This window comes from Magallana gigas, chromosome 5 (assembly GCF_963853765.1).
Source record: "Magallana gigas chromosome 5, xbMagGiga1.1, whole genome shotgun sequence".
Lineage (NCBI taxonomy): Eukaryota > Metazoa > Mollusca > Bivalvia > Ostreida > Ostreidae > Magallana > Magallana gigas.
The window spans coordinates 1147154-1268323 of NC_088857.1; the positions used below are offsets into that span (position 1 = coordinate 1147154).

The 121170-nt window shown below is 34.7% G+C and overlaps 7 protein-coding genes and 2 long non-coding RNA genes across 16 annotated transcripts; 4 read left to right on the forward strand and 5 right to left on the reverse strand.

The window, feature by feature from the left end:
* Window positions 1-25100: 25100 nt before the first annotated feature.
* Window positions 25101-29829, forward strand: LOC136275485 (uncharacterized). Its single transcript, XR_010714064.1, has 3 exons — window positions 25101-25158; window positions 28899-29095; window positions 29523-29829. It is a non-coding gene; the product is annotated as an uncharacterized lncRNA (long non-coding RNA).
* Window positions 25153-34431, reverse strand: LOC105329536 (poly [ADP-ribose] polymerase tankyrase-2). Its single transcript, XM_034458076.2, has 9 exons — window positions 34216-34431; window positions 30447-30542; window positions 29823-29921; window positions 28955-29053; window positions 28299-28427; window positions 26874-26972; window positions 26625-26723; window positions 25785-25886; window positions 25153-25610 (listed from the first exon to the last, which is right to left on the reverse strand). Exons 1-9 carry the CDS (start codon window positions 34333-34335, stop codon window positions 25185-25187), a joined length of 1269 nt encoding a protein of 422 aa, XP_034313967.2. The 5' UTR covers window positions 34336-34431; the 3' UTR covers window positions 25153-25184.
* A 2223-nt stretch (window positions 34432-36654) lies between these two features.
* LOC105329535 (patched domain-containing protein 3) lies at window positions 36655-39884 on the forward strand. Its single transcript, XM_066084862.1, has 3 exons — window positions 36655-37714; window positions 37884-38087; window positions 38223-39884. Exons 1-3 carry the CDS (start codon window positions 36706-36708, stop codon window positions 39641-39643), a joined length of 2634 nt encoding a protein of 877 aa, XP_065940934.1. The 5' UTR covers window positions 36655-36705; the 3' UTR covers window positions 39644-39884.
* Window positions 39885-43012: 3128 nt separating this feature from the next.
* LOC105329534 (uncharacterized) lies at window positions 43013-48833 on the forward strand. Of its 2 annotated transcripts, none has more exons than XM_011430816.4 (2): window positions 43013-43269; window positions 45726-48833. In XM_011430816.4, the coding sequence occupies exon 2, from the start codon at window positions 45755-45757 to the stop codon at window positions 47381-47383; it is 1629 nt and encodes a 542-aa protein (XP_011429118.3). In that variant the 5' UTR covers window positions 43013-43269; window positions 45726-45754; the 3' UTR covers window positions 47384-48833. The 2 variants fall into 2 exon arrangements, with proteins under 2 accessions (XP_011429118.3, XP_011429117.3); XM_011430815.4 differs by lacking the exon at window positions 43013-43269 and adding an exon at window positions 44694-44827.
* Window positions 48834-50212: 1379 nt separating this feature from the next.
* LOC105329532 (protein argonaute-2) lies at window positions 50213-76063 on the reverse strand. Of its 6 annotated transcripts, none has more exons than XM_034458114.2 (25): window positions 75907-76063; window positions 74642-74677; window positions 71247-71288; window positions 70908-70946; window positions 70672-70713; window positions 70395-70457; window positions 69858-70089; window positions 69538-69658; window positions 65538-65719; window positions 64048-64184; window positions 63577-63711; window positions 63063-63150; window positions 62774-62857; window positions 62505-62568; window positions 62159-62230; window positions 60619-60666; window positions 59798-59920; window positions 59038-59171; window positions 58580-58764; window positions 58276-58435; window positions 57841-57931; window positions 55675-55869; window positions 55175-55411; window positions 54412-54611; window positions 50213-54238 (listed from the first exon to the last, which is right to left on the reverse strand). In XM_034458114.2, the coding sequence occupies exons 1-25, from the start codon at window positions 75923-75925 to the stop codon at window positions 54130-54132; spliced, it is 2838 nt and encodes a 945-aa protein (XP_034314005.1). In that variant the 5' UTR covers window positions 75926-76063; the 3' UTR covers window positions 50213-54129. The 6 variants fall into 6 exon arrangements, with proteins under 6 accessions (XP_034314005.1, XP_065940935.1, XP_065940936.1 ...); XM_066084863.1 differs by lacking the exons at window positions 57841-57931; window positions 65538-65719 and adding exons at window positions 57006-57096; window positions 68079-68260; XM_066084864.1 differs by lacking the exon at window positions 65538-65719 and adding an exon at window positions 68079-68260.
* Window positions 76064-77671: 1608 nt separating this feature from the next.
* LOC105329531 (cholecystokinin receptor type A) lies at window positions 77672-85071 on the forward strand. Of its 2 annotated transcripts, XM_011430812.4 has the most exons (4): window positions 77672-77840; window positions 78427-78632; window positions 79083-79911; window positions 83570-85071. In XM_011430812.4, the coding sequence occupies exons 1-3, from the start codon at window positions 77722-77724 to the stop codon at window positions 79187-79189; spliced, it is 432 nt and encodes a 143-aa protein (XP_011429114.3). In that variant the 5' UTR covers window positions 77672-77721; the 3' UTR covers window positions 79190-79911; window positions 83570-85071. The 2 variants fall into 2 exon arrangements, with proteins under 2 accessions (XP_011429114.3, XP_011429113.3); XM_011430811.4 differs by lacking the exons at window positions 77672-77840; window positions 78427-78632 and having other exon boundaries at window positions 79739-79911.
* Window positions 85072-89170: 4099 nt separating this feature from the next.
* LOC105329529 (uncharacterized) lies at window positions 89171-91372 on the reverse strand. Its single transcript, XM_066084709.1, has 3 exons — window positions 91147-91372; window positions 89964-90227; window positions 89171-89865 (listed from the first exon to the last, which is right to left on the reverse strand). Exons 1-3 carry the CDS (start codon window positions 91226-91228, stop codon window positions 89546-89548), a joined length of 666 nt encoding a protein of 221 aa, XP_065940781.1. The 5' UTR covers window positions 91229-91372; the 3' UTR covers window positions 89171-89545.
* Window positions 91373-91457: 85 nt separating this feature from the next.
* Window positions 91458-102094, reverse strand: LOC136275445 (uncharacterized). Its single transcript, XR_010714009.1, has 4 exons — window positions 102001-102094; window positions 100651-100738; window positions 92359-92533; window positions 91458-91661 (listed from the first exon to the last, which is right to left on the reverse strand). It is a non-coding gene; the product is annotated as an uncharacterized lncRNA (long non-coding RNA).
* An 8155-nt stretch (window positions 102095-110249) lies between these two features.
* Window positions 110250-110684, reverse strand: LOC136275342 (natterin-4-like). The gene has a single exon (XM_066084192.1). The coding sequence runs from the start codon at window positions 110682-110684 to the stop codon at window positions 110250-110252; it is 435 nt and encodes a 144-aa protein (XP_065940264.1).
* Window positions 110685-121170: the final 10486 nt, after the last annotated feature.

Here is a 121170-nt window from a genome sequence, read left to right on the forward strand (position 1 = left end):
ATTAAAATAGCATATGTAGTGTGACAGCGTTAATTAGTTGTCAAATCAATGCTCTAAATAATTGGTTGCATGTAACGTGGAGTTTAAAAAATCGAATGTATATGGTCAAAGCAATATCTAATGTTATTAGTTTTTATAGCACATTATTTAAAAGTAAAACGATGTTGTCAAATCAATATGTTTTAAAATGAATTTCAATAAGATTAGATGTACACATAGTAGGGTCATGCGGTAGCGAAGGTACTCTAAGCTCGCTCGCTTATGAAGTCTAAGAGAATGGCGAACGATATGGACTGTAGCGATTCTGAATTGGGTTTATCAACCAAACAAGCAAAAAACCAGGCTGGTAACAATGTTGTATAACTTGTGTTAAATGTAAAATAAAAGAAGCGTTTGCGAGCAGCGTTCCTGCACAATTTTTTTTAATTTAGCACTTTATTGTTGTATATTCGGATGAAGTGCGGGGGAATATAATACGTATAAAAAAAGGTCGTTAAAGCAAAATAATATTTAGACGTTGAAATTACAACATAAATTGACCCGGGTTTAAAATTAAACAAGGGATGCGAAAATTTCGGTGTTTTTTACGTGCAAAATTAATAAGAAGTACTCCGGATTTTTATTATTATTTACAGGATGAACACAACATGTGAAAATTTTACCCTTTTAAACCCTTTTGAACCTCAGTTGACTCCAACTGATATGTCTTTAAAATGAAAGTTGCTCTGCTAGATGTGTCTCTATGTATGATAAGTTTCGGTTTTAACTCATTATTAATTCAACCGGTCTGATATCAATACTACTTTTACTGATTTTTAATAATAATTTGTCCAAAACGATCCTTTAGACAAAGAATATAGTATCTTTTAAGATTTTATACTGCATGAAAACAATAGGGAAGATCAACCTCGGTTTAAATCTGAATTTTAAAAAGGGATATTTTTTGGAAAAAAACATTTTTTTGAAAGAATTTATCCGTTTTGAACTTAGAATTTCGGATTTTGTCTTTATTGTTTATAGCACTGATTAATTTAATATGTCCGCTGAACAACTCTTGAACCACTCATATAGTTTTTTCACATTTAAGTTGTATTAAGGTGTAAATTTTAAAAGGATGTTTCAATTCCTTTATATTTTTGAGAAATTTGTTCATTTAAAAAATAAGAGGTTTGGCAATTATAGATTTAACGAGGCCGGGTCTAATTTGTTCTGCCCTAGATTTTTGGATGAAACTCTTTACTGAATTTCTACTGATATAATTATTATTTTACGATTAAAAAATAAGACATTTACCACACCGTTTGTTTAGGGGGTCATCTCAAAGTTTGTTAATCTTTAACATAGGACCCTATGGGATTTTGCTTGAAATGTATCAATTTTGCATATTTTTTACATTTTTTCAAAACTTCTGCCCTAGGGATTTCTTTTTGTGTTCTACATATTTAAGTTATTGCTAAAAGGCATCAAATGGTCAAATAAAAAAAACCTTTTACCTCCTGGTTTGTTCCAGGGGTCTTATCAAAGTTGATTTTTGTATGCCCAATTTCCCGGATTAGTCAGATAATGGCTATTTTTTATTTGACAAAGGCGGAAAAGATGATCTATATAGTATTATTAAAACATTCAGACATATTTAAGTAATAAAAAAATATATAACATCACATATTAAGGGTCATTAATATAAAATACATGGTTATTTTCTTGAAATATATGAATTAAGCTATATTTAGGCGGGTTAAGAAAACGTGACAGAGGGCTAGGCTTGCTGAATCCTCTTCACGTTTTCGACCCGAGCCCAAATAAAGCTCATACTTCGAGACATTTATGTTTATTCCACAATATAACATTATTTTTACGCATCAAACGAGATATTTTCAACAATTTTCGCTGAATATCTGCAGTTGAAACTATCACGCCATGGCGTCAACCAAGCAAAAAGATGACGTCACAATACAAATGAAACGCTGCGCGAAAGCGTGCGTACTCGTTCTGTACTCGGCCTCGTTAATACTAAATACTTAACATCTTTTGTTAAATCTAGACAAGTAAAACTTGAATTGTCCAGAATTCCTTCAATAAATACATGTAGCTGTCCAATATGTTTCTACTTTTTAGACGGCTACAAGTGACATTCTTGTCTGCTGCAGATAATTGTGGTGAACAAAAACTAATGGAAACACTATAGGATAGAAAAACACAACTACTGGTTCCTCCAGTCGCATGGGATTTATCAACTTTCACGTGGAAATTGCACAGAATATCTATGGGAATTGAATTAACATAAACGAAGAGAACGTTTCAGCAAAATCAAAATAACCTATCACACGAATTTTAAGAGCATAAATTCACATAGTTTAATGTACTCGATTAACGTCATCCTTTTGTATGAAATTGGATTTGAAAAGAATTTTAAATGAAACAGGCATTTATATATCCATGCATTAATAATTAAGTCCTTTTTTCCTAAACAGTTACACCATTCTCTACAATTTTAACAGAAATTACCATTGGGCGGGAGTTCCGTAATATGCTAACCTTAACGCGTGCTTTTTCATGGCGCAATATGGACAGTAAAGAACAATAAGCCTTTTCACGTTAACTGCGGTCCTGATTTTAGCGCACGCACACAAACGCTTCCGGACGGCATACCACAGTTTACATTAGCAACGAAAATATGGTGATTCAGTGCGTGGTATTTAAATGTTCAAACAGACAGGGAAGTAAAGCGAAGGAGAAGGATGGAAGTTTTTTTCGATTCCCAAAGGACAGAAAGAAGCGATTAGCCTGGATTAGAGCTATAAATAGGGACGATTGGACTCCAAACGAGTACAGTCAAGTGTGTTCTGAACATTTTGTTGATTCGTGGCATAGTGACGATCCAACGGACATCAACTATCGTCCCACGTTATTTGCATATAAATCACAGCAACCATCAGAGTCACAAACCGCCCGAAATGAAAGACTCAGCAAATGAAATTTACATCAGGTGATTTAAAAAAAAAAGGCCAACACAAAATTAAACTTTTGCGATAAATTAACTTATGTACATATGTAATGGGATAACCCAGATTTATCTAAAGTCTCATAATTGCTTTCTTTACTTAAAGTATAAAGGTAATATAACTTGTTAAAGTTATAATTAGTTCATGCTGAAACCCTATACATATTTATTTTTATCTATATAAGGTAGTAGTATACATGCATATGTACATGTGCATTTTTGTACAGTACTACCGTACATAAAATGCACAAATTGTAATTGTTTTTATTTATCTGAAACTTAAATAGGACGATTGTCACAGTAGTTTTAAAATACTCTAAAATTTCATGGAGAGCCTTTGCGGCTTAATCTTTAATTCCCTCTGCGAACAATTGTCTCTTCTGAGTTTGATTATATTTCTTGTACCTGTTTGCAAACGATCATTTTTTCTAACTTTTCGGCATCTGACCAGTTGTATGTGTTAGTTTTAGTTTTGTTTTTTGTTTGGTTTTTTTTCGATGTGATCAAACTGTATTAAATATCTTCTCTATCTGTTTTGCCACCATATGCCAATAATTTGAGAGGATCAGGACTGTGTAGTTGTGACTTGTCCGAATGACACATGCTGTCAGTGTAGATGTTTTGTGACGCAATTTTGTCAATTTGTGAAGCATATTTTTATGTTTGGTTTCTCTGTTTTAAACTCAATACTTTTCCTTTTTCTATTTTTTTTCTCTTTGGCTTCTTCCTTTTTTTATCTCTTTCTAATTTTCTCCCTATGTTCAAATCTTTCTTGTCATACAATCTCATTTTCTCTTTGTTTACTCTCTCCCCCCTTTTTTGGTCTCTTCTCCTTTTCTTATTTCTCAACCTACCTCTTTCAGTATCCTGTCTTTTTCTTTTAATTGACAATATAAAGTTTCTATTTGCTGTTGACTAAAAGATTGTGTTCCTTAGTTGTTTGTCCTTCAGGCTGTTTCCACTTAAATATTTGGCATAGTTTTAAGATCTTCAAAAGTTATTTTCCCCTTGATTTCACGAAGGGCAATTATTGATTTTTGCTCCTTTTCTTCAAAAATTATTTTTTGGCTAAAGATCATCTAATTTGATTTGTTTATGTTAGACCCTATGAGTTAACGAGTAGGGGTACTTATGATTGTGACTCTTACAAAGATACACAAATATATATTCAGAACAGTCTTGATTTTTTACCTAAGTCTATCGAAAATATACGCCTCATCCCAGCAAAAATGCGTATTTCTTATGTCATCAGAAAACCCGACGACAAAATCAAATCTATGCTTGTTTTTGTTTTATGCTAGAAAATATGACATAAAAATACACAATGAAAGAAAAATTAGAAAAATACTTAGAAGAATGTACCAGCAAAACGTTATCAAACTGTCACATGATCTGAGTGTAAACAACTTTGAACAAAACAGTTCGTATTAAGCATCAAAGACTCGATCTTACTGGTCGTAAATACGATCACTTCTGACACCATTGTTGTCAGAGGTGATATTTTAAAACACGCAAAGTGCCCAGTTGGCAAATAAATAACAGGCTTAGTTGTATCAATATTACATGATCGGCTCCGAACGTCCTTCTGTAATTAAGGTTAACATACAACCGTCGATTTCGCGCACCTGGTCACATACCACTATTTTACACCATACTCATTAACCGTGCAAGTAGTTCTATTTTAAAAATGAATGTTTTTTCCCAAAAATTCTTGGGGTGCTTAATGGGCGAACTTGGTTTCTGTTAGAACCTGGATAGAAAGAAGAAGGTTTGAAAAAAATACAGGCAAGTAAAATTCAGAAAAATTATCTATAATGGTGCATTAAAAGAGTGTAAATAGGCCAATGTTTACACATTCAAAAGAGAAAGAGTATTTTTATGGTAGGGTTATTTTAAGGCCCATAATTGAGTTTCCTCTCGATTGATTTTTCTGTAGTTTGGATATGTTGTTGAACTAGTGTCATTCTATAGTATGGTGTATTTGAAATAATTTGCATCATACTTTGTTTAATTACATAGGAAAATTGATGGAGAAACCAATACTTTTAAAATGTTACCATGGAAATCGTTACAATTTTTTAAAATCAGTTTTCTGCGGTTTTTTAATAAGTCAAAATGGGAAACTGTTAAATTTTTACATCCATATCAATGTCCATGTAATATATATTTTATCATGAAAATTGACATCCGTTGCTATGGCAACAAGGCCAAAATTTAGAAAAACTGAGAAATTGAAGATTTTTTTGATATGCTTTCATTCCTGATTTTAGAATTTATTTGCAATTGTTTTAGTTGGAACTTGTAAAAATATATCTAAATTTTTATTATATACCACAAAAACCTTTGTTATGCAACAGAGAAGTGTTGTTGCTATGGAAAATTAAGTTGCGTAAAAAATCACACAGAAATTCTTACTTTTTGAAAAGTCCATAGCATCGGCAGTTATTTGTAGAAAATTTCAGATTTTTCAAGTGTCATTAAAGTTAAGGACATGCTTTATTTTTTCTCACCATTTGATTTTATATATTTATTCATTATAAGTGAATAATATCCATTTAAAGATGCCTAAAAATATTATAATTTTCCTTATTTTTAATCCTGTTACCATAGCAACGGTTCTCAATTTTAATATTTATATTTTTAATTGCACAATCATAATAGTGTTTACCAAAAAATCCAAGATTTGCACTTTTTATTCAAATTAGATGAAGAAAACAGATTTTAAAATCTATGTTTAGTAACCATGGAAACGCTCTAAAAACATGCGTTTCTCCGTATTTTTTTTTCTTTCTTTGGAAAAATGACAACTATTTTTAGTAATATATTTTACCCTGGAAACCCCAAGTTCTGCACATTACTCACAATATGTTCTCAAATAAGCATTAAAATGCCATTTTTACATCTTTACCCTCGGTTACCATGGCAACGGGACCACATAGCAACAAACAAATGGTGTTAGGCTTTTTTACTCACCGAAGTCAAATTGTCAAGTATTAAGAAAATCGGTGACTATGCTTGGCCACCGAATTTTGATTCTTACATAGAATTGATCTTAACATGTTTAAATATAACATAATTATATACAAAAAATGATGACCTTCATTGGGTTAGACTACCCTCGGGTCATCTGGGGATTATTCTGCCAATTTACATGCAAGTAATGTATTTAAAAATGTATAATAATGTCTTTCATATCATTTCACGTGAATTCTTCGGGCATCTTTCCCGTCTGTAAAATGTTCAGTGGCTCCAAGCCATCAGCTCCTCGCTTGGTCAGACAATTGGATAGTTGTACTTTTTCTGGAATCCATTTCACCAGAACGTTGTTATTCTTAATTTCTTTTATTGCAGCTATGTCTATTCTAAGGCGTTTATCATTTACCATGTTTGTAGACTTTAGTGCTTCCACCACGCTCTTGTTGTCAACAAATGCTGTAATTGGTACTTTATCTGAATCCAAATGACAAATGTTGGCCTGCCAATGGATAGGACAGCAGTTTCCTATACGATCTTTAATCCACAAAATTTGACCCCCTGTGCTTCCTTCCGCCTCACTTGTTTGCTAGTGCTGCATCCGTAAATAGGAAAATCTCCCAGTCTTTTTCAACTGCTCCATGGAGAAGAGGGAAAACTTGCAATTGAATATGGATTATGTCTTTTAATTTTCCCATGGCTTTTATAGCTTTCAATAGGTCTGCCACTGTTGCTGTTTTTAATTTTGTACTTATATCCACTAACTTAAATGCTAGTTCGGGTCGCGAACCTTGCACTGCCCAGTTGAGTTGTCCAACTAATTTGCAGTATAAGGTTTGTTCATCATTAGTAAGTTTTTCATGTTTTTGTATCGCTCTTTTCGGGTCAATTTGGGGGTGATCCAATTTATCCATAAATTTTAAGTGATATACCATAATTTCATTTTCTCTCTGTTTAATGTGAAATCCAATGTACTGGAAATCTGTCTCTTCCACTTTACCAGCTAGAAATCTCTGTTTTAGTTTGCACAACAAGTCTTCAAATTCTACTTCTCCTGCATGTAGAAAGTCATCTACATGGCAGCATACTATTCCCGTCAGTCTTTTTCCAGATTGTTTAGTAAACACTGCAGGATCCATCTTTGACTGATTGTACCCTTGTTTTAGGAGTTCATCCCGTACACTCATATAAAACTGACGGGCACCATCTTTTAGACCATATAACCCATGCTTGAGTTTCCATACAAATCCAACAGGTGTATCACTTTCCTTGGGAGTTTTGATGTATACATCTCGTAGTTGGTTCCCTTGTAGGTAAGCAGACTTTATATCGGTAGTTTTAATAATCCATCGTTTGCTTCCTGCCACTGCAAGAAAAATTTTAATAGCTCCTTTTCCCACTGTTGGACTATCTGAAGGGATAATCGAGTGTTCTTCAAAACCCCGTGCAACCAATCTGGCTCTTGTACTTGTATCTTTGCCAGTTAAAACCAAACTTGTTGATAATGTTTTCTGTCCATGGTCCTCTACTTCATCAAATGTGTCGAAATGATGCAATTTTTCTAGCTCTGTTTGCTTAGCTTTTTAGCTCACCTGAGCTGAAAGCTCAAGTGAGCTATTCTGATCACATTTTGTCTGTCGTCCGTCTGTCTGTCTGTCTGTAAACTTTTCACATTTTCAACATCTTCTCAAGAACTACTGGGCCAATTTCAACCTAACTTGGCACAAATCATCCCTAGGCAAAGGGGATTCAAAGTTGTGAAAATTAAGGGCCACACTCGTTTTCAAGGGGAGATAAATAGAAATTAATGAAAAATTTCGAGAAATTTTCAAAAATCTTCTTCTCAAGAACCAGAAAGCCAGGAAAGCTGAAACTTGTGTGGAAGCATTCTAAGGTAGTGTAGATTCAAAGTTGTGAAATTCATGACCCCCGGGGGTAGGGTGGGGCCACAATGGGGGTCAAAGTTTTACATAGGAATATATAGAGTAAATCTTTAAAAATCTTCTTCTCAGAAACTAATCAACCAGGAAAGCTGACACTTGTGTGGAAGCATCCTCAGGTAGTGTAGATTCAAAGTTGTGAAAATCACAATGGGGGGGGGGGGGGTCGAAGTTTTACATAGGAATATATAGAGTAAATCTTTGAAAATCTTCTTCTCAGAAACTAATCAACCAGGAAAGCTGAAACTCGTGTGGAAGCATCCTCAGGCAGTGTAGATTCAAAGTTGTGAAAATCATGATCCCTGGGGGTAGGGTGCCGCACAATGGGGGGTCGAAGTTTTACATAGGAATTTATAGAGTAAATATTTAAACATCTTCTTCTCAGAAACTAATCTTCCAGGAAAGCTGAAACTTGTGTGGAAGTATCCTCAGGTAGTGTAGATTCACAGTTGTGAAAACATGATCCCTGGGGGTAGGGTGAGGCCACATTTGGGGGGGGGGGGTTGTTAAAGTTTTACATAGGAATATATAGAGTAAATCTTTTAAAATCTTCTTCTCAGAAACTAATCAGCCAGATGATTCTTTATAATTGTTAAGACTTTGGCTCCAGGACAATTCTTCGGCCTCACAAGAAGGTTTAGAGTTTGATGTAGCTTAATATCCCATATATAAACAATTGTAAAGGATCTTTTTGAGGACTGCAATACTCAACATGTGATATGACTATAACATCATCCTGTTAGAAAAGGGACTAATGATTATAAACATAAGAATATCCAGCGGGAAAAATGGATTTTATTTATACAGGATCTACAGGTATTATTGTACATTGTCCAGATTGTTTGTATTATGACTCCATTAAGCTGATTTTATCATACCTATTGTTCCTCAGGTGAGCGATGTGGCCCATGGGCCTCTTGTTTTATGAACATTTGATCCTGTGATGCTTCACCATTGATGTCAATTATGTTACCTTTGTCTTCATCAACTGCTTTCCACTCCACTTTGTCCAAGTCTACACTTTTATCTTCATTGTCTGTACTGTCCCTGACATTAAACCATGAGGGGTATCTTCCTGTTGCTTTTCCAGCACGCCCCAGTACTTTAGCTTCAGTCCATTCTTCTGAGTTTGGCAACTTGTATTTGATTTTGTCATTTTTTCGGGGTCTTTGTCTCTGTTCTGAATCAGTTTGTGGTGTTTCTTCCGGGTTGTGTTGTACTGGTGCCTGAGTTAGAGTTTCTGAGACAATACTTGGGACAACAGTTCTGTTTTCTTTTTGTCGTCCTTGCTTCTCTTTTCACTTTGTTTCTCACAGAAGTCTTTATCAGTTTCTATATCTCATTGATCATGTTTAATTTTGCACAGTCTGTTGGGGGATACTCTCACAAAAACACCTCCGTGTCTCACATATACAACTTTTCCATCTTGGAAAACCACCTTTCCAGGTCCTAACCAGCGCTCTCGACCTTCTCTTTTGTAAAACACCAGGTCCCCATTGTCATACTTTTCTTCTGCTGTCCTTACTTTCGTACGCAATGCTCTTCGAATTCTTTCATCAGCTTCACTTAGAATGAAGGAACGCCTTGCTTCATGCAAGGTGTTCAAATGTTTAGACAATGTCTTTGAACTTGTACTTCTTTCTAACGCAGGCAAATCAGCTTTCGTGATGTTTGGCAGATTTGGATTTTGTCCAAATATTAACTGATGACTGCTAAAACCGTTTCACATTTGCAAGGAGTTTCCTGCCATATTTGCCCATGCCAGGAGTGTCTCGATGTTAACAGTTTTGTTTTCATCTTCAAGTTTAGTAAGCATCATGTCTGTTACCGCATGAACGCGTTCACAAAGTCCATTTTGGTACGGGCTCATTCCTGCTGTTGTACATAATCGAAAATTGGGGATGGATGCTATTTCTCGCATTTCATCTGAACTAAATTCTCCACCGTGCGCAGTGGAAGCGTGCTGGGCCCATAACCCAGAGGTCCGTGGATCGGAACCACGCTCTGCTACCACTTGTTAACGCTAATAAAATTCAGGATACACACACTGACTTCACATTTTATTCCAATGCCATGTGCACATCAGATAACACAATACACTACAACTCAGCCTCCTTTTGTAGAAGAGCTCTTATCATATTTAGACTTACAGAGTTATCTCTCTTAGAGAATTACATGTAACAGAATATTAACAATGATAACAAACAGAGTTCAAAATCAAAAGTCAAAAGGAAAAATACAAAACAGGAGCAGAGCAAACACGGACCTTTAAAGAAATAAGAGGTAGGATAAGGTGCCAAGGAGGAGTGAGCATCCTCTACTAACCGGTCACACACACCGTGTGCTCTTTGTCGTAATCGCGAAGAAACGGGAAAATCCGTAGACAATTAGGTGATTAACAATGATCTAACAATAAATATGCAAAACCTCAGTCAGCATGCGACCCAGTTTAAGGTCGCTGTATCGACCACAGAATATAGGAAAATATTACTTTAGTCGAGACTGTTAATAGTCTTGTTTTATCAACTTGTTTGTCATTAGCTTGTCTCGCAAAGCATGCTCTTGCGTATCGAGTTAACTGAGAGACAAAAACTCCATTTCTAGGTGATGATATATTATCACATAGGTAAGGAAAGTTAAAGGAAGATTTATGTGAAGCAAAAAAAATTCAAGTAATTCCTTTAGAAAGTGAAAGTTTAAATTCATAAAAATAGTTAAGTCTGGCCTGACATATTCATCAAACGCAATGCAACTCTTTTATCAAAAAATAACGAGATTTCTTGCCAGCATTGCCCAAACTATTCATAAGAACACGGTGGTAGGCGTTACATCGCAAGTGAAGAATGTCTCAGAATGTAACCATGCGAAAGTAGTTAACTCTGTTGTGGTGGGAAAAGAGAGAACATCCCAGAACATTTGTTGAACTCTATTTGAAAGCAACGAATTCGTTAATCAAGCACAAAATAAACACAGAAGGTGCAAAGCCAACCAAACAACCACCGAGACGTCTACCACATCATGCAGCAGAATTTGTTGACAAAGAGGTGAAAAAAAATGATTGAGCAGGGTGATAATGAACCTTCATCAAGTCCAAGAGCTGCCGGCGTAGTGTTGGTTGAGAAAAAAGATGACACTCAAAGGTTTTGTGTAGATTATAGATCCCTAAACAGTAAAACTGTCATGCAGTTTGGTTCACGCACTTATAATTTGAGATTTATAGCTGGCTTCTACTCTATAGCTAAGCCACTATATCGGATGACGGTGAAGGTTAGAGTGTTTAAATAGACCACCGAATGTAATGAAGCTCTTGAAAAACTAAATGTCACTTGGTGCACCTATTCTAGTTCATCCTTCTCGTTACCTTTCTTCATACCGACGCTAGTCAAGTAGGGATTGATGCAGTCTTTGATGCAGTCTTATCTAAAGAAATTGGTGGTTAAATACAGTTATTTCCTATGTTAGCAGAACAATATCAAAGAGTGAACGTAAATATTGCTCGGAAAGAGCTTTTAGCGTTGGAGTATGTATCCGAGCACTCTCGCCACTATCTATATGGTCCATTGTCAGAACAGATCACAGTGCGCTAAAGTGGCTTATGAGTTTTAAAGATGCGCAAGGCCAGGCAGCTAGATGTATCGAGTTCCTTAGTACATATGATCTAGATATAAGGCATAGTCCAGGTGCAAAGCACTGTAATGCAGACAGTCTGAGTAGATGTCCGTGTCGTCAATGTGGAATTACTGAAGAGAGCAAAATGAATAAGGAAGAACCCGAAATTAACATTATACATGAAGTAGATATATATATATATATATATATATAGTCAAAGGTAAACGTGATTTATCATTAAGAGAACTTCAGAAGGAGGATTCTAACCTACAAAAGGTTTAAAGTCTGGGGTGCTGACAAGAAGCGTGAAAACAACGCTGTAAATTCATTATGGTCTCAATGGAAATCTCTAGATATTGTAAATGATTTACTTTACAGGGAATCGATAAAAAATAGAAAGGCATTTATGCAGTTTTGGTCCCAATATTGAAAAGAACATATATTCTAAAACAATGTCATGATGCACGAAATTCTGGTCATCTGGATGTAACCAAAAGATTGGCAAGGGTCTACCGGACGATTTTACTAGATGATGTAAAGAACTTTGCAACAGGGTGTCCACAATGCAGTAAGGAAAGAATTTCATGAAAGTACACCAGACTGGGTACCCTCTAGAAAGGGTGGCTACAGACACTATGAGACCGTTGCCTGAATCAGGTAGTGGTAATAAATAAATTTTGGTGATATCAGGGGCCCGTTTAACAAAGACTCTTACGACCAAATCCATGACTTACGACCTTTTGTAAAACGGGCCCCAGATTACTTCATTAAGTTTACGGATGCTTATGCCAGAAATTATTCATATTGATCAGGGCAGGTTGTTTAAGGGTTTCAGGAACTGTGTGACCTGCTTGGTATCAGAAAAACTCGGACCACTGCTTTTCACCTTTAGTCTAATGGAATGGTTGAGAGATTCAACAAAACATTAGCAAAATTGTTGACTGCTTATTTGTCTGACACCATCATGACTGGGATAAATATTTGCAATATGCCCTCATGGCAAATTACTCTGCTGTTCATGAAAACACCAAATATGCTTATGTTGGGACGTGAAATATCAACTCCACCAAGTCAAGTGTATGAATTACCAAGCGACATGAAACCAAGTAATGTGCATGGACACTTCGTAAAAAAAAAAAACTAGAAGAAGCGTACAGGTATACACACCAGATAAGAAATCAATCGATGCTGAGACGAATAAATATGTGGTTGGTAATCATTCTACTATTAGTTATGAGGTATTAGTTTTCTTCCTGCGAAGAAAAATTCGGAAATCTACTACGAATTTTTGGTATAGTTCTTACGTTATTGAAGAAAAACATACAGGTACCACATACAAAATACGGAAGAAAGATTCTAAAAAGACAATCATAGTACATGTTGAAAGATTACGTCCTTATGTGACTCAGGTCCTAAATAATGAAACTAAGCAGCTTACTGAGAATAAAAATGTGCAAAAGATGAGAATCTAAATGATGAAGTAGAAGATGATAAAATTAAGACAGATTTGCTTGGTAATTGTGATCTTTTTTTTTTTAATCATTTTATTCAATTTCGTACATGTAGTTTATATATATATATATATCTAAATCATACGAAATAAATTGAAAAAAACCCACACACACACAAAAAACCATGTGTCTCACAATCTTATAACAATTGTGTTACATTTTCAATCACATCAATTCTTAAGTCACATTTACTAAATTTCAATATATTTATCCAAAAAATAGTACACTTTTTGACATGATTTCTTAGATTATATACTGTTTCATCGAGACTTTCTAGTCTGCAAAACATCTTGTATTTGTAGATTTTTAAAGCAACAAAAGAAATGAGGTTGTTAAATAATCGTGTCTTTTTGTTACATTCAAAATAAAAGCCAAAAATAACATCAATTGTGAATTTAGCGTATTCTAATCGCAGACAGCACAGAAAGCCAAAATGACAGAGTGGTTATTAATTTGATAACAATCCCTAACTTTTGTATAGATATAATAATATTTAAAAAAAAAATAAAAATAAAAAGATTAATATTTTTATTTTGTTTATTTGTAGAATAGGATAGCATTAAAATGTCACTCACAAAAGCGACATCTAGAAAACCATGGTTTCTGTGTTCAATATGCTTGGTTCTACGTCTAAATATAAGTGAAGTAACCATTTTTAGGTCACCTGAGTAAACTAAGGTGACTTATTGCTATCTGTTTTCGTCCCTCGTCGATTGTCGTGCGTTAACAATTTACATTTTAACTTCTTCTTAAAAACTACAAGACTGATTGTTACCATTTTTATGTGAGGCATCTCTATGGTAAGAGGAATCTAAATTGTAAAATGGCTCTACCACTCCCGGGGCGCCACGGGCGGGGCCAAATATGCAAAAAAAAGCCAAATTTTAAAAAATCTTCTTCTCTACTCCCACGCATGTGAGGAAAAAACTGCATGGTTATGATGTCCATGAAGCCCTCTACCAAAATTGTGAAATTTATGGCCCCTGGGTTAGGGGTTCTGGCTCAAGGGTGGGGCCAATATGGCCATATAGTAAAATGTATTAAATCTTAGAAAATCTTCTTCTCTACTACCATATATATATTTTAAAAACAAAATGCATGATTATGATGTCCATGAAGCCCTCTACCAAAATTGTAAAATACACGACCCTTGGGTCAGTGGTTCAGGCTCAAAGGTGGGGCCAATATAGCCATATAGTAAAAATGTATTAAATCTCTGCTTCCATATATATATATTTGTTAAAAACTAAATGCCAGGTTATAATGTCCATGAAGCCCTCTACCAAAATTGTGAAATTCTTGAACTCTTTGTTAGGGGTTCAGGCTCTAGGGTGGGGGCAATATGGCCATATTGTAAAAATGTTTTAAATCTAAAAAAAAAATTCTTCTCTACTCCCACACATGTGGGCAAAAAAACTGAATACATGGTTATGATGTCCACTAACTTCTCTACCTAAATTGTGAAATGCATGGCCCCTGGGTCAGGGGTTCAGGACATGGGGGGCAATGTGGCAATATAGTGTTAATGCATGTAATGTTTAAAAATGTTCTTCTCTATTCTCACACATATGTGTAAAAAAACTGACTTATAATTATGTTTACCAGGAAGTCCTCTAGGGCAGGGCCAAAATGGATATATAGGTGTTAATGCATATAATGTTAAAAATTTATCTTCTCTACTCCCACACACCCGAAAGGAAAACTGAATTCATGATTTTGTTGACCGTTTTTTGCCAAAATTATAGGTTTCATAGTTCTTTTTGAAAGATTTCAGGCAGGGAGGTGGTCGTCATTACAAATTTATAATTTTTCTACTCCAGAATGAAACCTAGTTAATTAAATGCATATACATTGTGTATGAGACTCCTCGACAAGTTTGTGTATGGGTTATATGCTACTCAGGTTACCGTTAAGACCAATTGGCTTCTTGTTTATTTGGGCATGTGGTTTGGAAGACATGTTCAAACGAAAGTTTGAATGCGAGTTTTGTGATCAGGCCTTTGGGAAAAAGACATTTTTAAACCAGGCACATCAAAAGAGTCCACGATGACGACCGAGTGAAAACAGCCACCCAAGACCAGGTTCAGTCTACACCAAAGGTTGTTGTAGAAGAAGAAGATTAGAATAAAGACCCTAGAGAGTTGATATTTGAAGATGCAGAACTGGAAGTCGAAAGAACATACGGAAATAGAACCACATCAAGACTGTGAGGTGTGAAACACAAAGCTTTAGAAGAAGAGCCAATTTTGTCATAAGGACAAGGTAAAGAACATGATGTTGAAAAAGATCCGTGAAATGACATCCCAAGAAGAACCACTGAAAGAGCGTCACTGCTCTTGCTGTAAGGCTGTTAGGAGAGTTGAAGTAGACGTTGGAACGTAGACCAACGTTTAGATCGGTGATCAGAAGAAAAGAGGCCATCGGAAGATTATCAGAGTGATGGAAGTTACCAAAAAATGATGAAATGTAGAAAAGTTTGATGGGGAAAAAAGAAAAACAGCAATTGGTTAATAGCAAACTTGATTGTCTTATTTCAGCCACAAACAGAAAGAAAGTTATAATGGTTTTGATGTTATATTTGAGATATGACTAATGAAAATATCTATTTTAAAAGTGTTGGAAATCAAAAGAAATGCAGATGGCATGGTAAAAGAGGCGTGGGTAATGTAATGATTATGTCCTATTAAAATAACCATTGTAATGAATAAGGTTTGGGTGGGGAAATGAAATGACCTGATTATCCCTGGAGTGGACTACTCTAAATCTAAATAAACCGCTGAGCTGTGAAATCTGAGAGACTCGTCAGCAAAAAGTAGAGTAGATGGGACAAAAAAGACAAAAATAGAAAGAAGAAATAGAGAAGAGTAGAGAGGTAGGGTCAAGTAGAAATTAGTAACCCAGGGATTGGAAGCGAGGCGCTTGGTGTAATAATTCTAAAGAAGAATGAGACACCATGCAAATACCTCTCTCTCTCTTTCTCAATAGGAACCCGATATAGAAACACAGTACAGAAAGCCCGCCTCATTGATTATTGTTAGTGATTTAAATATTACCCAATTAAAGAAAAATTATTATACAAATCATTAACTCAGGTAGAGTTAGAGGAAAATAATTTAATATACCTGATAACTCAGGATAAAACACGTTATTATATACCCATCAATTTTCCCTTCTTGATACTGTCAATTTTACAGAGTGTGATCCGATTTTCCGTTCGATTCAAAATAGCTTTGTTATATAAGTAAACATCATACAGTTGATTTAAAAAACTATTAAATGAACAAGAGTATATAATAAATTTATCATTATAACAGTAACTTGATGCAAAGGACCGGTGTAACGTAGAATATTGACCTCCGTAGAATAATGACCGGTGGTCATTTTACTACGTAGAATAATGACCCCCCGGTATTTATTCTAGGCAGAAAAATGCCCCCCCCCCCCCCCGGTCATTATTCTACGTAGAAAAATAACCCTTTTGCCTGAAGAATAAGTGTCATTTTCATAAAAATGAGCACACTCTACATGAAGAAAAGTGACCCCTGTAGAATAATGACCCCTTATTCATTTAAGTTTTTCAGTATATTTTTTTATTATTTGTGAAATAGTCTTTACCATATTGTAATTTTACTGCAGTTTACAGAAAGTACAGAAATTATAATTCATATTCAAATAAACTTAAAGTGAAAGAAGGGGTTTATCTTAGAAGACACTGACGTATTGAATCAGGGTATGTTTATCATCTTAACGGTAACATTTACATTTATCTATGGTGTTCCGATAGGGCCACTTTGACCTTCGCACTTTCACCTTCAGAGCAAGATGTGAGAGTGCGAAGATGCGACGGCGAAGCGCGAAGATGCGATGGCTACTACTATTGTTTCTCGCCTTCGCAGCTTCGCATTCTCGCCTTTGCATCTTCGCACTTTCGCCTTCGCCTTTTTTGAATGCATTCAGCAAGTCTCGGTCGATTACATAGAATTTGATGCAAGCACCATACTCGCCAAGGTTTTCCGATTAATCCATGCGGATGCTGGTACGCATGCGCTAGGCCATCGTGCTTTCTATGAATGTTAATAAATATTTTAATGTGTACATGTCCGCCATAATGTGTACATATGCACTTTCAGACTTCTGTCACTTATCAGCCGTCTGTTTACCGTGTATCAAACAACGTATCATTCGTATTTCATTATGCGACAATCCTTCTTCATGCATGGATCTAGAGGGGCAGAGGGGGTACAAAATATACCTTGGAACCCCCACCCCCCACCCCCATCCCCGACAAATACAAACAGCCCTCGACCCCTCCCCCCAAAAAAGTGATGGATCTGCGCAGGTTGTCGAAAATTATTTCTAAAAAGTTAGTCAAGTGCCTCAGATGTAATTTTATACAGCCAAAACGATAGAGAGCTCCGCAATTATAAAAAGGCGAAGGCGAAAGCGCGAAGATGCGAAGGAGAGAGTGCGAAGTTGCGAAGGCGAGAGTGGGAAGTTGCGAAGGCGAAGGAGGGATAGTAGTACAGTAAAACTCGCTTAGTACGAACACGGATATAGCGATTTCTCGTATCTCGTGTATCGCTTCTTAGCCTTCGCAACTTCGCCTTCGCTCTTGGCCGTCGCATCTTCACTCCTTCGCCGTCGCACATTCGCCATCGCAACTTCGCACCCTCACATCTTCGCCCTAAAGTCGAAAGTGTGAAGGTCGAAGTGGCCCCATCGGAACACCATATGTACATTGTATCTCATTATCACGAGTGACAACACATTAAAATTATTTAACAAGACACTAAAAAACAAAATTCTGTTTGTTTGCGATGAAAAAGTAAACTCGATATTGTTAATGAAAAATACAAACTGCTGGGTATGCAACTGCATCACCCAGAATTAATGATGAAACCAAAATTATAAAAAGTTTACTCCACTTATTTGATTTCATTTTGAACATATTTTATTATGCAAATATACATTTACATTAATGGATTAGGCAGCCGGTGTAATGAAGAATAATGACCCCCGTAGAATAATGACCCCCCGGTCATTATTCTACGCGGAAAAATGACCCCCCCCCCCCCGGTCATTATTTTACGTAGTAAAATGACCCCTTTGCCTGAAGAATAAGTGTCATTTTCATAAAAATGAGCACATGAAGAAAAGTGACCCCTGTAGAATAACGACTCCCTTGTAGATTAATTTTTTTCAGTATATCTTTAAGTATTTGAGAAATAGTCTTTACACTATTGTAATTTTTACTGCTGCAGTTTACAGAAAAAACAGAAATTATAATTCATATTCAAATAAACTTAAAGTGAAAGAAGGGGTATAGCTTAGAAAATAAAAATCCTTCCGTTATAACAAGACATTAACGTATTGCATCGTGGTATGGTTGTCATCTTGAAGGGGCATGGTAACGATTTTAGTCAAAAAAAATAGTTTCCGATCTTAATGTTCACAATGCTTTAGTAAGGAATTTTTAATAGGCAACCAAAATTTGAGTGTCATTCGTTATATTTTGAATGTTGAAGTGAAAATTCTAATTTTAGACCTAATGAATGTGTTAAACGTAAGGAACTGTTTTTTATGCTTAAAATGAATAAGAAGATAGACAAATCAGCTTGAAAGAGATTTTTTACTGGTACATGTATATTGAACCTATGTAAACAACAACAGGGCACGAGCCTTGTTTACATGACAAAGAATTGTGAGCCATGTATCTTGCTTATAACTTTACAACTGACCCTCAAATTTCATTTGATCAGTAGAAATGCTTTCCTTAAGCATTGTAAATAATGAAAACAGAAAAATAGAATTTGACCAAAATCGTGACCATGCCTCTTTAACAATTACATTTACATATATCTATGGTGTTCCGATAGGGCCACTCCGACCTTAATATAGGGCGAAGATGCGAAGTTGCAAAGGCGATAGTGCGAAGGCGAAGGAGCAAAAGTGCGAAGATATGCGACAACGAAGAGCGTAGTTGTGATGCCTGAAGTGCGAAGGCGAAGGAGCGATACTACTATCGCTCCTTCCCAACTTCGCACTCTGGCCTTCGCATCTTTGCACTTTCGCCTTCGCCTTTTTTGATTGCATTCAGCAAGTCTCGGTCGATTACATATAATTTAATGCAGGCACCGTACTCGCCAAGGTTTTTCAATTAATCCAGGCTATTATTGGTACGCATGCGCTAGGCCATCGCGCTTACTATGAATGTTTATAAATATTGTAATGTGTACATGTGACATATATGTTTACCAGTGCTGGCTATGCCTAATCATTATATACTCCACACAAAATTTAATGTCCACCATAATGTGTACATACATGTATGCACTTCCAGACTTCTATCACTTACCAGCCGTCTGTTTACCGTGGACCAAACACAGTAACATTCTAATTTCATTATGCGACACTCCTTGCTCATGCATGGATCTAAGGGGGGAGAGGGGTCAGTCCCCCGGGAAAATTCAATATTAATAATTTCACGCAGTAAAAGGGGAGGGGGGTCCGGACCCTATCCCCCTGAATAATTTAATTTTATTAATTTTATAAAAATAAAATTTCCAAAATATGCCTCGGAACCCTAAAACGATAGAGAGCTCCGCAATTATAAAACATAGGTAATCACAGATCACAGCTCACCGAGACGAGGCATCACCTTTCTATGAGGCATCACCTTTATGAGACCACCTTTATCATATTATATGAAAACCATCCTTTATGATCTTGGATATTCATGGATTCTGTTTTGACACATTATCGTATATCATCTGTTAAAAAAATGTATGATAATCATATGATCATACGTTAATCAATACAATAATATAAAAGTAAAAATTGCACCCTTTCATACTTACAATATACATGTATATCATATAATACAATAAAATACCGTACAAAAATTGTGAGATATGATATTGTAACGTATGATATGACATTGTATTGTGTTATACATTATTGTATTTGAACAAATAATACAAAATCATAAAAAATAATACAATATAGTATTATATGAAACAATATCATATTGCAATAATACATCATTACATTGAAACATGTGTTATCATATTGTATAATATAGTATGATATTGTATTGTATGATAGTATCATATTTGATAAATAATATGATATTGTATTATATGATAAAATATAATTTGATACAACATTCTATCATATCAAATGATACAATATCATGGGATAAAAAAAATTATTATGTAATACAATTATATTATACATGTTGTATTATATGATACATTGTTTTCCCTCAGACTGAAATGTCACATTTCCATTGGATTAAACATGGCACGTGATTGCCTCATATATCTCTATGTAGGTTCTTTGAGGATTAATATTAGGCAATATGGCCGTCATTGGCCGCCGCCTCACCTACTCATCTCGATATTTCATATCATTTAACACAGACATTGTGTTCAGTAAGTCCTTAAAGTATTTAGAGTAGTTGCCCTTTGGAATTATTTTTAAATTAGAGCAGTTGCCCTTTGAATATTGACGTCACATTGTTGTGTCTGGAGCAGAACAAAATGGCAGCGTCGAAATTTGCTCAAATCTCTGCAGAGGTTTAAAATTGAATAGCAACAAAACATTGTAACTAATATGGGTGAAGCGAAGATTTTTAAAGCGTATTTGAACGGTAGTATTGATAATTTTGAAGAGTTTATATGAGTTTAATTGGACGAGATGTAAGGCATCTTGTACATGGCTTTGCGTAGATCACTGCTATTTGTGAATGAATATGTCGCTTGATAGTCCTCGGGAAAACAAAACACTTATAAGGTTAGTTACTGACTCACTACGGAAATATATTGGGTTGATCAATCTCATAGACAGCTCGGCTTCGCCTCGCCAACTATGAGATTGATCAACCCAATATATTTCCGTAGTGAGTCAGTAACTAACCTAATAAGTAATAATAATATATATTACAACATCATAAAATACAATTTCATATAATTTGATTATATAACTTAAAACCAATACCATATTATACAATATCGTATGATACGATATTTTATGATATTACAATATCATATATACCATTTCATTTGATATAATTCTATATTACAGAAACCAATATAATATCATACAATACTGCATGATACAATATCATAGAATATACAATATTATATCATAGGATGAAATATTGAGATGAAATATTATATATTGCAATATTATGTGTAATAGTATAATGCGATTTAATAATTAATTAATTAAGCAATATAATATAATACAATATTGTATCATTATATACAATACTATACAGAACAATATTATGATACAATATCATATCATAAAATATAAAAAAAAATGATACAATATTATATCGTATCATGTAACGTTTTACAATATAACATATGGTATTATATTGTATCCTATTAAACAATAGTGTTTCATATCATACAATACTATATCATAGGAAGCATGTTATATCATTTAACAACAACTACATCTATCTATCAAGCAGGTTTGAGTGAGGTAGGAGATTTTTTAGCATCCTTGATAATGGATATCAGGCTCTGCATCCTGCAACCTCTGCGTTTCATTTATCATATAGTTAAATCAACTATGCAAGCTATCATCTATAAAACATGTGACCTGTTCCGAAAAACTAACCCTCACCAAGCATCATAAACCTATGGCTCAGATTCAGCATTCAAGCTTGTGAGGTGCATCAGTATCATAAGACACCATCCATTCAAGTTTGGTGAAGTTAGGACCAGTAATAACTAAGATATCATCAGAGGGCACCAGTAATTAAATCCTTTACCTCCTCAAGCATCCCCAACCTATGGCTCTGATTCAGCATCCATGCCTGTCAGGTGCATCTGTATCATAAGACTCACCATCCATTCAGGTTAGGTGAAGTAGTAATAGCTTAGAAATAGGACCTGCACCAAAAACTTTAACCAGCTCCGGATGCCAACGCCGGGAGTATAGCATAAGCTCCCCTTGACTTTGTCTCGGTGAGCTAAGAAGGCAAAAGCGCGAAGATTCGAAGTCGAGAGTGCAAAGTTGCAAAGGCAAAGAAGCAATAGTAGTATCACTTCTTCGCCTTCGCAACTTGGCACTTTCGTCTTCGCATCTTCGCGCCTTGCTGTCGCATCTTTTATATTCTTCCTATTGTTCATGAATTGTACTTGCATTGGTGATTTCCACTATTACAAACTGCTGGGTATGCAAGTGCATCACGCGGAATTTATGATGAAACCAAAATTATGAAAAGTCTCCTCCACTGTTAGGCATTATAACCAAGCTGAAGTTAGTAGGCACTGACAGCAGCCATTACGCCAGTAGAGGTTAACGGCCAATAAGGAAAATCGTCAAAGTACTGAGAGTACTCGTACAGAAAATATATTTTACTTTATCGTCGGCATACTTTAGTAAGTTTAGTTAATATCAAGATGATTAATGCATCAATAGTTTGTATGAGCATTGGTAACTTTGGATACAATAAAGATCGTGTGTTCAAAATCAAGGGGGATATAAACCCCTAACATGGGCCCTAACCTCTTATCAACGCTTTTAGAAACAATCTTTTCTTATTATAATCGATCAGTGTTTATTATGTATTAAGATTACTATAGTCAGGTACTCTTTACACATTTGCTCTAAAAGAATAAAGTCTACTCATGATCACAAATACAACATTACAACAAATGTTTAGAATATTGATGTTCATGTATTACGTAGAAGAAAACAAAACTAACGCAAAATGATTTTTAAAAATTACTTTCCTCAAAAAATGTAAATAAGAAGAATTCATATTCCTACGTTACTTGTCCCTTTAATCTTTTTCCATAAAGATATATACATGTATCATTCTAAGATTGACAATCCATTTACTAGTGAATATTGCTTATATTATTTCAACAATTATTCTTCCATGATTATTGTTCGTTAATTATCACACAATATCCTCATTGTGTATGAATCTGTCTTTATTTGCGTCATTTCCCGCCGTATGTCGATGAGAGAAGTGACGTAACTGTTAACAATCAATTTGTTGCAATATAAGAGTATTTTGTGTGTGCCTGCTACGGATATGAAAAACTATATACAGTAATTTATTTACAAATTCGGTGTTTATAACTTCAAAATCAGTTGAACAGAGTGAAAAATTAAGTAAATTTCAAAGTCATATCTTGGATACGGTGTAACCAACTTCTATGCATGTTTACGACGGGGGGGGGGGGTCATTTTTCTATGGGGTTCATTTTTCTTCATGTTTAACATGAAGAAAAATAACCCCTGGGTCTTTTTTCTTCAGAAAAATCCAATTATTCTTCAGCTAGGGGGGTCATTATTCCTCGGCGAAAAATGACCCCCGGTCATTATTCTACAGGGGTCATTATTCTTCATTACACCGGCAATGCCTATGTAAGCCTTACTCCACTGTTAGGCATTATATTCAAGCTGAAGTTAGCAGGCACTTACAGCAGCCATTGCGCCAGTAAAAGTTAAAGGCCAATAATGAAATCGTCAAAGCACTGAGAGTACTCGAACAGAAAATATATTTTACTTTATCATCGGCAAACTTTCATCAATATCAAGATGATTAATGCATCAATAGTTTGTATGAGCATTGAAAACTTTGGATGCAGTAAAGATCGTGTGATCAAAAATCAAGGGGGATATAAACCCCTAATATGAGGCCGAACCCCTTAACAACGCTTTTAGAAACAATCTCCTCTTATTATAATCGATCAGTGTTTATTATCTATTTAAGATTTCCTATAGTTAGGTACTCTTCACACATTTGCTCTGAAAGAATAAAGTCTATTCATGATCAGTGTTTTGTGTGTGCTTGCTACGGATATGAATAACTATATACAGCGATTTATTTACAAGTTCGGTGTTTATCACCTCAAAATCAGTTGAACAGAGTGAAAATTCAAGTAATTTCAAAGTCGTATCGTGGATACGGGGTAAAAAATGTCTATTCTTGTTTACAGTGGGGGTCATTTTTCTTCATGTTCAACATGAAGAAAAATAACCCCTGGGTCTTTTTTTATTCAGAAATACCTATTATTCTTCAGCAAGGGGGGTCATTATTCTATATTGTAATTGTAAATTATTTGTATTAGGATGAGAACCAAGAAGTAAGTTGCAAGAACTTGTGTTCGAACCCATTGTACATTTTCAATAAAATATGTTTAAACCAACAAACTTTATATCTAATTTTTTATATTTATTTTTAAGGAGGACAATTATTTTCTTATACCAGATATGTGTAAAAATTCAGGTGTACTATAGGATAAATGTACTATAGTTCAACTCTTTATTGTTTTTCATCTGATATATATTCTTCAAGCAATGTATATTGCTTTTTTTCATTTAAAAAAAATAGAGATGAGCCAGACAAGGAAATTAAAATGGGAATAAAATTGTTTATTTGAGAGATTCAAGCTCTCACACAAAGTCATACTCATACCAGAAAATACACAATTTCATTTAAATTTATTGCACACAGTATAGATAAATATAAAAAGTAAATAATTGCCTAATATGATTAATCGAAAAAAATTACACTGCAACATCATGTTTTACATGTATGTTTTAGGTTATAGCTTACAGAACCAAATCACATGTACAATGAAAACAGGCTACAAAATAAATATAAACAAATAGTCACACAAAATGTAGGAAAATCACAAATCGGATTTAGTTAACAACTGGTAGGGTAGTATGAAATCTTTGAAAAATTTAGAAGATATTTCCGTTAAGTTATTATCTTTTTCAGATTCTTATTCACAAAAAATAAATCATTAATAGTTATGAAGAAGAATATGACAATGAACACTTAGTCTATGAAAATATTTGCTACAGTAAATCTTAAAAAGAACAAATGTACATAAAGTCGAAACAAATTGTATAGTTTCAAGATCTTTTGTAATTTTGTGTTCTCCTTGTGCATTTTTTGGAGTTTTCCTTTATTTCTTGATAAACAACACAATCAATATATTAAGTCATCAATGCCCAACAACGGTTTCATTGCTTAGCCTTGATCTCTGATGCCACAATCTCCTTGTCACCAACAGCCTATACTGCACACTTGTAGATATAAGGCAGGTCAGGCAGGGAAGAAGGAAATGGCACTTGAAAAGAGGTAAATATTATGCACCAAATTCACTTTCAGTTTTCATCCCCAGAATCTGTATGATCAACCTGTCTGTCTGCCTGACTGGTTTGGTTCCTCTCAGCCTGCTCTCCTTCTGTCTGGTTCTTTTCTGCCTGGTTCGCCTTTGTCTGGTTCTCATTTGCCTGATTTCTTTCTGCATTGTCTTTTTGGGTGTCTTGATCATCCATTACTTTATTTTCATCCTCAGCATGGCAGACTGCACTCTGTGGCTGTTTTTCATCAGCTTCACTCTGTTTATTAACACTGTTCCCCTGTCCTGAAGTTTTCACAGAGTTGACAGGGTCTGCAGGGATATCAGACTGAGTCTTGAGAACTATATCATCCACTGACTTATTCTCTGTGTCTCTTTTCACTGTTGGTTGAATGTTTTTCATACGTGTACTGACTGCTTCGCCTTTGGGTTTTCCTACAGAGGAATCCTGTGTACAGAAAAAGTAATATATAAGTACGTCATGCCTTAACCTCCTATCATTTTTTGTAGACGCTGAATAACAAGCTAACATTTTTTTGTGTTCCTACATAAAACCTGAAAAGAAAAAAATAAAATAAAAGTTTGATCAATAATACAAATTGTTGATGAAATTCAACCACACCTTCCTGTCCAGGATGGACAACTCCTCGAACATGTTGACGGCGTTCATCACCATCTCCTTCATCTCGTTGTCTGTACAGCGGTCAGAAGCCAGCTCATTTCTCTGCCAAAAAAAAATTTAAAATAGCTAGAATCTTCATATGAAACTCCTCTAACAATATGGCCTCTATTGTATTCTTTGGTTTTAGTCTGAAAGTACCTCAGAAATTGACTGTCAACTATTGTCTATGTTGTTCTATTTACTTTCACAGATTTAATTACGGTACTGTTACATGTACATCACTGTTCACTTAACCCCACAATATATTGAACTCTGGTTAAAAATATGCTGCAATATATTGACATCCCTATAAAATATTGATTTTGTATTTAATCCCCCTCTACTGCAGAGGGGTCTATTTCTGTTGACAGTGCCTACATTTATTACACAGATATAACTTACCCATTCCCTGAGCGTGGAGTCTATTTCTGTTGACAGTGCCTACATTTATTACACAGATATATCTTACCCATCCCCAGACTGTGGGGTCTATTTCTGTTGACTGTGCCTACATTTATTACACAGATATAACTTACCCATCCCCTGAGTGTGGGGTCTATTTCTATTGACAGTGTCTACATTATTATACAGATATAACTTACCCATCCCCTGACTGTGGGGTCTATTTCTATTGACAGTGCCTACATTATTATACAGATATATCTTACCCATCCCCTGAGTGTGGGGTCTATTTCTATTGACAGTGTCTACATTATTATACAGATATAACTTACCCATCCCCTGACTGTGGGGTCTATTTCTATTGACTGTGCCTACATTTATTACACAGATATATCTTACCCATCCCCTGATTGTTGGATCGATTCCTGCCTCCAGAAGGAGGAACACCATTTCCTCATGGCCCCGATCACATGCCCAGTGTAAAGCCGTCCAACGGTTCTACAAGTACAGAGAGGGAGCTTAGTAAATAAATTATACAGGTACCTCATACGTTCTATACTCGCTGCAATAATGTAGCCCTATCCATTTTTTTCTAAGAAAATGTCAAATCAGAGACGGCTAAATTATTTTTGCTAGGACAATGCTCACAGTTCCAAATGCGTTGATTTCACAGCCGGCCTGGATCAGGGCAGTGGCCACCTCAGGATGGTTGTGGTAACTGGCAAACATCAGACCGGTGAAATCGGCCTACAAAAACAGACGTACTGTCATCTAGGAGCCTGACAATGGTTCTTTACAGTAGCTGAGCATTCAGAAATTGTTTAATACATGTACAAATACATATTTTAGGGAAAGTTATGGTATAAACTGTGTCTGTATTTATTAGTCCCCTACCGGTTTTCACCGGAGGGGACTATAGCTTTCCTCTGCATCCGTCAGTCTGTCCGTCTGTCTGTCCCACTTCAGTTTTCCACACTTTTTTTCTTTATGCGTTTGAGGAATGATATGAAATTTGCTGAACAGCTTCAAAATGTCAAACTACAGATCAAGTTTACACTTTTGTAGCGTCTGGTTGACATATTTTCGAGAAAATTATTTTTAATATTCCAATTTTTTAATGTTCGGGTTCGATATTCTGCATAACAGTGCATTGTTTTCACAATTTCCACAAACCGGTAGGGAACGTGTATTGCTTATGCAATACTCTCAGAATGCTTGTTTATATACATATTATATCAAGGTTATATACCCATACTTGGCTGGTGTAAAACTGAAAATGAAGTATATCATATTTGTAACCAATTTTCTCAATTGATTTCCATTGTAGTAGAAATGTTGAGATGTGTAAAGATAACATTATTCATTAAAAACCAAGCATTAAACTTGGCAACACGAGGTTGACAATGGTTTTCGAGGAAGTCAGTTTTAACTGTTGCCAAACAGGCACTATTTATTTTATTTTACTGAATGTCTTAATTTTAAAGAAAACTTTACTGCTGATGTGCAAACTTAACCGCAAAATTTACACCCATGTAAGAATTCGTTGTGTTGCCCATAAAAATGTGTTGCTAATGCTGAGGGTATAAATAGAACAAATCATAAAGTGCATCTAAACCAATCAGATTTCAGTATTTGACTTGAAAGTATAATAAAAACAAAATATTTTTTTTATAGATATTGGGTTTACTTTGGTCGACTTTTTTAAGATCCATGTACCAGTATTCACTATTGGGAAAAAAATATTTTCAGCATTTGTAGTATACAGTAAAACACGGTTATAGCGAACACGCTTATAAGGAATTGACGGTTACAGCGAAGTAATTTCTATTCCCCGTGACTTTATTACTTGTTTTAAACTTGGCGGACATTACGAATCACTCTTATAATGAAACAAAATCGCATGCCCCTGGCACTTTGTTATAAGCGTGTTTTACTGTACATATGGAAAAACATAAAATCATAGTATCTACATCAAAATATTAAACAGGTTTTTTATGGGAAAAAAAAATGTTTTGACTATAATTCAAACAAACTTGTGGGTAAACTGAAACAATTTTCTATATTTTTTCTTACCTCTCCTAGGTCACTACTCTTAGCATTGACATCACTTCCTGCCTCAATAAGACACTGGGCGATTTCTCCGAGCTGGAAATCCCCCTTCGCCTGTGACCGAGCTGTCTCATGTAGGGCTGTTCTCTCATCCTTAGAAAATAAAATGAATACTGTTCAACAGGTCTTTCTGAAGTTGCAATTTTTTGCAACTTGATTCTAAAATACATGTACATGTAAGTACATTTATTTCTTGCAAATCTATTTTCTATGATTTTTTAATTGATGATTATGAATACAATTGAAGACATATTTTAATATTGATTTTTTTGTAGTCTAAAAAACACTACAAAATTTTCACAAATAATAACAACCATGGAAAAATCTAGTTATTGTGTAATAGAGTGGAGGGTGTAAAAACCATCATATTGCCTATATTGCTTATATCCAGCATTAGCTTTTACTCTTCAATAAGCAGCACAGTCTCTACAGACTACCAAGTGGTTTCTTGGTCTTTTATTATACAAAACAAACCTTTGTTATACCACATGTGCTATTTGGAAACTGAACAAACACTAGATCGGGATCCTTGTATATGACCACATACACATGTTCTGATTGCAGGGAGTCTATCCCAGTTTCTACAGATATTATAGAGAGGGGTCCATCACCACACTTACTTTGTTTTGGATGCTGACATCTGCGCTGTTCTTCAGCAGACATTTAACGACGTCAAGCCTGTTCCAGTAGGCAGCACAGTGCAGGGGCGTCCAACCATTCTGTGGAATTAAATTTAACGTCAAGAAAAATGGGTAAAACAGGTAACTACCAGTAATTAATGAGAAATATGGGCATTGTCAATAAAGATTCACTAAAAAAGCTCATGTTGTGTTTGACTGATATAGAAATACAAGTTCTTGCAAGAATAGAAACTAAACTATGTTAAGTGTTTGAACTCTATTGTCTCAAACAGATATATGTAAAATTTAACAGTCAAAGGTTACATCAATAATCTTGATTTAAATAAATATGATAAATGAGAATTGAATAAATTTGTAAACTGAGCCTGGAGTAACAATTCTTTAGAGAAAATTGTTAGAAATGTTATCTATGGATACACACTTTTGCATGGTATTGCATGTTAAAATTGTATTAAAATATTTAATCTACTGTAGATTCTTAATGAAATGTGAGGAATTAATATCCGGGTGAAATAGCCGATTTTAAGATTTCGCTTTTATTTTTCAGACACATATAAACTAACCAGAACTATGATAAAAATTCAGCGTTTAAGATATTCTTGCAATTTGATGCAAAATGGAAATCATGATATTAAGCAGTTGTGTAAAATAGGGAATTTACAATATGCTATAATATGCACATATTGAAAATTATATCAAAATAGCATGTGAAGATTGTAAAGATGTGTACATAATTTTTCATTCCAAGAAATAAAATCATTTGAAAAAACTCTCCAAAAGTGACATATTTTCATAGAATATTACAGGAACAGTAGGGACAGACAACTAATAAATGTCACTTTCTGACCTTTTCTTGAGTGTTGACCTCTGACCCTGCATCCAATAGAATCTGTACGACCTCAAAGTGACCTTTCATGGCAGCATGATGAATGGGCAGATTCCCCCTCTGTAAATAAAAGAAAATTATGTATTTTACTGACTGATGTTGTGAAAATTTACCAACAATCAACCAGACATTTCATTAACATCTAAAATATTACTCAATTAAAATTTCTGCCACATCATATTCCCCCTTATGCACTCTATCATATTCTAAATGATAATCCATTTGAATACATCCCTTTATATGTGAATAATCAGGATTGAAGCTAAAGTGATTCAAACATCATGGTTGATTAGAATTTACATGTACCTTTTGTTATTATCTATATATCTACTGTGGAATCATTAGATTTCATAGTGACTCAATTTCCGTGGAATTCGTGGGTACCTCTCATAAATAAACATCCTCTATGAATTAATAAATTAGGGTTTTAAAGTCATATATCCTTATATTGGTATAAGAGAATACATAAAATTATGTCCCTATGAACCTGTATAATTTAAAGAATCCACAAAAAATTGGCCCCCACGAATTTAACTGATTCCACAGTATTTAATTACAAATAATTACTAGACTGATAAAACATACCACATCCTTGACATTAACATTCGCCCCTTTGTCCAGGAGCATTCTAACAATCTCTGGTTTGCCTTGGGATGCTACATGTATTGGACAGCAGTCATGCTGGAAAAAATAATAAAGAAAGTGTAAAGTTTAAACATTACTGTTATTCCTCTCTCTCTCTCTCTCTCTCTCTCTGTCTCTCTCTCTCTGTCTCTCTCTCTCTCTCAATAAGACAAAAGAATAGCTCATTCTAAAAAAATTCTGTTTAACAGTCCCTAATAAATTCGTTTTGACAGTTTTTTTAATCAATACATTTCAAAATTCAACTTTCATAACAATGGAAAAAGTATTTGAAAAAAATTAAAATACTGCTGTGATGCCATTGTTTAGTCCCATCAGTTTAAAATTCTACCTGTGACAGTTTGAACAGTAGTGAGCTTCTTAATATCAGACCGTTACCAGTGGTTGCAGTAGTTACGGTATATCCTTCAAAATCGGACTGTCTCAGGTAAATTAACAATGAAATTCAATGGCAGTTTTTTAAATATGATATATGCCTCAAACAGTTCAGTACGAAAAATATCAGACAGTTCTCGACCCAAATGGGCCTCGTAACTCTCTGATATTTTTTTCATACGGAACTGTATTCGTCATATATCCATTGCAGGTGTCATTACAGTATTTCACTGAAGGTTCACGTCAAAACATGGCTGAGGCAAAATAATTCCCAAATTTTCCTTTGAATTTGGGGTGTTTCCGCTCGAGACAGGAGCTGATTCTTTTCATGAGATGAAAAACAATGTGTAAGAGGTCTAACTATCCCGGTTTTGTAATAATGCGGGGTCATTTGAATTTTTTATGCTTTGTAACGGGATGAGCGGAGGCTACTCCAAACAACAACAAGACATCTTAAATTTAACAAAATTTAATAACAAAAAAAATAAGAGAAAGAAAGAAAAGATAGAAATATAAACACTAAACCACACAAACACTCACACAACTTTCACTCAACAAGAAAAAATATGATGTTTATACAAATGACCAAAAATAACTTAGAAGAGTGTCCGAATCTCCGGGGCTGTAGTCCTGGACCAACTACGGACAACCACAACTAGAGTAGTTTCGTCACCACAATCATCATCATCACCACTATCGTCAACATCATCAACTACAACACCATAATCATAATAGACATCATCGTCATCACCATAATCATCTACTTCATAATCATCACCGACGTCACCATAATCATCATCGACATGACCATCATCATCATCGTAGTCATCGACATCATAACATCATCGTCGTCATCAACATGAACATCGCATCGTCATCGACTTCACCATGAACGACATCATCTACACCATCATCATCGACATGACCATCATCATCATCGTAGTCATCGACATCATAACATCAACAATATGACACTACAATAAGTGTACAAGTGACACCATAACACCATAATAAAAACAATATTGTATAATACATCATATAAGTATCTCACTGATAGTATCAAACTATGATAATGTATAAATAGTATTATATTAAAGGCAACATCTCAAAATATTGTAAGTATATGGTAACTAAGTCATTTGTTTACAGTAAACAATATGGCGTCTGAGACTTCCGGTGACGCACTTCCGCCCAAGTAGTTAAGTGGAAAAAGTGACAATAAATTGTAAAATAAAATAACGCATAGAAAATAGCCCTTTAAATCACCGTTTCTTTATACAGCAATAGCACAAACTGTACTATAGAAAAAGACGAATTCCATTTAAACACTCTCGCTAAAGTCACACATCAGTGAACACACAGGTAACTCTACAGTGAACAATGGTCAAGGTGACTTTATAGGACGACTGCGTAATACTAATAAAAAGGCAAAAATTTACAAATAAACTACACCAAACTAAATAAATACTTACCACGGTCAGCTATCCGTGTCCGCGTCAAATGCTGAACTTGTGAAACTAAAACATGCCACACAGGCTTCTAACACGATACCCCCTTCACACACTAAGCACGTCTTAATCGCTGGACAGCTCGGCCGGGTATAACTTAGCGCCTATTGTTAGGGTCGGCCAAGCACGTTGCAAAGAATTATGGGAAAAATAAAATCGGGTGTGTTCGATATGAACAGTGATTGTCACATGCTTGTTGTTTCCGGAGGGGGGTGAAAAGTCCTGGGCTTGATTTTCAGGCACGTGTAACTTCGAGGTAAACAAAGTCTCATGCCTTGCTGGATGCATGTGTGTATTTTGCTAGAAAATTGTAAATGAAGCGTTGTTTAAAAAGATGTCAAGAGGATTTTTTCCATAAGTTCATTTTGAATATTTAATCTGTATGTAAAGTTGTGCAAATTTGGTAAGAATATATTGCAAAATTTAATACTGTACTGCAACTAGAAAGAATAATCTTACCATGACCAGGCTACGCTCAGGTCACAGTAAGAATTCGTCCCATATACTTGCAATGTAGCAGCCGCAAAGCGGATCAGCTTAGCATCGATTTTAAGTCTGTTAAAAATAATTTGCAGGGGAAAAGCACTTTTTTATACATTACAAACCTTTTTGAACATGCATATGTAGTTTAGTCCACAAAATATCCATTTAATGAGTCATACCAAGGCATTTTGTTAAAATACACGTTTGAATTTGCCTACCATTTTGTCAGAAATCGCACTCGGAATGTCTCAGATTTTATCATTAACATGGCGACCATAAACAGCGAATTTTCAAACGTGATGTTAAAAGTGGCAGTGATTTCGTTGCAAAAACAGTTAATGTGGTAATATGGGATTATAAAAGAGCAACATTGTAGGTATTTGAGACCAATTATATGAAAATTTAGGCCAGATACAGTGCGATATATTTTTGTGATCGGCTTCGGCCGATCACTGTTGTGTCCATATGTGGCATCCGGCAAATGCTTCCATGTGCGCACACATTCCGCTTTCATAAGTAATTCTTTTAATAACTTGAAGTTTGGTTTAGTATTTATATAACATTTTACTCAGTTTTATTTCAATTCATTTACCTTAAGAGATGCAAACATATATAAAATACAGTTCGACCTGTTAATTCAAGAATGCGTATTTTGTCTCACGCGTAAGAATTTCCATTCATTCAGTAATGCAGTTGACCTCGATGAACTGACCTCAATCATAAGAAAATGCTCCATGAACTGACCTCGATCTATTGATGTTGCATAATAGAAGCTAGGAAGACGGCTTGATTTATAAACAAGGTTACGTTATAATGCGACCTCAATAGCAAGTTATGATGGCATTCAATGTTTTTCAGTCACATTAAATTATTTCTTTGTATACGTGTTTACTCTTAATGCTCTTTGAAGAGCCCTGATGAAATTATGGTGTACAGATTCAAAATATTCTATGTTTTGTCAAAAATACAGTACTTTTTAAATTATTTTACATCAAACTGATCATGTTGATTGCTTCTAGCTATCAATATATCATTATTGCCGATCATTCCTTTAAAAGGAATACTTGTTTTTATTTGCTACAAAGCGAGTATATGGGATGAGTTCTATCGTTAAACCGGTTCCGTAGGACATCTGTCTTTTTAACGATAGAACATTCTATATTTAGTGCAACCTACATATCCAAGATATCAGACAATCTGTTTCTAAATTTCCTTCAGTTTTCCATTTAATAATTTCCTTACTTTTCCATCTCAATTTGTGGATCAAAATGAAATAAGGGGTTGAATATGGTGTGGACTGAGATTTGAACAGTCGAAACAATGGTTTGTGTTTTGCACTGTCTTACTGTGTATGACACCCAGTTGACATCAATATCTCCTTCCTCCAAGAACTTCTTCACTCTGTCTTTGTGGCCGAACCCACAGGCTTCCCAGAATGCCTCTTGTCTGGACGCCGCTTGACCCATGATGTACAACTGATGGGGAAATATTCGACTTTTTATCCTCACATTCTTCTTCGACCTCTTTGAAAATCAACACCGGATCACGCACAGCTCATTTACTACAAAAACCGAAACTGGGGGAAAATTTATTTCCGTACTCTCTCTCTCTCTCAAAATAAAATAGGTAAGTATGTATTGTTTTCTTGTAAAAAAAAATACCCCCACACACCAAAAAAATTCGGGTTGAACTTTAAAAATACGAGAATTTTACTCATCAATAGGCATTGGTATTACGTACGTTGGTCTGGGACATCTGTCGATATTAATGTGGATTAAAGTACATTAAAAAGTTTTCATCGGTTAAGAATTTTTAAATTTTACATTATTTATTTAATTTAATTAAGTCTCGAAATCATGACTTACAGATTCGTAGCAAACCCTCCAACCCACTGCGCTACGCTGTTCGGTGACAATATTGAGAAAGAAACTTCTTATATAATTGGAATTCATTTTATTGTTTATTTCGATAAACGTCACAACATATGGAGGTGTCCCATACCACCTTAATTTTGGCTACAAGCAGAACAGATTTCTATAAAGTGCGTAAAAGACACGACACACAGAAGCGACGCCGATGTTCTTATATGGATTTAACTTTTAGACTGTAAGCATACGCATACCGGCTTTTTAAAAATCAAACTAGAGTTGATGTGGACGCCAATTTCTGCCCCAACGCATTATGTAAACTAAGGTTTCAGCGAAAGCAAATCCCATCTCTTTTCAAAAAGATATAGAACAGAACATCCATCTCTAATTTATAGATCCCAGAACAGACAAGAAAATGAAATCAATACAATTACAAGGGAAAGATATGAATGGTGTAACAATTATCAAAGTATCAAATTTATACTAGCTATAATTTTAATGCCTATTAATATTTCTCCATAAATGTTCAAGTGTATTGACGCTTTTGTGATATGTTTAGATATACACGTTTGTCATAACTATACACTGTATGGGTGACCCATGATTTTCCACGCATGTGTATTTTTTTTTCATGAGCTAAAATTTTGATATTACTGCAATGTCGTCAGTTATAATCTATACAATGTAGCTAAAAGCGACGAAGACATGGATTCCCTCCTCGATCAAATTTTATGCAAATTATAAATCCACGGAAAGATATGCGATTTTTCTATACGTTAAATTCAACAGTGTTAAAAGTGTGGGAAGGGGGAGGGGTCCGTAGCATGAGTGTCCTACATGTAGCTTAATATTATTCCTCCTTAACACTATCTGCCAGATATTTATATACAATAAAAACATATATATATATATTTCAACTCCATATGGTTTAATTATAACCTTCTCGTTGAATCGATTAGGGAGGTCACGAATTATTCATAAGAAGTTGGGAGTCAGTCAAGCAGAACAAAGGTACAACACATACGTCAGGTACGGAAGAATCTTTCGGGCCTGGGTCGGTCCTTTAATAGTTTTGGGGGGAACGATTACCCGACATTCGGTAATTGTGATATTGATCCCGCCTGTGTAAACATTAGCAGACCGGACATCGAGAGAGCAGACGACCGCGGTGAAAAGCAGTCGAGAACTGACCGACGTCTCGATCGGATCTACATGTACACACCGGAGCAATGGCAATGTTTAGGAAGTGAATCTCTAACAGGCGAGTACTAATTCTCAGTCACGTTTCAATACTCAGTGTCTCTATTTCTTTGAATATCGTAAACTATAAGTTGTAGCCTTGACTTGTTGCTTGGTTATGTGCCATTCCGTGTTTGAATTGATAACAGGACAAGATATGAGTTATACAACATGCCCCAACGATATGCACATTGCTTGCTCCGTCTATTAATATACAGACCCTGAATAAGGCGTGTTATTTAATTAAAGAGAATCTTGACTTCGATCGGCAAGACTTGACATATTTTTACTTTGAATTACTGCAACTTTAAAAACCCAGAGCAGTGTATCGGTTCCTTTTGTCTATATATGTCTGAAGGACGCGAGTGTTACATAACATTACGCAAGATGACACTTACTTAATCGTCTATAGGCCCGTGGTCTTAATTACTCACCCGGGTCACGATCAAAATGGTGGTTTATGTCAAAATGATATAAATACTGAACCCTGAACTGTGGTATTGCGTATCTCTGATATTACTTGTATTGTCTCGAATTATTGACTAATAATAAATATACATGTATGAATTTACGCTCCAGTGCCTATACCTACTTAGTACTTATATACGCTCAACATTACTATAATTCATGTTGAATAACTTTGTTTTGATCATATATACCGTAATCAAAGAAGTTGAATAGTTACTTTCATTAAATCTTCTCTTTTTATTTCAGGTCAACAGCCACACTATGTCTTCTATGTGCTTTTCGCGGTGTTACACTGCGCATGACCGGAAAATTGCACATCTATTTGGGCGTTATGGTCGACTAATCGCCCGCCACCCCTGGATCGTCATCATCTGTTCCATCGTATTGAGTCTTCTTCTAGGCATCGGTCTTCTCCGACTTGAGTTCGAACATGACCTTGAGACCCAGTATCTCCCAGAGAACAATGAGGCTTCAGTGGACCGTGAAATCTTGAGAAACGTGTTCAAATCGCTCAACCATGACAATTTCCAGATCCATACATTAGCAGATGTTGGATTTTTTGCGGAAGTTATCATAAAATCCACGAATGGCCAAAATGTATTAGATGGAAACGCTTATCAAGATGTTTTACTAATTAACGATTACATAACAAAGAAAATTAAGATTTTGGACCAGTCAAACACTGAAATATCGTACCAATCTCTCTGTGCAACAAATAACGGTCAATGTGTTGTGTTTGGCCAAGAACTTCTTGTTTCTGACTTCCAACAGGATCTACGAACAGGGAACGCGACCTTCCCACTGTACAGACGAACCATATTGGTTTCCTCGATGCTTGGAAGGGTGGTCTCTAAAGACAATCGCCTCGTGTCGGCAGAGATGATAAAGCTGAGGTATTATCTCCAGGAAAATTCCGAAAATGATGGTCAACTATCAGAAAAGTGGATTAAGGAATTTGCCCGTCGGATGGAAGAATTTCAGGCAAATCACACAGAAATTGCATACTCCTACCACAATGCATTGGACGATGAGGTTGCTCGGAGCTCTATGGCCGAGGCCCATCTGTTCATAATCACAGTAGGCCTCATGGTTACCTATGCGTCTATCATAACTGCTGGGAGACGCATCAATTGCGTCTACGATCGCCAAAACCTGGGACGCGTCGGCGTCTTCTGTGCAATTCTCTCAATGGTTCCGGCGGCGGGAATCGCAAGTGCTTGTGGTGTAAAGTTCATGAACTCTGTTGGAGTGATGCCTTTTTTAATAATAGGCAAGTACATGTATACGTGTTTCGTTTTCTTGTAACACATCGTTATTTTTACAACCATACTAATTGCGTTCCTCTGACAAAAAGTATGCGAGAAAATCGGCAATTGAAAGATATTTTTCCCGAGAACAACAATGATCGTTTCTTTTATTATATCGTTTTTATTTTTAAGGTATTGGTATCAACGACATGTTTATCATCATGTCAGGGCATGCGCAGACAATAGGACAAGAGCTGAGTGTGGAGGAGAGGATGGACCGCACCCTGAGGACTAGCGGCCTCGCTATCACAATCACCTCTCTCACTGACCTCCTGACGTTCTTCATCGGTTACACGTCCTCCTTCAGAACCATTCAGAACTTCTGTGTGTACACAGGTAAGGCTCGTTCAACATTCCGCGATGTAACATAATCATCCTTTTATTATCATAACGAGGTGAGGATGGATCAAATTTAACAATTACTTTTAAATTACCTGTAAATACAGTATCAGGTTTCCTCTTCTCTTCCAGGTTTGGCCGTTTTCTTTTGTTACGTAAACCAGCTGACAATTTTGGCACCATCTATCGTCATACACGAGCGATGGATGAACGCGGCAAAGCATTCCGTGACGTGTAAGTCCACAAAGCCCCGGGGCCAGCTTCGGGCCGAGGGGTATTCCGCCTGCTACGTCACCTGTTGCTCTGGGGAGAAGCCCACGTCACGTGCAGATCTAGAGAGTGTGTTAGAAAGCTACCCCAAACGTTTTGTGCAGTTCTTGGTCCGGAACAAAGTTTCCAAATTTTTTATTTTTATCGTGTACTTGTGTTATCTAGCCGTATCTGTGTGGGGAGCTACGTCCCTTAGACAAGGGTTCAGGTTCTCGGATTTGGCGTTAGAGGGCTCTGCCTACTATAAGGCCAGTGATTGGGATTTTGAGAATTTTAAGTGGGAAATTCCGCTTCAGATTGTTTTTACTGCTCCTGTAAACTACGAAGACAGTGAAACACGAAAACAAATTTTCAGTTTCATAGAAAAGCTTAAACAGGAGCCATTAATAAAAGAAACTCCAGAGATCAATTGGTTATCGACATATGAGACTGTCCTCGGTAACAGGACATTCGGGGACAAGTTTGAATCTCTAAGACATTACTTGAATAATTCGAAGATCTTCAGCGAGGACGTGAAGTTCTCACCGGATTTCTCTTCTATAGATCTTTCCAGGTTCTACTTGTTCTCGGAGAACTTGAGGACTAGCGATGTTCAGGGACAGTTCCTGCTGAGGATCCGGGAGCTTGAGGAGTCCTCTCCGATCCCCTGCTTTATTTACTCTCCACTCTTTGTTTTCTTCGAGCAGTACGCCATCGTAGTGAGGAGTACGCTGCAGACAGTCGGCATTGCTATTGCCGCCATGTTTGTGGTGTCCTGCTTATTCATGCCACACCCACTTATCGTTACCTTGGTGACCGTGTCCCTGGTATCCATCCTTGTGGGGGTGTTTGGCTTTCTCCCATTCTGGGGACTCAACATCAGCTCAGTTACAAAAATAGAACTCATTTTATCTGTGGGCTTTTCTGTTGACTTTAGCGCCCATCTGTGTCATGCTTATCTGACGTCACAGTCACATAAGCGGAAAGACCGCGTTCGAGATGCGCTTGAATTGGCTGGTGGTCCCATCATCAATGGGGCGCTTTCTACCATTATCGGCCTTTTTATGTTGATTTTCTCTAACAGTTTTATCTTCCAGTCATTCTTTAAAGTGTTGTTCACGGTCATTGCGTTTGGACTTATACATGCAGTACTCTTTTTACCCGTATTTCTGTCTGTAATCGGACCAAAAGTTCGCATTTTACCGGAGACCGAGCCCGGTCTCAGAGTGGAATTACATAACGGAGGAAATCTCGATCAGTGTAACGGGGCGCAGCATCCACTGGTTCTGAAGGAAAACACCTAGATGTGAAGATCTACAGTCACAGAGTGACCCGTATCTCCGTCCATAAATCAAGCTCAAAACGAGGACCCCATAAATACAGATCGAGTCGGTTTGTTTTTCCGGCATTAGTGAAAAGTCTTCAAAAGACTCTAAATCATCTGTTGTCGGGAATGAGGTTTTAATCTAAATGGCGTTGACAAATTTTATGGCATAACGATGATCTTGCGTTTTTGCTGCATGAATTGAATAGTAATAGACACTTGTAATATATATGCATTTCTAAACTGCAGGGATAAAAACAAATCAGATTAAGAAACAACTGACTTGATATACACCTTTCTTTAAGTAAGGATATATATATATGCATTTAAAGAGGAGTATGTACTACATGGTTTATATTAGTACAATATTTTTATATATGATTAAGTGGATTGTTTATGTTTTTGTGAAATTTATCAAAAAATTTAATGCAATAAAATTGAGAATTAAAGAAATACTTTAAAAAATCATTGTTTCAACGACGATTCCAACAAAATGTGCCCGGTATCCTGTTTTGCATAATTTTTATACTGCTACTATGTGTAGTCTCCCGGGCCTTCGGTTGTAAACTTGTATTATACGACTAAATTAACGTAACAAGCGGGAATAAATCGTCTTTTTATGAAAAACAACTTTAATATAGTGTCAACACCTACTTGAGCGGTACATAATTCAAGGCTATATAGAGAGAGGCCAGTCACTTTTAAAAATGTCGATGGCCATGGCCATTTTTAGACTGTATTGGTCCCCTATAGAAGAACTCTATTTAAAAATGTAGGAAAAGCCAAAATTTAAAAAGAAAATCAATTGATTTTTTCTTTACTTGATAATAATTCATAACGAAACTATGGAAAGCGTGTTCTGTGGTGATCGGAATACATACAAAGTATCTTGACATCAATTCGCTAGAATTCTGAATTATTTCAGTTTGATGGTCGGCTAGATTTGCCGCAATAAATGGCCGCTGGTTTATTAACCCAACGTGCATGTTGAGTTTTGTTGTTTCCTATGGCCCATATTATTATTTTTTGTGAAACTTCAAATCCTAGCTTACACTCGATCCTATCTTCAAGTATTCCCTCAATGATGCCATTTGTTTTAAATGTCTTAATTTATCGTTGTTCATGAAATATGCCGTGTCACGGTACTCCGATACCCCATCGTATACGTGGTAAAACTATGCCGCCCCTTGACCCGTTCACACTCCAGTGATTTCCAAGGACGCGCGGGTTACAGATAATGAAGTAACAAATTCCAGCAATGTCAAGTTACGTAATCTGAGCACACCGGAGTTGTGAAGGCCACCAAAATACGAACGTGAAGACGACGGATTATAGTTACGTAAGGCAGACATCGGGGTCGTGAGGCATTTTAAAACCTAGGACTAAATTTCAACCATTCATAAATTGGATGTAAAATTTATCATCAAATCTTATGTTTGAAAGAAGATGGGGGAATAAGATGGCGCAAATGCCCATTCGGTTTAGTCGTGAAATACAATTTTGAATTTATTTTTCCCAATTAAATCTATTTAAATATATTATAACACAAGTTTGCAAAAGCACAATTTCTAACTATATTCAGTTTTTAATATATATTTAACAAAAGATAAGAAATAAATTGCCTGAAATTTTGGTGGTATCGAACCCATAACGTAAAAACCTTAGATATGTAAGGTTAGTTTATGTCAGGTACTCTAACCACTGAGCCTTTTCAGACACAACATAATTCATTTAAATATTATGTGTGACTTTGGCCACGAATTTACGGACTTGTATTATTTTTTCGTTGAATTGTTGGGGTACAAAATCCTATTTCTATTGTATAGTGGGCCATCTCTCCACGTTTTTGTTGATTGAAATCGGTTTGTTTTCCATTATACCTTATTTAGACTATGAGAAAAATATGGAGCACAGACCCGCTCTATAAAAGAAAATGCCTTGAAGTTTAAAAAATGACACTATATATTTGCAGGTTTTGATACGTATACGCCTGTTTGAGTCAACATATTCCAAGTATTGAACATATTAATAGGTAAAAAATCAATGATATGTTAAATATATATTGTTTTAAATGATTTTTTTTTTGAAATATCAGATTTATTAATATTTTGATTTTTCAGTAGCTTGTCCGACCGTGTATGGGCATTTTACACACCTTATCCGCCCATCTTCTTTGTGACTATCAAAGTATTAACCGTAATTTTAATAGCACTGCAATTTCCTGATGTTTTCGGTCATAAGATAATACGCCAGTGTACAAATTATATGACAGCTACTTGATCCGGATGCCAGAGGTTGTTAAGAGGGCTCAATAGGCTTAGCCTTTTTAGACCTTATTAATCTCCTTGAGACAAAGAGTTCTTTGTAAAGAGATAGGAAAACATGAACATTCTAAAGCTTATCTAATTGCCCCTTTTTAGAAAATAAGTTTGAGGCTAAAAATATCATATCTATATGTTTTATGTAGTTTTTTTTTTAAAACTACATTTATCAAACTTTAAGACTAAATATATATCAATCACAAAAAATGTCAATCATATTTTAAAAGTATGCACAAAAAAATGTTAATACCAATTTAATGTTTTGACGTTTCGTCACAGCTGGTAATTGATTTCAATTGGTGTTGTCTTATTTTTTATCTATGCTATTTATAAAAATACATATCAGTTATGAAACGTTGAAAATTTCACATTATTTTCTTTCGTAATTTTCAAATCATATTTTATTTCTCATGGTGGACACTTAGAAGTTTTGTTGAGTTTACATGTACATGTGCATTTAAACCGTGTAGAGTACAAGCGCGGATCCAGAAAATTTTTCCAGGGGGGGTCCGAAGGATAATTGTGTTTGCCAGGGGGGGGTCCGAGGCATATTTTCGCGATAATTTTACTATGTAAATTTAATAAATTTTCATTTTCCAGGGGGGGTCGGGACCCTCCCGACCCCCCCTCTAGATCCGCGCATGGAGTAAGTTCCAGTTTCAGTTCAAAGACAAATCAAGACTCTGAAGCTGGGGTCAATTTTCAACAGGGTCAATTTTCAACGCCTTGAGGTCATATCAGACTTAAGATTTTTTCAAGCTGTTGAAAAATGACCCCGGGTATAAATTTCACGACTTTTGGTCTCAATTTTCAACTTGAAAAATGACCCCGGGTCAATTCATCGCTACACCGGAAACGCTAAACCACTCTTTTCTGTTGTATCCGGTCTTAAATGGACTTGCTTTAACTGATAATCCTCAACAGTATACAAATGTCATGATAAAGTATACATTCCCGTTATCATGATCATGTCATAAATGCTCATAGGTTTTCTTAATACATGTATAGTTGAAATATATAGTGCCTTCTTCCTTTAACATGCTGAGAAACCCCTGATCAAAATCGACAGTGTAGGGGGACCGCGTTAGAAATTATAGTGACCCGCGGTTATGATAAGCGAGAGTTACTCTGACCGTGCAGCAGGGGGTCAGTGTTGCCATGGTTTTATTACCTAAACCTCTTATTGCTGGCCTTGTCTCGGTATCTGCACGCTTTCAAGAAGCTCAAAGGTTTGGAGAATGGGAGGACTATATCAACTAAAAGCGTGAACCCCCAAAAACAATAGGTAAGTACATAGACGTGTGCATAATGAGAGGATTATTTTGATAGATCTGGCTGTATCATAACATGTATAAATATTACAAAATGTCTTAATTTATAGGATCTCAATCTCATTGAACTTTTTTAAATTAATATCTCGGGCACGAAGCATCGGGGGAGGCTTTTTTCTTGCATGCAGCAAGCATTTTTTTTTTAATATTAACATTTTTGAGAACTTATAAAACGAAGTAAAATGAAATTATTTTCGTGATTGTCAAATTTGCATTTTTTTTGACAAGGTTTTTCGTTCTATCATTTTAAATAAACTCTATATGTTCAACCCTCTGTTGTTTTAATTGTTTGTTTCCTGAAATTGTAAATAAATGGACGTTTTGAGTATTTCAGTGCCATTTATTACAGTGAATGCTCGGGAACTTCAAAACTGAACAAAATTTTTAAAATGATTTATTTATAAGATATAAAGAACTTAAGGCTTAATAATTTCATGAAAAGAAAGAACAATTAAGAGGCACATGGTCCACGCCTATAGCACGCCAAATTCACAAAAATGAGCTTATCATAATTTCAAAGTCGATAAATTAGTTTTAACGGTTGTAAACTATAGTTTACAGACAGAAAACTATAGTTTACGACGATAATCTATATTACACATCAGTCTGTAAACCATATATATAGTTAATTAATGCGATCATCTATGTTTCAGAGGTGTTAAACTATATTTAACACTGACAACTGGGTCAACAAAAAAGCTGCAAATAATTTAGTGTATTGTGAACTAGGTAGACTGCCTTTGAATATTAGAAGAAAGCTTTTCAAATATTGGTTAAAAATTGAAAATACAAATTACATTATCGTGAAGGAGCCGGCATACGAAAGCATGCTTGTTAATGACCATATAACTGTGTGAAAAAAATCCATTAAAAACGAGTTGTCTAGCATGGGTCTAATTAAATTATTTGTCTGACGAAAATTGTTCAAATCAATGTAAAACCTACAAGATAATTGAGTAGAATAATTAGCTATTGATAAACAAAGTTTGATGTTATCTTTTTCGACCTCTCCATAGAGTATGTTATATCAACGCCGTGTAGATAATTTTTGTTTGCAATCTTATCTTAGGAAACCGATTTAGATGTGTTTTATTTTCAATTTTTTTTAAAAAGTATTTTTCGAACTTCATTACATTCTCTAAATATTGAACAAGGTCGACACAACAAGGTGCCAAGAAATAAAAGATTTTGCCGGAATTTTTGTATTCATTGGACTGTAAATACAAAATTAATTAGAAGTGTTATCTATAAATAAAGACACTGAAAAATGTAAATATAAACATATAAAAGTGAATCTCAAAGTATAATGGCAAGCGCGACCAGCCTAGCTTCTCCTTTCCCCAAATAATGAGACATGTGCCTATATCATGTCGGGATCGATATTCTCAGAATGTAAAATAGACACAAACCATATCCCGCGCTTTGTTGATGCAGCAAGATGCAGCGATAACAAAGAATGCCACATGCTTTTTAACAAAGAACTAATTTCTGGAATCGCCATGGTTGCTTAGGGTTTGTTTTTTTATTAATGACAACATTTTACAAGACATCAATTCAGAAAGTTAGATTTATAACAAATGTCCCTAATTGTATGCTTTAAAATAATGTTCAAATAGTTTTTGTCAGTACATGTAGCAAAGGATTTATATACACAAGCAGTTTGTGGAATAGTAGTGGAATAGTTAGTCATCGTATTGTACACGTTGCTTAGATAGCCTATATTTAAAATGGACCAAAAGTATGATGCTGGCGGCAGCTGTATGTAATGTGACTTTAGAAGTACTTGTATATACATCTACTGCCTATCACACAGAATTATACCACAGTATCACTGGCGTCGGAAGCAAATTGAAAGTGGGGGGGCTAGACTAATCCTAATCCGTGGGGGGGGGGGGGGGTATACCTATACTTCCAAAAATTTTTTTTCTCCAAAATCATGAAATTCCTAATCCGTGGTGGGGGGGGGGGGGGGGGGGCTAGTTTGCTTCTCAATCCAACTTCTAAATCTTTCAAAGTAAATTTAGAAACAATAATCTTTCCTGCGAGAAAAAGTGGGGGGGCTGAACCCTCTATCATGCTATGTTTCTAATGGTTACGTATAACCAAAAAAGTGGGGGGGCTATGGCTAAGCCCCCCCTAGCCCCCCCGGTTCCGACGCCTATGAGTATATACATCTACTGCCTGTCACACAGAATTATACCACAGTATATACATCTACTGCCTATCACACAGAATTATACCACAACTAAATGATCCTGTTACAGTAGATAAACTCTATGTTCAAAGTATTTTTATTCTTGAACAGCTTGTATTAAGTCATTTAAACCAGCAGGATTTTGTAACTTTTTGTTACAGCATCACATATGTCAATGAACATTTTCAATGTATCATTATGGTTCTTTACTTCCAGAATTTTGCACATCTACAAGAAGTTGGACCATGGAACTACGTCGGAGGGCCAAGGATGTATTACAGTGTCATCTATGCGAGAGCCCGGACCCCCCTATGTACTGTGACATATGTCAAACACACTTGTGTAAACCTTGTGTAGGCGAACACATCTCTGATGAATCAAAGAAACACAAAGTCGGAGTGTTCAAAAAGCAGGAAAAGCAGGGGTCTCGTGCTAAATATAGAAAATGTTCCCCCAATGAAAATGAAGCTGAAACAAGCATCATAGAAAGCCAAAGACAAGTGATAGAGAAAGATTTACAAGAGTTGGAGAAATGCATTTTTCCTAGATATCAGGTCATGGCATCCAACTTCCCTATACAAAAAGAGGAGCTTCAAAAAAACTCTCAGAAATTGAAAAATGCTATAGATAAAAGAAGAGAAAACTTGAATTTAATATTAACAACCATTTATTTGAGGCTGAAGTTAAATCTTCGTAAGATGGATGCCATAATCTTGGGTGCCTTAAATAGACAGGAAGAGGAAAATAACAAGGCCATTTCAGGCATCACAACAAACATTGAAAATATGAAGAAAATTTTAAATTCCAATGATGAAAGACTGTTTTCTACATACATATCAAAAAATTCTGAATTCAAAAATGTACCACCCATGCTCAATATTTCTCTACCAAAATTCACCCATCATCAGATTGAGGAGGAGCTTTTTGAAGAGTTTGGTTCGCTGTCTTCATTTAAATTTAGCTACAGAGTAGATTCTCCATGGGCCGAGTCGTCTCTCCAGTACAGACCACTTATCAAGGAACCACGTGTCATCAAGCAGATGGACACAGAATATGGAGATACAAATCTGCTGCATACTTTGTATTGTATGTCGTCTCATAATGATGAAGACACGCGTATCTGGACGTGTGGTGACGACGACAAACTACGGCTTTACGACCTCCGGGGGGAACTGGTCAAGTCAGTCCCAACAAAGTCGGGAAACCGGCCGTGGGACGTAGCTGTCACCAAGAGTGGAGATCTATTGTACACAGACTATAAGGAGAAAACTGTAAACATTGTAAAAAATTTACATATTCAGACAGTAGTCAGATTACCGCGGGCGTGGGAACCAGTCGCACTCTGCGTGTCCTCCACTGGTGACCTGCTGGCTCTCCTTGACTGTGATGACAAGGATGAAACAAAAGTCGTACGATACGCAGGCTCAGAAGAGATACAGAGTATCCAGTACAACAGCATCGACGGAGAACCTCTATATCCCTACACTGCTTGCCATACACACATCTGTGAAAACAGGAACTTGGACATCTGCGTATCCAACTGTGGATCTGGTACAGTCGTTGTGGTGAACCAGGCAGGGAAACTAAGGTTTACATACACCGGTACTCCCTCAACTATAGAGGAACCATACATGACCTGGTTCAACCCATACGGCATTGCTACAGACAGCCACAGCCGTATACTCGTGGCAGACTGTAGTTCTAGAAACCACCCATACCGTATCCACATCCTGGACCCTGATGGACAGTTCTTGCGATTTATCGACAACTGTCAATTACAAGGCCAAATGAGTCTCTCTGTAGACAAGAACGACAACCTTTATGTGGCCGAGTGGGAATCGGGTAAAATAAAGAAAATTAAATATTGCTTGTAAAGCTAACCACGTGGGAACACATAGAATATATTAACACTGTTGTTTTATCTCGGCCTGAGTGGCTGCTAGCACCACACATCCATTAGGTGTGGGCAGCAAACACCTAGGGGCTGATACCAGGGTTAATATCAAATCATCAGTGTGATGTCGCTGATATTATATATCCAAAGAAAAGATTATTTTTTTTATCAAATTAAAATTTCTTTTAGTAAGAACTAAAACTTACGGAAGCTAAAAATTGAAATGCTTTTTTGGATTTACAAAATTCATTTATTTTTGTTTCTTATTAAATACATACCCTTTTCTGGGCAGCAAAAGTTGCCAGACAAACCATCATCATTTGATATTTAAAGAAGTGGGTCTAAAACATGAACTATTATAGAATCTGCCCTTAGCAACTGTGTAACAGTTCCTTTGCTGGAATTTTTTATATCTTCCCTTGGATTCACTACACAGAAACCTATTCTATTGAACGAATTGTTACAGAATATTCATAAGCGTGTTCATACTTTTGACCACTTTACTATCCAAGCCGGGGCATTTTTTCAGTGCTTTTTTTACCTCAATTTTAACTTCGATTAATATTAAAATTTAAAGCATGCTATTGTTTTCAATATACACTGTTGCAAGGATTACCTCCTCTTGATATTTAAAATTTGTACTATTTAAAAAATTTTTTTTTTCCATTTTCATCAACAAATCTTATTATGTCTAAATACATACACTAGAAATGTAACTTGTGTTGAATTAAAGATTTTAAATGTGAGGGTAAGACGGCCCCTTGACGGTGGGCTGAGAAAGAGATCTCATGCCCGAAGGCGATACAGCCATGGCTTCAGGATGCTGTAAATTGTATTGAAGCTGATGCACCACTAGTTAGTAGCCATTGATATTTAAACTTACCATAATCATTTGGTACAGGTATCCATTACCAGTCGTTACATTTAGTAACTTAATTGTAAATATAGTGATATATATATTTTATCAGTTAGCATGTGTATCTATCATGCCAAAATACATTTTTATTGCATGTAAACAATATAATTATGTATTACATTTGAATGTACATCATTACATCATGTACAGATGATGGGGGGGGGGGAGTCAGGGTTGAATTTTTTAAAAAGGCGTTTCAGGAAAATATTCAACCTTTTTGGAAATTAGAATACTTTTTTTTTGGGGGGGGGGGGGGGTTCTTTAGGGAAGAAAAATCTGCATCTGTATTCATGTATGTTATTAAGATATTATTACTTGAAAACAAACAGACTGTTTAAATCATATAGTTATTTGTTTGTTAACAATACTGATATACATGTACTAGTATTACATGTTCATGTATTACAACATATTATACCTGTAGGTTTTGTACCACATCATGAATTATCATGTGTAAAATATTGCTTATTGTATTAAATGATAGAATGGACAATAAATATATAGTAAATTTGAAGTACTGTTTTGACAACATTAGGAGTCAAGAAATTGGTTACAGTAGCTTGTGTTATAGAGACCAGAGACCCCTGGATCATCCAATCTAAATTTAGTGATAATACATCAGTTTATGCTGTAAATTTCACAATTTTTTTTTTGCATTTCTTAGTGTTTGAACCTTTAGCATGGATTTAATATTCCGCATATTGGTGTCAAACTTTTAAAAATCTTTTAGCTCCAAGAGCTGTTCTGATGAAAAAGAACTATGCATCTTCTTAATTGTTAGGTTATCTGTTCCGTTTTCTTCAGGGCGTGTTGACAAGCATGAGCTTCTTGGCTGGTATGCGTGTACACACATCTCAGACAGGGGCGTAGCTAAGGTTTGTTTATTGTGGAAGCATATTAAGGCAGGGGGTTTGGGGCTGCCCTGAGGCCCTCAATGGGTCCAGGGCGAAGCCCTTATGGGGGCTCAGGTGGCAAAGCCCCGGAAGCTGGCGAGTTTTCAGCATTTCAGACACTTAATTTTGAGCATCCAGAAAAAGGAGTTTCCATCAAAATAACCTCAGTTTTTAATGTGTAAAATTCTAGATCTTCATCATCATCATAAAATCAGAGACATAAATATTTCTATGTTGTCTCTGATAAGATTAACGATAAAGAAGAAAAAGTAGTGCCCGATTTATGAGGTTAATTTAATTTTATATCTAATAAGTACCCTGTCCTTCTCTAAAATTAAAAAAAAAGATTTGCTCACACCTCGTGTGATATTTTCTAAAGGTGATTAAGGTAAATTGTAAGAAAACAGATTTCACTAGCGCTGAAAGCTGACATTTAAATGTATTGTAGTTTATTTCATTTGGTTTATACTCATTAATTTCATTTTAACAGTTCGTTATTTTCATGAAAAAAAAAATGAAAATATCATTAGAAATTCAAATGATCAGAAATTGTTTTCAATAGTTATAATTATGCTAAGTACTTGATTTTTTTTTTTACAAAACGATGTGGAAGCACGTGCTTCCGTGCTTCAATGGAAGCTACGCCACTGTCAGAGAGGATTATTGGCCTTGCCCTATAACTCAAACCTTTTACTCGATGCTAAATTGTAAAGCATATTTTAGCCATTTGCTTACACAAACCACCCAAATATCTAACCCTTAGCTATCCTATGGCAGTGAATTAGGGCCATAGCAGTATTTTCAATCGTTTTAACAAATCATCAAATTGTTTAAACAAATTAACAAAAGATACTGCTGCAGCAGTAATACGCTCCTGCACTATCCTATGGATTTGCTGGAACCTGTTTTCTGATGAAACCTTTTATAGAATATACTCTCATTCTCTCTGTCATATTATAAATTATGAATCTTTGGGGGGAAAAAAGAACAAAACACAAGGTTAAAATCAAGATATACAATGATTTATTCATCTTAAAATACTATAGAATTTTAAAAGCAAACATCATTCACAAATTGATCACTTCTAAGTCTGAATTAATTATCTGCACTGTCTATTGCTGGTCTGAAATATTGCTAACTCTGTCACTGTAGCACATCTCAGTATAAAACACACTAAAATCAGGCCTTTGTTCTACACCAGTTATCTCCCTTTGATCAAACTAATAGTTATCTCCCTTTGATCAACTTCTTCATTTCTATAAATGGAGCACACTGGCTCCTGACATTTCTCACCTTTTAGATTATCTTAAATCCCTACAGACTTAGATCCACCCAAATCCTAATTTTGATCATTATTCTAGTACCCTGTAAATTTTGTCAAACCCCTTTTAAAAGGGATAAAAGGAGAAAAAAATTCTGTTCAAAACCAAAAAGTGAGAAGTGGTTTGGTCTGTTGTTCAGAGTAGTCCTCAGTGACTGACTCTGGCCAAATTATCCTGAATTCCTGTAGCAAAATGACTCTAAATCATTGTAGCAGTGTTAGATAACATCAGTTTACATTATTAATATTTCACGGACACACATTATTTTGCTCCAATGTTATTAAGCAGAAAACATCAATATATTGCTTCTTCCTCATACATCTTTTATGAACTAAATGCCCTTCTTCTGTTTCTTTGTGCCAAAAAGGTTTACAAATACTGCATTCTATGGGAGATCTTGCATAGGAGATAGAGTTCATATTTGGTTTGGCTTTTGGTCAATGAATATAAAAAAGATTTATAAGTAAGCATCATGGAATTTGTTTCAGTTCAGCAGATCTGGGCTTCCTAAAGATCTAAAACTAGTTTTTAACTCATTTCTTTAAATAAAAAGAGAGAGAAGAATTTACAATATTACACAAAGAGAAGATCTATAGTTTCATTTCTTTTGGAGAGAGAAAAAGAAAATAAATAAAAAATTCCATTGCTGTTAAAATTATACAAACATACAAAAAATTTGTTGTAACTTCTTCACTTGAAACTTCAGTTTAAAAAAGATTCTTATTAATTAAATTTGAGCACCTTTTACTCTGCTAAAACATCCACTCTATAAATAATAAAAGCTCTTTGTCTGGGTTTTTTGATGTTTGTGACAGAGCTTGCATTACAGTTCTAGGTTTGTGAGAGATTTTGTTCAGGAGATTTGTGATGGCATTGTCTGACCTATCTCCTAGCACCAGGGGAGGGTGTCATGATAAAACGGGGGGAATCACAATACATAATATAAATACATCAGTAAAATATAACCACAGCCCTCAAGGATTGCATAATAACAAATCTAAGACCAAATAACACATTGTAAAATAGGTCAGAGAAAAAAATAATTATGGAGAATCAACAGTGATATCTGGCTCTATTGCATGCTTTAGCCTCAAATTGGTGCAATGATTCAATACTGTCAATTTCAGCTGATTACATTTAAGATCAATATTAATAAAAACATGTTTTGTAAAAAAACCTTTTCTCTTTTAAAATGATGCATAAGCATGCTTTGAATGCTGAAGTGTGAAAAATAACCTTGTCGTTACATATCCGAGCACAACTAGATCATTAGAAGACAACTGATAGTTCACAGTCATCCATACAACAACAAAGAGTTAACAGGGGTCTGTACACAAAATGAACAACATAAATACAAATGGTGGGCTGCCGCCCCACGCAAAATATAAAATCATACAATTCACTAGTTCTCTGCATGTGGGGTGAACATTGCTCAGGGTTTAATTTGATTGGTCGTAAAGTACACCAGGAAATCATGAACAAGGGGTTTTCCTGGCTGCCCAGCACTCAGGAGTTCCCCCGAGTCCACAGTGTACTCAGAAGTCTGAGTGCACACACAACTTCCACAACATAGCATACAGAGAGAGGACTGACCTGAATTTCCTCTGTTCATGTTTATTGCAAAGAAAACTATAACATCTTGTGCTGTGGTCCTCTCTCTTCAACAACCATGATAAATGAGGGCAATAAAAGAGGTCACATATAAATATGCTGCAGTTCAATATCACTTCAAAAAGATGCCAACTTTGGTACATCAAGAGTAAAAATCTCCCCGGACTATTAATAGCATGTATGTAATCTCTCTCTTAGTTCTTGGACTAGTGAGTTATTCAAATAAATACAATTTCATTTCAATCTCAGAATCTCCTCTACAAAAATACTATAGAACTGACCCACCCACCCATCAGAATGCCACCCGTTACAGGTCACTGGATTTATGAGTCGGGGTCAGTAAGGGTCACTGCATCCTGAGGTCAAGGTCATAGGTATCCCAGGTCCTGTATGTACGGTATCGCAGTATATGGTTCATGGCACAATACTGGACAATGATAAATATGTGATTAAAACTCGAGATCCGACAACACAAAAATAATGCACATGGGCCACAGAAAAACCACAAAATCTCCTAACTAATACATTCACATTTCAAATTAATTTTACAACAGTACAAAGGTTTAAATATTATGAATATGGAATACTTATATTTGCTGACTTGTATTAATGCATGGACCTCTATCCAAGTCCCATACAAAAAAAAAGGGGGGGGGGGGCTAGTCATCTGGTAAAACTACATCTGAAGGAAGGCAAAAAATTGCATAGTGATTAATGATTGATCACTGAATAACTTATCATTATTAATCATTAACACACAGCATGTTGAGCACATTATTGTAAGGAGTCTACCATATAACAATGCCATTTTGTTTTGTATTTTTTGTATTTACTTTGTAATGCTACTTATTGCACTTTTTGTTTTGTATTTGAAGGGTGGGGAGAAGAGGAAAGACAGAAAGCACAGAAGAGAATCTAGAGATTGTCATCGGAGAGGTAGAGAGTGAAGTCATCAGAAAGCTAGGGAGAGCACCTTCCATGCCTGCTTCTCCTGTGTGGGACTGAGAGAGAGAGAGAGGGGGTAGGGGGGCCTTACACAACACCATGAAACCAGTGGACCACACACCACGGCGTTCACTGAAGCGTATCACAGGCGAGGGGTCAGTAAGTAGTTGACAGCTGCTACGTCCCGATTTGTCTGGAAGGCTCGTGATATGGATACAACATCACCCCGAGACGACATGATATGCTCATTACACAACATGACTAGACTAATTATGCAGGGTCATAAGGTCACAGGTTTGTTTTTGTATTTTTTTCTTTTCTCTCGAACAATAGATTAATAATAAAAAAAAAAATACAATACTACTGGACTATAAATAGGAACCTATACACAACGGGACTACAAGAAAGAAAATAAAGTGGTAGCAAATAAAGAGGGGGTTTTCTCCCTTTGACAGGTGGCATTGCTAGTCTCTGACATAGGTGGACTGTTACCGCTGCTTTTGGTGGGACTATAAAATAAACAATGGCAAGTCGAAAACATAAATAGCTAATACAACAAATGATATGCTAAGCTATAATGGAGGGGCAGGGAGTATTGTGCCATAGTGGGCTCACACCCAAATACATGGAATGACTGAAATGTAGATATGCTTATGAAATGGCATCTCATATAACAATCGAAACGCTGCTGAGATTTCCTCAGTTATGGCAGAAGATTCATTTTGAGCTTCTAAGCACCACATGCACCTCTAATGGCAACAACAAGCTGCAGCATTGTGTCAAGGATGCATCAAGTTTTAAAAAAAAATCGTAGAAATAGTGGAATGTATGCTCTACCAGGTCAAAAATGGTTTCCATGACTACTTGTAAAAACAAAAATAAAAGCACAGTTCTATACAATAAATAGTTAATACCCACGCGTGGTTCTAGCACAGTCTATCTGAACCACACATTTTTTTTTTTCGCTGAATACATAAAAATGCAGAGAATTCTCCCTCCCAGGAAGGAACAACACAGGGCCTGGATTGATCTCCCCTGATCAGGCGAAGTACATGACCTTGGTTGTGTCGGGGTGAACGGTGACCGCCCGGGCCATGGCTGAGGGGGTCCTGTCCTCACTGTTGTCCGAGTGCCGACTCCCCTCTCCACTGAAAGACAAAACATCAACAGTCATAACACCCGATAAACAAAACATCAATGTTAATATAATATAATACATCAATGTTAATATAATGTCTGAGGCCTGTTCAAGACACAAAAATCTGTGGTATAAAAACTATTTTTCCTGATCTGCAAACAAGTGGAGAGTTGCTGCCCTTACCTGTCGTGCTCTTTCTCCACCAGGTGGTAGCGGGCCCGGAAGGCGACTAGATGTGCATAGTAAGCAGGGGCGGGGATGGAGACACTGCGGGTACAGCGGACATAGGTGTGACACAGCTGGTAGGTCAGCGTCTGGAGCTCGTCCGCGTTGAACCGGTTGTCGTCCCACAGGACGTGGTAGTGAGAGGGGCGACTGGTGCCCTGGAAAACAATCAGATGTTTATCATTATATACAACACAAAGAGAGGGACAACGTGTCCTGGAAAACACAGGACTCCTCAGTGTTTATTGTTACATAGAACACGATTATAACTCCTCATTGTCTATCATTATATACAACACAAATTGTGTTTATTGCTACTTTAAACACAATCAAAACCCCTTACTGTTAACAGTAGATTCCAAAATAAATATCTACATAAAATCGTGAGAAGTAAATCATGCAAATTTTTAATTCGCTTTTAAATTTCCAACATATGTAAACTGCATGAAACTATGATAAAAATTTGCCATTCGCACTTTTATGTTCTCGCATTTTGATGAAAAACTTTAGAATCGCGGAATTAAGTACTCATGTAAAATAAGGATCTACAGTATTATTATATGCAAAACAATTTATCAATTTACAATATATTGAGGGTTCTCAGTATTTATCATCTTTACAACCAATCAGAACTACTCTTTGTAGATCATTATTTATCATTTCCTGTTAATATTATCAATGTGAATGGAGTAAATATGACTTCTAGAGTACTGTAACTTACCTGTATACCAGCATGACTACACAGGTAAAAATCAAACTCTGTGGGGTGGGTGATTCCGACATCCACGGTGGTTCCGGCCGGGATATTTCCGCTTCGTCCTATCTGGTCCTTGCGGTCGGCACAGAACAGTCGGGTGTGGTGTCTCTTCTGGACCACGATAAAGGTGATACCGGGCTGGTATCCAAGCTCAAGCTTCATGCAGGCCTCTCTCACAGCACGCAGCTCGTGCTGTAACACCTACAGAAACAGACCACAGGCAATGCATAAATATGATACTGTTCAAATAAAATATCAAACATTCCATTGTATATACTTGCCAATAAATCTGATTTATTTGTAGTAAAAATTGGGATAGGTCAAGCAAGACTTTTTATCATGTTTGTTCTGCTGTACACAACAATAGGTATATGTTGTTGTAGCTTCTCTACAACCAAAGTGTTAAGAAGAGTGGAGTGTTTTTCTAGCTTTCTGTTATACACAACATGACCCCGGTGCTTTACCTGCTGGAACTGTCCCTCACTGACGCCGTCTCTGTAGAAGATGATGCGCGTCGGCTTGAATCGCGTCGCCTTGTAGAAGTGGATCAGGAGTTCCCGCACCATGGAAGACAACTCCTGTATGATTTCCTGTCTGTGCTGCTGGACTCGGACCGTGGAGGAGTAGCGGCTGGGGTGGGCGTCCATGCTGCCTACCACCTGAACAGACAACACAACATCACTATTGACTCATATAAATAATGTACGAACATACAAGACAACACTTACAATATTTTAAATCTGTAATTACTTAGCTCTGAATCTTTTAAATTACTAAATTAATCAGGCACTTAATTCATAAATGAATGTAACTAATTCACATCAAGAAAATTCATCTTTCCTGATATTTTTTTAATCACTTGTAGTCTTTTTTAAATCAATTTCTAAATTAATTCCATAAAAGTTTACTCAAAATACATTTTACTAAAATATTGACACATAAGTTGATATGGTAATTGGTACACACGTCTGGATATAAGAGTATGTGAGAGATGTATTTGTTATAGACAGAGTGGACATGGTTGAGTCATTGTTCAGTGATGCATGCATCAGTACACAAAGCAGAGTACACACAGCAGGGAATCACAGTAAACAGGCCAATAATGATGTCAGCCCCATAGTGTCTTAATATCAGCATGCAGAGATGATTTCAGTTCGTTTATTTACAGTTAGTGGAATTTTGTATACATTTGTAAAATACCTTGCAAGAAAGTGTATCTCATACATTAGTGAGGTTTAACAAAGTATTGCAGAGTGATCCATCAGATCTTAGAAAATCAAAAGTAGCAAGTGGCAACCAAAAATCAAATATAAAATCTATTTTCAAATGCTCTTAAAACCAGTAAGTTACATGAAGATTAGTTGATCACTCATTAGTCTTTTACTCTTGCTAAATTTGTAGATTTGCAATTGTTTCATTATCATTAGTAAAGCTACTGAAATTTGCAAAAATTAAAAAAGTTTTTATCTATTTGTCAGATGCCTAGTATGAACTGTCGATGCATTGAAAGCCCTTTGAGTTAATTATACAATTGTTTTATAAGTACATGTTTTTTTTAGTATTATTTCATGAATGCACCATACACATACAGGATGATTTTACTTATCCACTTCTCCAGTGCAACAGTTATCTTACAACAGTTAACGGTGTCTATCTACAGTTAACTTACAACAGTTATCAAACTACAGCCCGCGAGAGTTCTACAGGACAGGGTGTTCAACAGGGCTACATGTACAGTACCCGCAACGTGGGGGTCAGTGGACAGTTAAATGTGCAGTAAATCAAATCCACTTACTGCAGCTATGGATGGTTTACTGGCATCTCCTGCGGGGGGATGAGTCACATCGGCACCCAGGAATATGACGGGCTCTCTAAATATGGAGGGACTGTAAAGACAAGGAGGCGTGATAGAACGTGCACACTCTACAGAGGGAGCGCTCAAGCCAGAGACTAGCAGCATGCGTAACTCAGACAACACAGCTGGTCCAACCTCAATGGTACCCAGTCTGTCCAGGGAGGACCTGAACTAGTCCATCTCAAGAGACTGGGGACCAGTTTATCCCCACTGGACAAAACTTGGCTTCTCAAATAAAGAAGTTTAGACACCCATTCCCCTTCTTTCAATGGAACTCAATGACTTGCTCCAAAAGATTTCTTAGCTATTGTCTGGATTCATTTATAAATAAATTTTTCATGGGTAAAAAAAAACAACATTGCAGCAGATCCAAAAACTAAAAAAAAACATTGCAGAGGATTTTTTTTTAAAATAAGGGAGTCAGAGGAAAGCTCAAAATCAGTCAGGTGATGCAGGCTGCCATGGTGACTGGTCAAATGCTGATCATGCATCAAAGAGCTAAAGCCAATCACACCAACTGTTGTTCACCGAGTCAGCCAGTCAAATTCAATATTTCAAGCACCCCGCCCCCCCAAAATTGAATTTTACTATAATCTTTTGCATACATAGAGGCTGTCCATATCAAAGACTAAAAATTTAAGAATACATTTAAATATTTTATTTTTATTAAAGAATTTTTTTTTTATCATGACATTTTTCAGGAAACAACACAAGGGGTTGCATTGGCGGCGATAAGAGAAGGCTGTTGTTGTGACTATCAGAGACGCAGACTTACAGCAGCGATGGAGGGCTTCAATTTGTCACCAGCCGGGGGGTGAGTCACGTTAGCACCCAGAAAAATGACAGGTTCCCGAAAAACCTTGGGACTGTAAAACAACTAGTCCATGGAGTGTGTGGCACACACGAAAACAAAATAACATCACAAACAATACAGCAGTCACAGGCTCCAATCTCACGTCATGTAATCATTTCTATCACTCTTCACCAAGTTAGTTATATACATGTTCATGAATACAGAAGAAACAATAAAATTCTTCCAAAAAGGTATTTCAAAAATTGTCATAAACTTAAAGTTCTCCTTTGGAAATTTACATGACATTTGTATTTTTCATTTTTTTATTACTCTTGTATCTCTTGTATAATTTTCTTTTGAGACGATTTTTTTGACAAAGGGACAAATCAAAACATAATGGCCATGGGTTCTACTCACCGAATACTTGGCAGAAGGATGTTGTTGATACCGCCCAGCTTGACGTTGATCTTGAGGCAGAGATTGGACAGGGTCTGGGGGGTTGTTTTGTTCACGTTTTTGGCTTGAACACATTGTGTGGCTAATCCAAATAAAATGTCACCCACACGCTTCACCTCAGCTGTAATACAAAATAAATGTATGAGAAACACTGTACACGTTAACAGGAACTGATTGTATATTTCTAAGTTGTACAAGACTTATATTTGACATTATGGCCGAAACTTGGTGACCCTTGACCCTTTCTTGCTGACTCCTGACTTACCATATACGGGCGTTTTTCCCGGCAGTACAACGACGATGAGCTGGAGGCCTTGGTAAGTGTTCTTGAGATATCGGAACATGGGCTCCACCTGATCGGGGCCTGTGGCGTATTTACAGAAACAAGGCTGGCCTAGAATGGGCATCCCAGCGTCGTTCGAGATCCTTTGTAGCTGCTGGGTGAAGTTTCTACAAAGAAAAAATACATATATAGAAATATTATTTGACTATCAATTCTTTACATCATGCTGCAGACTTGTACTTTATATTAATGACAAGATTTTCAAATACAGCTGACATTCAATGAATAACTTTCATTTAAATTTTAAAATTGAGTTATTCTCCTTTACAAAATAGCATATGAATAAAACAATACAGCAGCATCTGACATGATGTGGCATTGCCCGAGAACTAAACATTAATTTCTTGTCCAATCAAAACATGTTGTGTAGCTTGCTTTACCTGAGAGCGTCCTCCCTGACCGTCCTCTGGGGGGCGAAACAAGCGATGGCCCACACCCTGATCTCCGTCCCCGAGTAGAACTGCTTGCCCCTCATGTCCCAGACACCTTGGTTTGGCACTGCCTGGGCTTTGGTCTAAATGTCAAATGGTTGCATTTTTATTTTCTGTAAATAACTACATTTGAAGAAAAATATGTAGAACTCTTTAAAAATCAAGCTTTTACTGTTACAATGTAATATGTTTTGATTTAGCAATTAAACATCAAAATCATGCTTAATTTTAACGTTCACAGCAGTTGAAGCTAAAATAAAATTTTAGAGACAATCTGTTACTGTGGTTTCATCAATATTCATTGAATACCAATTTTCATGGATTTCATTATCAAGTTGTTCCATGAAATTAAGTGTTCATTGAAGTGCAATTACTACATTGTATTAACATTTTGTAATGATGGGGTCATTGGCCACGAATTTACATATCCTTGAAACTGTGATTTTTACTTTATCCACGAAAATTGATACCCTTGAATATTAATGAAACCACAGTATCATGCTAAAGCCATGAAATCAACAAAAATATGGGGCAATAGGACAGACACGCTATGTCCATGCTACATGTTTCAGAGCATGGGGATTTCTAGCTTGGAGTAAAGTCATATCCTTCCACTGTGGAGAACGTTGGGAGTGCTTCAGATAGGAGTAGTCTATCTCTCCCTCCTTACACAACTTTGGGATTTTTCTAGCTAGGATTGCAGTCTTACCCTTCCTCCATACAGGATTTTGGGAGGATGAAGAACTCTGCCCTGGAGGTCACACATCATTGGGTTGATGTTTATTCCAAATGTTTGTAGAAATGGATCAGCGTTGAAGTTGGCTTTCCTCACCTAGAGAGCATATATGCATTCATAGGTAAGCTTACACACAAGTAGGTGAACACAGGTAAACACTTCACACACAAATACTAAATGCAAGAGAGCCTCAGAGATATATAAATGATTTAAAGTATAGATCAGTGGTGTCTTTAGTAATCTTTTCTCATCATCACATAAAAATATCATTTTTGTTAAGCCTTTGAGGCTCTCTCATCACACATCCAGGTGTTCAACAACAAAACAATAGAGCCAAGTCAGATCATTCGCCGGGAATTCACCACTCGGCCCTACCCTGCCTCCGTACTCTATCCTGGGAGGGGCCAGAACACGCCCCCTCACATCAGTCATTTGATACGAGACGTTTATACCAAATGTTTGTAGGTAGGGGTCTTTGTTGAAGTCAGCTTTTTGTACCTAGATTTAACAGTACAGCCACAGACATCATAGTCAACACATTTATATAATGCGAATAAAAACATTGATGCCAAAAAGTTATAACCAAATTTATATTACATGAGATGGTTAGGAGAACTAAATAAGAATTCCCCTCATAGATTTTCCTACACATTGCATCCTTTTTATCTATTCAAGCCCACTTTACATAAGTACATGTTTAAATACCTCGTTGATTCTATAACCAGATTTAAGTGAATTCTTTCTCCTGAATTTGATACAGGCCTTTGAACACAACAAGTAAAGAACAAACTTACAAGGTTGTTGATTTCTCTCTCTCTGTCCGGGGCAGATCGGGCTGTGGCCTACAAACAAACAAACAAACAAAGTGGTCATTAAAGAGTTGACCTACATATATACATATAGTTAATGATTTATTATATTAATGACAATTTGACAGTTACAGAAAAATAATTTGGTTTGAAAAATAACATCATCATTAATTTACCATTAAGAACAAATTACAGCAATCTAATAACATTCAATGTTTAGCAGGCCAGCAAGAAAACTATGATTTAGATTAATGCATGTACGCACACACAATTTATGCAGATTTGTTCACTTTTTAAGCCTAAAAGCAAAGCTTATTTAGTTTCAACTTTATCTACTGGGTCTAGCATCATCACAGCTTCCTCCAACTGAAACCATCAGGCCAATGTCATATCTAACCTTATGAAAAACTAGCCAATGTCTGGCAAACCACCGCTAGAAAACCACTCAACAGTGCTTTAACACCACATAACAGCCCTTGTTTTCACCACATTCTATGCACTTCTAGCTAGAGAACTCTAAGTTTTACCAGATCCTTGAGAACAAGAGCAGCTCAAGTAAGTCTCTCCTACATACAGCAAACACACACAGAATTGTGTGTCCAGAAACTATACAACAACACCAGACAATGGCAGACATACAGCAAACACAGCATTGAGTGTCCAGAAACTATACCAGGAACAACAAAACTGACCTAATTCTTAGGCTGGAAGTAATCCTGCCCCATGCAGACAGAATTAAACACTTCTTTACAAAAGTCCATCAGTTCAGATGGCAAACTTTCTATCCTTTGAAATACTAACAAAGTACACATACCTACACTGATTTCAATATAATTCACTCATACTTGACTTAGGAAAAGACTTCGAAGGTCTCAAGTAAAGGTGAGAAGTCAGCAATGGGGAAGGAATCAAGGTTCACTCTTGTTCTTACACAGGTTAGGAATACTGAAATAATTCTTCATATTTATGATGCACTAGAAAAACATTCCTCTCATAACAGTTGCTAAACTTTTATCAACACACACTCTAAACTTAATTTTTCCTCCTTTCTTTTATCACAGAAGATCCTAATACTCTGAGCAACTTTTTGAGATTACAATGTACAACTCATCTTTTATAAGTTAGAGAGCAACATGTATAACTAAAAACAAGGACAATGTGTTTTGTCTGTTCACAACAGAATCACAACTTCTGGTTAGCACCTCCTACACAACTTGTAAATCAGAGAAATCCAAAGCTCCTGTCGAAAGTGAAATGGCTGAGAGAGATTCTTGCGATTGAAAAACTAAGTTGGTCAGAAAATTCTAGACAGAAAAATTGAAATAGTAAGGGTATATTTCTAGGATCAGATGTTAACATGTGAGTCTACTGAAATCAATGATTGAACAATAAGGGGAGATCACTCAGAACAGTTATGGAAACAGCAAGGGAAGACCACTTAGATCAGTAAATGGAATAGCAAGGGGAGAGCACTGGGTGGGACATGTGGTCTGCTGTAGGTGGGGGGGTCACTTATTTGAGAAACCTTGATCATGGTGGACGTCTGCATGTCGGTCAGCTTCTTGATACACCTCTGGCCGCCCACCACGTTACACACCTGTAAAACAACAAACATATTCACATTACACACCTGTAAAACAACAGATATTCATGTATATATACATATATATTTATAGAACAACATAGCTTTTACAACTAGGACTTCAATTATAAAGCGGTACAATTTAATTAATCATTAAAATAGGTTTTTGCCATACTACACTATCCAATCAACTGATCTGGAAAAGCTTGTTAAATTACTGCACATCATGTTGTGCACCTGTTTGACATGTACACGGGACGTGGACATATATCTACATGTATCTACTGACCTCCAGAGGAAGATAGGTGTGCTTCTGTTCCTGGCCGACTTGTAAGCATGGCAAGTGAGGGTATCTGCAAACATGGCAAAAAAACAGGTGTTTACAGGAATAACCAATTTATAACTGGAAGGATACTATCTTCTAATAGCTCAGGTGTAACTGAGCACTGCCGTGGGACTTGAATGGCCATCTCTGAATCTGACCTCTCCTATTTCCCTAGGAATCATACAATATCTACCTTATCTAGACTTTACAGACTGTTGTTTGTCTCTACTTACTGTAGCTTCATTTTGTATCGCTCCAGGAAGTAGCGGGCCACGGTACACTCCACGGTCTGTCCCGAGTCCAGCTGCAGGGGAAACCTGAACACAACACAAAGATACATGAATAGATGCCAGGATTTATCTTTATGTAAAATTTTTACATTACATATTAGAACTCTCTTCATCAAATCAAATGTTTGATCATGTAAAAACTGAACAGAAAAGCAGATCTTTTTTGCAAAACTGGTAGATTGTTTGTAACTTTATGTTTGTATTGCTGTGTGCCGGACTGACAGATACTTACGACTGTGTCTGGGCGGGTCGTCGAGTCACGTTACACACGCGATATTTACGTCTCATGGTTCCACAGTGAGTGATCTCTACCTTGAGTCCTACACAAACAAACAAACAAACAATTAACATAGATGTATGAATAAAATTATTCCCACTGAACATGCTGAAAAGTCATCAAGAACTGATTCCCAAACTTCTGAACTTAAAAACATGACCTGTACCTCAAGTCCTACACAAACGAATAAACAATTTACATATGAATGAAAACAACCCCACTGAACATGCTGAAAAGTCATTGATAACTCTAACACCAAACTCTCTAACTTACAAACATGTTAAGAACTTACTTAATATAATTGTTATTATGAGTTTATACTGATAAAGTCATCTTGCCTTCAAGATAAATTATTTAAAATGTACTTCGAAATTTGGTTTGTTTGCTCATTTTTAATTCTAACTTTCTATACAAACAAATTTGATGGTAAACATTTGTTTTGTGTGGGTGAGGGTGGTGGGGACCATACCTCTGATTTCCTTTGTAAATTTGACCCTCTGAGAATCGGTGAGGGGGCGTTTCTGTTCGTTGACGTCTTTGATATCCAACACTTCACACATGAACTCTATCACAGGCTGCGCTTTGTAAAAGGCAGTGGCAGATACTGAAATCAATCAGACATCATCAATTACCTTCATCCTCAGAATTGATGAATAATGCCATTTTAAAAGTGATGTAACAGTTCAAGTTTACAAAATGTTACAACCTAAAACTGATATTAAGAGGATCTATGGATCTGGCCATTTTTAGACTAAATTTATATCCTCAAGTAGAAGAGTTTTGCATAAAGATGTAGACAATTTTAAAATTTCAAAGCAAAAATAAATGGAATTTTTCTTTACTAAATAATAATTTATGATATATTGATATATGAAATTTTACAGGTTCATTTATCGACCACCCAGCCCTCATGAACATTTGACCACCACTACTCTCTTACCGTCAATGTTGAGCATCATTTTCCAGTGGGAGGGCCTCACACTCTGATGGAAGCCGAACCACACCTCCCTGCCCCCTCCCAGGGGGTGGTCGTACCCCTCCGGTGGGGAGAAGAATGAACGTCCCACAGGAGTGTATCTGTCAACATCAAAACATCAAATCAATGTAGTGTCAGTACACATGGTCTCTTACAGCAATTCAATGAAAAATACAACTTAAGATGTAATAGGTAATAATTTGTTACTCCACACATGTAATAGGTAATAATTTGTTACTCCACACATGTAATAGGTAATAATTTGTTACTCCACACCTGCATTGTTTTCTTCTTTATCATTTTATTATTTACAACTTTTAAGAACCTTTCAAAGTTTAAATGTAAAATAAACCTTCAGATTAAAAACAATTGTCTTTTTTACAAAAAATTACTAGTCCATCTACTGTTCATGTATATTGGGTTTAGCTACTGAAATAGTACACATCTTTCCACCCTAATCTAATTACCAACAGCTTAGAGCCTGCTACAGATCAGGAAGTATTATTCAGGGCTTTGTTTTGTTGCTCAAATAAACCATAAAGTTACATAAAATAAATGTAACAGAGTTTGATCCTGTTATATCCCCTAACACAGCTTACTATAAACTTTGACAGTGACTAGGGTCGGTCCCTGCATCATTGTCAGTACTCATTACCGGGATATAATCAGGAGCCCTCACTAATCCTCTTATTCCTACAGGAACAGAGCAGGTTGTTCCTGGTCAATTAGTGATGCCACCCACACTCACAGAGAAGACAGGCTGGTCATATTTATCATAGACTTATTGAATCGGTGATACAAATGACATACAGAAAATTACTAGTTGTGATTGGTTTAATTTATCTTTAACACTTAGATTGTAATAACCATTTTGTCTGTTCATAACAATAATAAATGAATCTTCAACAAACCTCGATAATAAGTTATTTAAAAATGCTTTTTGAAATTTGAAAATTTTTGACAGTTCATTGCAGATTTTCCACACAGACATATTTCATATCATTATCAAGATTATCAGTCCCTTGGTGCTGATATAAGATACTATGAGTGTGCAGCTGTTAGTGTGTTAGTGCATCTGTTCTACAGATAAGAATACACACAGAGTAAATCCTTCTCTAATTCTAGACCACTTTAACCAAACACCTACTTCTAAATCAAGTGAATTTTCCATCTAAGTAAGTTTTAGCTCACTACAGAAATTGTTTCCATTAACAATTATAGTACATAGAGTGACACTTTTACGCTTCAGAAAAGCTACAGAGGAAGTATTCTCTCCCATAGCTAAAATACAACAGTTCAAGCCCCCCCCCCCCTTTTTTCAAAAAACCCGTACACTAATCCCAACCCTTCCCCAACCGATATAAAATTCATAGCATCTAAGTAACTCCCAAAGCTACATCAGAATCAATCAGCGATCAGCCTAACAACACATTGAGCTGGCCGGGAATACTCACGTCATACTTGGCAAGTGACGCATGATAATATCGACGGCGGTGATTGCGTCCTGGGGAATCTCCCGGGTGTGGCCCTGCAGTGCTTCCTCCAGCCCAAACAGGCTGATCTGCTGGACCCATTTCATTGTTATGTTAAAGACGCGGTCCTTGCCCTCCCCCGGGAGAGTAACTTCCAGCTCCACCTAGTGACAGAGAGAAGGACAGACAGGGTAGAGACAGAGGTTACTGACCAAGCCCAGCTACTGACCAGCACTCAAGACCATACTAAACTCAGGAGAGACAAAGGTCAAAAATTTCAAATATAACTTTTTTGACAATAGAAAATAAAGCAAAGTTTCTTTTTAGGGTCTTCCGTTTCCAACGGAAGACCCTCTTGTTATTCTATTGTTAGGGTCTTCCGTTTTCAACGGAAGACCCTCTTGTTATTCTATTGTTTCTTTTTCATTATTATTATTTTTCTTTTTCTTTATTTTTCTGACTTTTTCAAAGCTTAATATCTCAAAAAGTTTTCAACAGATTTACATGAAACTTTCAGGGATTATGAAGCATTATTGTGCCTCAAAGTTTTTAAATTTTCAACTACAACGTCACTTCCGTTTTTACGTTACGTCAATTTTTAAATTCTAAAAAAGTAATTTTGTCCAGGGCGTTTTTCAAAAACGGTTCAAGATAAAGACTTGGAATTTTCTGTGTTGAAGCAATGATCGTTTTTATTTGGACATAAGACTGGAAATTAGTTTCCGTCACTTCCGGTCTAAACCGGAAGTGTTTTAAAATTTTCGAATTTTCGAATTTTTCGTTTTAATTTAAAAGGTTTACGAGGTTTGTAGAGTTTGTTATGCTGAACACGAATCTGAAATCCGTTTGAAAATCGGACGATGCATTACAGAGATATCGGGGGTTAAAAATTGATTTTTCCGGAAATTTTGATTCCGCGTCCTTGGTTTAAAAAATAGCGTAATGTTCAAAATAAAATTAACTCGTACCAAAAATAATCGCTAAGTCGTACTTGAACACATTCGGATTTTTTTGTTAAGTCGTTCTTGAAATCAGAAAGGTTTTTGTTAAGTCGTACGTAAAATCATTCGTATTTTGTTAAGTCGTTCCAGGAATATTCGATTTTTTCATCTTTTTATATTAGTTACTCTTGTTATTGGTTTAAGAGCTCTGCTACTTACAGGAACTTCCAGCTTTACTTCCGACATAAACGGAAGACCCACTCGTTGCTTTGCAACGAGCTTTGCTCTAGTTTCTTTTTATTATTATTATTATTATTCTTTTTCTTTATTTTTCTGACTTTTTTAAAGCTTAATATCTCACAAAGTTTTCAACGGATTGACATGAAACTTTCAGGGATTATGAAGCATCATTGTCCCTAAAAGATGTTAAATTTTCAACTACAACGTCACCTCCGTTTTAACGTTACGTCAATTTTTAAATTTTAAAAAAGTGATTTTGTCCAGGGCGTTTTTCAAAAACGCTTCAAGATAGAGACTTGGAATTTTCTGTGTTGAAGCATTGATCGTTTTTATTTGGACATAAGGCTGGAATTTAGTTTCCGTCACTTCCGGTCCAAACCGGAAGTGTTTTAAAATTTTCGAATTTTCGAATTTTTCGTTTTAATTTCAAATGTTTACGAGGTTTGTAGAGTTTATCATGCTGAATACGAAACTGAAATCCGTTTGAAAATCGGACGATGCATTACAGAGATATCGGGGTTTTAAAATTGATTTTTCCGGAAATTTTGTTTCCGCGTCCTTGGTTTGAAAAATAGCGTAATGTTAATAGTAAAATTAACTCGTACCAAAAATAATTGTTAAGTCGTACTTAAACACATTCGGATTTTTTTTGTTAAGTTGTTCTTAAAATCAAGAAGGTTTTTGTTAAGTCGTACTTAAAATCATTCGGATTTTGTTAAGTCGTACCAGGAATTATTCGATTTTTTCACCTTTTTTTTTAGTTACTCTTGTTATTGGCTTAAGAGCTCTGCTTCTTACAGGAACTTCAAGCTTTACTTCCGACATTAACGGGAGACCCACTCGTTGCTTTGCAACGAGCTTTGCTCTAGTTTCTTTTAGTAATTCTATTAAATAAAATTTCTACAAGCTTAAGAACTTTGCAAACCATTTTTGTAAAAAAAAAAAACAAACCAAGATACTTAAAAATCTGAAATTTTATTTGACTCGAGTCTGTTCTCAGTGTATGGTCTTGGAGCCAGCTCTCCACAGCTTTAACAGTAGGTAGTGTGTCTAAAACTCCACACAACAAAATAGCAGCCAGCCAACTCTAGATTCTCTTACACACACTCGTCTTTACTATGTTTGATTAAGCTCATTTCATTCTATTAATTAAATTTCAGTAAAGTTTTTAATTCACTGAAGAAAGCTGTTTTGACTGGCTGCTTCTTTGTTGTCTTGGATGATCCTCCCCTCCAACTTGGTCTTCACCTCTGGGGTGTGACCGTTTGTCCGTGAGGGGGCGGGGTTAGTGACCTACATCCCACTACATCAGGGTCACGGTGCATCGGCCCTCTGTACTTACATCATGCTGGGCAGGTGTCGCATTATTACGTCCAGAGCCTGAATCGACTCGTAGGAAATCTGCTGAGCCCTGCCCTCTAACGCCTCCTCTAGGGCATACAGACTGACCTGGGTCACCCATTTGATGCCGACCTTGAACACACGGTCCTTACCCTCACCAGGCAAGGTCACCTCAAGGTCAACCTAATACAGGAACCAAAGCAGGTCAAACACAGCAGGATATACTCAACTGATACCGTGCTATTTGCACTCGTGTTCACTACTGTTTTTTCTATTTTGATTAATCTATTGCTCAGGTCTGACTGTTACAAGTTATCAACATTTGTGTAGCAATTTCTGTACATACTGTGGTTTCATCAATATTCATTGAATACCAATTTTCGTTGATTTCATTGTTAAGTTTATCCTTGAAATTTAATATTCATTGAACTGCAATTTCTACTAATATTTTCTATTGATAGGGTCATTAGCCCCAATTTACGTACCCCTGAAACTGTGATGTTTACTTTATCCACGAAAATTGATACCCTTGAATATTAATGATACCACAGTATATAATCTTTTGCAATGTGTATGTGTTGCTACTAATCATGTGATGAGTGTGTTGTACAGAAAACTTATGTATGTATTATGTCATAACTAATGTCAACACTATATATAACGTTATTATAGCTGTTCACATATTGTAAATAAAATCAACATAAATTATTAACATATTGTGAATGAAATCCATGAGTGATATTACATTATTCTATAAGATACCAAAAGTAGGATATTTTTTTCTGTTTTTTTAATTGGAAAAGATCATTGAAGTGTCAAATCCAAAAGGTAGTCTTACTTTATATACATAGATAAACTATACAGTAAATTGAAGTGATTTGTTTTAACTTCGTCTTCTGTATATTTGGATACAGCTTTTTTCAGTGTTCTTCTCCTTTACTCTTTCAAAAAAATTATCAATTTTCTGGGTTTTTTGTTTTTGTGGTTTTTTTTATGGTGGGGGCGGGGGGATTATTAGACAATTGCGAAAAAGTTCAGTGACATTATTTGCAGGGGCAAAAGGCCAAAATTTGGAATTTAATTAGCAATGAAAAAATCACCGAAAAACTTAACAAGCCATGGTTGTACAGTAGTTAATGCCGTTATATCAAATGTATCAACTATTAATATACATATCCAAAAACACTTTCATGTAACGATATAGTCAGTTAGCCTCATTAACGTACAACTTAACTATAGATGTGATTAATGACCATGTACAAGTATACACAATGATTTAAAAAGTACTTTACAAATCACACTGTATCTAATTTTCAAATTTGGTATTTAATCAATATGATTCCATTATCACCAATAATAAATTCACATAAATTCTACTAATCAATTGTCATATTCCCTTCCCCCCTAAGTATACACTTGAGAAGCATTTTCTATATTTATTTCAAGACCTTTCAACTGACCTTTTCTCGACCAATGGGAAGAGGCTCGCGACTGTAGAGGTTTTTGCGTCCATCAAACACCGGTTTCTGCCCTGAGAAGATTTTCTGGCTATAAGCAGTTACCATTGTCTCAATAATCTCCCTGTTAAAACAATACACATTTTTACATTAGTACTGCATTGATACCAGGGGTCCTCATTAGTTCATCTCTCTCCTTTAAGCACTTCCAACAATGATTAGCTTTTACACATTAAAGGTGCGAAATTAGACACAGACTGAAAAATCCACACTAGAATGTTTAACACTGTGAAAGAAGCTGAGCTGTACCACAGAACACTAACCTGTTGACTCTTCGTGGACATTTGTCAGGCACTATTGAAATATCGTAGTGGTGAAGAACTCCCTTGGGAATACGCACTTGGAAATGATTGGCACGCAGTAGGATTGGTTTGCCCTCCGTCCCGTAGTTGGGACGGGGCGGACATATAAAGTCCGATGGTTTGGGAGGACCAGGAGGTCCTGGTGGCTTGGGTGGTCCTGAAGGCGGGCCAGGTGGGGGCTGAGGAGGGGGGACTATCAATCAAAACAAAACATCAGTTATCATGGGGACTGTCAATCAAAACAAAGCTAATACTTCTTGTATACTATTCACTGGATTTACACAGGTAGACAATTTCAAAGCCAGAGCTAGAGAAATAATAACACAAAGCTCTGGGTTTATATTTTTCTACTTTATGAGCCTCATCTATATGCAACAATTTAGATTTATCAACCACTTTCTTTAATCTGTGATATTTCCGGCTGAACAAGTGGTAATTTTGGAAAGCCCCAAAATCTAAGGTAGAGATTGGTAATTTGTGCCATTGTTCATAACTTACAGGCAAATCCTCCCTCCGGTGGCTGAACGGGTGGGAATACCGAAAACGGAATCGAAGTCTGGCCTAAAAATAGACACAAATATCTGGTAAACTGCACAAATTTGACAGATAATAAAGAGATAAAATGTATTCAAGTCTGCCTTATCATCAGATAGAGAGAGCAAAGATCAGCAAGTCTTCATTATCTACAACTTTGTTACGACCCCCGAGCCACAATCACTAGGGGGAGATACTTGTGGTGGTGTGGGGGTCACCACTCTGTGCATGGACCACCTACCATCTGTTGGGAAAGATGTGAACGGCAGGCCTGAAGATTGACCTGTAAAGAGACAATGGCACTGTAAAACCGACTATCATAAAGTCAAGTAGAAACATGTTCAAGTTGTTAACCCAACCAACCCCAATCACAAGAGTCTATTAATGCTATTATCAACCAATTAACTTCTATCACAAAATTTGGAAGTTTAAAAAAAACAGAAAAACCTATATCAAAAACCTTGTCCCTCAGCTTACCTTCTGTTGGAAATGTTGAGAATGGAATGGACGACTGACCTGAAGAATGACATTTGTTATCATTAGAACTACTCTGATCATGATGATTATATTGTGCACAAGAAACATAAATCATAAACTCAGTAAGCAGAATGATAAGCAGTGATAAAGCACTGAAATAATTCAAAATTGTATTACTTCAATACATGTAACCAAAAGACTTTTCATTACAAATTGAATACCAGCAAGACTAGAAAATATGTTCAAAATTATGTAAAATATAAAATTGATGATGTATACAAATCACTGGAATTATTTGTATTATCTTTATGAAAAGAGAGAAAAAGAAATAGGACGTACCTTCCTGCATAGCAGGGAAAGGTGAGAAGGGGGTCTGTCCACCTGAAAAACACACACACAGGTAAGATGTTAATTACAGGTGTTACACGAACATAACACTGCACAGGTATTACAAACTTTGATCTGTGGCATCTTCATCCTACATCAAACTAACGTTGATTATGAGACTTACTGTGAGTGTTCATGCCTTAAGTCAACCACTTGATGGAGCTGATTTGTTTATTATACTAAAGCACCAGAAATGTTCTAAAACACAAGCTATCTCTAATTAAAAATGTTCAAAATTAAACAAATAATCATTCTGTAAACAAACAGAACTGCGTTCTCCAGCACAATGACTTCATTAATTACAACAGACTCATCCTGTGATGTGACATATTTCCTGTAACTCTACCCCTCCCCCACACCTGCTCCGCCCCCTCAGACTCCAGAGAGTTCTATTGATTGACCATGCAGACAGTCTGGTTCACGCAGACAGTTGTCACAGTCATGAGTATTGATCAATCCCCACACTGCTTTACAGCGATAATTTATCTTAAGCCTGATGTTCACTTCAAATTATTTATCACCTAAAATAAGCAAATGATCATTACTCACCAAATGCGATCTATACTTTAAACATGAGAATTTTATGATTTCAATACACCTTGATTTTAGCTCTTGTTAAGAACACCAGTATGTTAGAATGCCAGGGTAACAGAGCTTTACGGCCCTGCTCTTACAGAACTCTACAGGAAAAAGCCCATTTTGATGCAGGTTTTGGGAGTCTGTATTTTGTACACTATTTTCCTAATATTATGAATATTGGGGTCAATATTATGAATGTTGGAGTCAATATTATGAATGTTGGAGTCAATATATTTAGACATCAGTAAACACAGACCTAGTTGTTTCACTAAAATCATTACAATTCTAAATGTGTTAGAGGATGGGGCTCATCATTAATTAATCTTGATCAAATATTGGAATGCTCTGAAATTCTCTCTGGTGAAATCAGGATACAACTCAGGGGCTGCAGGGAAAACAATCTACACTGTGTCATAGACGCAGAGGCCTAATATAACTCCCCTAACACTTGAGGTGATAGAAACCCCATGGCTCAGTGGTAAAAAAGTCATTCATCTTTCCCCCCCCCCCCCAAAAAAAAATAAATCCTGAAACACTGCATTTCTTTTCACCTTATCAACCTATGTTGGACATCATCCTGGTACATGTATAAAGTTTCATCATTGATGTGATGCTTATTATGTAATCAGGCAAACACAAAATAATTCAACATCTGCAATTTTTCCAAAAAAATTTGGAAATTGATATATCATGAAGTTTTAATACAGGTATTCAGAGCATGTCTCCGCACGATTATTTTTAACAGCATACATAGAAATAAAATGAAGTATGATTTACAATAAGTTTTCATTTTCTCAAATTACCTTAATAATATCAAAATAATTTGTTTCAAAAACATTTGTAATTTCATGAATTTAGGGATAAATCTAAATCTACCTGTTCTGATTAACAATAAGCCCCCTTGTTAACCAAGAACACCCGATGTACATTTGCACATTGTAATCTATATCATTGCAGAACTGACTGTAATACCTTACTCATTACATCCCCAGCCCATCACGTTATTCTGTATAAATCCTCACTCCACAGATAGCACATAACCAAATCACACTTTATCAGTGACAGCCAGCACTATATATATATATATATATCTAGATCAGTGTTTTGTTTTGCTATTGTTCATAATCTAAGCAGTACAGAGATTCAGATTTGTGCAATCAACTTCTACTGGGAATATGATGATAAATGCATGTCTATTATTATTGCTGATGAAAATTGTATTAACTCTGGTTGCATTATATATCTAGTTAGTATTGCAGTTTTTATGAGTACTATATCATTATTACAAGTATTAAAATTTGCATCTAATAAAATGTGTACATGTTATTGCATCACAATTCCTATTATAGATACAGATATTGTTAAAGAAGCAATAATTATTACAAATGTGATAATGATACAATTCTTTTCACAGATAGAATCTAGTTATGTCTTAATTACAGCATTGAATTTCTCAGTTAACAACTAATAAAAGTGTTATCATTCTGGTGGCAGTCATAATCAGTATCAAAATACATCTGATAAATGTATTAATGATTTCAAGCTGCTGAAATTTTTTGAAGAGAATCAGACATGAAATTGGTCAAACAGTTTAAAACATCTTGTCAGACCAAACAGTCTGTGTAACCAAATGCTGTAATATTCACTGTTTTGTTGCTTAATTATGAGTCTGACAATTTCAAATAGCATGATTCAGACAATGCATTTTAAGAATTCAATAAGTCATAAGTGATATGCTACATACGGTATTTTTCTTTCGTTTGCTCTTTTGTCCGCTTTCTTGATCTAATATTTACCCCATTTTTCTCTGTGGAATTTTAAATTTCATTTCAGGGTGTCAACAATACCTCCCTTTATATTTTAATAAATTTGAACTCTTACTCTATCAAAATTTATTTTCATTGACCCATACAAATAATTGTTCACTTTGCAGCCAATTTTTGCAAGTTTCTATCTGATCTTTGAGAGATAACACATTCATAAACAAGCTTTCTGATCTTTAGCTGGTGCAAGTAGTCTAGAACACAAGTATTTTTTCAAAACTTTCCTATTTCTGTTCATGTATACATGGTATACTCAGCTAATAGCGTTGATCAGTTTTTTTAGTTTTCCATAAATCTACGGATTGGATCCAGAAAAATATTTGTCCCAGCTTTGCATACAAGACCTACACTTTATGACAGCTTTGGTAATTAAATAGTTAATAACTCTGATTAAAGTTAAGCCATTATTACAGTCCTGATATGAATCATGATAAGGGCCAGTCTTCACGAAAACTTTTCAAACTAGCAGGCCAGTAGAACCAGTGATCTGTCAAATACACTTGCCCTAAAAAAAATTACTTGCTCCCATATGTCCATATGTGCAACATTAAAAAGTTCAAAAAGAATTTGTTATTCAGAATTGATTACAAATCGTTTTCGGCGTTTGAATTTAAAATATCTACAAGCCCATCAGACTTCTTTATTTTTAAATTCCACTAACCCGACCCTAAAATTATGTGGCCGTGGTCTTCAAACCACTGAGTTTTTGTGACGACTGTAAAGGTTACATTTGTGGGAGGTTAATACAGTTCTGTGGTGGTTATTACAGTTCTGTGGTGGTTACTACAGTTTTATGGGTGGTTATTACAGTCCTATGGGAGGTTACTACAGTCCTATGGGTGTTTATTACAGTCCTATGGGTGGTTATTACAGTTCTATGGGTGGTTATTACAGTTCTATGGGAGGTAAATACAGTTCTGGTTAGTTGTGGTTAGTATTACATACCGTTAAGCTGCTGGTTGTGCAGTATGCTTGTGATACCTGTGTGAATAATTCAATAGCAAATTGTTAGTGACACTACAGCTGAGGAACACACAACATGGAGTTATTACATTGACAACTACGCTAATTAAATAGCTAAACATCAGAGAGATAAAGTTTATATACAGGAGCTGTAAGAAATGTTGTTTTGTTTTCTTTTTTTCATGCAGTTGAACCTAAGGTAGAAACTGTTTACAGTAAATGAAAAACAATTGATTGCATAAATTAGAATTCATTCTAAATGGCATTGAGAAATGCATTATTCAGTTCTTTAAAAAAATGCATAGCAATTTGAATGAGGCATTATAATGCAGCCTTAGTAAGCGTTACTCTCTGGGTGATATTTTAATTCAATTATACCCAGTCATTTGAAATTAAAAAAGCAAATAAATTACTAATCACAGACTGGCTATTATACCATTCTATAAAATACATTGTAACATATACAAATATGTATTTAAATCACTTCTCCAAAATTATCTTTCTAAAAGCAATTAATTTCATCTTTCATTTTCACAAAACATTACAAAAGTTAGTAAATATATCTGAAAGTTAATGTCAACACTTGGGTTGTTATACCACAATAGGAAACTGAGACTGTAACACTTCATTTTTTGAAACACATTCGGTTAATACGCTTTATTCTCAAGTCTGTCTTAACGAGCTACATCTCTCCATTATTTGTATGAAGATGTATGTACCCCAGGAATTTCTGAATGATCAAAAAATTTTTATTCACAAGTAGCCTTTAAGATAATCTATCCAACAAGTCTAAACAAACTATAAATAACGTGATAAAACATCTCCTTCAGGAGAACAATTTTGAATCTTAAAAACCCCAATACATTTGTTTTTTAATTTCTCAGTTTCAATGACATTTCACCTTGCCTTTCATGGGGTATTTTGTGCCGTGAATAAATTTTACAGCATTTATCAAAGACTTTCTCATTCTATTAACCCACATGAAAGACAAAATAAAAAGGTGTAATGGAAACTACTATCCCAAACTGTTCGCCTTACACGACCATTGGCTAAAATATCCTCAGGACTGATATCCTAACATTATCGCTAAATGATTTCTATCTAATAATCTGTTTTAAACAGTAGGTCTAAAGGAATGTTTGGGGAACAGGTTAGTGATATCAAATATGGCGTTCTCACACGAACTCTGACGAACCAAGCCGTGCATTCCGAACAGTTTCCAGTCAAACAAGCAATATGCAACATACCTGGCGCTATCGGAAACATATTGGCATTATATGTTTACAGATTATCTGTAAATTGTGCCCTCAAAGGCTTCGTAAATTCACTTTGACTTTGTAATTTTGAGCAATGTTCACAACTATGACTAGAGCCAAAGAGGGCGCTTCAATCGCGACGCGACGCCTATATCCGGTAAGAGTAACTGCCCTTTGCATAGTGTGTGAACAGGTGCGTCCAAAAAAAAAAATTAAAATGATATTTACCGTTTTAATAAATCAAAAAAGGAACAAGATATACAAAACTGAATAATTAATATATCAAACAAAACGTATAATCGAATAAATAGAATAGAATAGAATAAATAAATAAATAAATAAATAAATAAATAAATAAATAAATAAATAAATAAATAAATTGGTTTGTTTAATTAGAATAAAGTTCATAAGTAAAATATTGATAAATTTCGAAAATGGATAATTAAATAAATATTTAATAGACTCGTGTGAACTACATTTTGTTCTGCATATGAGAGTAATGAATGACAACTTTGCACACGGAATTTTTTTTACTGTATTAATCTCTTTTTTAATAAAACTCTATTGTATAGAAATATAACAAAATTTTTAGAAATGTTTCTTTTAATACTACATCCGTTGTCATCTAATTAATTAATTAATCCCGCTCGGTAATCTAAGAGGGATGGTGGAATTTAATTTGTTCCATTTTATTTTATTTATTCTCATATTGTATAAAACAACATTGAGAAAATATATACAATACAGACAATATTATGCAAAAAGCAAGAGTGTATACTGTACACATCAACCTGTAGAGATGACTCTCTTATTTATAATATTGATAAATTTACATAAGTTATTAAAAACAGCTAATTTGTTCCATGAAAATAATTCAAAAAATTGAAAGCATTTTGGTCGTCTAAAATGCATTGATGGTAAATAAGCTTAATTTTCTATATTATTTCAATTCCGGACATATCATACTATAGTGATATATTCGTCGCCAACGTTATTTTACATAGATTACAAAATCGTTGATTTCTACAGTTAGATGTATATAGGTACATTGTTCCATCTGACTGTCTCAATTGGCAGTTTATGATTGCTTGTTCTAAATCTAAGTAATGTAGTAAAGTTGTTAAATTTATATTCTTAACTGATGAACAGTAAAAGCATAGGGGGCCCGGACGTATGATGCATGTCTAATGATATATATTGTTTGTTCGTAACTGAAAATATAGACATGTATATACATGTATAAATATGTTAGATTTTTTAGGGTTACTTTTTTCTTTTCCTGTATACGAGCTTTTCGAAAAAAGTGTCTCCAAAAACAAAATTAGGGCTGCGGTAACCCCCCCCCCCCCCCTGAAAAAATTATGAATTTGCTCCTGACGTTTATTTTACCTAACCTAACGTTTAATGTTTATAAGTCACAGATCGAAGCACGTGGCTATCAGACCACTGCATGATTAGCATTGACAAATCGATCCTTAAAAAATACCAAGTTAATCAAAATTAACTATGACATCACGGTCCGTTTTTTATGATGCACTGTACGCAAAAAAGTATACTGATGGAATAGCTTCTAAAAGTTCCCTTCATAATTTCAATCATGCAGCCATACATACATGTATAGCGATTCACAAAGATATAACATCATAAGACTTTCATTTTTTTATGTTTACTGGAATTCGCTTTTAACATATACAGCTTGAAATTGTACATTTATTTCGACCGACTTTATCGTTCAGCGGGAGATAACCGGTGCTATCTGGTCTCCTTATCTGCCATTAATTACATGAAGCAGCAGGACGTTCTGTGATGGCTGGGGGCTGTCCTTACTTAGTTTGCCTACTGGCCTTGGTCTCCCCCGATGATTGTTTCCTGTCTGGTGATCCTTGCCACTTTGATGCCACGCCCGTGGGTAGCGCATTTTCGGGGTGGGTGTACAAAAGTTATCCTAATTCTGACAGATTCCACTGTTCTATTTTTATTCATTTATTTTGTTTGCGATGTTATACTGTTTATTATAATGATATTAAAAAACTTTAGGTGAAGCATATATACTTCAGATATGAAGAATTTTAAACAATCTAAATAATTATACACATACTACATGAAAGTAAAGAAATTAACTTATAGATAACCATGCAGTGCGTATCATACCAGGCGTATAAATATGTTGATTGGGGAAACAATTGACCTATTATTATACTAGTATATTAAACCTGATAAAGACCGTCCAAGGGTCAACATAATAAATGTGGGTTAAGATCAACAGAGTTATCTCTCTTTGTACATAAACGTTCTTGAAAGACCACGCATATCATACAAGCTGATTTTGAATTTAAAAAATTATATTACAACGGAGATCTGATTTTATATAAAATTTCTGAACTCTTTGGAAATCACCTCGTGTAGTCAGTTAACAAAATAACACATTCCTAGATCCAAGCTGACAGCTTTGTTCACCTTATGTGAACGACTGCTGTCAAAACCACAGCTAACGGCATGATTTCCCGGCAGTCACTCGGAAGTGGATCTGACCACTAACCCCACCTGCCGGTCTGGGAGGGTGGAATGGCACTACACGTACCCCTACCTGTCGGTGACGTTTGGCGGGGGTGGTCTCCCTTACACGGCTTGTATCAGACCCACCTACGTCGATGACGGGTACCAGTTCTACCAGGTCAAGGACGGACAGGAGACCCCCATACACGGACCCAATCAGGGTATGTCTCAACAGTGCACCATATAAATACAAATTCGAAGGGGGGGGGGGTCAATGTATGATATATGGTTTCGTATAACAATGTTGAAATTATCAGAACTAATACCTTTATGGAATATAAATATGAAAGTACCCCCTATTTAATACCAAATGGGTCATATTGAGTTTTTCTACCGAATCATAACCTTGACCTTGGGTACTGTGGTTTCAATAATATTCAAGGGCATCAATTTTTGTGGATAAAGTGAAAATCACAGTTTCAAGGATACGTAAATTCGTGGCCAATGACCCTATCAATACAATATGTTAATAAAAATTGCACTTCAATGAATATTTAATTTCGTGAATCAACTAAATAACAAAATCCACGAAAATTGGTTTTCAACGAATATTGATGAAACCACAGTATGTTATATGTCAAGGTAAAATGACCACTTGCATAATGTTTCAGAGCAATGGTGGTGCCAAAAATCGGATCACACCGGAAACCACGTGACTATCAAGGTCAAACCAAAGTCAACATATTACATGGACGTGTTCGATTTCAAAATGCAGTGAGAGGGGCGATAATGTGACAACAACACAACCACACCACAGGGACTTCACAATTATTCGATTCCCATTTCATTTAACCGATTGTTAAAATACAGTTTAATCAAATTTATTATGTATATTTCTGTAATATCTTTATATTGAAATAATTTGATCAAGTGTGAAACACAGTATGCGACGATTTTTATAATAAAGTTGGAGATGATGATAAAGCGTGTATACTGCGTAAGAGGGCTTGATAATCATGGCCATTTTTAAACTGAATTGATTCAATCCTTTAAAAGAAGACCTTCAATTCAAAATTTAAAAAAAAACCCAAAGTAAATGGATTTTTTTTCTCAGTAAACTATATTTTATAGCGTAACGACTCATATCTTTAAATTGTAGGAAGATTTGATGGTGAATTTGCGGACTATGTATCCCCCCCTTGGTACATCCTTTTCTCCATTGAAAATCTTTGACCATCCATTACTTATTCAAGTATGCACACATAAAATGAGGGGAAAAAAAATAAGTCGAAAAAGTAAATTTTCCAGATGATTAAAGACGATAATCCCAAAAATACTTGTCCCGTGATATATTGTGATCCAAGTTCCGGAATTAAACAATCCCCCGTGTGTGGATTACAATGCTATTATAATAGCTTCTCGCTGCGTGTTCACAAGGATATTATATTGATACAGTTCTTAATCTGAAACAATAAAAGACTCGGATGGCTTTCGTTGAAGGTAAGCAGTAGGCTTTAGTGTTACTGTGTTTATTTTGAACAAACGTCAGTGTATACATGTATGTGATTGAAATAGATATATATGCATTCGGACCAAAAAATAGGTTCTTTTAGATATCCCTCTTTGAAGGTATATACGGTCGAAACAAAAAAGTTTTTTATATGCAAAAGATTTGATAACAAACATGGCTGTATGTATCACAATTCTACATCGAAATGACATACACATGTATTCTAACACAAGATTAAGACATATTATATTTATTTCAAAGGAATGTGAAGTGAAACGAAAAATTAACCACTACTCACAGGCTTAGTTAACTAATTTATGTCATATAGCGAGCAGTATGAGTGTTTTTGCACTAATACTCTTCTGAGGCGTTTTAAGGAGAGCAACAATCGTCACCACACTAAAAGAACAGCGTTGCAATCCGCACCATTTATGAATAATTTATAAAGCTCTTTCTCAAATTTAAGTTTGGCACAGCATATTGGAATCGCGATCAGCTGTTCTGACTTAGTAGCTAGCTAATGAAAACGCAACTAATTAAATCCAACAGAAAGTAAAATTCCTGAATTAACAATAGTAAAATTGGTCAATTGCCATCGCATACAATTCTGTAGTCTGACTTGGAGACAGATGTCAAAGTTTCATTATTTAGGAGTTCCTTATAGAAAAACTGGGTATGGCAAACACGTACGTTTTATACGCACCAAAAACTCATCGACAGGAAAACCCTTTTTTTTTTGTCAATTTGAGCAACAAAACACTTAAACCGCAGGGCATCAGTACTCAAATCTAATACGAAACCTGATTTCTGTCTGATATCACCCTTAAGAAAACATTTTCAAAATATGAAAATTGTACACGATTGCTAGATACATGAATGTAGTAAATCAATCAGTAATGTTTGTGAAAGTACATCAAATTAAAAGTTCTTTATTAAGATATGCCTTGCTTTATTAAGATCTTATAGTACCATGTTTTGTTTTCCGTGAGAGGAGGATGTCAAGAGCAAGTGTTTCTCAACGCCCAAACTATTTCGGCATCGAGCGATCCTTAGTTTAGAAACGTTCTTTACATTCATTCTTAAATTTAACCTTAAAATAATTAAGTACTCCAAATTGTATGGTATAAGAAATGTTGGGAAATCCAAATCCAAATTAAGTTTACCGGTATGATGAGTACATATGACTCCAAATTGTATGGTATAAGAAATGTTGGAAAATCCAAATCCAAATTAAGTTTACCGGTATGATGAGTACATATGATGTATGGAACTAAAAGCATTGTTAAAATATATAAAAATAAATTGTTCGAAGATGCTCTTCCTAAAATCTTTACAACGTACCGTACTTTCACATACATGTATGTATCTATGAAATGCATTGAAACTGTTTTTCTTGTTTATTTGTATCTTTTTATGTCTAACACGTGCCCTATATACCAGCGCCAGACCAGCTTATAAGTCATTGAAAGAATTGAATAGATGTACACACATCAAATATGACACGCACTTCATTCATGGAGCACAGGCACTGAGCTCTCTCGATTATAATACGACCTTGTAATTCTTTGTGACTTTGTAACAGCCCCTGATCTCTTATTTTTTAAACAGCCGTTATTGTGTGTGCACCAAAAAATTCATATTATGTGATATCACTTTAGCTACTAAGAAAGATAAAATCAAAGTACTAGAAATACTTGAGGTACTTGAACAACTAAGCTCATTTTTTGACATGATATTAAAACAGCCAGCCTCTCCACGTAATGTCTGTGTTTTTATCATAATTTCAGCAACAAAAACTGGAACAAGCGTATATTGAACATCAGTGTATTGAAAAGAGTATCTTTTCTTGGTTTTAAGGACGTTGTTTACTCAGGGTTTGAGTTCTCAAATCCGGATTGTCAAAAATGTTCAATTTCATGAGTAAAATTTGTTTTAAAAACAAAATGTTTTTATGAAATGAATTATTATTGGCATAACAATCAATATTTGTTCTAAATCATGGAATAAGGGTCTGACTTTTTAGCAAAACAGAGGAAAATCGGACTAAATTTTTCTACTTAAATATTTTTGGTAGTACTATAATATTTAAAGTTAAGACTTTATTTGTTAGTGAACATAATTTTGCATATTTTCTGTTGGTTTAATCATGCTTTTTTGTTTAAATAATCGTATGGCACACACTTCAAAAATATTTAAAAATGCTTAAAAATGATAAAATACACCATATCTCAACATTTTGATCATTGACCTCATTTAAATTTTATGCCAGTAAAGAAAGGTCAATATACTTAGTTTAATACTATACATGTTTTAGCATTATCATCATTCAGTTTTTTGTTATATTTAATCAAAGATGGGTAGTAATTTGAAAACTGATAGAGGAAATTCGGACTAGAATATCTATAAAAATTGTGAATGAAAACTTAATGCTTTGTATCTAATTCATGTTACTACCATTCATTAACTGTATTTCATTTGTTAAAGAGTTAAGCAATTTGTATTATTTTCACAATCTCAATCAAAGTGAAAATTTTTTATGGATTTTTCTTAAATTTTCAAAAAATATTCAATGGCCATTTCCTCAAAAAGTAGGTCATTGACCTACATTTTTTAAAGTTAAGAATAACACTACCATGTAAGGTCTATAACACACAATAGTTGGTTTTTCATTATCATCAGTGGAATATTTTTTCATTCTGAGTAAACGTCATCCTTAAATTGAAAATTGATTTAACAATGAAAAGTCTATGATCCATAGCTAGGGAAGTTAAACGTCAAGAATGGGTGAAAAGTGAAAAAAAATCTCATAGACTACTGTAGTCTGTCCCAAGAATTTTTGCCGCATGTTTTCTTTAATTATTCGATGAATAATTCTTGGTTCGGACGATGTTAATTTAATAGAATATAAAACCCCCCAAGGTTCGACCCCCCTTTGAAACGCTCCTCCAGCTTATCATGGTTCAATACACGGCTACAAATAAATAACCTACGGGTTTTTTCCATCGCAAAAAATGTAAAGGAACCCGGATGATAATGTTATTCTGAGTCTTCCGAATGGACAAAAGTTGTCAACATTCCCAATTATAAATATCCTTAGGAAATCTGTTTTCGGTATTGTGTGAATGAAGTTATACTGGACATTTTCCTTTCATCGACTTCAATTGCACTTCTTTCACAGGTAGTTTGAACTTATAATAAAAATCGTCCAAATGTGCTGCATAAATATCATGGGACAGACTATTATAGTAACCTTTTATTTGCAAACCCGCTTTCAACTAGTACTACACTTTAACGTGCGTTACTCAATTTGTATGCACACACCGCTGCAGTTATGAGAGTGTATCTTTTAAAAAAAATCATGGTTTAATGCTTAAATAATGTCTGCGGCATCTCTTTGATCTCGGCAATAACTGTAGTAGAATTCTTAATAATTTTTTTAAACCTAAAAGCAAACTTTAAAAATTAAATACATAAATTTTAACAGATATCATGGGTTTATGAACGGCATCTGTTCTGCATGGATATTCACCATACTGATCATAGATAGAGCAAATGTCGTTTATTGCTTCCGCGAATGTTCCATTAAGATAATTACCATAATGCTTAAATAATTTAAATAACAGAAGGTGATATCTTTATATATTTCAGATAACACCACAGGAATGGACTCCAATTATACAAATGAAATTGACAACCGTTTTAGTAACATTTCAGTCTATTTAAATGCAACTGGGAATATTTCTGGAAGTGGACGTCAATTAAATAGACCCATCTTCATTTCCTCTGGACCTTTGTTCGATGACGTCAGTGACAAATATATGACGTCAGTGTTGTTACCGTCACTTGTTTACGTGAGTTTTCTTCTCCTTGTTGGAATTCCAGGGAACCTGATGGTGATTTATGTGTACTCATTGAAATGGAGAGCCAACACGTCTCGTGTGTTCATCTTGGCCCTTGGATCGTACGATTTCATCAACTGTGTGACGTCACTGACAACGGAAATAGTGCTGCTTTCCCGATTCCTGAATTTTGATTTTCCAGTGTGGTGTAAGGTTTCTCGATTTTTGTCGGCCTCCATCAACAGCGGTTCAACGTTTATCCTCGTTGCTATCGCAACGGATCGCTTCTTAAGAATATGTAAAATCCACAAGGACCCTATTTCTGTAGAGCTGGCACGAAGCCTCGTTTTCATTTCTGTTTTCTTTGCGACTCTTACGTCATGGCCGGTATTGTTGTTATATGGTTCATATACAGTGATTATTCCTCTAAAGCCGCCTGTCTTCGTTAAGGGTAAGACTTGCCTGGTATCGGACAGTATGGTGGAGACAATGTATCCATTGATATTTGTCATTTTCTTGCTGTCCGCTCATTTCTTGGTTGACATTGTACTGATTGCCCTGTACTCATTCGTGGGACGAGTTATCTATCACCAGCAAGCTTTCCGGAAGTCCACGATCATAAATAGCTCAATTAAAAACTCCACAAAACCAGTCAGCAAATCAGACGGGTCTAACTCTAACTTTAATGTGGATGAATTAGAAGAACATCGTCCTGCCTTAAAAGAAGCACAACCCGAAAAAAACAACAGGGTATCTATCGTGTTTTGGAAGAAATTATCTCTTGAATATAGAAGGTCAAAAGTTCAAAAGAACCCTTCAAGCCAAAAGAAAAAAGTAATAAAGGAACTCAAACAATCCTTAAAAGGTCACCCTTCGATCGATTCTAATACCGCCAAATCAGGCAGCAAGTTTCGCGCTGGGAGAACCACCTTCATGCTTTTTCTAGTGACCGTGTTGTTTATCCTGTCTTTTCTGCCCTACTCTGTTTTGGTGATCGTACGTTACACAGACCCAGGGTTCTACACCAGACTGACTTCCGGTGGTAAAGCGGTCTACAATGTATTCCTCCGCTCCTATCTGCTGAACTCTGTGGTGAATCCACTGGTTTACTGCTTCGTCAGTAAGGAATTCAGATCACGTTGTAAAGACGTCATTCACTCGTTAGTTTGCTGCCTCCGTGACTAATGAATTTAATTTTTGAGCGGTGCATGTTTTTTTAAATCGTTTTTTTCTTGTCCATTACTTTTTAGACACTTTTTGCATTAACTTTTATTAAAAAAAAATGTATTAGCGTAAAATACGTAATTTTTTTAACTAGTATTGTGTTGTTTAATATTTAATTTCAGTCTGACAAAATGCTTTGCCTTTGCCAGGTTTCATCAAAATGTTACAGGACATATCTCTTACCAGCTAAAAAAAACGTAATAAAAAAACCCGGAAAGAGTGAGACCATGTGTGTATATAGCAGAGACCCGCGCTCGTCAAGTATGCGGTGCTTGAGTACTAGTATATCGCGGCTACTTAGGATTGCATTCCGTTGGTTTCCGTTCCCTCTTCATACGAGGGAAATCCTGACGGAGATTTCCCGTGCGTAATTCCCACTCCTGACGATACACACACTGTAATGTATATAAATTGTTTATGATATCCAGGAGTCAGATAAACAGAAGGCCGTTCACCCCAGACATTATAATAACAAAGACAGAATGCAGCACGTTACAGAGCTCTGCATCCTAATTTTTAAAACATTCTCAAAGATATTGACACCCAATATAAATATAAATCACAGACACCTGACGTTATATATTTTTTATCATGATTTAAATTTGTTACGTTTACGAAAAAGAACGTTTTAGAATCAAATATCATCTTTAGTGGTACCGTACGCAGAGATATCATGTATAAAATTCAATTTCATTCGACATTTTATTCTTTTAATTGTTCTTTAGTTTAATAACTCAATGAAATACAAATATCATAATATTTAAATATTCCATAAAGCAATCAATGACCGGACAGAAAAGAAGTAAAACATACATCAATTTTATCACAATGTATGTGCAAAATAAGAAGAACCTTTTTATTGTTAAAAAAATCCCACAGAAAGTACCACATATTTTCTCGTTTCATCAATCAGAAAAATAAAGAACCTGGTAATTTTGTATGATTGTGATTTAGAAAGCGTTCACTTGAACCTTTAATGAAAAATAATGTTTTGATTAGCTATATTTTAACTATCGTTTGGTAAAGAAAAAAATTCTTTTATTGCTTTGCTTTAAATTCGAATAGTTTGTTATATCTTTATACAGAGCATTATCGTCTCCTAGAAAATTAATATACTCAGTACTCAAAAAATAGCCAGTTCGGGTATAGTTCACAAATTATCTTCTGTAAATAAATTCCTAATTAATTTAATGAAAAGAAGACTCGAGACAAACATTATAACCCGTTATGAAAGTGTTTTTTAATGAGTTCATAGACATAATTTACAAACATAAAGAACTAAAACTTGAACAAAACTTTTTACCAAAATAGAAGAATTCCGAACTCTGTATCAAGCCGGAACTTATCTTAAAACATTAAGATAAATGTCAAGCATATTAGATGACAAGTTTACCATTCGAGATATTAGAAATGGAAAACTTATATATTCGAAAAAAAAATCCATTTGCTTTATGTCAATTTAAGGGAATGTGTGCTTCAATTCTATAACTTTCTTTACACATCGAAATCAATTTTGCAAACCACCAAAGAGGAAACAGTTGTTGGTGTCAAATAGAAAGAGAAAAATGTGCATACAGCACAAGTCACCCTTGCCGACGTGTATAGCGCATTATATTTCTATGCAAATTGAATTGACGAAAAAACCCTACCTCATTAATTCTCTTAATAACTTGTTGTTTTGGTTAGTAGTGAATAGATCTGTCTTGTGTTTGACCGATCGACTATACTTTTGAAAAAGAAAACATTGGTAAAAGAAAATAACACAGATAATACTCGTTCTCTACTACACAATACACAGTTATCTTTCTTTGCGAGTTTCATGAGCTAGAACTATACAAATTTCCTTTTAAAATCAAAGATACTTTATCATAGAAACTGACAGATTCTAGTATTTTTAATTCTGTTTAACAAAATTGATTGCAGACCGAATTTATTATTGAATTTGTAATATAATGTACGGCCTTTACTTTTGCAGATCCATACACATTTTGATTTTTTTTCAAATCAGTCTTTCCAGTTAAATACTAGTAAACTGGATAGCATCCCAATGATATGTCTTAAATTACCATTCAAGTGTAAGTTTCTTGTTTGTTTTAATTTAAACTTGATATCAATATTTTCTCTTATAAAAGATATTTTTTCATACGATTTCAAATAATGGCATACATGTTAAACTCAAGGGTTATCATTTACAATGTATTTCAAAATTGTTTTGAAGTCTGGTGTTCTATAACTAATCATACATTAATCAAGAAAATATCTAGCGGATAAAAACACCGAATTGTTACAAAAACAAAACAGAAAAGTAAGCAGTTAAAAATCGGATTGTGATGAATATATCAACATTTTTTTTTTATCAAAGTTCCATGATTAATTTCTTCTATGTTGTTGTTCTATTATATAATATATAAATAAATAAGTAGTATAAATCAGTTGACTCCCTGCTTCCAAACTATTAAAATACCGAAGAAATGAAAGCCCGATGTATTTTAAGAAAATGCATTCACTTTTTATCTCTTTTTTTAATATCTAGAATATGTAACTGTAAGTCTGTGGTCTTCTATGTATATACTAGTAAGTTTGCGTAAAAATGAAAAAAAACAAACAACTAAACCCTTTTATTAATGGTCATTTTAACTAATAAACTGGACTTTGGATTCCGAAAACTCTGTCTAAAATGATCATGAAATTGCATAAGAAATTGTTAAACGATGTGATAATAATACATTTCCACTCCCTATTTAGATTTATAAGAATGATGAGAATTTGTCTCATGTACGCTGCGATTAGTTTACATTACCTGCGAATAAAAACATGGCATATAAGCATTTATACATTTAAACCTCCGATATATGTAACGTCTTAATTTGTATTTGTAACAAGTACAGAGACTATATATTTTAAGAAAAATAAGAATTAAACTATGCGAAGCGATAAAAATATTTACACACGTACCATATTTTAACTGTATGAACTTCCTGAGGAAATCTGGACAAATCATACACACGTATTTCTATTTAAGAAATGAATTTAATAATTTTTCTGTTGATCGACGTATCAAAGGAAAAATTGACCGGAAAACTGATACGTCGATCAATAGAAAAATGATTCATTTCTTATTATTTAATTAATAATTTTTAAATCATAAAATGTGAAGTGTCATCGATCAAAAATGTAAATAATCTAAACAAAGCGGCGCGTATGAATAAAAAACAACAACAGCAACAATATTCAAAATGGATGCGCCTTTAGCTGATGCAGAGCTATTGGGCGAATTTAACACAAGTAGAGAGTTAAAATCTGAACCGACGGAATTGAAAACGAAAGGAAAATGCATGCGATGGCTTGTTATGTTATTCACTGTGCAGCAAGATTCGTTAAAACTGGTTTTAACGCGAGTTAGATCGCTGGAATATGCAACTGGGCATAACCATGCAAGGAGACGTGATCGTGGACGAAAAAAGTTGATATGTCGACAATTAATAGTATTGTCCTTTACATAAAATTTAGATTATTGAGAATCAAAATTTGTACAATGACAACAAATTTTGATCCCCAATAATCTAAATTTTTGTAAAGGGCAGTTTGTATACATGTATGTGCGACTTATGTAAACGTTGTGGTAACTAGATAGTCAGTGAAGTACGTATGAATACAAAACAACAACAGCAACAATATTCAAAATAGATGCGCCTTCAGCTAATGCAGAGCTATTGAGCTGAATTTAATGGATTAAACACAAATAAAGAGTTTTAAAAAATCTAAACCGGCTGAATTGAAAACAAAAGGAAAATACATGCGATAGCTTGTGATATTATTCAATTTGCAGAAAGATACATTAAAGGGACTTAGACACGATTTGAGATCAAAAAATTTATTTTAATTTTTTATGTCTAAAATGGTTTAATGGTGCATTTAAAATGATTGACCAAAATATTAAATTTAAAGTCAAGTTACAAGCGAGATAAGAATTAATTGTTATGGAAACAAAGCTCGAGTCTTAAAGTTGTTTACAAAAAAATTTAATGTAGAAAATTACCATTTCTTAGACAAAAGGACATGTTAAAAACAATTTAAACTAATTCAATATCTTCATAAATACTATTATCAACAAAAGAAAGATACATTTGATTGAAACTTACATCAATGCAACACATATGTAAAACATGACAATATTCGAGCTTTGTTTACAAAACTAAGAATTATGAACCCTGTATCTTGCTTATAACTTGATACATGACTTTCAAATTTTTACATAGCGATACATTACGAGATCTTTTCTCGTAATTACGAGATAAAAATACTTTTTATGTGGCCCTATTCCTTTTTCGTAGATAAATGTATGCACTTGCAATTGAATGATTTATTTATAGGTACCCAACTTTAAGATATACGATATTCTATAGAAAACATCGTCTTTATTGGATTTGATCACTCCCCGACCAAAGTTATCACTTCATTATACTCAAAGAATGATTCTTTATTACTTAAATAAACTTTCTTTGAATTCCATCTTTAAATAGACAAAGGGCAAAAGAATTTTATCATTCAGCCACTATTCTTAAGGTTGTCTTTTCGTGAACCTCGCTTTCGCGATTCTGACCATTTTCAATGTATGTCGAGAGGCACGAGGACAATCAAAGGCGACAAGTAAGGCGATGACAATGCCCAGAGTCAGCACCCCCACGCTGCTCCCGATCCCCCGGGCCGACGGCCGAGAGTCGGGCACGCTAATCAGACTCCTTTTGTATTTATTGGTCTGCTTTTTATCCACAGTCAACTCTGCCTTCATCTTCTCTATCTTCTGTTGAAGTTCTTGAGGTGTGTAAGTAACATTGCTCACACAGGAACAACAATACACAGAAGATGACGATGATGATGCTAAAGATAAGAAGGAAAAAGTGTTTGGTCTGTCATTGTTTAGAGAAATATATTATAATCGGTCTTGTAGAACCAGCCATAGCAACGTATATACGTACACGACATTACAGGCGATGAATGGATGGAGCCTGTCACGGTCTGAAGATGAGGGGTACTGAGTGTGGCGGTGCTGGATGAGGAGGGTGGGGTTGTACTGGGGTATAATGTTGTGAGGGTGGATTCAGCTGACGTTATCAAAGACTCAGAGGAAGCATAGAGGACGGTGGGCGTTGTCAGAAGTGAACTGTGTGACGTCACACTGCAGGCATCACTGGGAGGGACCGATGATGCAATAGATGTATACCGAATCCAATCAATTACAGCTGTAAAATGTGAGAGCCTTGTAAGTATAGATATGTGTGTTATTTTATCATCAGACATTTTCATGATCTATTTAAAACAAATATTAGCTTTAGGGCATTTATAAGTTGGTTGATTATTGGTATTAAAAGACATGAAGTAATGAATTGTTCTTAAATTGAAAAATACAAAAAGATTGTCGAGTGTTTTTTTTTGGTACAATTGTGTATCGGTAAAAGAGATGGATTGCATTTCTAAAGGTAAGTTATTTTAGTCTTTTGAACTGCTATCTTTTAAAAATAAAAACTTCTACAACTACAACTAGAATATACACACTGACTTGAAATTTTTTCAAAAATAATTTTTGAAATTATTACGAAATTGAAGTTAAATAAGAAAAATTTGGGGATGTATGTTCTAAAAGTTGGTAAAAGAAAATAATCATGTTACCTCTTTAAACATGTATTTTAGCTTTTCAAGTGCAAGATGTATAAATCTAAAAGTCTAAGTAAAATGATTAGCAATTAACCATGAAATTACAAGAATATTACAATATTATAATCTTTTTGACAATTTAAAAAAAAAGTATTTGGTTATTTGGTATCCATTCCTTAACAAAAGTCTGTTATATCAGTTGATAGATAAAGATGACATTTGCAATGTGTTTCTCACATAATAATTTATTTAAAACATACATTTAAACTTATTTTGCTTGACAAGGTAATAAGAACTGCATAAATTGGAATTTATCGGCAAACGTGTTTTATAAACGAGGTATACATACTGTGGAAATTCTGGTAACAAACATAACTAGTCAGGATATATTTTTTTAATTACGCAAAATTCCAAGATGATAATAATTTTAAGAGAAAAACATTACTTTAATCGATAATTGCTGAGTAGGGACCCATCTTAAATTTATTGATCCCATGTAATACTTACTGTCTAGGTATAAAGTATCACGTTCATCTTGTGGTGATGGGGGGTTTACACTGCCGAGGATTTTACAGATATCGAGGTGCATTACACCTGCACAGGAACCAACTTCATGACATATTTCAGCACAATAGGACGAACTTGCATTTGAATAACTACTAGATATTGAAAATGAACTTCGAACTGCAGAGTTCGTCTCAGGGAAGAAACACTGGAGCGGATCTGAAAAAAGAAACAAGTGATTTTTACATGATTTTATATACATTGACAAAGAATCTATAGAACGTGTGTAAAAATTACCCGTTTCTCTGTTTTCGCAAATATAAGGAAGTGAAGAAGAGCAATCCACCACGGAGTAGGAGGGTGATGAGGGGTGGAACATGACACACCCTTCTTTCTGATCGTCTGAAGAATTTTGCCAAGGATTAAAGTCTGTGTAGGTCAACTGGTCACAATCGGGCCAGAAATGATGTAAATTCCCGCCCTGAGAAGTGGCATGAAGTCCAATCCAAACGTGGTCTCTACGAACACAGACTGCCATATTTGTACTCAGTATAATTTTATGAAACCTCGTAAGCTAGACGCGTATTTAAGAAATAATGCATATCATATTATATTCTTTTTATGAAGATTTCAAATATGGTCGGGGTGATTAAAATTCAATATTATTATAATACTGTAGATTCCTTATCTTATGCGAGAAGTTATTTCTGCGATTCAACCTTTTTTCATCAAATCACAGGAGCATAAAATCGAATTTGCATCGTAGTGAACACATGTCCGAAAAAAGAGAGATTTTAAAATTCGCGAGGTGTGCTTCTCACGATTTTACGCGGATATTTTTTCCTTGTGTTTAATTATGTATAAGGATTTCAGATATGGTTGCGGTGATTAAATTTGATATTATTCTAATAAATGAGATCACGCCCAATTTTATTTAAATTTATTCACAATATTCAAAAATTGAATCTTTATTACTTAATATTTCTATACTTTTCAACACTTGCTCCGTTAGAAATTATTGACATTTTTACATCATTTTAATTTCATATAATTTTTCACAATACATCATTTGAAATATATTGGACTATACTTTACAAATTTGATTCGTCGTGTGATCACAGACAAAGACACTGGAAAATGTGAAATATACAATCATATCTTTTCATTTTGAGATTCCTTACAGTTATACAATAGATGCATGGTGAAATTACTCACAATGAGGAGCTCAGGACTTTATTTATTTTGGAATCCACAATAGAATGTATTTTAGTATGTTCTGCCAAATCGTCTAATTTCAGCAGGGTTTGATTCTTGCCTTTGCATACATTGTAAGCCTCGCTCCAAGACAAAGGGTGAAAGTGGACGTGGTATCGACAATCTTCGTGTTTATCTGTTTAATGAATTGAAAAAGGAAAGTCAAGATTTAAGCGAGAAAGAAGATGGTATAGTTTCTTTTAATATTTGCCATTAAATTCAAAAGTTGTGTAAATCTTATTAAAATATGCACACAATATCTTGAATACATGTGTATATAAAGTACCAAGCTATACACCTTTATTTTGATTTCAAAAAAGGATAATGACTTCAACATATTGTCATATTTCTAAAATATAGTTAAAAATGATGAAGATAAACACATTTTCTCAGTTTTTTAAAGAGGAAAATGTGTCCTCAGCCGTCGCCCAGAACGAAAATAATACATATATATTTTATGTGATATCACATTATAAAGTTATAATGTAAGTTTCATCGTGGGCGACGGCTGCGGACATAGTTTTCTATTCAATTAAAAAACTTCTATGACGTCACCCATTGTATTTAGTCAACGTTTATTTTTACTATTCAACCAACAGTCGTTGGATATATAAATATCCAACTGATGGGCAGTTGGATATTTTTAATATCCAACCGCCCATCGGTTGGATATTCAAAATATCCAACAGTGCATAAAACAAAAAAAAAATGACAAAATGTTGAAACGTGTATTTCCAACATAAATCCAACATACACAGAATCCTGTCATCCATAAATGTAAATCCGATTAGCCACGAATGAAATTTCAGCAGAAATATCTCCTTTTCTTAATTTTGATAGATTTGGGATCACATATAAATCACTTCCATAAACACTTGTAGACTTCCTCTTTGAACCTTGAACCATATAACTCCTTTTCCTTAGTTTGAACAATTTAAGGAATATTGTCGCACTACGACTTCATAAGACTCCTATCAACATTTTTAACGAATAATCGTCTGTTGATTTTTTGTCAAATTTCTGATTTGTCCTTTCTCCTTGCAAGTCTAAAATATCATTCAAATGGTATCCGCGTCTTTCCCGGTAGTGTAGACCTCTATATACATTGAATGTACTTTGCGTTAAAAAAATTCATCATCTAAATTTAAGTCTGCTCAGTACAGCGGAATGGTTTACTTTAACATGCGCACCTGTTCACTCGTCCATGAATAAAGGGTGTGTTTGGTTAGGCTATTGTGTATGGTACTATTTAAATCATAAATGAGCTAGATCCTTTTGTATTACAGCACAGTTGGATATATGAATGGGTCAATGCTTCTTTGAGGTTCAATGGGGGAATTTTATTAAGTAAGATAAATAACTCGATAGTGTTGAATAGTTTAGAGAAAACATCCCCTTCTACAAGCAGAATCTGCCTTCGGCCCTCGGAGGGAATGTTTTCTCTAAACTATTCAACACTATCTCGTTATTTATCCATTACATAACCATTGAAAAATTACTATTCAACACTATCTCGTTATTTATCCATTACATAACCATTGAAAAATTGGTGTCGTATGTTTAGTTTCAAAGAAAATACGGGAAAATGCACTTTTCATGACGTCACAATTACCATTGTGAGAATATAATCAGGTTATAATTTATAGATTCTTAATCTATTGGTATTCGTGTTTAAAAAAATTAATGCAACATTTCATTTTCTCGTGATACTTTTTAAAATTACCTAAAAACAGGGCAAAATATGAGTGAAACTATACCTTGTTCATTATTTTATTTATAGCGAGCGCAGCTCGCCGGCGCGCAGCGCCGGCTAGCGAAGCGAGCTCTAAGAACCAGTGTGCGCGGGAAAAAGAACGAGCTAAACCTACAGTTCATCGAACAAAATTTTTTGTCTACGTCCCATAATGCTCTCTAATGTTTTCACCCGTGGTGCTATGCCAAAAATGGCCGACTTTTAACTCGTAATTTAAGGTGTCTTAAGGTTTGAAGACACGTTTTGAGTACCGCATTAGCTTTGGCGAGACTCAGAAGATTTGTTACATGCTTCCATACCTTCGTATTGAGTCGAGAAACGTAAACAAAGACGAACAAAGTCATTGATGACGTCACACTGCACTCGCGCTATATTTCCCGCGATAAATTTAGAGGTGGATCAAACATCTGTAATGAGTCTACTGGCTATTTCAGTATAGTCTCCGACACATGCCTCATTGACATATCTTTTTTTAATATAGAGATTTTATATATATATATATACTAGCAAGAGCCATACTTTACTGCCATATTGATCCATTTTTAAACTAATTGTGCATGCATGTACAGTAGGCAGGTAAGTATATGAGTAGGGAGGAAATAAACAATAGGACATTTTGAACTAAATAAAAAGGAATAAAAAAAAAAAATAAACAAGTAAAAAAATTATGTAGATATTGCATATATTCAGACCATTAAATTTAAAAGTGGGAAATTACACACCTACAAACAGGTACAGGTCTCTCTCTCTCTCTCTCTCTCTCTCTCTCTCTCTCTCTCTCTCTCTCTCTCTCTCTCTCTCTCTCTCTCTCTCTCTCTCTCTCTCTCTCTCTCTCTCTGGGTAGGGGGTTGCTCTGTATGTATCATAACCATTAAAATTAGTACCTTTGGCATACTTAATGTAGAGCAATACTCTCTCAAAAATTCTTTGACGTTCGTTGATACCTAAAACTATAAGTTGACAATGATGCAAGGTACAGTATGTGTAATTCTTGCTGCGCTCGCCAGAACGGTAGCACCGTAAAACATATTACTCACAATCTATAATAAAGGTATGGTATGTGCAAACAAGGTTCGTGTAATACTTCATCAACGTGGATTGAATATATATATATATATATACTACGTTACATATTAGTCATTTGTACATAACTGCCTGAAGAGCCAGGAATGGCGAAAACGTTTGCGGTTAATAGGATCAATTTGTGATTTTATTCTGGATATTTATCATTTTTAAATTATATATATATATATATATATATATATATATATATATATATATATATATATATATATATATATATATATATATATATATATAAATATTATATTTGAGATTTGCCATCATCAAAAACCCAAATCATTAGCGAAGTAAGGAAGCTACAGAAAACACACAGTTCACCAAGTAAACCATCACAACAAAAAAGCATACAACATTCAGAGAAACACACTTCTCTTCAAAAATACACCAGCAGTGATGCATCTTGTGAAGAACAAGACAATGCCATTAATATCAGTCAACAGAATGGTACTACGACAAAACCATCCAGTCATAAAGTTAGTAACCATGCATACCAAACAAAGACGCGCAGATGCAGAATAGTCCTTCAGTAACGTATGCAATGGTGGTGAACAGCCCTCAGGAAAACAAATCTTGTTCGGAATCCGAACAATCACATTCGTATAATGCGTTTACCGCGGATTCAAAACAGAAATCGTCCACGTTAAACAACGTGTTTACGAACCAGGATCGTGCTTCAGAGGTTGATACTGATGTTGCTGCAAAGGATAATACTCCAAACTCCTTCAAAGGATATACTTTTGTCCGCAAAAAAGCATACACCCTCGAAACGTGTGGTCCTTGCCAATATCAAGGCACGTGATACCACTTTCGAAAAGGTTAAAGAAGATATCGTCAGCTGGTGCCACAATAAAAATGTCAATGTTTTTAGCATCTTCATTTTGGCAAATCGCTCTGCACGACGATACCCAACATTCGTTATCCGTGTAAATATTGACGAAAAAGATTATAACAAAACTCTAGAGCCTGATTTCTGGCCAGATACAATATCAGCCAGAGACTGGATTGTAAGAAATGAAACCACGAACAGATAAAGGTTCCGTCGTCCTCATATTTATCAATTTTAATGATTCTCTGTACATGGAATATACATGGGGCATTTAGTGGCATAGCTGAACTTAAACAAGTAGTCACGTTTAGCGACATTGTATTTGTATCAGAGCACTGGCTCTCTAAAAACTGTCTGTCAATTCTAGAGACCTCTTTTGATAATAAAGTTACACTTTTCGCAAAACATGGTGTTACCACAAATAATACTACCAGAGGAGGCGTGGCTTTTATCGTTAAACAATCTCAAGACTACATCATAAACCAGATGAATTATGTAATGAACGTATTCTTGCAATCAAATTGACACTCCGACGAAGTCATGTATATATCATTGGTTGCCTACTTTCTTCGACAAACCTGTCTTTTAAAGTTTACAAGGATGTGCTTCTTGAACTCTTTGATCTCTATGACGAGTTATGCGAAAACGGGCCTGTTATTATATGTGGAGATTTTGATACAGACATAATAAACAAACGCAGCAGCTTGAAATCTAAACTACTCATTGATTGCGTCATTGAACGAAACTTGTGTAATTCGTTTGAATCCGATGAAGTGTTTTCGTATCAATCAAAAGATAGAAAATCCCAAACGTTATTGGACTATATTTTCGTACCGGAATGGCTAAAATCAAAAATTATGTATAAAGAAATTTACTCAGAATTCAATTATAACATTTCAGATCATTTTCCAGTATTTGCAGAAATTGACTTTGAACAAGCTTTTACACAAACTTCTTTTGATTCATCGAGAATTATACCCAAATGGAATGTTGCAAATTCCCATAATCTGAATTCCTACAAAAACAAGTGTGACAACTATCTGTGCATATTACAGGAAGATACACACCGCAAAAATGACATCGATCAACATCTGATGAAAATTACAGCTTCTCTACTAACAGCATCCGACCAACATATTCCACACGGAAAGTTTAGACATGACTTAAAACCATATTGGAAAGACAGTGGTCTCGACCAAGCTCACTATGACATGAGAGATGCCCGCCGATCATGGAAAGCTGACGGGTCACCGAGATCAAGAGATGCAAACTCGTTTTTAAACTATAAGAAAGCAAAGCGAAACTTTCGAAGATTACACCGACAGACGGCAAAACAATGGCAGCAATCCGTATTTGATGATATCGACAAGGCAACAGAAATGGACCTAGGAACGTTCTACAAGACGGCATGGAAAAACATGAAATGATCCTCATCCAAACTCCCTAGTTCATTATCATATCAAGGCAAGTCCGCAAACAACATACCTGACATGTGTAAATTGTTGAAAGACCATTACTCAAAACTAGCAGAGGAAAATCAGGACCCGACTAAATTCGACAAGTTATTTTAACAGCATATTGACCAGCGTGTGCACGATATCGACAATGATCTCAACTCAACATTAGATTCAAAAAATTAAATCAAGAAATTCAACATCATATTAAATCATTATCCAAGGGAAAAGCACCTGGTCCAGATTTTCTCACGTACGAACATATCATTTTTGTGGCGATAAAATTGTTGATGAATTATGTATTTTGTTTAACTCGATACTTAGACATGCTCATGTTCCCGAAATGTTTAAAGTTGGAAAAGATAAATCAGTTTTCAAAGGTAAAAACAAAGATAAAAGTAATCCTACAAATTATAGAGGTATAACTCTAACATCAGCACTTAGTAAACTGTTTGAGAAGGTTTTTCTGTCTCATATTGAAAATGATTTATTAGATAGACAAATTTGTTTTCCACATCCATTACAATTTGGTTTTAGAGCTGATCATGGTGCTGTCCCTGCCTGTTATGTTATAAAAGAAATCATTGTTTATTATAATAGTAGAGGTTCACCAGTTTTCTGAACATTTCTTGATAACGAAAAGGCTTTTGATAGAATATGGCACAATGGTCTCTTGTATAAGTTATATGAACTTGGAATTGACAATACCTTGTGGAAAATTTTAAAAAATTGGTACTATGATAGCAAATGTTTTGTATCATTTGCTGGAGTCAATTCTGAACTCTTTAAAATATCTCAAGGTGTTGGCCAAGGTAGGGTGCACAGTGCCTTTATGTTTCTTGTTTATATTGATGACCTATTGTATGAACTATGTACATCTACCAATGGTATACTGATGGGCAGTTTGCATATTCCAGGGATTCTGCTTGCCGATGATACAGCGCTAATAAGCAACTCGCCTCGATCTCTTCAAGAATCATTATATGTTGTTGAATTATATGCTTACAAATGGAGATTACATTACAATCCAAATAAAAGTGTCTCTATTGTTTTCAGCAAACAGTCACATATTTCATTGAAACTTGATGTTCAACTCTTTGACAATGTGATACCCAATTGCAATGATGTTATTTATGCTGGCTGTTTATTGCAGGCTAATCTGAAAAGTGATAGACTTGTAGAACGAGCTTGCAAAAATGCAAGAAGTAAAATTCATTCACTCCATCCTGTTGGCAATAATAATTACCAATTCAAACCAGCTGTGTCAGCCAAAATTTGGAAAAGAATTGTTCTTCCTTCTTCTCTTTATTCATGTGAACTTTGGACTGATATCACAAAAAAGGACCAGTACAAACTGGAATACACCCAACGACATTTTTCAAGAATTGTGCAAGGACTCTCGAAATACTCACCTTCTCTATCCTGTACATCAAACCTGGGCCTGTGGTCAGTAAAAGGATATATAGACAAATGCCGCCTTCTATTTCTCGGTAGACTAATGAGAGCGGACAAAACCACTGTTCATAATAAAGTTCTTATGTTTTTATCTTCCGAGGATGTTTCAGATAAATATATTGTTACGAAGACTATTCAAAAGACATCAATTGAGTATGATTTGTCTCTTAATGTTAATACAGATTGTGTGTACAATAAAGCTATATTTTCAAAACAAGATGTCAAGAATGTGTTTATTGAAGAGGAAACAAAATGGAAACAATTGTTGTACAGCACTCCTGAAATGTCAGTATATAGAAATATTCATTGTAAATTAAAGCCAATTCATTTATGGGCAATTTTTAAAGAAAACCCTGGTCTAAGAAAATATTTTAATCGATTTATTGCATTATTGTCTATGAAAACGGTTCCCAAATTGTGTATTCATTGTAAAAGAATGGAAAACAATTTTAACATGCACATTATGCTCAATTGTTCATTATTTATGAATGAGAGAGACAAACTTTTATAAGATTTATTAGATATTCTAGATGTATTTGAATATGTTTTTTTGATTTGCAAGATTCCGAAATCCAATATTTGGCTCTATTAGGGTGCATTGCAAATACCAGTTTTGCCCAAATTACATTTGAAAAGTGGAAAAAATTATAATTTGTGTATCGAAATTCGTATTTTTATTGTGGGATCATTTTGTTATTGATTGTAGAAAAATCTAAAATAATACTGTTTTCTCCTGAACTGATTGTAAATATGTTTGCATTTATGTTTATTTTTCTCCTATTGTTTTTTGTTATTTAGTTTCATGTTAAACATCATAATACTCTCCAATAATGTGGAGGAAATAAAGAATATCTTATCTTATCTTATATATATATATATATATATATATATATATATATATATATATATATATATATATATATATATATATATATATTTTTTACAAAGATTTCCTTTGCTTTTTTTTTTATTTGTCATTTCTCTTACTGCATTTTAATTATGAACATATGAAATGCTTTATAGTGTTTGTCACATCTCAGTTTGGTTTTCATTCCTCTGTCTCTTTAGTGAGCAGAAATTTTCAAAGTCATCTACATGTCTAAAGTTTACCACGTGCAAAAATTGTGATGGTGTTATTACTACTATGAAATAAATAATATTTTAAAGTTCTATGATAAGGCAATGACGTATCTTTTTAAAAATTATTAATGGTTTAAACCAAAGATGACAGTTACTTGTACTTATTTTTCATGCTTTTTGTTAGACCGTACTTGAACACCTAATTGCCTACGGATTTTCTGTTTTTATCCCGAAGTGTTCCCGCTGTGTTCCCAATGGGTATACACCGTGGATGTGACTGGTCGGCAGAGGATGTTCACTCCTACAGGGCACCTGATCCTGCCTCTATCTTTTTAGAGGTCCAAGTTGCTCTGCTTTGAATTTGTTTTTCGTTTTATGGATTTTGGAGATGGTTGACGGTTTGTTGTTGACATTTTTTATTGTACTTATTTTTGAATATATATTCAATTAAAGGTACCTTAATACAACACTTGTATTATTTACATTTTCCGAAAGCATATAATACAATGCCAAACTTAAAATTGTTTGATAATTTGCATCAATTATCTTATATGTGAATAAATTATTTCCAACTTTAAAAGTCTCTAATTGTGTTTACTCACAGTCAGCAATGGCTTCTCCTCCAACATGGCGGACGTGGATCGTTATCACAATCAGCGCAGTGAGGGCAGACATACACAGCAACATCATCTACACAATATGATATGAAACATGATATACCTATGTATGGAACAGGTGTACTTATACAAACGATCTAATGGTACATCATACGGTTTTAAAGGCAAAAGAGACCATTTGATCTGCAATTACTTTCTGTTATATATTGAACTATTATCCAATTGTTTCCAATATTAAGTTCAGAAAGTAAAAATAATAAAAGTTTGTTCGTGTATAGTAAAACTATACCAAGGGGTATAAAATGTGCTACCCATCCCTTAGAATGCTATCACTCAAAGTTTGACTTTCATTTTTAAAAAAACATGACGTTAGCGATTGAGATCGAGTCATATACTGAAAACATCAATGAATTTATTTTGCTAAATATTGAACATACGGATTTTTTCCTGTTGATTACAACTCGGCAGTATAAATGTTTTAATGTATATCATAACAAGACAGTTGAAAATTAACCCGTTTACCGCTTCTATCACATTTAGTTGAATTTCTTAATGAATAATTATAACTGTCAGTGAAAAATTATTGAAGTCAATATATGACAAAATAATTCCTCTTTCAAACATTCCCTCTTTACCGGAGAAATACATGGGAACAAAAATTCTTTTTTTTAAAAAGAGATTTAGAATGGGGAAATCTTTTCTCTATCCAGTAATTTTCAGGTCATTATATTATGTATTTCTAGTTTGAATTGATCTGACCTATAATCCTAAATCCAATTTACTACACAAATTTTTATATAATGTACATTAGCTAATAATTGTTAGTATGCATGGACACCAGATTGTATAGTTAATTTTTTAGTACGTAAATCTTATTGTTTTTATTATAGTGACGTTTTGTAACATTAGTTTGCCACTGATAAACAAGTTGTTTAAATCGAACTATCAACAGTCTCAATTGAAATCATTTTTCCGCAAGATCTATCGTCAGTACAACGATCTTGTCAGCAAATAAAATCTTAATCGCATGCTGAATGACGTCTTTTATATTTATTGTTAAACCATAATTAGTCACCAAATTGTCTACGTTTTCCCGATAAGGACAAAGAGCACACGGCGGGTGTGACCGGTCAGCAGAGGATGCTCAATCTTCCAAGGCACCTGATCCTATCTTTAAGTTTTTTTAGGGGTCTGTGATTGCTCTGCTCCTGTATTGTATTTTTTGGACTTTTCATTTTGAACAATGTTCGTTATCACCCGTGTCATGCAAAATCTGAAGTTTTGTAAATAGTAAGAAGTATCTGCTTCATGAGTTTAAGATAACAATATACTTACCTTTAGAGTAAGGTCTCTGTTGAAAGACAAAACCTACTGGCTGCCCAATGATCCCTCTCAATCAAAATAACTGTACCAATGGACAGAAGTATCGCCAGTCAATTATTGAACAAAACCATTTTAATTTTTAAACGGTGACACATGCTCCAACTGTTCCTTATTTGTAAGTTTAATTCAGAAATCAATTTATATTAACCCTGTCGGTATAAAACTCCAGTCGATACCGCACATGCAATGAAATAATGATGACATGGTAGAGATGAAAATTACTGGGTTGTCAATGTGATGTTAAGAATTTCTTATGAGATGTGATATCCACTCAATTCACAGAAAAACAAGAGTAACGCCGTCTTTCTTCTATGAGCAGTATTCATAATCCATTATTCAACCCTGAAATGATAAACACAACCTATCAAGAAAAACGGGTACTGTGGAATCATTAGAATTCGTGGTGGCTCAATTTTCGTGGTATTCGTGGGTAGCCCTTCCCCACGAAGTTACATTCTCGACGAAAAAAAATTAAAGAAAGAGTATTCTTTCTTACTGAAACTGAAAACTGACGCACCCACGAAATAACATCCCCACAAATAAGCAAAAAACCAACAATCCACGAAAATTGACCCCCACGAATTTAAATGATTCCACAGTTCTCTAAATGCAATATTTTGCCCGACTAAAGTTCAACAGCTGGTATTTGTCATAAATTACCGGTATTAAAAATCTTAATTCAATATGCTCAAAAACTTCTTATCTTGAAAACTGTAGGAGTTATCTCTAAAATTGGGGTACCCTATATGCAATATTAATATGACCAACTTCAACTGCTGGTATTCTATCATCATTATCAAAAGTTTAAATCTGTGTTATATGAACATCTCATATATTTGTTAAAATGATCTACAAAACAACAACTTCCTATCTTGAAAACTGTAGGAAAAATATTGGTTATATTATAATCATATCATATATCCCGTGAACTCTACAAACGTAGGAGAGGTACCAGAAGACCCATCCACGTGGACGTGAACAACATCGGATATACACACATTCCATATTAAAAGAGATCACCTATGGCCCAAATAGCTAAAGAAGAAGACAGTTTGGAAATTAATATTGGACAAAATATAAAGAAAATGAGGTAATATATCATTTGAATGTAACACACACCGAATAGTTACCACCTTTGTATCCAAAGAAAATGTATAGGAAAGACAATTTTGAACAAAAGTACAAATTCAAATTAATTACTATCGCAGTCAACATTTTATTCAGAATGAAAATATTCATATTTAATTTTATTTGTTAATTGATATTTGGCTAAATCTGAATACCGTATACACATTGGAAAATTAAGTTCAATTTATTCTCCCAGACCATAAAATTGATACGAGGTACAGTGTAAATGTACATACATTATTAAGAGGCCGTCCAAGCAAAGTTCAGGCAAGATTTTGCCTATGCTATGTCTGAGATTTCAATAAATTTTTGTGTAACACTACATTTTAACATGTTTGTAATTTATGTGAAAGAAAAAAATTCTATATCAATTTGGAACATGTTTAGTGCAAAATGTCACAGAAGTTGTAAAACTGTTGTGAAGTTTGAAAAGTTTCATTTAGACTGCTTTTAAAGTATAAAAATATTTCAAACAAAAACATATGCCTTATAAAAGTTCGTGTATATTTCTGAAAACAAATCTGGTATTTTAATGTAAATTTAAAATTTCAATAAAATCCAATACATTTTCATGAAAGGACAAAATGGGACATCTTTATAAACCTGAATAATAGAATTATGAGAAACAAAAATGAATTCAGTGGGAACAGCATCAGTTTTGTAGTTTGTCCATGCAAAACATGTGCAAAGACAGTGAGTGACAACGTTCATGTCATAAATATTGACTATATTTTAATACATACTTATAAATATCTTTATAGAAGAGAATGCATAATGGTGAAAGAAATATTGATCAACATTTTTCACAATTTTAAATGCAATTAAAATTTTTAAGAAAATTTTACCGCTTTTATATAGGAATAACGTGTAATAATTCTACAGCGAACCGTATGCGCATAATTTTCGCGCATGTAACATTTTTTAATGTTACCCGTTGCCAAGTGCGTTGCTAACGCTGAGGGTAATAGTAAATATTATTAACTGTGTCTTAACCAATCAGATTTCAGTATTTAACATGAAAGTTTAACAATTTTTAATGTTACCCGTTGCCAAGTGCGTTGCTAACGCTGAGGGTAATAGTAAATATTATTAACTGCGTCTTAACCAATCAGATTTCAGTATTTAACATGAAAGTATAACAATAGATATTAACAGTGGGTACTGTTGTACTAATTAATATCTTTAATTATATTTACTCAATACCTTGAATACCATTTTTACATACAAATTAACCAGGCTAGTATAAATTACTTTTATGGTATGACAAACAACCATAACAGATGACGATATCAAAATAATTTCATTGAAATTGAATTAGTTATCTTAGAAAATGTGCAGTAACAATTTGAAATAAATAGAGAATAAACGAATGCAAGATAACACATTTATTGAGCATTAAAATGCTAGATGATAACATGTATACAGTACATGATGCATGAAGACAAGTTCATTCATCTCTCTCTCTTTCTCTCCCTCATGTGGTCAATCTGGCAAACTTCAAAGCATCTTATTTAAGTCTTGTTTGCATCCTTTATTCATATACATGTGCCAATGAGTAAATTGTGAAAAAGAAACTCCGAGTAATATTTTCTGGACATTCAACAACTTCTTAGGAAAACATTACCAAAAACTGCAAAGCAATTGTTAGAAATTGATAGAAATGTTTCCCAAAAATTCAAAGACAATTAGCAAATATTTTTTTCTGGTGACGAAGCATCGATTCCCTATTTTAAACCAGTAAGAGAGACTGGAAACAAAATATGGATACCTGAACTCGGTAAAAGACCTTTTGTTGCCAAGAGAACCATTAGCACAAAAAAATTTAATTTCTTTATTGCATTTTTTCATGTGATGATATAGCCGTACAAATTTCGGTGCTAAAAGGCAAAGGTGCTACAGGTTGGTTTTACAGAGAAAAAACTAAAGAAATTTTATCAGTAATGACGCCTTGTAACAGGATTTAGGCATATTCGTCTACTGAATCATAATGTTCCATAACTGATAACATAGTCTAACTTCGTAAATTCTAAACATGCTTTTGAGATCTAGACAAGTACGGCTTTTTTTCCTTTTTTCAAAAGTTTAAATTTCTTGTCTGGTCGTCACAAGTCCCGACAAGCCCTTGTCTCAGCCATCATCAGTAAGTGCCTCAAAGGTCTTTGTTAATCAACGGACTTTAATTCGCATTCAGGCGCATTTCAGAAATGGATTCAAAGAATGTAATTATGTACTTCCAACCGCAGAGAATACTTTGAAGGGAAGTAAAGTTCATTTTGCTATATGAGTCGAATGCTTTTGAGATGTCGTACAACTCACATTGCATATTGAACAACCGTATATATTAGTTATACATAGATATTTTCAAGAAGTGGACAGAAATCAGGGCAGATTTTGTTATAAATAATCTGGGTAAGTTTTCGCAGCAATATTCTCATTATCAGTTGACATATAAAAGAAAGCAATTGACATATACTATTTTATTTACAAAAAAAAAAGACTAGAATTGTTTGATAGTATCAGCTAGTTTGGCTGATTTTTTTTTTTAATTTACGAAGACTGAAAAAGGTTTGAACAATATCAAATGGAAAATATCATGGCTAAAATGTTTTTTCATCTCTTACGAAAGATAGAGTAATTCAGTCGAAACTCTGAATACAGATATTTAAATATATATCAATGTGGAGAAAGACATTAAATATAATACAAGATCAGGTTTTACTGAAATTTGTCAAAACAGTGTTGTATTTCATATCTAATGTATAAAGTAGGAATTGTGAAACGCAGATAATAGATGTAATGTCAAAATATTATTAAAGTATCAAAAAGAACGATATATGAAATTAGTCAAATTTGGCCCCCATAATTTGATATTTTTAAAGTGATTCAGGTACAATAATTTGTTGTGTTATTTTATAAAAGAGTTGACATAAAATATGTTTTTCACCGATTTATTTGATTTATCACTATTTAGCACTCACTGGCAGTATATGACGTCAGAAGTGACGCTATTTTTATGATTCAATCAAAATCAGTCAAAAATTAACATTTTTCTTATCTTTTTTCGAATTGGAAATATAAAGCGACTCTTTGAACAAGAACGAACTGATATATCTTTGGTGAAAATATTTTGTTTGTTCAATCAGTTGCTCAATGTTTCCTTAAAGGAGAACTGCTTCAAAACAAGCCGTTTTATATCAAAAATGTAAAAATGGCGGGAAAAGGTAAACTTTTTGATGTAATATTTTTAAGTTGTGGGCAGTAAAATGAAAATAAAAATTGTGAAAAACTTCAAATGTATATTTGTCCAAATAAAACAAAGAATTACGGTAAAATGACAATGTTCATTTAAGGGGGCCGTTTTAGGCTCAAACCATATATAGCCCTTTATGTCATGTGGTCTTATTTCTGTGGTCTTATTTATCTCACTCATATTATCTTTTTACTCTCTCCTTTAAAACTGGTATATTCTATGAGGTTAAAATTGACAAACAGAAAACCAGATACAGAGTAAAAACGTATTCGAGAATTAATCAAAGCCGTTTAAAAACCTTTACAAAACAACGAAAATGATGTTTTTGAATAGATATCTCAGCCACCAGGAAGTCTTTCGTATTATTTATGATTGGATGAGATTGAAATTAGGATTTAATTTGATCTGACCAAAGACATAATATAAAAAAAATTTAAATGACCATTCATTTCATTTTTAGTACTAACTAGATAAAAAGGCAAATTCTAACAACTTAAAGTCAAAAGAACCAAAACTATGTAATACTTGGTAGTCAGTTTAAAGCAGTGTTTTAACTTTCCGACATTTCCCTCTTCATTTTGTCCTCTAATAGGTCATATTTTCCCAAATATATTTACCGTTGTAAACAGGTTATGTAGGGAGGAATGAAGATATTCCGACTGGTGAGTCGATTTTCTTTCTTAAGTAAATTATTGAAATTATGTTGTTTATGTGATATACATTGAAAGAAGGACGTGATGATGACGAACAAAGTTCACAATCAAAATCCCAAAGAAAAATACAAAACAGGAGCACAGCATGCACGGACCTCTAAAAATATTAGAAGTAGGAGCAGGTGCGCTGGAGGAGTGAGCATCCTCTGCTGACCGGTCACACCCCCGTGTGCCCTTTGTCGTAATCGGGGAAACAAAAAAAATCCGAAGAAAATTAAGTTATTAATTATAGTACAACAATAAGTATGAAAGACAGCATGCGACCCAGTAGAAGATTGTATTTGCTGACAAGGTTGTTGTGTCGACCATAGAACTTAGGCAGAAAATGATGATTTTAATCGAGACTGTTGATAATCGTGTTTATCAACTTGTTTGTCAGTAGCTTGCCTCGTCTTGGAAATTTTTCATATATAGAACATGCCCTTTGTATCGAATTAATTGAGAGACAAAAACTTCATATGCAGGTGATGAAAGTATATTGCTACATAAGTAAGGATATAACTATAGAAAATTGAAGTCGTCACGTTTATCATTAAGTTGTGTTGTTAAGTTACCATTAATGTCCCTTTTCAGTAAAATATCCAAATCTGAGACTATGTGTAATATTTTATTTCAAGTTCACTGGAATACATCGAGTCGACGTAAGTATGGAAATAACAGTTGTGAATAGATAATGCGTCGTCAATATCCTGAATGAAGAGTTGTATATAAGACATAATGCTGAAAATAAAATCATTTTCCAAATATTCTAGTTCTGTAGAAACCGTAGTATCGATTTTATTTCAAAATTAAAATTTTATATTCTGTAGGGGTCTTGCCACACATATTCATTTATTTTCTTACTCTTTAAATATTCAAACATAAATATAACTATGAGCAACAAGAGCCCAAATGGTTGCCTGGAATAACTGGTGTCATGCTAACATGGCCTAAAAATGGGAAAAATCAATTCCCGTTGCCGTGGTAACAAATTCTCACTAAGTAATGTTATTTTGATGTTTCATGACTTTAAGGGGGGACACATTTCACGTGATTACCATTGCAATGCTTTGATATTCTAACCCTATTATGACGTCATATTTGATTTGATTATATAATGCTATGATGTCATTTATTCATTATGACGTCATACAGGATTTGATAGATCTTTTTTCCGTACTAAGTAGGCCTAGTCATTTTCACAACAGCTGATTGAAATTTAACATTCTTAATTTCAGAAATGTAAATTTACAAAATCATAATCGGTTGATATAATCAGATATATATTCTGATAATGATCAGTTCATGTTTATTGATAAATCTGTATAATGCAATAGGTTTTTTTTTATTTATTTGTCAATAAAGATCATAATTCCAGAATAAGGGGTAGGGGTGACTCCTATTGTGGTCTCTTAAACGCCAAGAAGGTTGCCATGAAAATTTTATGTGTTTTAAAGCACATGCTAAGGTTGATTTACGAATTTTTTATTTTTTAAAAATTCATTGACAATTTGTTATGTACCATCACATTTTAAAATTAATGAATGTGATTTGAAAATAAATACCAGAAAAAAAAATTATCACCGAAAATTGAAATTCATAATGCCAGCAAGAAGGGGTAAATTCCTATTACAATATTTCTGTAAAATAACTGTATTTTTTCACCACATACCACAAGAAGCAATTTTACGCCACGCAGAGGTACTATCGAATTAACGCAGCATAGAAAATCACACAAAGCTTCTAACCTTGAGAAAACTCAAAAGCTATGCCATTATTAGTTGAATACTTATCAAACCGTGTTAAACCCTAGGACATACATGTGCACTTCATTTTCCTCAACGAATATCAAAGATTTATTTTCTATAAAGTATTCATTCATAAAACCATTTTAAAATAGCATTGTCGTTGTTTTGTCAGCCTGTTACCATAGAAACGAATTTCTATGTTAATTTTTATTTTATTTTCTGTTCAGTAAACGATCGTACCAAGTTGCAAATCATGGCGACACAATGACTATAAAATATAACAGCAAAATTACTAGTAAGGTACGAGCTTTGTTTACAAAAAAACTTCTAACTAGGTAACTTGCTTGCAACTTGACTTTTTAGGTCAAAATATCAGTATATGTGTAGATTAAAATTTTATGAATATCAAGTTAACCGTTCAAGATATTAGAATGGCAAAAAATAGCTTTAATGTCCATTAAAAATGAAAGTTTGTCCATTCAGTTTTAAAGTTTTACCCGCATGAAATCAATTTTGTCAACTACTAAACAGGAATCGCTTATTCGTGTTATTTTGAAAGAAAAATATGTATGCCGCACAAACCACCTCTAGCACCTTTGAACCATTTAACCAGGAACGGTCTATTCATTAAATACTTTTATTCACTTAAGGTTAACAACCATCTATAAAATTTTCAAACTTAATAAGTCGGATACCTTAATATCATTTTTTCCAGAAATTATCCCTGTCTTTTAAAAGGCTCAAGTAAACTTTTATTAATATCTTTTAATCCATAATTCTATCAAAACACCACTTTATCATTTTTTACTTTAAAAAATCTTTTATTGGTGAAACTAGAAAAAATATATTGGTGTCATTAATTGTGGGATTTTTTATACAACGTTGTTCCTATCTGCTCTAAAGCTTACAAACTATACTACGGGTATTCTTCTTAACACTGACTTTTTTTGTAGGGGTGGGGTTGTTGGATGTTTGGGTTTTATTTATTCATGATTAGCTTGAACAAATTTCACACATTTATAAATGAGTATGCATAAAATGATTTTTAAAATGAGGAATGTTTTAAAAAACCCCTTTTTACTGAAACTCATAAAACTATTGTATGATATAAATGGGAATTTTCATAAATATGTTTAAAAACTCACATGTAATTGCAAAAATAGAATAGCGTTTTGTAGACACAAAGACATATGTTAACCTCTCCCTCAAAAAATACCACAAAGACAACAAATGCTTTCTTTATTCAAAGTAAAAAAAATTGAAATGTTTTATAATTCAAAGAAAGTTCACCTATTAAAGAACAGACATTTTTGATTTCTTTGGTTGGACATAACTTATTAACATAGTTCTCTTCCATGAACAATTCCTTTTGATCTCTCCCAGCTACCTTATTTGACAGAGGACTTCGTATTCTTTGTTGGTTTGGTGCTCTTTCAGCCCATATCCCACGTAAGCTAATTTGTAGCGAGTGCTTACTTTACCCGGAATCAGATCGTTAGCGTAATTGAACCGTGCAACATACAAATCTGTGTCCGTTTTAAATGCGTTGTCGGGGACTTTTCCGCCGGATGCTTTTCTCCAATCCAAGAATCCCACGGCGTTGATCGGACATACAAGAACGTCATAATCTTTGAAGATAAATTCCTTACCATCGTAAGGGATGTAGGCGCCATCGTAATATGGACTGCATTTTCCGGGGGTCCATGTGCCTTCCTTATTTGCCTGGGCAATGAACAGAGGATTTCCGTTTTCCTCGTACCCGGCACGGATCGCATTATCTGGAATTTTGCATCCAGAAGTTTTTACCCACTCAGCCATGTTTATTTCCTGAAATGTTATATATATATATATATATATATATATATATATATATATATATATATATATATATATATATATATATATATATATATATATATATACACATTTACCCGTGCGTGCATGGTGAATGGTTGAATAAATATTATAAATGAGTTCAAGTATTATTGCTTCACCCATGCGATCCTAAATAAGGAACCTATTTATAATATGTTTACCAAATCAAATGATAAAAATATTGTAGTATTTTTATGTTTAAAACTTATCTTTCACTCTTGGAATCTGAGACTGATGGTCTTGCACGAATAAATTTAATATTTTCGAAGTCAAAAGAGATTACAAGGTTTAAATATATTATGGCTCCAATTCCGAGTTTTTATGAGTTAAATTCGTCATCAGAAATAATCTAACACCTATAAATAAAAACAAAGAGCCGACTGGAAAAATTCAGGTACAATGTTTATGCTATTCAGAACAGAAGTCACGTCGCTCTCTACTTCCCGGTATAACGAAACAAAAAATTAAGATCATAAATTTTGTAAAGTAGTATAGATGAAAACAAGTGCATATATCGATAGATACTTGACCGTAGAAAATTTTGAAGAAAAAAAAAACGGAGGTTGCGTTAAATACAAAATTAAACATTTTATTAGATATTTTGCATTCAAAAATTGTAATGATGAGATCATAAAATGTGTTTGGTATATCAATACTTTTTATTGAAGTACCAAGGACAATTCCTTTATAAATTTTCATTATGCAATCAAAACTACTTTCGGAAATTTCAAAATATACTGTTTATTATTAATCTTGTAAATTGTCAATTTTATCTTTTCGTTAAGTATCAAGTGATTTTTTTTTTAGAATATTCCTCCTCTCTTTTAAAAGTTAATGAGTTAATGAATATAACGCATGTTTTACTATTATTGCATGCTCTTTAACACAGACTCTAAATTATTCCGCACATTTTGAAGTTTTGGTAAAAGGAAAAACAATTATATGATTAATATTGCCTACCTCTCAAAGTAAAATCTCTTCAACTTAAATTGGTAGTTGCCCTTTCATGAATTCTTAGAAGGAGTTTGAATCACAAAGGGTGCACTAGCATATATAGTGATTTTGGCACATGCCTCCTCCCTTTAAATTGTTCTAACCAATCAAAATAGCGAAATAATGATAGCCTGTTATTTTTAAGTCGGGAATGACTTAACATATTATCATTTTTTTATCTGCAACTTGTTATGACTACAAATACGTTTTAAAGTAAATGTGATCCCTGTAATTTAAAAAACTCCTCAAAATATATATTTTTAACTGCTGTTTCAGAATCGACTTCTGACTAATGAAAAATATCTCGAAATATACATGTATATTTAAAAAAAACAAGTCAGTTTCATTGTTGACAAAACGAATTAACGAATTAAATGAATATGATTTTAAAACATGAAAAAGAAAACATTTAGAATATAACCCATATTATTGCAGGTATTAATATTACAAAAGTACAACTGCATTATGATATTCAATTTAAGCTCAAAGGTTAATGGAACGTGATGAATGATGACTAATATAAATAATAGAAAGAAAAACCAACAAAGTGTTGTTCAAATATAAAACAAGAGCAGCAAATACAAGATACAAGAAACGGTATTTAGATCTCTTGAATACTAACAAATAAGGAATTCGAATCTATATGAACTAAACATGTTTCTTCTTCCAAACTGAAGAATGTTAAGTTGTTAAGGATTGAATTTGATGTTTCTCACAATCTGTAATCAGAAAGGTATGTATATCTATAGGGGTCTTGATTTATTGCATGATAACGTGTGTTTTTGTGATCGGCTTATTATTATTGAGCACGATGATTGTTAATTACACGTATTATAGATAGCATAAAAATTATCACTTTAAAGAAAAGACTTAGTGTAAACTTCCAAATTAATTAGTGGTGCAAGATCTTTACTTTGACAACATTGAATATACATAAGGATGATATTTTTGAGATAACATCGTGAAGAAAGAAAATATTTTGGAGTCATCATCCGTGGGCTCCTCTCTCTCTTTTTTTTAACAAACATGTTAATATTTTTATGCAATTAAAAAACTGAATATAGGAATGATATGAATAAAAAAAAAAAGTCAAAAAAAGAAGGAACAAATCAAGAGAACAATTGAAAATAGAAGACAATTTTAATTTATTTTGATAAATTAAGGACAACAAGAAATTAGGAGAAGCGTTTTGATATACCTGTATCAATTTTTTGAATATTTAGTCTTTTTTTCGTTGTATAAGAAACAAATTAAGCTCATATCTTTATTTTTACAAAATTTATTTTTATTCTTACTGAATGCTTATGAGTGAACAAAACATCCTTGAAGTAAATCTAAGGTGTAATATCCCTCTGCTATTGATTTTACCATAGATCAAAAAAAAAATTCGTATTGATTTTCATCAACGCCAATATCAATAGATTCAAATAAAACAAAGATGAAGTGATGAAGCGCTGCTAGATTTCTCAAAAATTGATAATGTGTCTAATCATGATATGAAGAATATTAGGCTTAGTGATTAGAAAATGTAAAATTTTACCATCGCAGCATAAAATTAAAAATATTACCTCTTTATGAAAATAATATATATTTATACACATGGCCAATTCATATTACAAAACATAATGAGGCGCTACTTTTAAGTTGAGAATAGCACTTTGTTGTATAGGTTTGTAACAAATATTGCTTCAATCAGCAAGAGTTATTGTGTTCTCATTTACCTCTGTGAACGAGCTATAAAGAGAGAAATAGAGATTTTCCACCCAAAGACAATATGGCCTAAAACATCAAACATGTACTGATCATGTACTGTACTAGTACATACAATTCAGTTAAATTTTAACAAAAAATTTTGGGGGATATAGATATTGTCCCAAAAAGATTGATCAATATAATAACTTTCTTGTAATTTTTTGTAAAATTTAATTTTTATACTTTTTTGCATACCAAATGATAACCCATCTAGTCAAAAAGGATAAGGGTATTAAGAGAATAAAAATAAGAAAAAAACTAGAGCAAAGCTCGTTGCAAAGCAACGAGTGGGTCTTCCGTTAATGTCGGAAGTAAAGCTGGAAGTTCCTGTAAGAAGCAGAGCTCTAAAACCAATAACAAGAGTAACTAAAATAAAAAGATGAAAAAATCGAATTATTCCTGGTACGACTTAACAAAATCCGAATGATTTTGAGTACGAATTAACAAAACCTTTCCGATTTCAAGAACGACTTAATTAAAAAAAATCCGAATGTGTTCAAGTACGACTTAACAATTATTTTATTCAAGCAGAGCTCTTGAACCAATAACAAGAGTAACTAAAATAAAAAGATGAAAAAATCGAATTATTCCTGGTACGACCTAGATTTCAAGAACGACTTAACCAAAAAAAATTCGAATGTGTTCAAGTACGACTTAACAATTATTTTTGGTACGAGTTAACTTTACTTTAAACATTACGCTATTTTTTAAACCAAGGACGCAGAAACAAAATTTCCGGAAAAATCAATTTTTAAACCCCGATATCTCTTTAATGCATTGTCCGATATTAAAACGGATTTCAGTGTTAGATTCAGCTTGATAAGCTTAATAAAACACATATTCATTTTTGATTTGATCAGAAAATTCATTTTTTCGAAAAATTTGTTTCACTTCCGGTTTCGACCGGAAGTGAAAGATTTTTATTTTCAGCCTTATTGCACATGTAAATTGCCAAATACATAACCACAGAAAATTTCAAGACTCTATCTTAAAGCATTTTAGAGAAATGTCGCGGACAAAATTACTTTTTTTAAAGTTTAGAAATGACGTAACGTCAAAACGGAAGTGACACTGAAAAGTAAAGCGATATGTTTTAGTTATTATATAGTAAAATCTTCTTCTCTATTCGTTAAAAATCATATGTTCATATTTTTTAAACAGAACCCGCTTGGTACTTGCACCTTTATCAAATAAAAGATTATTAGCGCCTTATTTGACTTTTTAAAGAAAAGAACTTTCCATTTTTGCCAAATTGTTCAAAATTGCGAGGAATCATAAGAATATAACACAATTTACCGCTTAATGCAGCAATTATAAATTGGTAAAGTTGGAAGTTTGGATAAAAATTTTCACGATGAAACTTTCCCGATTAATTATACTTCTTTGTTCTTGGTCTTATAAGACGTACTTTATTTCAGAGAAATAGAGCTACAGCCTCATGATAACTGTAAAAAGTGGAGATTCTTGCTGTGTGTGCGTGGATCGGGTTTGAGATATAAACATGATCTAAGGTGGTTCCACCTTCTGTTGTGAAAAAATTTACTATCTGAGTGAACCCGTTGTTTTCCATAAAAGTTTGTATCGGTCCTTTCGTTTGTGTATCTTCGTTGAAATCTCCTAGGAAAATGCAAGTCTCGCCTTGTAATTTTACTGTGTCTACAAGAGATTTTAAAGATTGCAAAAACGTGGTTACGTTTAATGTAGGCGGTCGATACAAATTGACCAATACTATGTTTTTCCTCAAAAGCTTGACAACAATGCTTTCAATGTTTTTGATCGAATGATGAATAATGTGTTTTTTATCATCATTTTCTTTGAGATAGAAAGCAACTCCGCCTCCTTTTGAATTGTGCAACAGCCTTGTGTTCTCATCGTCATTGTTATATGCCTGTGTCCTTGTAAGATGGTGAAACTTAAAGCCATTTAGATTAAGCTGTGTGATTTCCTGGTCAGGTTTTAACCATGTTTCTGTTAAACAAATCACGTCTGCCTTTGTAAATCGCATGTCGACCTTAAAGTGTTTAGGCTTTGAATGTTATGAAATACAACTATTGTGCTATTGCTGTAGATATCAAAAGGTCCGTCAAGTGGTAGTTTTTGCATGTCTTCCATGGCTGGTTTGACATCTGGGTCAGCATACAACTTGTTTGTTAACTTTGTTCTGTCGGTTGTTTCGATGAATAATCCTTTTTTTGATGTTACTCTTGTTAATGCCACATAAGCTTGACCAGGAGCAAATGTTCTGTCAAGGTTGACAACAACTTTTTCTACAGTCATACCTTGTACCTTGTGAGCTGTACAGGCCCATGAGAGTTTTAATGGAAACTGTTGTCTAACTATTGAGATCGAACTTCTGATAACTATTTCTTCCTGGATTCTTTCAATCAAAACCAGATTTCCATTTTTTGTTCGTTTTCCAGTTTGTTTCCCTACATTTTCAGAGTCAAATACAACAGCTATAGCTTTGACATTTGTTTTGTCTGCATCTCCATGTTCAAAGTGCGAAATGTATCCCATAACTCCATTTACTAAGCCATCTTTGACATCGCAATTCCTGGTCAACATGACACGAGCATTAACTGCAAACAGTAATGAACTTGATAAACTCTCATTCTTCGTTTGGCATGGTTTGTCTCTGAGGCAGAGTTTTCCTGTGGTTTTATCTTTTCGATAATCTTTTGCATCAATCTGTTTTAAATCTTTGCATTTCTGTTTCAACATGTCCAAATTGTATGTGTTCACCTCATCATTTGTAGAGTATACATGAAGAACATCTGCGGGGCCTTCTCTGATGCATTCATTAACTGTGTTCATTGTTTCAGCTGCTAGAGGTTCTTCTAAAGTTCTTGTGCGCAGCAAATTCAAAGCTGTTGCAAATGGGACATCATCGCGTTGACGCATAATTTCAGTCATTTCTACTTCGTGGAACAATTCTCGCCAGAAATCGATGGGATATGCTGCGTTATCTTTGTACAATCTCTCGTCTTTTCTTTGTTTTACAGGTGGAAGTTGAAAGAAATCACCAACAGCTATTACACTAACGCCTCCAAACGGGTCTTTGCATTTTTTAATTTGCACCAATCGTTCATGAATGTAGAATAAAAGCCTTTTGTACACCATCGATACCTCATCAATGACAAGAATCTGCAAGTCTGCAAGTTTCATTCTTATTTCACTCAAAGTTTGCTCCTTTAATGGTTCGTATGGCAGAGGCAAGAATTTTGTCAAAGAGAAAACGCTATGAATTGTATTGCCACCAATGTTGAAAGCAGCTGTGCCAGTAAACGCTGTCAGCAAAACTGACAAAGCTTCAGGTGAAGACAAACTTCTAGAGAAAAGACGTGATGCCTCGAAATTGATAGCTTTTACAATTTGGCTTTTTCCAGTACCTGCACCTCCAGTAAGAAATATATGAAATGGAGCTGGGTTTTCATTTACAATTTTCCTTATACACCAGTCTCGCACATAGTAGAACACTTTTTGTTGGATTTCATTTAGATTCTGTACTATGTTCAACATTTCTACATTTGAGACGCTGATTTGTTGTACGTGATATAAGACATCAGCTTTTTTCATGTCATTTTCTATGTCTGGAATATTTTCGACAAATTCATCTGAGTTTTGCCGCTGAGACTTTATCATAACACATTCATCTCTATCACGTTCTGTTTCGGGGCACAAATTTGCCCATGCATCTTCTGCTTCTCCTATGTTTTCATACATTTCCTGAGCTTCATCTATAACTTTTTCATTTTCAGCATATCGAGCATGATTTGATTCCACTATAACTTTGACCGGTTTTACACATCTTGTGTCTTGCAATTTTACAAAACCCTTATTATAAAATGCCTCGTACAAATCGAACGATTCTGGTTTCAATTGTGTTTCATTCTGGTACGGAAGGAAAAGCTGTAGTCGAGATTGATAAAATCTCTCTGGTGTTTTCTCTGCACTAAATCGAGGATACCTCACAACTGCTTGTTTTGTTCTTGTTCTCTTTTGAACAAATCCCTTGGAATTTTGAAGTTCGAAAACGTTTTCGTTGGTTCCCTTTGGAACTTGGGATTTAGCAAGTACGCGATATTCAGAACAGAACTCAGCTAGACACATGTTATTGAACGTAATGCTGTTTGGTCGGTTCTCATACCTTTCCACAATGTTTGTCATGAAAATTTCGTCATCGTCGTCTTCCCCTTCTAAATCATCTTCTGGTAACTGACGTTTCGGTTTCATTTGAGAAAGGGGCTTTGTCATGCGAGTAGGGTTTTCTCCAACTGGTATAAATATTACTTTTCTTGAAGCTTCTTTCATTCTCAAATTACAAACTCTGTACACAGCTTCTTGTGCGGTAACTTCCCTGTGTGTCATATATGCAGATCCTATTTTTTTCATTGTTTGTTTGGCATCAAGATTTCCTTCTTGGGCTTCAAATTTTGTTTGTTTCAATAACATCCCCATTTCTCTTTCAGATTTCGATATGTACGATACTATGTATACAATGCAACTAAAGGGATCTAAAACATATTGTATGTCCATATTTGCATTCCAACATTTAAGGAGACATGGATTGTATTGGTTTGTCCACATTTCATTTGGGTGCCTTTTGAGAACAACTGTCAACTTTTTAGACAAAACATTCAGTGCATTTTCGTACATTTCTTGCGTCAGAGAAAGATCATCGAAAACTTCATCTGTTGTTTTAAATTCATAGGATTCACTTTGAATCTTATTCCACACACTCAATAACATTTCTTTTGCTTGAGACTTGGTGAGATACTGATTAGAATTCTGTTGGTGCAAATCTGGAGTTTCTGCAATCTCATCATTATCATCGTCGTCATCATGCACTTCTGTTATAAAAGTACGCTGTGATGGTGGCCTAGGGAAGTTAAATCTACATTCTGATCCATTTTTTCTGCACGACTTTGAGTGATTCTTACTGTGTTGTTGAACATCTAGTACTATTTTTCTCAGATCAGAATCCTCATTTTCAGATGGTATAGCACAGGTTACATATTTGTCGATAAAATCGGCTACTGTTTGTTTCCCATGAAGATCTATTTTCGGAGCATTGTCTACCCAAAACAAGCAATGCATGTGTGGCGATCCTCTTTGTTGAAATTCAACCCTTTGAAAGAAATCTGCAATTTTCCCAATAGGTTCCGCTTGTGAATGAATAACGTCACGTTGAAAGACACGGAATCTATGCTCGAACATTCTAGCTACAGTGACAGGATTGCTTCGTAAAATTTCATTTTTCTCTGACCAGTCTAACGAATCAGGATTTCGTGTGTCGCATTGCTGTTTTAGCAAGGAACTGATTGCATCATTCCATCTATATTCAGCTGAAGAGAAGGAACAAAACCATGTTGGAATTCCAAGCTGTCTAAGCATTGCAAAGAGATCTTTCTGTATTGCTGACCAGTATGCAGGAGTACCTCTAATTGGCTGCATAAATCTAATTGCTTCATCATTCCTCAACAGTTTCGACAACATTTCAGGATTGCGTAACATATCAGAATTGATCGACTTCCCTTTATAATCTTTTGTAATTGCCTTTCGAATAGAGATCTGAGTTTTTTCAATAACTTGATTTAGTTCTGACATGTACTGGCTGAAGAATATGTAATTTGAATCTTTTGCAAATCTGTTATCTGCATTCATCAGTCTATTATTGAAATATCGAGCTAGTGTCAGTCTTTTGTCTCTTTGCTCATCAAATGAAAAATTGCCTTTTGGAAAATGGCAGGGAAATGATTTTGCTTCGTTCCCTGGTTCTTGAAGCATCCGTACCGGGTTATTTCCTTCTGCTGGAGCGATATTGAAAACATCATCGAAGAAATGGTCTAAAACTTCTTGTCCAATATCTAAAGGTTGAAGGCAAGTGTCAACTGCAATCTGTGCCTGTTCAGTATCTTCGATAAATGATTGAGCATTTTCTTGTTGATTATTTTCATTTGATGTTTGAGTTTCATTTTGTTCGGCATCTTCATTTGATTCAAAACTCTCAATGTTTCTGTTGATAGAGATTCCGGTATACCACTTGTTGTTTTGTTTCAAGTAATCAAGAGCAGTGTTGACATGAGTTGTGTTTATGAATTGATATTCATAATAACTCTTGTAGCTCAGTTTTCTCTTTAATTTTACTCGAAGCAAAAGGTTCTCGTCACCTTTCAAAGGCAAAGAAGTTGTTTTCTTCAAATCAGATGGCACGCAAACAACAGGACCATGGATATTTTTCTGTCCACCCTTTGGAAGAGCCATAACTTTCATGAAAGGTATATGTAGGGAAATCAAATGTTGTTCCAAACTATTTAAGCGGGAAAGTTCCACAGGGACAGGATCAAGGTACATGTTATTTGCTGCTGCTTCGGGTGGAATTTCACCACTAATGATTTTTCGATGACACGTAAAACATATCCACAATGAAGATTTTGAACAATCTTTAGAACATGATGTTTCACATTGATGCAAAAACGTTTCTTTAATGCAAGTACTAGCAACTTCTGCAGATTTTTCACTTTTGGCATATACCTCTCTATTACACGTCTGTACTTGATTTTGAAACAATAACCGATGACAGCTGCAACATGCAAAATCTGGACCCCGAGCAGTATTTCTTTTGAATAGGTTAAGGACTTCCTCAACATCTTCAAGTTTGATCTTTTTATTTAACCTTCTTTGCTGGACATTTTCTTTTCTCATTCTCTTTACACTGGGAGATGAATGATAGTAGTGTTTGCTGTTCTCTTGGACCTTTGATCTGAAACTTTCATCAGTTTTGTATTTTAAGGAGCTAGTACGGAGGAGATTTTCTCTGAACTTATCATCTTTGCTATATTTTTGAACACTAGCTTTTCTAACGTTTTCCTTATGAATTTCATCCACACGGTATTTATCAATACTTCTTTGTTTCACATTCTTTCTGTGCTTCTCATTCAATCTATATTTTTTTGAGCTCCTCGTTTTCATTTCTTGTCTATGAACATCATCTGTTTTGTACTTGCTTGTACTTTTTCTCTTACGGGCTGCTCTGTGTACAGTGTCTGTATTATACCTTATAATTCTCTTTTTCTTGATTTTCTCTCTGTGTTCAGTATCAGTTTTATACTTGACACTAGCTTTTTTCAACACCTTTTCTTTGTGAGCATTGTCTTTGTATTGCTCCCGACTTTTAACCCTACTTCTAAGTCTAGTCGTATTGCGAAAGTCAAGATCAGTTTGATATCTTCTGTTTCTATGGTCTTTGACTAAAATTCTAAATTCGTCATCTTCCTTGTACTTAAGAAGAGCTTTCCTAAGTTTTTCCTTTCTAAAGTCATCATTTTCTCTGTACTTTTTTCTGAACATTTCCCTTTTGTATTGAAGCTTCTTTTCTTCTCTAGCAATACGTATTGTTTGCTTTGAATTTTCTTCACTTCCTTTTTTCTGAAGGTTCTTTTCTGTGCTGTCTCTATCATTTACAAGTAATTCACCAACTTCCAGAACAACATCGTAATGGTTCTCATTCATGTGGTTTAAATATAACCCATCTCGGTTTGGTCTGATAGATGCAGAAATATTTTGTCCTGAGAATTTGAGCCATGTACCATTTGAAAATGTGTAAATATTGACATCCAACATATGAGCTAATCCTAAAATTTCTAACTCTGTTGCCCAATTTCCCTCCTTCTCCATTAAAGAC

Coding starts and splice junctions, on each gene's coding strand:
- LOC105329532 (XM_034458114.2), bottom strand. Junction 64,185..65,537: donor CGTCACTTGCCAAGTATGAC/GTGAGTATTCCC, acceptor TGATGTTGACAG/ATACACTCCTGTGGGACGTT. Junction 62,231..62,504: donor ACACCTATCTTCCTCTGGAG/GTCAGTAGATAC, acceptor GTTGTTTTACAG/GTGTGTAACGTGGTGGGCGG.
- LOC105329536 (XM_034458076.2), bottom strand. CDS start 34,335: ATGGGTCAAGCGGCGTCCAGACAAGAGGCATTCTGGGAAGCCTGTGGG. Junction 26,973..28,298: donor AGAGTAGTGACCTAGGAGAG/GTAAGAAAAAAT, acceptor CTGTTTTTGTAG/GCCGATTTCACCGGTCTGAT. Junction 25,611..25,784: donor TGTCCATCCTGGACAGGAAG/GTGTGGTTGAAT, acceptor TTCTGTACACAG/GATTCCTCTGTAGGAAAACC.
- LOC105329529 (XM_066084709.1), bottom strand. CDS start 91,228: ATGCACCTCGATATCTGTAAAATCCTCGGCAGTGTAAACCCCCCATCA. Junction 90,228..91,146: donor TGATACTTTATACCTAGACA/GTAAGTATTACA, acceptor CACATTTTACAG/CTGTAATTGATTGGATTCGG. Junction 89,866..89,963: donor TTCATCGCCTGTAATGTCGT/GTACGTATATAC, acceptor TCTTATCTTTAG/CATCATCATCGTCATCTTCT.
- LOC105329534 (XM_011430816.4), top strand. CDS start 45,755: ATGGAACTACGTCGGAGGGCCAAGGATGTATTACAGTGTCATCTATGC.
- LOC105329535 (XM_066084862.1), top strand. CDS start 36,706: ATGTCTTCTATGTGCTTTTCGCGGTGTTACACTGCGCATGACCGGAAA. Junction 37,715..37,883: donor GATGCCTTTTTTAATAATAG/GCAAGTACATGT, acceptor TTTATTTTTAAG/GTATTGGTATCAACGACATG. Junction 38,088..38,222: donor GAACTTCTGTGTGTACACAG/GTAAGGCTCGTT, acceptor CTTCTCTTCCAG/GTTTGGCCGTTTTCTTTTGT.
- LOC136275342 (XM_066084192.1), bottom strand. CDS start 110,684: ATGGCTGAGTGGGTAAAAACTTCTGGATGCAAAATTCCAGATAATGCG.